Below are 114,934 nucleotides of genomic sequence, written 5' to 3'. Positions count from 1 at the left end.
AAGATCTTGGCGTCACTGTGGCCAATCCAGGAAGTTTAGAATTTTGTGAATGGCATGCTTAAAAATGCGGTCACTCTGTAGCTTACGAGTTTGCAGAGAGAGAGAGAGAGTGAAGGAGTGACCATCAGGTAGTCCAAAAGAAATAAGCAGGTAGTGCTAGAGTGCATCTCGCTCTCTCTCGGGGACTCGACAGTAAGGGGGTCGGACAGGTGTTTTTGCGGAGGCAGGCGGGAGTCTCGGATGGTGGACTGCCTCCCTGGGGCCGGGATCCAGGATGTTGCTGCTGATCAAGTCCCAGACATCCTGAGGGGGGAGGGAGAGGAGCCAGAGGTAGCGGTACATATTGGTACCGCTGATGTGGGAAGGAAGGGGGAAGGGGGTCATGAAAAGAGAGTATAGGGAATTAGGGAGACAGCTGAGAAGGAGGAAAGCAAGGGTAGTAATCTCAGGATTGCTGCCTGTGCCATGGGAAGGTGAGTACAGGAATGGAGTGAGGTGGAGGATGAATGTGTGGCTGAGGGACTGGTGCAGGGGGCAGGGATTCAGGTTCCTGGACCATTGGGACCTCTTTAGGGGCAGGTGTGACCTGTACACAAAAACGGGTGGCACTTGAATCCCAGGGGGGGCCAATATCCTGGCGGGAAGGTTGGCTAAGGCTACTGGGGAGAGTTTAAACTAGATAGGTTGGGAGGAGGGGATTGAGACGAGGTGACTGGGCCCTTTGGCCCCACAAGTTGTGCCGAACATATCCCTACCTTTTAGGCCTACCTATAACCCTCCATCCTATTAAATCCCATGTACTCATCCAGGAGTTTCTTAAAAGACCCTATTGAGTTTGCCTCCACCACCACTGACGGCAGCCGATTCCACTCCCCCACCACCCTCTGAAAAACTTCCCCCTAACATTTCCCCTATACCTACCCCCCCAGCACCTTAAACCTGTGTCCTCTCGTAGCAGCCATTTCCACCCTGGGAAAAAGCCTCTGAGAGTCCACCCAATCTATGCCTCTCGGCATCTTATACACCTCTATTAGGTCTCCTCTCATCCTACATCTCTCCAAGGTGAAAAGACCGAGCTCCCTCAGCCTATCCTCATAAGGCATGCCACTCAATCCAGGCAACATCCTTGTAAATCTCCTCAGCACCCTTTCAATCTTTTCCACATCCTTCCTGTAATGAGGTCACTGGCTGGGCCAGCATTTATTACTCATCCCTAAATACCCTTAAAAGGGTCACATGTAGGCCAAGTAAGGACGGCAGATTTCCTTCCCTAAAGGGCATTAGTGAACCAGATGGATTTTTACCACAATCGACAATGGTTTCATGGTCATTTGACATTTAATTTGTGATTTTTTTTTAAATTGAATTCAAATTTTACCATCTGCATAGTAGGATTGAACCTGGGACCCCAGAACATTACTCTGGGTCTCTGGGTTACTAGCCCAGTGACAATGCCATTACCTCCCTGTGTGTAAGTTGAGATGGGCAGCATGGTAGCACAGTGATTAGCACAGCTGCTTCACAGCGCCAGGGGCCCAGATTCGATTCCCGGCTTGGGTCACTGTCTGTGTGGAGTTTGCACGTTCTCCCTGCGTCTGCGCGGATTTCCTCCCGGGTGCTCCGGTTTTCTCCCACATTCTGAAAGGCGTGCTGATTAGGTGCATTGACCCAAATAACCGCCGGACTGTGGCGACTAGGGGAATTTCACAGTAACTTCATTGCAGTGTTAATGTAAGCCTTACTTGTGACTAATAAATAAACTTTAACTTTTGATAGCTGTAGAAAGGAACCTGTGCCAGGGACTGGTGGTGATGGTTTTGACCTTCCCAATATTTACTTTAGGGTGGCACAGTGGTTAGCACTGCTGCCTCACGGTGCCAGGGACCCAGGTTCGATTCCCAGCTCAGGTGACTGTGCACACTCCACACAGACATTCTCCCCATGCCTGTGTGGGTTTTCTCCGGGTGCTCCGGTTTCCTCCCGCACTCCAAAGATGTGCGGGTTAGGTGGATTGGCCATGCTTATTTGACCCTTAGTGTCAGGGGGATTAACAGGGTAAATGCACGGGGTTATGGGGATAGAGCCTGGGTGGGATTGTGGTTAGTGCAGACTCGATGGACCGAATGGCCTCCTCCTGTACTGCAGGGATTCTATGACACTAAAGTTTATAAAGGAAGTACAGAAGAAGAGTGTCTCGATCTGCTGCTTCAGCCAGAATGATTCAACTTCTTCATCACTTTAGCCTATGCAAAAGTTTAAATTGGTTAATGCGAGTCGCTTGTAGGTAGCTGGTCAGTTTGACCTGAGTGTGTGTTTGGGCGAAGCGGATCTATCACCTTTTTTATTTGCCGGCACCAGGTTTCACTCTGGATTTTTTCTCTTTTCTAATTTTTCTTCAGCAAGTGATAAGAAAGACGTGAGAGACTGTTGTTTATATAGCACCTTTCACAACCTCAGAATTTTTCAAAGCACTCTAAAGCTGAGTGAGTACTTTTGAAGTGTAGTGACTGTTGTAGTGTAGGAAATGTGGTCGCCACAAAGTGAGCTCCCGCAAACAGCCATGTGGTAACGACTTGAAAACCTGTCTTTGTGATGTTTGAGGGCTCCGTATTGGGCAGGACGTTGGGAATGACTCCCAGTGGGGGTGGAGCGACCTGTGCAAAGTCACCGCTGACAGCCAGTGCCTCCCACAATGCAGCACTTTTCCCTCCATGTTACACTGGGATCATTGGTTGTTTTTTAATATATATTGGTTCAAGGGACGTGGACATTTTCTGGCAAAGCGAGTATTTATTGTCCATCCCTAACTGCCCTTCAGAAGTTTGTGATGACCAGGCTTGTCAAAACACCCATTCAAGCACCCGTACAACACCTTTGGTCCGTCCGCAAGCAGGACCCAGACCTTCCTGTCGCTTGCCACTTCAACACACCACCCTGCTCTCCTGCCCACATGTCCGTCCTCGGCCTTTTGCAATGTTCGAGTGAACCCCAACGCAAACTGGAGGAATAGCATCTTATCTTCCGATTGGGCACTTTACAGCCTTCTGGACTGAACATTGAGTTCAACCACTTCACAGTGTGAACTCTTCCCTCCACCCCATTTCCATTTATTTTATCTCCTTTCATTTCATCTCATCTCCATTTTATCGCTCTCTTCTCCTCCCCCCCCCCCCGCCCCCCCCCCCACCCCTTCTTGGGCAACTGCCACACTCCTCAGGCAGTCCTTTACCAAGCTGTACCTTTTTGTTTTGCCATTCGTGCATTCTGATCCCTGAATGGACACCTTTTTCAACTCCTTCTCGGCCTCCTGTATCCTCATTAACATTCCCTTTGTCCAATCCCACCCACCCCTCCCGACCCTCCTAGAATAAATCTCTGTTGACTCTCTTCCCTCTTGGCTCTGACGAAGGGTCACCTAGACTCGAAACGCTGGCTCGACTCTCTCTCCACATCATGTCTATTCTCTCTCCACAGATGCTGTCAGACCTGCAGAGGTTTTCCAGCATTTTGCTGCTTTTTGTGTCAGATTCCAGCATCCGCAGTATTTTGCGTTTATCCAAGTACAAGTTCTGTCAGTCAGCTATTTACTAGAGATGCGCATTAATCGATTTAAACCTTTGCAAAGATTGCAGTGACGAGGAAGTTGAATCATTCTGGCTGAAGCAGCAGACCGAGACACTCTTTCCCCAGTTGGCGAACTTTAGCCCATTTGAGTCCTGAGCCATGGCACTCTGTGGTCAGTAATCCTGTGCTTCACGTTATAGTTGCATTCCTGAAAAGTGCAAATTTAAATGAAACCATGTTAAGAGAAACAAATTTTCTCATTACAACCAATTAAAAGCTGTACTTGGGTTCTGCAGGACACTCTGGTCAAGAAAAAAACGCTACCTGTTGAAGTTAAAACACTTTTTTATACTCATAATTAAATGATTTTTTAAAAAAAGTGTTAAAATATGAAAGATATCATAGAATCATAGAAAGAAGAATCATAGAAACCCTACAGTACAGAAAGAGGCCATTCAGCCCATCGAGTCTGCACCGACCACAATCCCACCCAGGCCCTAGCCCCACATCCCTACATATTTACCCGCTAATCCCTCTAACCTACGCATCCCAGGACACTAAGGGGCAATTTTAGCATGGCCAATCAACCTAACCCGCACATCTTTGGACTGTGGGAGGAAACCAGAGCACCCGGAGGAAACCCACGCAGACACGGGGAGAATGTGCAAACTCCACACAGACAGTGACCCAAGCCGGGAATCGAACTCAGGTCCCTGGAGCTGTGAAGCAGCAGTGCTAACCACTGTGCTGCCGTGCCGCCCACCATATATGCAGCCTCTGCTGCTCACCAACTCTCTGAATAGCCAACTCTGTAGCTCGTCACCTCTCTGGCCTGCTGGCCCTCTGGCTCGTTGACCCTCTGGCCCGCTGGCTCATTGACCCTCTGGCTCACTACTTCTCCCGCTCATTAGCCCTCTGCTTCGCCGTCTCTCTCACTGCTGACCTTACAGCTCGCTGACCCTCTGGCTCTGTGTCCCGCCCACCCGCCTCCCCTCCACCAGGCTGATTCTCCTGTTCGCCAGCCCCTCTGCCTCTTTCTCACTCGCTGACCCCTCCCGCTCCCCCACCCTTGTAGTCACCGCTGATTGAGCTGGCCGAACATCCTGCTAACGACACATCCTGCTCCTTGACCCTCCTTCTTGCTCGCTGAGCTGCCGACTCTCCCTCTTGCAGAATATCCTGCTCCCCACCTCTCCCACACCTCTCTCTTCCGAAAACCTTGTCATGAGTAAAGATTTGGGAAATGAGCGGTGAGAGACACCAAGGAAATCTTCAGAGTAAGAGTAGTTTCAACCACCAAGGCCTCTTCTCAGAAGGCTAAGGAAATTTGGCATGTCAGCTACGATTCTCACCAACTTTTACAGATGCACCATAGAAAGCATTCTTTCTGGTTGTATCACAGCTTGGTATGGCTCCTGCTCTGCCCAAGACTGCAAGAAACTACAAAATGTTGTGAATGTAGCCCAATCCATCACGCAAACCAGCCTCCCATCCATTGACTCTGTCTACACTTCCCACTGCCTCAGCAAAGCAGCCAGCATAATTAAGGACCCCACCCATTCTCTCCTCCACCTTCTTCCGTTGGGAAAAAGATACAAAAATCTGAGGTCACGTACCAACCGACTCAAGAACAGCTTCTTCCCTGCTGCCATCAGACTTTTGAATGGACCTATCTCACACTAAGTTGATCTTTCTCTACACCCTAGCTATGACTGTAACACTACATTCTGCACTCTCTCCTTTCCTTCTCTATGAACGGTATGCTTTGTCTGTATAGCGTGCAAGAAACAATACTTTTCACCATATACTAATACATGTGACAATAAATCAAATCAAAGTTGTCAGCTTGTGGCGGCAAACACAAGTGGGAGGGTCAGGGAGCGGGCAGAAGAGGGGGAGGGCACTCCAAAATGGCACTGATCAGGTCACGTGGGAATGTGTCAGACCCGGCATGAAACAACATTAAAACAAAACTCTGGGTGCTAAACGCAAATGCCAACTAGTTAACTGCGGAGTGACTTAAAACTGGCCAACTTAGAACAGAGACTTGCTAACAGTGCTGTTAGGTAGTAAGTTCCAGCATTTTATTGTCCATCCCTAGTTGCTTTGAATGGAGTGGCGTGCGGGACCAATCCAGAGGCAGTTGAGTCCATCGTGTTGGTGTGGGACTGGAGTCATTTCCAATAACAGATTTAACAACACCAGGTTAAAGCCCAACAGGTTTACTTGGTAGCAAATACCATTAGCTTTCGGAGCGCTGCTCCTTCGTCATTTCCAATGCCAGACCAGGTACAATTGGCCAAATTCCTTTCCCCATCGAATTGGTGAATCAGCAGAAATCCTTTATTTTTATTACAAAGTTATAAAAAATCTGAACTTAAATTGTCTACTGCTATGGTAAGATTTGAACTGACTATCTTACTAGAGGCATCTGGATTATTAGGCCAGTAACGCAATCGCAACAGTAAATTTAGCTGAGGGAATGGAATTCTCCTTTGCCTGGTCGCTAAGGGTTTTGCACAAACTGAATTTGGGGAAACTCAGTCTCTTTTGAATGTGTTGCCCACAGCAATTAAAAAATATATATATATATTTCATAGGATGTGGGCTAGAAATTGCTAACTAATTACCCTCGAGAAGGTGGTGGTGAGCTGCCTTGTTGGACAGCTGCAGTCCATGTGGTGTAGCTACATTCACAGGGACGGTATGAACAATATCCAGGATTTTGACCCAGTGACAGTGAAGGAATGGTGATATATTTCCTAGTCAGGATGGTGAGTGGCTTGAAGGGGAACCTTCAGGTGGTGGTGTTCCCGTGTATCTGCTGACCTTGCCCTTCCAGATGGTAACAGTTGTAGGTTTGGAAGGTGCTATCAAAGGAGCTTTGTAAGTTGCTGTAGTGCATCTTATAAATGGTACACACTGCTGCTACTGTGTGGCAATAGTGGAAGAGGGAGTGAATGTTTAAGATGGTGGATGGGGCATCAATCTAGTGGGCTGCTTTGTTGTTGAGCTTCTTGAGTGTTGTTGGAGCTGCATTCATCCAGGCAAGTGGAGACTTGCACTCTCTATGTGGTGGACAGACTTTGGGGAGTCAGGAGTTGAGTTACTCACTGCAGGGTTCCCAGCATCTGACCGCTCTTGTACTGGATTTTTATGGCCGGTCCAGTTCAGTTTCTGGTCAATGGTAACTCCCAGGATAGTGGGGGATTCAGTGATGGTAATGCCATTGAGTGTCAGGAGGAGATGGTTAGTTTCTCTTATTGGAAGTGGTCATTGCCTGGCGTATCAGCTACATGACATTTAAAAAATAAATAAGGCCGGCATGGACAAGTTGGACCGAAGGGCCTGTTTCCATGCTGTAAACCTCTATGACTCTGGCATTTTTGACACTTTACTTGGACTTATCAGCCCAGGTCTGAATGTTATTTTGTGAAGTATGACTTGGGAAATGCAATGGGTTGAACAGGGTCCAGCAGCTGTAGGAAGGAATAGTCTTTAATGAACCAGGTTGGCTTCCTTGTCTTCCATAGTCCCTCATGTTCTTGTACTGTGTTTTTTTGCAGAAACACTGGAAGAAGAATTGGTTTGTCTTGTACCCAGCTAGCCAGTATGGAATATCCCGGCTGGAATTCTACGACACCAAGGATGGGGCCAACGTGTCAGAGAAGCAGGCCACCAAAAAAATGGACAAAAAGATTATCCGGCTGTCTGACTGCATCAGCATCGCCCAATTACCGAGTGAGGTGTGCCCGAAGGAGACCATGTCTGCTTTCACCATTGAAACCCAAGAGAAACTGTACACCTTTGCCGCGGAAAAGCAGACCAGCGCAGAATGGGTTGAAAAGCTTTGCGAAACTGCATTCCCAGTGAGTCCGATGAATGTCAATGATAAGGAGATTTTACTAACAATCAAAATGATCCAATCAGGAAGGGGACTCGACGTGCCTGTACTGGCTGTATGGTCGAGCTATCCAATTAGCTACCAAGGCTCCAGTTTATTTCTCATCATGTATCTAGTCAATTCACTTTTGAATGTTACTGGCACGGTAGCACAGTGGTTAGCACTGCTGCCTCACAGCTCCGGGAACCTGGGTTCGATTCCCGGCTTGGGTCACTGTCTGTGTGGAGTCTGCATGTTCTCCCCGTGTCTGCGTGGGTTTCCTCCGGGTGCTCCGGTTTCCTGCCACAGCCCAATGATGTGCAGGTTAGGTGGATTCATGCTAAATTGTCCCTTAGTGCATCCCGGGATTAGCGGGGTAAATGTGCAGGGATGGGGTCTGGGTGGGATTGTTGTCAGTGCAGACTCGATGGGCCGAATGGCCTCTTTCTGCACTGTAGGGTTTCTATGATTTCTATGTTGTATCTGCTCCCAACACCCTTTCAGTCAGTGCATCCCAGAATGCAACATCTTGCTGATCCTATCTAGTGTTTAGTTGTCCCGTTGCTTCCAGTTCTTGTGTTAAAATTTGTATCCATTGGTTCCCAACCATCCTGCCACTGGAAAGAGGTTTCTCTTTTATTCATTTGAGAGAGGAAGGCTTTGCTGGCTAGGCCAGCATTCACTGCCAATCCCAATTGGCCTCACTTACTCTGTCCAAACAATTATTTTTTCTTCTGCGCATCTCCATGAAATCCCCTCTAAACCTTCTCTGTTCTCAGGAGAACAACCCCTTTTGGACGCTGCATAGCCCATTGCTTCCATGTAGGCGTGCCGACCCAGAGAATGCTGTTCCTTTTTCATGCTTTTTAAGTATCTGGGAAGACCCGACGCATGCTGTAGAACTGGAAATTGTAATAACACTTACATTGATGGGGGAGAGGCATATGTTCTCGTTTTATTCATTGTCAGGATGCGGGAATTTATCACTGTTCCCTGGTTGCTTTGAGAAGGTGATGATGGGCTGCTTTCTCAACACAACGGAGTCATTCACTGTGCCACTTCAGGGGGTTGTCAAGAGGCAACTGGTGTGGAGCTGTAGTTACATGTAGGCCAAGTGGGGTAAGAACATTGGATATAATCTCTCAATCCTGGGGAGGCAGTGGTGTAGCATATTGTTGCTGGATTTGTAATGCAGAGACTCTGGGTAATGTTCTGGGGACCCGGGGTTCACATCCCGCCACGGCAGATGGTGAAATTTGAATTCAATAAAAAAAAATCTGGAATTAAGAATCTAATGATGACCATGAAACCATTGTTGATTGTTGTAAAAGCCCATCCAATTCACTGATGCCCTTTAGGGATGAAAATCTGCCATCCTTACCTGGTCTGGCCTACATGTGACTCCAGAGCCACAGCAATGTGGTTGACTCTCAATTGCCCTCTGAAATGGCCCAGCAAATCATTCAGTTCAAAGGGCAATAGGGGATGAAGAACAAATGCTGGCCCAGCCAGCAACACCCATGTCCAATGAAAGAGTAGAAAAATTGAACGGCAGGTTTCACGTGAGGCCATCCTTGAACCAGCTGGGATTTTCAGGCAATTAAACAGCTTCAAGGTCATCATTACTAAGACCAGCTTTTCTTGTTCCAAGGTTTTAAAAAAAAAACTGAATGCAAATCTTGGTATTATAAAGTCATAGAGGTTTACAGCATGGAAACAGGCCCTTCAGCCCAACTTGTCCATGCCGCCCAGTTTTTACGACTAAGCTGATCCCAATTGCCTGCGTTTGGCCCATATCCATCTATACCCATCTTACCCATGTTACTGTCTAAATGCTTTTTGGAAGACAAAATTGTACCCGCCTCTACTACTACCTCTGGTAGCTCATTCCAGACACTCACCACCCTCTGTGTGAAAAAAGTTGCCCCTCTGGACCCTTTTGTATCTCTTCCCCTCTCACCGTAAACCTATGCCCTCTAGTTTTAGACTCCCCTACTTTGGGAAAAGATATTGACTAGCTGATCTGTGCCCCTCATTATTTTATTGACCTCTATAAGATCACCCCTCAGCCTCTTACGCTGCAGAGAAAAAAGTCCCAGTCTATCCAGCCCCTCCTTATAACTCAAGCCATCAATTCCCGGTAGCATCCCAGTAAATCTTTTCTGCACCCTTTCTGGTTTAATAATTTCCTTTCTATAATAGGGTGACCAGAATTGTACAGTATTCCAAGTGGTATTGTGGGATTTGAATTCCTATTCTTTGGATCATTAGTCCAGGGGATTACGAGGCCGGTAACATAACCACTACATCACCAAGGTACCTGCCGTCTTGGACCCCAGGATGCTTTTGGGTGTCCGTTTGAGAAGTTTGCGTTTGAACATTGTCTCAAAGAGCAAAGAAAGAATAACCAGGAACAGGCCCTTCGGCCCACCAAGTCTGTGCCGACTCTCTCACTCTCTTTCATTGCAGACTCCTGTTGCTGAGTCCTGTTGTGGAGCAAACTCCAAACCTCTGGAGATGGCGGAGAACAGTATCTACTATTCTCGATCAGAAGGTAAGTAGGGCAGATTGGCTGGCATTCCGCTGTAAAATATCGTATATCTTTCTTTCTCTCTGAGCTGCAGAAAGCTGTTGTAAATGTGGAACCCACCATGACATTGAGCACATTTCATTTCCAGCCACGTTCGAGATTGAGTATAGCCTTGGTGCATCTGAAATTTTTGATATTATAAATGACCTACCTATAAGCACAGAAGTTGACTCTCCCACCTGACAGTTTTGTATGTTGATGCTCCACATGCGATTAATTTTGCCTCTTCCTCTCTAGCTGCCCTTAGTTAGCTTCTCCTTGAATGCAGCTATTCTATTTGCCTCAACTATTCCAGGTGGAAGTGATTTCCTTCCCTAAAGAACGTTAGTAATCAGATGGGTTTCTACAACAATTGCCTGGTTATTGTTGCTTTTAATTCAGTAGTGGGATTCAAACCTGAGACCCCAGAACATTCCTCTGGGTGTCTGCATTACTCGTCCAGTGAGAATATCGCAAACTCCCACGTGAAGCAGCTGAAGATGGTTGGCCGTCGAGCAAGGTTTTATATTAATTCATTCATGGGACATGGACGTCACTGGCTGGCCAGCATTTATTGGCCATCCCTAATTGCCCTTGTTCAGAGGTCAGTTGAGAGTCAACTCTCAAGAGTGACTCTGGTGTCACACATGGGCCACACTGAGTAAGGACGGCAGATTTCCTTCCCTGAAGGGCATTAGTGAACCAAATGGGTTTTTCCACAATCGACAATGGTTTCATGGTCATCAGTAGATTCTTAATTCCAGATATTTTTTATTATTGAATTCAAATTCCACCATCTGCCGTGGTGAGATTTGAACCCAGGTCCCCAGAACATTAGCCGACTTTCTGGATTAAAAGTCGAGCGATAATACCACTTGGCCATCGCCTCCCCAGTTCTTTACATATTTAACGTAATATTTCTAGTTTTCATTGTGTTTGCTCTAGAAATGAACCCGTCTGTTGTTTACCTTTTTTATGCATTTGTTAACCTCCAGCGCTACTGTTACTGAATTAGGTATCTGCACCCTGAGATCCCCTGTTCCTCTATTCCATTACTTTGGGCGGCACAGTGGTTAGCATTGCTGTCTCACAGCACCAGGGACCCGGGTTCAATTCTGGCCTTGGGTCACTCACTGTCTGTCAGGATTCTCCCCGTGTCTGCGTGGGTTTCTTCCTGGTGCTCCGCTTTCCTCCCACAGTCCAAAGATGTGTAGGTTAGGTGGATTGGCCATGGTAAATGTGTGGGGTTACAGGGTTAGAATGGGCCTGGGTAAGATGCTCTTCGGAGAGTCGGTGCAGACTTGATGATCCCCATGGCCTCCTGTACTGTAGGGATTCTATGGAGGATGTGACCTCCTTATTTTTCCTGCACTGTCCTTTCCAAATTGTCCTTGAACTGAGCGCCTTGCTAGGCCACTTCAAAGGGCACGTTAACCAATTGGGGTTGGTCTGGAGATATGTGCAGGCTGTTTTGCCAGATTTCTTTACCTAAACGGCGTTAGTGAACCAGGTGGGATTTTACAATGATCATTTCGTGGTAACCATTACTGATACTAGCTTTCAATTCCAGATTTTTATTAATTGAATTTAAATTTCACCAGTTGCCGTTTAAATCCCTGTCCCCAGGGTATTAGCCTAGGCCTCTAGATTGCTATTCCAGTGACACCATCATCTTCCACCTTCCTCTGCTTCATCCTGTAACACTGGCGATAAAATAAAGCATCTTGCACAAGGAAGCCATGTGGTCTATAATGCTTGTGAAGACAACCTTCCAGTTAGTCCTGTTGCTCTGCTCTTTAACCATAGTCCTGCAAATATGTCTGTTGTAATATCAAACCATCATGTTGCTTAACTGTAAGGTGCTCGACTGAACACTCGTTCCAGCTTTAAGAAAATATTTGTCTTATAAAGTGAAAAGAACGAGACAAATGTATGTTTTTTAAAATGGAAACCCACAAGAAACCAGATCCAGGCTTTGGAAATTAAAATAAATCCCTGATTCCCAGAAGGTAGGTGATATTGGGAAAGTGGACATTTATTATCCGTCACTAGTTACTCTGAGATTAAGTATTTTTATTTCCTCCTCCTCTCTCTCTCCTTCCTCCCATCTCTCTCTCTCTCCTTCCTCCCATCTCTCTCTCTCTCTCTCCTTCCTCCCACCTCTCTCTCTCTCTCCTTCCTCCCACCTCTCTCTCCTTCCTCCCACCTCTCTCTCTCTCCTTCCTCCCACCTCTCTCTCTCTCCTTCCTCCCATCTCTCTCTCTCTCTCCTTCCTCCCATCTCTCTCTCTCCTTCCTCCCATCTCTCTCTCTCCTTCCTCCCATCTCTCTCTCTCCTTCCTCCCATCTCTCTCTCTCTCTCCTTCCTCCCATCTCTCTCTCTCTCCTTTCTCCCATCTCCCTCTCTCTCTCTCCTTCCTCCCATTTCTTCTCTCTCTCTTTCCTCCCATCTCTCTCTCTCTCCTTCCTCCCATCTCTCTCTCTCTCTCTCCTTCCTCCCATCTCTCTCTCTCTCTCTCTCCTTCCTCCCATCTCCCTCTCTCTCTCTTTCTCTCTCTCCTTCCTCCCATCTCTCTCTCTCTCTCCTTCCTCCCATCTCTCTCTCTCTCCTTCCTCCCATCTCTCTCTCTCTCACACTCGCTCTCCTTCTTGCTGACTTCCTGACTCAATCGTGTGATTGAATAGCTATGCTTTCCATTCACAGTAAACGAGTTCTGGGTGAATGTGCAGAAGACAGAAGCAGCAGAGAGGTGCAACCTCCACGGGACGTACACTCTTAAAGCGGACAAGGAAAACCTTCTCCTGAAAGATGCCAAAACCAATCAAGTTCTGTTCAACTGGCCATACAAACTTCTGCGGCGATACGGCCGGGACAAGGTAAACTTGGTTATGGTTAACATTGTCCAGTCAGTGTATTTTGCACATTTGTTGTGTGCTGTGAAGCCATGTAAAGAATCTCATCACCGTGGCCCTGTTAGTAAGATCATTCTGTGTCAATTTGCACAGATTTTAATTGCTCAACTATTGGCAGACATGACTTGGGCCCTACGCTCTCAAATTCCTCCCCTAAACCTGTCAGCCTCTCTGTCTCGTTCTTCTCCATTAATAGATAACATGAAGAAATAACAGGAGTAGACCATTGGGCCCCTCGAACCTGCCCCGCCATTCAATCTGATCATGGCTCATCTCAGTGGCACCTTTTTCACCAGCTCCCCATCTGCTGATTCCCTGAAAGATCAATAATCTTGCCTATCTCTGTCTTGAACATATCCAATGATGGAGCATCCACACCCTCTGGGTAGAGATTCACAGCCCTCTGAGTGAAGACACTTGCTCGCAGTCTCTACCGATCCAGAATCTTGTGTTTCAATGAAGTCACCTCTGCTAGAGGGTAGAAACCCAATTTAAGAACAAAGAAGAAGAAAAGTACAGGGTAGGAACAGGCCCTTCGGCCCTCCAAGCCTGTGCCGATCATGATGCCCTAACCAAACTTTTAAAAAAACCCTTCTGCCCTTACTCATCAGACCATAAGACATAGGAGCAGAATTAGGCCACTCGGCCCATCGAGTCTGCTCCGCCATTCAATCATGGCTGATATTTTTCTCATCCCCATTCTCCTGCCTTTTCCCCATAACCCCTGATCCCCTTATTAATCAAGAACCTATCTATCTCTGTCTTAAAGACACTCAGTGACCTGACCTCCACAGCCTTCTGCGGCAAAGAGTTCCACAGATTCACCACTCTCTGGCTGAAGAAATTCCTCCACATCTCGGTCCATATCCCTCTATTTCCTCCATATTCATGTGCCCAACGAGGTTCTAATTTCTTTCTACCTGCTGCCCCCTCCCCCCACCCAACCCACCCCCTCCTTTCCCACTCCCCCAGGCCCTCTTGCCAATTCTATTAAATCTGTGTTCTTTTGGTTATCAACTTCAACAATTGTCAAAGACATTAAGCAAATTCTGAGGCATTTAACTTGCAAATGTTGGCAGCTGGCTCACAAGAAAATGCAGCTGCTTGGGTCTAATCTTTAAATCACTTCAAATTATTTTGTTGGAAACTGTTTAAAATACCGCAGGGAAAGCATACTTCACTCTTCACACCACTGGTTATCAACAAGCGACTTGAAAAGCCTTTTGGTGCATCCTAAATATAATTTCACTGCGGTCACAAAGTCGAAAGCAACAGATAACCTCCTGCTCTTGATATCTCCTTCCAACTGCAACGTTGCACATTTGTCTTCCGTTCCTCGGTGCACGGCAACATGATCTTTGACACCGTGCGTCACCTGCCACGCTTATTTTTCCAGCCCAAGGTATTAAGCTTTATTAAAGATTGCCGCACAGAGGAAGTGGCTCACCAGAGGAAATCCAGCTCAGACATTCTTGACGCAGGCCCCACGTTTGTCTTGTTCAGTGCGGAACATTGACGGAGAGGCCCAACTGCATTGCAGAATGAAGCCTGACTCCCATTTTCCCCTCTGCTCCGTTTTTGCTTTTTGTTGGGCAGCAACTTTAACCCAACTCCCTACCCTGCACGAGCCACCTCCCTGCTTCACTTAACCCCATTCCGTGTACGGTTCTGTCTCCTCCAGCAGGCATCTATCTGGCTTTGCCTTCAATGTTGTTCTCCACAACTGCTGCTTGTGGTAGCGAGTTCCACGGAAGATGTTTCTTCTTGTTTCCTGACTAGGCACGGCGGCGCAGTGGTTAGCGCTGCTGCCTCATCGCGCCAGGGACCCGGGTTCGATTCCCGGCTTGGGTCACTGTCCGTGTGGAGTTTGCACATTCTCCCCGTGTCTGCGTGGGTTTCTTCCGGGTGCTCCGGTTTCCTCCCACAGTCCAAAGATGTGCGGGTTAGGTGGATTGGCCATGCTAAATTGCCCCTTAGTCCCCCTGACACTATCTAGGGTAAATGCATGGGGTTATGGGGAGAGGGCCTGGGTGGGACTGTGGTCGGTGCAGACTCGATGGGCCTCCTTCTGCACTGTAGGATTCTGTGATTCTGTAGAATTATTCATGACCAACCTATTGTTTATTGCCCCTGGATTTAAGTTTATTTATTAGTGTCACAAGTAGGCTTACATTCAATGAAGTTACTGTGAAAATCCCCTAGTCGCCACACTCTGGCGCCTCTCCGGGTGCACTGAGGGAGAATTTAGCATGGCCAATGCACCCTAACCAGCATGTCTTTCGGACTGTGGGAGGAAACCAGAGCACCTGGAGGAAACCCATGCAGACATGGGGAGAAGGTGCAGACTCTGCACAGACAGTGACCCAAGCCGGGAATCGAACCCGGGTCCCTGGTGCTGTGAGGCAGCAGTGCTAACCACTGTGCTGCCCCTCCCTTCCAATTAGCAACATTATCTCTACATCTAACCTTGCCCACTTAAAGGGACTTTATCATTTTTCATCTTCTGTTTGTAATGGCAGAGTGCGATGTGTTATGTTTGTGTGGTACGGATGTATGTTAGATCTGCACAAATGTATGAATGATGTGGAGATGCCGGCGTTGGACTGGGGTAAGCACAGTAAGAAGTCTCACAACACCAGGTTAAAGTCCAACAGGTTTATTTGGTAGCAAATACCATAAGCTTTCGGAGCGCTGCTCCTTCGTCAGATGGAGTGGTCTCTGTTCTCCAACAGTGCACAGACACAGAAATCAAGTTACAGAATACTAACCTCCAACCACATTGTCTGTACCTTTTTAAGACCTGGCTGGCTGTAGAGATTTGCATTCTAATTAGTATTCTGTAACTTGATTTCTGTGTCTGTGCACTGTTGGAGAACAGAGACCACTCCATCTGACGAAGGAGCAGCAAGCTCCGAAAGCTTATGGTATTTGCTACCAAATAAACCTGTTGGACTTTAACCTGGTGTTGTGAGACTTCTTACAAATGTATGAATGCAGGTATACATAAAATATTCACTGTTTTTAAACTAATGACTGTATGATTGTACTGGAGGTGAAGGCAAAATTTTCCCTTTTTGAGTGGATAATAAAGTTCTATATTCTGTCCTCTAACATAGATGTTTTTCAGGGGAAGTTAGATAAGCAAATAAGGGCAAAGTGATGGGAGGACATGCAGGCTGCATGAAGAGAGGTGGGAGGAGGCTTATGTACAGGGTCGATACACCGATATACCATGGATTAATTATAATTCTGCGCTGTAGACTTGATTGAAACTTGAGACATGATGTTTTTGTGCTTGTACATGAAGAACAAAGAAAAGTACAGCACAGGAACAGGCCCTTCAGCCCTCCAAGCCTGTGCTGATCATGATGCCCTGACTAAAAAGAAACCTTCTGTCCTTACTCGGTCCGTATCCCTCTATTCCCTCCCTATTCCTGTACCCATCCAAATGCCTCTTAAATTTAGCTCATGTGCCTGCTTCCACCACTCCTCTGGTAGCGTGTTCCAGGCACCCACCACTTTCTGCATGAAAAACATCCCTTGCACATCTCCCTTAAACTCTCCCCCTCTCACCTTGAACCTGTGCCCCCTTGTAATTGACACTTCCACCCTGGGAAAAAGCCTCTGACTATCCACCCTGTCTGTGCCTCTCATAATTTTGTAGACCTCTATCAGGTCTCCCCTCAGCCTCCGTCTTTCCAGTGTAGCGTAGTGACTGAGATTCTGTACGAATGAGATGTTATAGAATCCTACAGTGCAGAAGGAGGCCATTCGGCCCATCGAGTCTGCACCGACCACAATCCCACCCAGGCCCTATCCCCATAATCCCATGCATTTACCCTAGCTAGTCCTCCTGACACTTAACGGGCAATTTAGCATGGCCAATCCACCTAACCCGCACATCTTTGGATTGTGGGAAGAAACCGGAGGAAACCCACGCAGACACGGGGAGAATATCCTAACTCCACACAGAGACCCAAGTCGGGAATCGAACCCTGGTCCCTGGTGCTGTGAGGTAGCAGTGCTAAACCACTGTGAGCTTAGTTTTCTCAACTGTATTTCCTCAAATTGACTTTCCAGTTTGACCCGCGTTTTGTGGGTGTGATGCCAGTGAAGCTGTCCGTTTGTCATCATTACAACTGCAAAAGTGACAGCAGCTTCAGAGCCCACATTTATACAACTGAATGCAGAAATCCAGAAGTTGCTATCAGTGACTCTCTGAAGTCGTCGTGTATACTTGTGTATTTGTGACTGGGCTGCTTGTTGACAGTATGTTTACTGAGTAATTGAAATCCACGGCCTCCTCTTGTAGTGAATGTCATATCCAAGGAGAAAGTGTAAAAGCAGCCAACACGTTGCTGCACACTACAAACCCGGAATGACTTGCATGAATCTCCCAACACCTCCAGGGCATCGTAGTCTCAGCTACAGCTAAGTGAGTAACACTTTTGCCAATGTGTCGGAAGGTTACTCAACACGGAAATCGAGGCTCACACTCCAGTGCAGTACTGCAGGCGTGCTGCATTGTCAGCTACAAGCTATCAGATGAGTTGTCAAACGGAGTTCCCACCAGCCTCCTCAGTTACATGTAAAAGATGCTGTGGGCGGCACGGTGGCACAGTGGTTAGCACTGCTGCCTCACAGCTCCAGGGACCTGGGTTCGATTCCCGTCTTGAGTCACTGTCTGTGTGGAGTTTGCACGTTCTCCCTGTGTCTGCGTGGGTTTCCTCCAGGTGCTCTGGTTTCCTCCCACAGTCCAAAGATATGTGGGTTAAAGTGAAGTTTATTTATTAGTCACAAGTAGGCTTACATAAACATTGCAATGAATTACATTGCAATGCAATGCTAAATTGCTCCTTAGTGTCCTGGGATGCAAAGGTTAGAGGGATTAGCAGGGTAAATATGTTGGGTTGCAAGGATAGGGCCTGGGTGGGATTGTGGTCGGTGCAGACTCGATGGGCCGAATGGCCGCCTTCTGCACTGTAGGGATATTATGATTCTATTCTATGACAGTGCTTAAAATAAAGAACAGGAGAGATTTGCCCAGCATCCTAGCCAGTCCCTCAATCAACGTCATTAGAAAGTATTGTCTCGTTGCTATCATTTGGATAGTGTGGGTCTTGCTATGCACAGATTTGCTGCCGGTTTCCAACACAGGTGACTGTAAGGCCTTTGGACGTCTCGGGGTTGGGAAAGATGCTACAGAAGTGCGAGTTTTTATTCTTCTTTCCGTTCTGAACTTTGATGTGATTTCTCTGTTCTTGCAGAAGCTTTGAATGCCACCTTTCATGCCAATCTTCCTTTTGCTCACACAGGTCATGTTTTCGTTCGAGGCTGGGCGCAGGTGTGAATCTGGTCCGGGGAACTTCACTTTTGAGACAAAGCATGGTAATGATATCTTCCTGTTGGTGGAAAGCAGCATCCTGGAGCAGAAGGCCCAGGCTGAGAGCAGCCGTCACAGCTTTCCCCCATCAGAGGCTGGTGACAACCCAGCCTTGTTGGAGTGGACCGCTGAATGTTCATCTGCCGATACAACACCCCCTAGCACGGTGGAGGCATCAGTGAACAGCAGTAACGGCGGGGCGATGGGCAGCACTGTCAACAAATCTGGCGCATCCGAAGGGCCAACGGCTGCCAAGAAGGAGCAAACCCTGCTACGCGCCTCGGAGGAGAAAGACTTGTCCAAACTCCTCAAAACCCGCAGCCTGCCAGATCCCCCCGCCTCGGGGCCACCCACACCGCCAAGGTCTCCCAAGCTGCCCATATTAAACGCAGATCCCGCCTCCATCTACTCCGATCCCGTTGATGCCCTCGCCTTCGGCAGGTGCAATTCAGAGTGCCTGTACTCCGACCCTGTCGACAGTGTCCCCAAGGGCTTTCAGCCCAAAGCCCTGAGTGCCCAAGAACAAGCGCGCAAGGGTTTAAGGGACAGGAAGGCCCCAGGGCAGAAGGCGGAACCTCTGTACGCGGACATTTACGAGCGGGTGAACTATGAGTTTTCTCGGGTGTCTGTCATTTCTCAGACAGAAGATCATATTTATGATGAGCCGGAGGGAAGGGCATTCCACCAGTCCCCTGAGGGCAGAGCTCCCCACCCCCTGCCCATGCCTTCTGCCATCTACGATGAAGCCCAAGCGGGAGATCGCGGCGCTTGGAAACAAAAGGGTTTGGATTGCGTGGTGGGGCACGAGATCCCGTACGACCCCAACAAGGACGAGTACTCGATGCCAGCTCCCTCGAGGGGTGGCGACGCACCAGCTACCAAACCAAAGAAGCCCAAGCCCTTGCCGGCACCAAAACCAGCCAGCAGGCCCTTGGGAAAAGACAAGCGGCTGGACTGCAAGGAGATTGGGAAGGAGCTGAACAACTCCACGTCGGAAAGGCCAGCACTCAAAGGTAATTTCAACAGCTCAAATAACTGCATTTACAGTAAGGTTGTGAAGACCAGAAAAGTAGCGAAGGAAGCATCGGTCGATGGCTTCAGCATTAACCAGGAATCTATCTACGAAGATCTTGGGAACCTTTGATGGGCTCTTCAGACGAGATGTGGTTCTTCATCCACTGGTGTTTTTTTTCCCAACGAGCTGTCGTGCTGTCTTCAGCAGAGACAGAATATTATTACCTCATCTTATGAACGACAAACGTTAAATGCTCATTGTTCTTGGTATTCCCTTGTGTTCAGCTAAGCTGTGAAATGGAGATACAATGGCTGCAGTTTGAGAAAACGTTATGAAGGAACCAGGTACCAAAATCGACAAATGTGTTTTTCTTTTTATTGTAAGTGTGGAAATAGCCCTGATTTGATTTTTTTTTTGACATGTTCCAGCTCAGTTCCTCTCTGGCCAGCAGTGCTACTCGTGCCAGGGAATGAGCGATCCACACTTTTTTTTTTAACCACCCATTCGGCCCTCCCTACCTGCTTTTGCAACTTCACGGAACGGGTCTTTCTGCTTCTGGGAACCTCCTGTGTTGAAACTTGAAGCCGCCCCGGATTACACCGCTCCACCTGCCTTGTGGTGCGGTCAAGGAGGGACAAGTTGTCAAGGACAAGTTGAGGGGGGGGTGTGGGTTAGGGAGAGGAAGGCAAGTGGGGAACCCTCTGGCAGAAGACGGATGAGGGGACTATGCCACAGAAATGGATGATGTGGCCAAGTGGGACGGTGCGCAGATGGTGATGCTGATTCTGGCTGGAACGCTTTAACTGCAAAGTGAGAGCAGAGAGGTCACCAAAATGTGCTGGGGATGTTTAAATTTGTTGATCAAAACTATTAACTCTTTGACAGACTTGTTTTGAGACTTTTTTTTAACACTGTGTAGAGTTTTTTTTTCCTATTTGTAAGATTATTTTGTATTCCAGAGTCCTGTTTTGTTTTCTGTTGTTATAATAATCTATTGCGAGCGCTGTACTATAAAAATGTATGGATACCTTTTACTCTGCTTATTCTGTGTCTTTTTTTTTGTGACGCTGCTTCACTGAGTCACTGCTCACAGATGTAAATCAGCACTTTTGTATTTTGGAGTATAAACGTGATGTGGCAGAATGAAGGTTCAGTTCACATACAAAAAAATACGTTCCTCTTCCTCTTGCACTGTTCGCTCCTTATCTAAGCAGTTCCAGGTAGGACATTAGAGTGTGGGCCACATATCAATATCCTGATCACTCACTTGTGTTGAAAGCCTTTTCCTCCTGTTGCCTTTGGCTCTTTTGCTGTTTACCTTAAGTCGGTGTCCTCTGGTTCTTAACTCTTCAGCCAATGGAAACAGCTTCTGTCCATCCACTCTGTCTGGACCCCTCGTGATTTTGAATGCCTCTGTCAAATGCTTCTCAACCCTCTTTCCTGTCTAGGAGAAGAACCGCAGCTAATTAGGTCAGGTGCATTGACTCAAACAGACGTCGGATTGTGGCGACTAGGGGAATTTCGCAGTAACTTCATTGCAATGTTGATGTAAGCCTTACTTGTGATAATAAATAAACTTATTTAACTTAATTCCTGCTGAGACGAGGATCAATTTCCATTATCTCCACAGGAGGTGGTAATTCATGTTTGCAAGGCTTCTTCCTTTCCAATATTTGTCTGAGACAAAGGGTATGATGTTTTATTTTCTCTCTCTGTTTCACCCACACCAGAGCAATTCAGTCAGTGGCTGAATTTACATTCTCAGGATTTACAATCCAAGGGTGGTTGAGGATGTGTGTCCAGTTTTAAAAACATGCATCTTATTTAAAAGTTCAATATGTCCATATGTAATTCAGGGTTTTTTTTTCCATCATCATGACCACATTCACCTTAAAATGGACACAATACTCCTCCAATTGAAGCTGAAGCAGTGTTTTATAAAGGTTCATCATAACGTCTTTGCTTTTGTACTCTATGCCCCTGTTTATAAAGTCCTTCAATCCCCATCGCCCCAAGAGCTATATCTAACTCCTTCTTGAAAACATTCAATGTTTTGGTCTCAACTACATTCTATGGTAGCGAATTTCACATATTCACCACTCTCTGGGTAAAGAAATTTCTCCTCACCTCAGTCTAAGGATATAGGGTAGATGTTTTAGGATAGTGACCCTGGTTCGTGACGCCCCTATCATTGGGAACATCCTTCTTGCATCTACCCTGTCTAGTCCTGTTAGAATTTTAAAGGTTTGTATAAGATCCCCCCTCATTCTTCTGAACTCCAGTGAATATAATCCTAACCGACTCGATCTCTCATTAGTCAGTCCCACTATCCCAGGAATCAGCCTGGTAAATCTTCTCTGCACTCCCTCAAGATCAAGAACAGCCTTCCTCGGATAAGGAAACCAAAACTGCACACACTATTCCAGGGCTTCACCAAGGCCCTGCATAATTACATGAAGACATCCCTGCTGTACTCTAATCCTCTCGATATTAAGGCCAACATAGTGTTTGCTTTTTTTTCTGCCTGCTGCACCTGCATGCTTACCTTCAGTGACTGGTGTACTAGGACACCCAGGTCTTGTTGCACACTCCCCTCTCCCAATTTATGGCCATTCAGATAGTAATCTGCCTTCCCGTTTTTGCTACCAAATTGGATAACCTCACATTTATCCATATTATACTGCATCTGCCAATCATTTGCCCACACACTCAACTTGTCCAAATCACACTGTAGGATCTCTGCCTCCTTCTCACACCTCATCCTCCCACTCAACTTTGTGTCATTTGCAAATTTGGAGATATTACATTTAGTTCCCTTATCTAACTCATTAGTGGGCGTGTCACAGTGGTTAGCACTGCTGCCTCTCAGCACCAGGGACGCGGGTTCAATTCCCGGCTTGGGTCACTGTCTGTGTGGAGTTTGCACGTTCTCCCGTGTTTGGGTGGGTTTCCTCCAGGTGCTCCGGTTTCCTCCCACAGTCCAAAAGATGTGCTGGGTAGGTGCATTGGCCACGCTAAATTCTCCCTCGGTGTACTCGAAAAGGCACCAGAGTGTGGCGACGAGAGGATTTTCACAGTAACTTCATTGCAGTGTGAATGTAAGCCTACTTGTGACACTAATAAATAAACTTCAAACTTTAGTAAACATTGTGCATAGCTGGGGTCCCAGCACTGATTCCTGAGGCATCCCACTAGTCACTGCCTGCCACTACTTGGAGAAAATACCCGTTTATTCCTACTCTTTGTTTCCTGTCTGCCAACCAGTTTTCTATCCATCACAATACACTCCCCCCAATCCCATGCACTTTAATTTTACACACTAATCTCTTATGTGGGACTCTGTCAAAAGCCTTCTAGAAGTCCAAATAAACCACATCCACTGGTTCCCCCTCGTCAACTCTACTAGTTACATCCTCGAAGAATTCCAGTTGATTTTTCAAGCATGATTTCCCTTCCGTAAATCCATGCTGACTCTGTCTGATTGATTGTACCACTTTTTTCAAGTGTTTTGCTTTAAATCTTTGATAACGGACTCTAAAATTTTCCCCACTATTTATGTCAGGCTTACTGGTCTCTTGTTCTGGGTTTTCTCTCTACCTCCCCTTTTAAATTGGAGGGTAGTTAATGTAACCCCACTATCTGTAGAATCTTGGAAGATGACTTACCAATGTATCCACCATTTCTCGGGTCACTTCGTTAAGTACTCTGGGATGTAGATTATCAGAGCCTGGGGATTTGTCGGCCTTCAATCCCATCATCTTCCCCAACACCATTTCCTACTAATACTGATTTCCTTCAGTTCCTTCCTCTCTCACTAAACGCTGTGACTCCCCAACATTTCTGGTATATTATTTGTGTCCTCCTTTGTGAAGACAAAACCAAAGTATGTTTTCAATTGGTCAGCCATTTCTTTGTTTCCTATTATAAACTCTCCTGTTTCTGACAGTGAGGGACCTACATTTGTCTTCAATCTTTTTCTCCTCGCCTACCTGACTTTTACAGTCAGTTTTTATGTTCCCCTGCTAGCTTACTCTCGTACTCTACTTTCCCCTCCTTAATCAGTCCCTTGCTCCTCCTTTGCTGAATTCTAAGCTGCTCCCAATCCTCAGGTCTGTTGTTTTTCTTGACCAATCTGAATGCCTCTCCCTCGGATCTAATACTGTCTCTAATTTCCCTTGTAAGTCATGGTTTGGTCACCTTTCCGGTTTTACATTTTCACCAGACGGGAAGCCAAATAAGCACATGAGGGAGAAGGGAATGAAATGATAATGAGTTGACGGGGTTGGATAAAGAGGGTTTAATAGGTTTGTGTGGATTATAAGCACCAGCATAGACCTGTTGGATTGAATGGCCTGTTGTTGTGCTGACGAGGCCGGCCATGCCTGTGCTCTTGCAGAGGCTGTCCAGTGGGTGGCTGCAGCCAAGCTTCGAGCTTGCTCGGCCACCGAGAGGAACTCCTCAAAGGCAACACGCTCCCTACTTATCTTTCTCTTCCCGAGCCCTCAGCCAACATAGGCTCAGGGACGGTATTCCCATCTGTATGTCATGAGAGCGAGGGTTTTAAAACCACTTCAGCTATGGAAATCAGCTCTGGCTCTGAATTTTGGATTGACAGCCAGTGTGAACTCCCATCATTATATGGGTTGTGGGAGCTCAAAAACTCCTGGTGCTATCTGGGACTTGTATTTGAGCCCCCACCCCCACCGGCCTCCACCACCTTTTCTGGTTACAGCCACAGAAGGAGCATTGACCTTTGAATCCTTCCATTACTTCACACTGCTTTCCAAGGGAAGACATGGGAGTACAAAAATAGCAACTATTTGTGAAGTGAAAGAAGCCGTTACGTAACTGATCAGTTATCACAAAGAATATTGCATGACTTGCATGGGTCCCAAACACCTCCGGAGTTTTGTGGTTTCAACATTCCTCATTATTCCTCGTAATCCTAAATATTGCAGGGCTGAATATGGTCTTGAATGCTAGTGAATCAGCCTCCCGTTTCACTTTAGGTCAAGGAAAGCAAGCGGTCAAGATAGGCTCCTGATTTGCTACTACTCCATTTTATTCCCGAAGACCCAATTTCAACAGTGTCTGGTCACCTGCAGATGTGCCTCTCTCTCCTGTCGATAGTCAAAATCTGAAAGAGTTTAGACCTCTGCCCAGCCCAGATGTGGATGCAAGATCCAGATGTCCGGTTTGTTGGCGAGGGTGCCTTTGTGATGGTGCATCAGGGCACAGTCACACACGGAGACTTGACGCAATAACTGCTCGGTGTTGTCCAGCAGAAACTGCTGCTGAGCCTGGCTATAGCTGCACCATAATAGAATATGTGTTGCACACACTTGAACAGCTGGGGTAAATGTACTTATATGTGTATTTACTTCGCAAACATCTCCCACCATTCTATAACCAGGGACGTAAAGCATCACAGCAATCAAAAAACACCTAGTCTGCTTCTCATCTCACCATATTAATACCAAGAGCTCAACCAGGCTACACTTCACCCATTTTCCCCCTATTTTATCCCCTCTTTCTTACCTTTTCTCCTCCTTTGCTTCCCCTTTCCCCCTTTTTCTCAATTTTACCTCTCTTCCCACCCATCTCCCCCCTCCCCCCACATCTTCATCTGTCACCGCTTACCCTCCGATTTCAGCTTCTCTGCCGTTTGGCCATTCACATCTTCTATTCTCTCTATAGAAAGCCATTAGCAGCCTTTCCCCTGGTTTCTGTGGCTGTGACTCATCTTTTATTCCCTCATCCTGCAGTATAAATATCTCCCACTTTCTCTGCCTTTTAGCTTTGACAAAGGGTCATCCGGACTCGATGTCAGCTGTTTTCTCTCATTACAGATGCTGCCAGACCTGAGATTTTCCAACATTTTCTCTTTTGGTCAAAGTTCACCAAATGTGCCGTACGAATTGTTGTTGAGATCACATGCCCAAGGACAATGTCTATTACTCATTTTTTTTACTTATTAATGAGAGTAGCTTGTGACTGGCTTATTGGACAAACATGAAACTACTTCCCAACAAACAAAGTCTTGCTGCTTAAATTAATTCTTTCATGCTGGGAGGACTCACTTCGCCCTATAGAGGCATGGACTATTTTCTAAACGGTGACAAAATTCATAATGCTAAAGTGCAAAGGGACTTGGGAGTCCTAGTCCAGGATTCTCTAAAGGTAAACTTGCAGGTTGAGTCCGTAATTAAGAAAGCAAATGTAATGTTGTCATTTATCTCAAGAGGCTTGGAATACAAAAGCAGGGATGTACTTCTGAGGCTTTATAAAGCACTGGTTAGGCCCCATTTGGAGTACTGTGAGCAATTTTGGGCCCCACACCTCAGGAAGGACATACTGGCACTGGAGCGGGTCCAGCGGAGATTCACACGGATGATCCCAGGAATGGTAGGCCTGACATACGATGAACGTCTGAGGATCGTGGGATTATATTCATTGGAGTTTAGGAGGTTGAGGGGAGATCTGATAGAAACTTACAAGATAATGAACGGCTTAGATAGGATGGACGTAGGGAAGTTGTTTCCATTAACAGGGGAGACTAGGACGCGGGGGCACAGCCTTAGAATAAAAGGGAGTCACTTTAGAACAGAGATGAGGAGAAATTTCTTCAGCCAGAGAGTGGTGGGTCTGTGGAATTCATTGCCACAGAGGGCTGTGGAGGCCGAGACGTTGAGCGTCTTCAAGACAGAAATTGATAAATTCTTGATTTCTCGAGGAATTAAGGGCTATGGGGAGAGAGCGGGTAAATGGAGTTGAAATCAACCATGATTGAATGGTGGAGTGGACTCGATGGGCCGAATGGCCTTACTTCCGCTCCTATGTCTTATGGTCTTATGGTCTTATCTGTAACTTCCTTCAGTCCTACAACTCCGAGATATCCGCGCTCCGCCAATTTAGCCTTCTTGCGTATTTCCCTGATAATCACTTGATCACTGATGGTCGTATCTTCAGCTGACAAGGCCCAGTGACCTGGAATGACTTCCCCAAACCTCAGCCTCTGAGCAACTATTAAGCTGCACCTTCAAACCTACCTCTTTGACCGAGCTACACTAATATCTCCTTTTGCAACACAGTGTCGATCCTTGTGTGAAAACATTTCTGTAAACTATCTTTGAGATGGTTTAAAGGTATTGGATGAATGAAAGGTGTTTGACTTTTTGGTTCTCTTGGGCACCTCCTACACTCTTGGGTATTTTGTGATCCTTGCAGTCAAAGGTTTAAAACTAAATTGTATACTATATTTGTGGGATAAAGGCGGAAAGGAAAAAAAATATTGAAACAACACTGTGATATCAGTAAATTAACACATCCTAAATTTCTTTTGCCTGTTACTTAAATAACGGTGTCAGCTAGTTCCAAGGCTCGCAACAACAAACTTGCTGAAGATTTTCACTATCATTGAAGTCTCTCGTAGCAACTTTTGCCACTCTGAGCTCATAGAGTCATAGAGGTTTACAGCATGGAAACAGGCCCTTTGGCCCAACTTGTCCATGGCGCCCTTTTGTTTTTTTTAATCCCCCAAGTTAGTCCCAATTGCCCGCATTTGGCCTATATCCATCTTACCCATGTAACTGTCTCAATGCTTTTTAAAAGACAAAATTGGACCCGCCTCTTCTACTACCTCTGGCAGCTTGTTCCAGACACTCACCACCCTCTGTGTGAAACAATTGCCCCTCTGGACACTTCTGTATCTCTCCCTTCTCACCTTAAACCTATGCCCTCTAGTTTTAGACCCCTACCTTTGGGAAAAGATATTGACTATCAAGCTGATCTGTGCCCCTCATTATTTTATAGACCTCTATAAGATCACCCCTCAGCCTTCTACGCTCCAGAGAAAAAAGTCCCAGTCTATCCAGCCTCTCCTTATAACTCAAACCATCAAGTCCCGGTAGTATCCTAGTAAATCTCTTCTGCACTCTTTCTAGTTTAATAATATCCTTTCTATAATGTGACCAGAACTGTACACAGTATTCCAAGTGTGGCCTTACCAATGTCATGTACAACTTCAACAAGACGTCCCAACTCCTGTATTCAATGTTCTGACCGATGAAACCAAGCATGCCGAATGCCTTCTTCACCACTCTGTCCACCTGTGACTCCATTTTCAAGGAGCTATGAACCTGTACCCCTGGATCTCTTTGTTCTGTAACTCTCCCCAACGCCCTACCATTAACTGAGTAAGTCCTGCCCTCGTTCAATCCACCAAAATGAGCTGGTATTGAATTTTCTTCAAAAAAATAAACTGGAAGATCCCCAGGAAATCTCAGGTGTGGAATTTTCATTTTTAAAAAATCTAGTTCGTCAAAGGTCAGTTTGTTTTCGAAACAATAGTGCCCTGAACTTATCAGGTTTACACTCCCATAGGTAGATGCCAGCTGGTGGGAGCGGTAGCTCACTTGGCAGTACTCTTGCCTCTCATGTTTCACTCCTTAATCCCATGATCGAGGCTGACATTCCTGAGCATTGTGGAGGGTGTTGTCTTTGATGACATGATAAAGCCATGTGTGATTACATTATCCAATGTTATTTTGAATGTTATGTGGTACAGTGGTTACCACACAGCGGAAGGGACCCGGGTTTGATTCCCAGGCTTGAGTCACCGTCTATACGGAGTCTGCACGTTCTCCCTGTTCTGCGTAGGTTTCCGCTGGGTGCTCCGATTTCCTCCCACAGTCTGAAAGACGTGCTGGTTAGATGCATTGACCAGAGCAGGTGCCGGAGTGTGGCAACTAGGGGGAATTTCACAGCAACTTCATTGCAGTGTTAATGTAAGCATTACTTGTGACTAATAAATCAACTTTAACTTAACTTAACTTATGTTATGTGTCACAGTGGTTAGCACTGCTGCCACATGGCGCAAGGGACCTGGGTTCGATAACCAGGCTTGGATCACTGTCTATACGGAGTCTGCACATTCTCCACCTGTCAGCATGTGGTTCCTCCGGGTGCTCCGGTTTCCTCCCACAGTCCGAAAGATATGCTGGTTAGGTGTATTGGCCATGCTAAATTCTCCCTCAGTGTACCCGAACAGGCGCCAGAGTTTGGTGACTGGGGGCTTTTCACAGTAACTTAATTGCGGCACGGTAGCACAGTGGTTAGCACTGCTGCTTCACAGCTCCAGGGACCTGGGTTCGATTCCCGGCTTGGGTCACTGTCTGTGTGGAGTTTGCACATTCTCCTCGTGTCTGCGTGGGTTTCCTCCGGGTGCTCTGGTTTCCTCCCACAGGCCAAAGATGTGCGGGTTAGGTTGATTGGCCAAGCTAAAAATTGCCCTTAGTGTCCTGAGATGTGTAGGTGAGAGGGATTAGTGGGTAAATATGTAGGGATATGGGGCTAGGGCCTGGGTGGGATTGTGGTCGGTGCAGACTCGATGGGCCGAATGGCCTCTTTCTGTACTGTAGGGTTTCTATGATTCTAATGTAAGCCTATCTGTGACACTAATAAATAAACTTTAATGGCTTCAAATTACTTTGGGAAATGTTGACATAATGGAAGAGGCATTTAATTGGCCAGCATTTGTTGCCCATACCTAGTTACCCTCGTGAAGGTGGTGGTGAGCTGTCTTCTTGAACCGCTGCAGTCAATGTGGGGACAAACACAATGCTGTTAGGGAGGGAATTCCAGGTTTTTGTCCCAGTGACAGTGAAGGAACGGCGATATATTTCCAAGTCAGGATGGTGAGTGGCTTGGAGGGGAACTTGCAGGTGATAGTGTTCCCAGGTATCTGCTACCTTTGTCCTTCTAGGTTCATGAGTTTGGAACGCATTGTCGAAGGAACCTTGGTGAGTTTCTGACACCCAAACTGCTTGGTTAGAAATCTATGAATCAGCGAAAGGATACGAGATTTACCAGTGTGAGGTTAAGAGGCAAATACTGGTTTTCCTTCAATTTGGATAACCTTCCATGGATTGATGCAGAATGTACTGCACAATCGTTTCATTCAGCCCTTCTTTGCCAACTTCTATGCGTCTTTTCCCGTCTAATCCCATCAGCCTTAGCTAATTCCATTCTCCTTTTGTACTTGATTGGCCTTTGCTTAAGTGCAATCATGCCTTTTATCTCAACTACTGCATGTAATAGTGATTTCCAACATTCGGGGGGCACGGTGGCACAGTGGTTAGCACTGCTGCCTCACAGAGCCAGGGACCTGGGTTCAATTCCGGCCTCGGGGTCACTGTCTGTGTGGAGTCTGCATGTTCTCCCCGTGTCTGCATGGGTTTCCTCCGGGTGCTCTGGTTTCCTCCCACAGTCCAAAGATGTGCGGGTTAGGTTAATTGGCCATGCTAAATTGCCCCTTAGTGTCAGAGAGATTAGCAGGGTAAATGTGTGGGATTATGGGAATAGGGTCTGGTTGGGATGTGGTCGGTATAGACTCGACGGGCTGAATGGCCTCCTTCTGTACTGTAGTGATTCTATGATTTGCACCACTCCTTGGCTAAAGATGTTTCTCCTGAGTTCTTCATTGGGTTTAAGTTTTCGGTCACGCACTCAGTAATATGTCAGCAGATTTTACTGAACTAGTTATGTTTCATGGTGGAAATACAAAATGGTTCCAGCGATTCTATAAATAGTGGATGCCACCCCTTCGGCAAGTGTGTGTGTGTGTTTCAGTTCTCTTTGTTGACTTCCTTGTTTCTTTTTAAAAGGTCAACCTACATCAATTTCAGATTTTTTTTGCTTTTCATTTTTTTTCTTGTTTTACTTCTCTATTTTAATCGTCAGCTGATTTTTTTTTTGTCAGTTTGATTACTGACGCACGAAGAAATCTATAGCTAAGCTTGAGCTCCCAACCTAGACAGACCGTTTCTACATAAATAGAGTTTCTGTTCGCCTGAAAAAGAAATTTCTTCTTTGAACTGTTTTGACTCTGTTGGGCTTTGAGACTAAACCGCATTGGCATGGGACTGGAGTCACATATAGACTAGAGTTTTTTTTTAAATTCCCCAGACACTCCATTGGAAGCTATCAATGTTCATTTAAAAAGAGGAAATAATTTTAGAAATATTTGGTGGTTCAAGTGTTTGCAAAAATCTAACCTAGTGAGGTGTCCGTGGCCGAGTGGTATTATTGCTAGACTATTAATCCAGAAACTCAGCTAATGTTCTGGGGACCCGGGTTCAAATCCTGTCACGGCAGATAGTGGAATTTGAATTCAATATTTTAAAAAATCTGGAATTAAGAATCTACCGATGACCATGAAACTATTGTCGATTGTTGTAAAAACCCATCTGGTTCACTAATGTCCTTTAGGAAAGGAAATCTGCCATCCTTATCTGGTCTGGCCTACATGTGACTCTAGAGCCACAGCAATGTGGTTGACGCTCAACTGCCCTCTGAAATGGTCTAGCAAGCTACTCAGTTCTAGGGCAACTAGGGTGGGCAATAAATGCTGGCTAGCCAGTGATGCCCATGTCCTATGAATGAATAAAAAACAAGAACAGAGAACAAAGAAAATAAAATTACACACGGGAACAGGCCCTTTGGCCCTCCAAGCCTGCATCGACCATGCTGTCCGACTGAACTAAAATCCCCTATCCTTTCGGGGACCATATCCCTCTATTCCCATCCTATTCATTTAAATCTGGACAAATGTGAGGTAATGCATTTTGGAAGGTCTAATACAGATAGGAAATATACAGTAAATGGCAGAACCCTTAGGAGTATTGATAGGCAGAGGGATCTGGGTGTACAGGTACGCAGGTCACTGAAAGTGGCAATGCAGGTGGAGAAGGTAGTCAAGAAGGCATACGGCATGCTTGCCTTCATCGGCCGGGGTATTGAGTTTAAAAATTGGCAAGTCATGTTGACGCTTTATAGAACCTTAGTGAGGCCGCACTTGGAATATAGTGTTCAATTCTGGTCGCCACACGACCAGAAGGATGTGGAGGCTTTGGAGAGAGTACAGAAAAGATTTACCAGGATGTTGCTTGGTATGGAGGGCATGAGCTATGAGGAGAGGTTGGAGAAACTTGGTTTGTTCTCACTGGAGCGACGGAGGTTGAGGGGAGACCTGATAGAAGTCGACAAGATTGTGAGAGGCATGGACAGAGTGGATAGTCAGAAGCTTTTTCCCAGGTTGGAAGAGTCAATTACTAGGGGGCATAGGTTTAAGGTGTGAGGGGCAAGTTTTAAAAGAGATGTACGAGGCAGATTTTTTACACAGAGTAGTGGATGCCTGGAACTCGTTGCCGGGGGAGGTAGTGGAAGCGGATATGGTAGTGACTTTTAAGGGGCGTCTTGACAAGTACGTGAATGAGATGGGAATATGGTCCCCGGAAGCGTAAGGGGTTTTAGTTAAGTCAGGCAGCATGGTCGGTGCAGGCTTGGAGGGCCAAAGGGCCTGTTCCTGTGCTGTAATTTTCTTTGTTCTTTGTTCTTATTCATGTATTTGTCCAAACTCACTATTGTATCTGCTTCCACCACCTCCCTCGGCAGCGGGTTCCAGGCACCCACCATCCTCTGTGTAAAAAAAACTTGCCTTGTACATCTCCTTTAAACCTTGCCCCTCACACCTTAAACCTATGCCCCCTAGTAATTGGCTCTTCCATGCTGGGAAAAAGCTTCCGACTATCTACTCTGTCCATGCCCCTCATTATCTTGTAGGCTTCTATCAGGTCGCTCCTCAATCTCCGTCATTCCAGTGAGAACAAACCAAGTTTCTCCAATCTCTCCTCACAGCTAATTCCCTCCATGCCAGGCAACATCCTGGTAAATCTTTTCTGTACCCTCTCCAAAGTCTCCACATCCTTCTGGTAGTGTGGCGACCAGAATTGAACACTATATTCCAAGTACGGCCTAACTAAGGTTCTATAAAGATGCAACATGACTTGCTAATTTTTAAACTCAGTGCCCCGGCCGATGAAGGCAAGCATGCCATATGCCTTTTTAACTATCTTCTCCACCTGCATTGCCACTTTCAGTGACCTGCGTACCTGTACACCCAGATCCCTCTGCCTATCAATACTCTTGAAGGGTTCTGCCATTTACTGTATATTTCCTATCTTTATTGGACCTTCCAAAATGCATTACCTCACATTTGTCTGGATTAAACTCCATCTGCCATCTCTCCGCCCAAGCCTCCAACTGATCTATATCCTGCTCTATCCTCTGATAGTTCACATCGCTATCTGCAAATCCACCAACATTTGTGTCGTCCGTAAACTTACTAATCAAACCAGTTACATTTTCCTCCAAATCATTTATATATATTACAAACAGCAAAGGTCCCAGCACTGATCCCTGAGGAACGCCACTTGTCACAGCCCTCCATTCAGAAACACACCTTTCCACTGCTACCCTCTGTCTTCTATGACCGAGCCAGTTCTGTCTCCAACTTGCCAGCTCACCTCTGATCCCATGCGACTTCACCTTCTGCACTAGTCTGCCACGAGGGACCTTGTCAAAGGCCTTACTGAAGTCCATGTAGACAACATCCACTGCCCTACCCTCATCAATCATCTTTGTCACTTCCTCGAAAAACTTGATCAATTTCGTGAGACACGACCTCCCCTTCACAAAACCATGTTGCCTCTCACTCATACGTCCACTTATTTCCAAGTGGGAGTAAATCCTGTCTCGAAGAATCCTCTCCAATAATTTCCCTACCACTGATGTAAGGCTCACCGGCCTGTAATTACCTGGATTATTCTTGCTACCCTTCTTAAACAAAGGAACAACATTGGCTATTCTCCAATCCTCTGGGACCTCCCCTGTACAGTAAGAAGTCTCACAACACCAGGTTAAAATCCAACAGGTTTATTTGGTAGCAAATACCATAAGCTTTCGGAGCACAGCTCCTTCGTCAGATGGAGTGGTTATCTGTTCTCAAACAGTGCAACAGACACAGAAATCAAATTACAGAATACTGATTAGAATGCAAATCTCTACAGCCAGCCAGGTCTTAAATGTACAGACAATGTGGGTGGAGGGAGCATTCTCCACCCACATTGTCTGTACATTTAAGACCTGGCTGGCTGTAGAGATTTGCATTCTAATCAGTATTCTGTAATTTGATTTCTGTGTCTGCACTGTTTGAGAACAGATAACCACTCCATCTGACGAAGGAGCTGTGCTCCGAAAGCTTATGGTATTTGCTACCAAATAAACCTGTTGGACTTTAACCTGGTGTTGTGAGACTTCTTACTGTGCTTACCCCAGTCCAATGCCGGCATCTCCACATCATGACCTCCCCTGTAGCCAGTGAAGATACAAAGATTTCTCTCGAGGCCCCAGCAATTTCCTCCCTTGTCTCTCTCAGTATTTTGGGGTATATCCCATCAGACCCTGGGCACTTGTCTACCTTAATGCTTCTCAGGAATCCCAATACATTCTCCTTTTTGACCTCAACATGACTCAAACTATCTACACATCCTTTCCCAGACTCATCATCCACCAAGCCCTTCTCTTTGGTGAATACTGACGCAAAGTACTCATTTAATACCTCGCCCATTTCCTCTGGCTCCATGCATAGATTCCCTCCCCTGTCCTTGAGTGGGCCAACCCTCTCCCTGGCTACCCTCTTGCTCTTTATATATGTATAAAAAGCCTTGGGACTTTCCTCAATCCTGTTGGCCAATGATTTTTCGTGACCCCTTTTAGCCCTCCTTACTCCTTGCTTCAGTTTCTTTTTACTTTCCTTGTATTCCACACTTGCTTCATGTGTTCCCAGTCTCCTAGCCTTGACAAATGCTTCCTTTTTCTCTTTGTCTCGGCTCACAATATCTCTTGTTATCCATGGTTCCCAAAACTTGCCATACTTATCCTTCATCCTTACAGGAATGTGTCGGTCCTGAATCCCTATCAACTTACACTTGAAAGCCTTCCACATGCCAGACGATGATTTGCCCTCGAACATTTGCTCCCAATCTACATTCTTCAGTTCCTGCACAATATTGTTGTAATTAGCCTTTCGCCAATTTAGCACCTTAACTTGAGGACTACACTTCTCCTTATCCATCAGTACCTTAAAGTTTACTGAATTGTGGTCACTGTTCCCGAACTGCTCCCGCACTGAAACATCGACAACCTGGCCGGGCTCATTCCCCAATACCAGGTCCAGTATGGCCCCTTCCCTAGTTGGACTATCTACATACTGTTTCAGGAAGCCCTCCTGGATGCTCCTTACAAACTCTGCCCCATCCACTAAGTGAGTCCCAGTTAATATAGGGGAAGTTTAATTTAGACAAATGTGAGGTGATGCATTTTGGTAGATTGAACCAGGGCAGGACTTACTCAGTTATGGTAGGGTGTTGGGGGAGAGTTACAGAACAAAGGGTACATGTTCATAACTCCTTGAAAGTGGAGTCACAGGTGGACAGAGTGGTGAAGAAGGCATTCGGCATGCTTGGTTTCATCGGTCAGAACATTGAATAAAGGAGTTGGGACACCTTGTTGAAGTTGTACAAGACATTGGTAAGGCCACACTTGGAATACAGTGTGCAGTTCTGATCACCCTATTATAGAAAGGATATTATTAAACTAGAAAGAGTGCAGAAAGGATTTACTAGGATGCTACCGGGACTTGATGGTTTGAATTATAAAGAGAGGCTGGATAGACTGGGACTTTTTTCTCTGGAGCGTAGGAGGCTGAGGGGTGATCTTATAGAGGTCTATAAAATAATGAGGGGCACAGATCAGCTAAATAGTGAATATCTTTTCCCAAAGGTAGGGGAGTCTAAAACTGGAGGGCATAGTTTAAGGTGAGAGGGAAGAGATACAAAAGTGTCCAGAAGGGCAATTTTTTCACTCAGAGGGTGGTGAGTGTCTGGAACAAGTTGCCAGAGGTAGTAGTAGAGGCGGGTATAATTTTGTCTTTTAAAAAGCATTTAGATAGTTACATGGATAAGATGAGTACAGAGGGATATGGGCCAAATGCAGGCAATTGGGATTAGCTTAGGGGTTTAAAAAAAAAAAGGGCGGCATGGACAAGTTGGGCCGAAGGGCCTGTTTCCATGCTGTAAACCTCTGTGACTCTAAGTTAAAATCTCCCACCACAACAACCCTGTTACTTTAACACCTTGCCAAAATCTGCCTACATATCTGTTCCTCTATCTCCCGTTGACAGTTGGGTGGCCGATAATAAACCCCCAACATTGTGACTACACCTTTCCTATTCCTGAGGTCTACCCATATTGCCTCGCTATCTGAGCCCTCTGAGGCGTCCTCCCGCAGTACAGCTGTGATATTCTCCTTTAACCAGTAGTGCAACTCCCCCACCCCTTTTACATCCCCCTCTACCCTGCCTGAAACATCTGTATCCTGGAATGTTAAGCTGCCAATCCTGTCCTCCCCGTAACCAAGTCTATGTAATAGCAACAACATCATAGTTCCTAGTGCTAATCCAAGCTCTAAGTTCATCTGCCTTACCTGTTACACTTACACACATTGAAACAAATGCACTTCAGTCCACCAGACACACTTTGATTAGCATCCACACACTGCCTGCTCTTTCTCTGAGTCTTACTGGCCCTACTCTCTGGTTCCCCTTCAGTTAATTCACCTTTGGTTTGGTTCCCACCCCCCTGCCAAACTCGTTTAAATCCTCCCGTTTGACACTAGCAAGCCTCCCGGCTAGAATATTTATGCCTTTCCAGTTTAGATGCAACCCATTCTTCTTGTACAGGTCCCACCTGCCCCGAACAGACCCCAAAAAGTTGCACAATGAAAAATAATCTACACTTATTCTACTGGATAACGTGGGTAAATAGGAGGAGGCCATCCAGCCCATCATGCCTGTGCCAGCCCTTCCAAAAGAGCTACCCAATTAACCCCACTCACCTGTCACCGCCCCCCCCCCCCCCCCCCGCCCCCACTCCCGCAAGCCCTGCAGGTTTTGCCCCATCAGAAATTGATCAAATTCTCCTCTTAATTAAAGGGTATTAGTAACAGGAACGTTGTAAGTATTTCTAGCCTGGCTTGTGACTGTATGAACATGAAATAGTTACAGAAACCTCGCTGCATTGTGACCAATGTGTCAACATGACGGGCGGCACGGTGGCAAGCACTGCTGCCTCATGGCTCCAGGGACCCAGATTCGATTCTTGGCTTGGGTCACTGTGTGGAGTTTGCACGTTCTCCCTGTGTCTACGTGAGTTTCCTCCAGGTGCTCCAGTTTCCTCCCACAGTCCGAAAGACTTGCTGGTTAGGTGGATTGGCCATGTTAAGTTGCGCCTTAGTGTCAGGGGGACTAGCTAGGGTAAAGGCATGGGGATAGGGCCTGGATGGGATTGTGGTCGGTACAGATTCGATGGGCCGAATACACTGTAGGATTCTATGATTTATATAGTGACTCTCACCTCAGGATATTTCTAAATCACATCACAGCTTTTTTAAGTGTAATCCCTATTTCATTATAGAAAATGTGGTGCATGGCAAGCTTCCACAAGGCAATGACTGGACGATTTGTCTTAGTGATGTTGATGACTATATATTGGTTAGGACACTGGGAAGAACTCACTTGCTTCCCTGTATGTACCTTTCTCTCTGTCAAATGTTCCGCACCCTGACGGTGCATTGGTCAAATTTTCACCTATTTCTGTCGCTAATTATTCCTGGAGCAGGTGGCTAGTCTGTCGCCAAGGGCACTACACCACTTCAAGCATAGCCACAGTCACACACACAAACTAAGGAGCAATTTAGGTGGTCAATCTACCTAACCTGCACATCTTTGGACTGTGAGAGGAAACCGGAGCATCCGGAGGAAACCCACAGACGCAGAAAGAATGTGCAAACTCCACACAGTCAGTGACCCCAAGCTGGGAATTGAACCTGGGTCCCTGGCGCTGTGAGGTAGCAGTGCTAACCCACTGTGCCACCGTGCCATCTCTGTAGGTATATTGTAAAAGAAAACTAGTAAAAAGATAAAACCAATTAGGGACCAAAAAGGTGATTAATGCATATTGGCGGAGGTATGTCAAAGTCATAGTGATAGTGAAGTGAGTTAAGATGCGAGATGGGCGAAAAATTGACAGAGGAGGCATTCGAAAGGCTGACTGTCAACAGTGAAAGTTGATAAGTCACCAGGATTAGATGGGATGTATTCGATACCGAGGGAATGGTTGCTTGGTAATACAGAACTTGTATTGCTGAAAAAAAAAGACATACCATTAACTCTTTCCACTTTGCAATCATCAGCACAGATGCAAGAATACCAAATTTCAAAGGGAGCAACAAATTGTACTAAAAGAATCAGCACCCTCTCCTCATGCAGTGTAAAAAGCCAGCATGGATTGTGTTCAATTAACTTGATAGAGTTTTTTGATCAGGTAGCAGAAAGAGTTGATAGTAATCTCTATGTGGACTTTCAAATGCATTGTGCTATAAAAGTGCCAAATAACAGGTTTGTCAGCAAAGTTAAAACTCACACAATAAAAGGGACAGTGGCAGCATAGGTATGAAGCTAACCAAGTAACAGGAAACAAAGAGTAGTGGTGCATGGTTGTTTTTTGGAACATGGTATAATGTGGGGTTAGCTGGAGGTTGGGACAAGATCACTATTGATCTTGGTCAATGTTAATGACTTGGAGTTGGGTGTGCAGGTCACCATTTCAAATTTCTGGATGACATGAAACGTGGAAGTGTATTGAATGGCAGGGACTGTGAGACTTCAAGAGGACATGGACATGCTCATAGAAGTGGTGAGCACATTGTAGATGAAAATTAATGGAGCAAATCATAGAATTGTAGAACCCCTACAGTACAGAAGGAGGCCATTCTGTACGGACCACATCCCACCCAAGCCCTATTCCCATAACCCTACACATTTACCCCGCTAATCCCCCTGACACTGGGGTCAATTTAGCGAGGCCAATCAACCTAACCTGCACACCTTTGGACTGTGGGAGGAAACCCATGCAGACAAGCTCCACACAGGTAGTGAGCCGAGGCCAGAATTGAACTTGGATCCCTGGCGCTGTAAGGCAGCAGTGCTAACCAGTGCTGATTTGCACAGTGTGAAGTGATGCATTTTGATAGGACAAACAAAGAAAGGCAATGTAAAAGGAAGGGTGCAATCATCAAGGAGGTGCAGAAGGGAGGGATGTGGGTTTATCCATACAAATTGTTGAAGATGGAAGAGCAGGTTGTGATGTACGGGATCCAGGTTTATGAACAGAGAGATGGAATACAAAAGCAAAGAAGTTGTGGTGAGCCTTTAGAAAACACTGGAGTCTTGTGTCCAATGCTGGGTACCATACTTTTCCTAAAGTAAAGGCATTGGAGAGGGTGCAGAACTGATATCCAAGAATGGTTCCAAGAATGAGGGACTTCAGCGAAATGGTTGGAAAAGCTGCAGCTGTTCTCCTTGGAGAAGGGAAGGTTGAATTGAGATTTTACAGAGGTACGCAAAATCATGAGGGGTCTGGACTGAGTAGGGAGGGGAAAACTGTCTTTCCACTGGCAGATGGAGTCAGAGCCAGGCAACACTCAGTTAAGGTGTGTGGCCAAACGGGCCATCTAAAATGGCGATTTGTAAAGCACTCTGGGACAATAGGGCAAGAACTAAAATGACAGGCTGCAGTTTAAAAGACAGAGACAAACAGGCTGCAACCCTGACGAGTGAATAAACAGGATATGTTTCATCTCCAGGATGAAAGAGACTTTCTGGTCACACTGGGTTGTTTACCAGACATAAGGGCACTGTGACCCCTTATTTAGGAGGGAGGTATGTGACCTATGTGCCTCCAGCACCTACAGACATGGCCGCTGGGGACACACCCAGAGATCGGTGTGGCAGCACCTGATTGGACTCTTATCGATCAGGGTGATCAAGTCCTGATTGATTGATTGGCAATGGCCAAAAGGGGCGTGAAACCCAACGGGGTACAAAGGGTGCTGCGCAACCAGGAATCTCTCTCTCTCTTTCTCTCACCCCATGAATGGGCTACAACAACGGTGAACATCGCCAGCAACGGCCAGCACGAGGAGAGCCACCACACCCGAGAAGGAAGACCAGAGCCAGAGTGCCAGACCAGACCAAAGGACCAGACTACGCAGAGGACGACCGAGACCAACGCACAGATAAAGGCCAATATCTGCTTGGGTACTTGCCAGTCATGCAAAGTTAAGTTATGGTCTTATATTGGACTTGAACTTTAGTATTTTCCTGTAGATAACTTATCGTTGGTTGGGTGGGTGATTATTGATTTTGTAGGTTTAAATAAATATTGGTTGTACTAATAAGACATCTACTCGTGGTTATTTGTCCACCATATAAGGGTTAAAACGGACTGTGTGGCAGATAAAAGGCAACAGGTGAATAGCGAAAGAACCAAAGAGTGACATGCGGAAAAATATTTAATGCAGGAAACAATTTGGATCTGGAATGCACCATCTGAGAGTGTGGTAGCAGCAGAGTCAATTGTAGCTTTCAAAAGGGATTTGCATAATTATCTGAAGAGTCATTGCAGGTCATGGGGAAAGGGAGAGCGGAGTGGAACTGGCTTAATTACTCTTGAAGAGATTCAACACAAACACGATGGCCCTGAGTCATAGGCATAGACTCATAAAGCACAGAAAAGGCCTTTCAGCCCATCGAGTCTGCACTGACAACTACCACTAAGGTCACTCTAACACCATTTTCCAGCACTTGTCCCATATCTTGAATGTTTTGATATTTCAATTGCTCATCCAAATGTTTTTTAAACTTTGTCTGGTTGCCGGCCTCAACTACCTTCCCAGGCAGTCCCAGATTCCCAACACCTTCTCAGTGATTTTCTTTTCTCAAATCCCCTCTGAATCTCCTGCCCCTCACCCTAAAGCTATGCCCTCTCGTGATTGGCCCCTCAACCAAGGGGAACGGCTGCTTCCTATTCACCCTGTCCAAACCCCTCGTAATCTTATACACCTCAATCATGTCCTCCCTCAGCCTTCTCTGCTCTAGAGAAAACAATCTAAGCCTATCCAGCCTCTCCTTATCGCTCAAATGCTCCATCCCAGGCAGCATCCTGGTGAATCTCTTCTGTACCCCCTCTAGTGCAATCACATCCTTCCTATAGTGAGGTGGCCTGAACTGCACACAGAACTCCAGCTGTGGCCTAACCAACACTCTGTACAGCTCCAACATTACCTCCTTGCTCTTATACTCTATACCACTACTAATAAAAGCAAGTGACTTGTATACCTTCTTAACTACCCTATTCACCTGCTCTGTTGCCTTCAGGGATCTATGAATAAGTACCCCAAGATCCATCTGTTCCTCTGAGCTTCCTAGTGTCCTGCCAGTCATTAAATACTCCCTTGTCTTGTTCCTTCTTCCCAAAATGCATCACCTTGAGCTTATCAGCGTTCAATACTTCCTGCCACTGTTCTGCCCATCTGACCAACGCATCTATATCTTCCTGTATAAAAGTAAATTACTGTGAATGCTGGAATCTGAAACCAAAAGAGAAAGTGCTGGAAAATTTCAGCAGGTCTGGCAGCATCTGTAAGGAGAGATCTTTATTTTCTCTCCTTACAGATGCTGCCAGACCTGCTGAGATTTTCCAGCATTTTCTCTTTTGGGTTTATATCTTCCTGCAACCTTCTTCACTATTAACCCACCATAGCAATCTTGGTGTCGTCTGCAAACTTGCTTATCATTGCCCCCACATTATCATGGGTCTTTATAATTCTATGAATAGTGCTGTGGGATCATTTACCTGTAGTGGGAAGATAGGGATCTCGGTTTAAACATTTCATTCAGAAGATGGCACTCCCAATGGCGCAGCACTTTTCAATACTGCACTGGAATATCAACTATGTGGTCAAACCTTTGGAGTGAGGCAATGAACTCAGGACCTTCTGACTCAGAACAGAAAGCTGGGCCACAACTGACACTAATGAAGCTGTTGCAGTGTAGGCTTTTTCCTTCTAATTTCTCATCATAAGTTCCTCTTTTTTACAATTATTAACATCAACTGTCTGATCTGCATTTCCTTTAATGTGTCTGCAAGTTTTCGAAATTAAAACTATGGATGATCTAACTTTTCGTTCCAGGCAGAGAACTAGTTTTACTGACCTGGTCCTCACCCAGTCCCTCCATGTGTGTTTTCCAATAGGAAAACCCTGGACAGTGATCAAGAAGAAGCTCGTTGCCCAGCTGGGGTGTCACTCAAAGTAAGGGGTGCCCATGCCAGACATCAAGGCCTAACATCTACCTTGGCTTACCAAACTTGCAAAGATTTAACAACAGTCTGTATTGACATAGTACCTCTACCGTAGATTATCTGGCTATCATGACGATGTCATTTGTGAGGTTTTACTGTGCCATATTGGTTGTCTCGTTTCCTACGGTGACACAGTGATTAGCGCTGCAACTCCAGAAATCTTAGTATCACAGCGCCAGGGATCTGGATTCAGTTCCCGACTTGGGTCACTGTCTGTGCGGAGTCTGCACCTTCTCCCCATGTCCCCAGGGTGCTCCGGTTTCCTCCCACAGTCCAAAAATGTGCAGCTTAGGTGGACTGGTTATGGTAAATTGCCCTTTAGTGTCAGGGGGTTAGCAGGGTAAATACGTAGGGTTACAGGGGTAGGGCCTGGGTGGGATTGTTGTCGGTGGGCTGAATGGCCTCCTTCTGCACTGGAGGGATTGTATGTTCTACATTATAAAGAACAAAGAACAGTACAGCACAGGAAACAGGCCCTTCGGCCCTCCAAGCCTGTGCCGCTCCTTGGTCCAACTAGACCAATCGTTTGTATCCCTCCATTCCCAGGCTGCTCATGTGACTATCCAGGTAAGTCTTAAACGATGTCAGCGTGCCTGCCTCCACCACCCTACTTGGCAGCGCATTCCAGGCCCCCACCACCCTCTGTGTAAAAAACGTCCCTCTGATGTCTGAGTTATACTTCGCCCCTCTCAGCTTGAGCCCGTGACCCCTCGTGATCGTCACCTCCGGCCTGGGAAAAAGCTTCCCACTGTTCACCCTATCTATACCCTTCATAATCTTGTATACCTCTATTAGATCTCCCCTCATTCTCCGTCTTTCCAAGGAGAACAACCCCAGTCTACCCAATCTCTCCTCATAGCTAAGACCCTCCATACCAGGCAACATCCTGGTAAACCTTCTCTGCACTCTCTCCAATGCCTCCACGTCCTTCTGGTAGTGCGGCGACCAGAACTGGACGCAGTACTCCAAATGCGGCCTAATCAGCGTTCTATACAGCTGCATCATCAGACTCCAGCTTTTATACTCTATACCCCGTCCTATAAAGGCAAGCATACCATATGCCTTCTTCACCACCTTCTCCACCTGTGTTGCCACCTTCAAGGATTTGTGGACTTGCACACCTAGGTCCCTCTGTGTTTCTATACTCCTGATGACTCTGCCATTTATTGCATAACTCCTCCCAACATTATTTCTTCCAAAATGCATCACTTCGCATTTATCCGGATTAAATTCCATCTGCCACCTCTCCGCCCAATTTTCCAGCCTATCTATATCCTGCTGTATTGCCCGACAATGCTCTTCGCTATCCGCAATTCCAGCCATCTTTGTGTCATCCGCAAACTTGCTGATTACACCAGTTACACCTTCTTCCAAATCATTTATATATATCACAAATAGCAGAGGTCCCAGTACAGAGCCCTGCGGAACACCACTGGTCACAGACCTCCAGCCGGAAAAAGACCCTTCGACCACTACCCTCTGTCTCCTATGGCCAAGCCAGTTCTCCACCCATCGAGCCACTTCTCCTTGTATCCCATGAGCCTTAACCTTCTTAACCAACCTGCCATGTGGGACTTTGTCAAATGCCTTACTGAAATCCATATAGACGACATCCACGAACCCTTCCTTCATCAACCGTTTTTGTCACTTCCTCAAAAAACTCCACCAAATTTGTAAGGCACGACCTCCCTCTTACAAAACCATGCTGTCTGTCACTAATGAGATTGTTCCGTTCTAAATGCACATACATCCTGTCTCTAAGAATCCTCTCCAACAACTTCCCTACCACGGACGTCAAGCTCACCGGCCTATAATTTCCTGGGTTATCCCTGCTACCCTTCTTAAACAACGGGACCACATTCGCTATCCTCCAATCCTCAGGGACCTCACCCGTGTCCAAAGAAGCGACAAAGATTTCCGTCAGAGGCCCAGCAATTTCCTCTCTCGTCTCCCTGAGCAGTCGAGGATAGATGCCATCAGGCCCTGGGGCTTTGTCAGTTTTAATGTTCCCTAAAAAACCTAACACTTCCTCTCTCGTAATGGAGATTTTCTCTAATGGGTCAACACCTCCCTCCGAGACACTCCCGGTTAACACGCCCCTCTCCTTCGTGAATACCGATGCAAAGTATTCATTTAGGATCTCCCCTATTCCCTTGGGTTCTAAGCATAATTCCCCTCTTTTGTCCCTGAGAGGTCCGATTTTCTCCCTGACAACTCTTTTGTTCCTAACGTATGAATAGAATGCCTTAGGATTCTCCTTAATCCTGCCTGCCAAGAACATCTCGTGCCCTCTTTTTGCCCTTCTAACTCCCCGTTTGAGATCTTTCCTACTCTCTCTGTATTCCTCCAGAGCTCCATCTGTTTTCAGTTGCCTGGACTTAACGTACGCCTCCCTTTTCATTTTAATCAGATCCTCAATTTCCCTGGTTATCCACGGCTCTCGAATCCTACCTTTCCTATCTTTCCTTTTTACAGGCACATGCCTATCCTGCAGCCTTATCAATAGTTCCTTAAAAGACTCCCACATGCCAGACGCGGACTTGCCCTCCTTGGAAAGACGGAGACTGAGGGGCAACCTGATAGAAGTTTATAAAATGATGAGGGGTATAGATAGGGTGAACAGTTGGAAGCTTTTTCCCAGGGCACGAATGACAATTACAAGGGGACAGAAGTTCAAGATAAGTGGGGCGGGGGGGCGGGCGTGGTTCAGTGTGGGGGAAGATTTTTACACAGAGAGTGGTGGGGGCCTGGGACGCACTGCCAAATGAGGTGGTTGAGGCAGACACGTTAGCGATACTTAAGACTTATCTGGATAGACACATGAATAGACGGGGAATAGAGGGATACAGGCAGTTGGTCTAGATAGGACAATGTGATCGGCGCAGGCTTGGAGGGCCGAAGGGCCTGTTCCTGTGCTGTATTGTTCTTTGTAAATGCGTCTTTGAATTAGATTTTGTGGCACACCATGATCACTGACATTTGGGTAGGATTTTGAGAAATCTATGGGATCTCTCTTGGTCACATTTGCCATTTAATGTGCAGTGTGGTGTGTTCGACCACAATTTGTATGCTAAATCATATTTACTTGATGTTAATTCTCAATGGAAGATATATATTGTAAATTATTTTATAAAGTTTATTTTATTTGTTTAAAACTATGGAACCTTGTGACTTTATTCTCCGAGTGGGTAAGTAAGATTTCAAACTCTGTCTACTTTAAACAAAAAGTTACTTGTCCTTAATCAGATTGTAACAATAGAGTCTATAATTTCCAAATGAACACTTGTATGGTGCAGCAGTGCACTGTTAATTGTTAACTTTTTTATGGCTCTTTCCATCAAGTTTAACAATATTACAACTGTTCAATATATTTTCAACTGTCGCAAGAAATTTATTGCAGTATTTTACAAACTATTAAAAGTAATAAAGTTTTGCAATGATAGAAATCTCTCAGTATAATTGAAAGTATTCATAAAATCGCACAGCAGAACTTTTATTTTGTAATATTTCACAGTAAATCACCAGAGGGCGAATGCTCTTGATACAAGCGGTAAAAAAGATTACTCACTTAACCAGAACTGTAAATAACCGGTTCAAGTTAAAATTAAGAATGTAAAGAAGATTATGCTTACTGCAATGCTAATAATATTCCGATTTACCCAGTGTGGGTGGTAGAAATGCACAACGTATTTACCTCCATCTCCTAATTTTCAAATGCCGCCCTCAGATTGTAATTTCTACATGCTCCCTTTGGACTTTCACCCCAATGTTAACTTCTCATCACACACACAATTCCCCATCAGTGAAAAGCTGAGCTTCCTACAAGATTCTCCCAACTACAATATGGAGCCAGTCAAGGGGACAAGTAAGATGGTGGTCTCTTTTTGAAGGTAGCACACTGAAGTAAGGAATTCAAATTCTCATAATGCGTCCTGTTTTTTGTATTACTAGTTATTCTTTCTCATATTGGTATTGTTCTTCATATAGGTATTGTATGCATGAAAATGTCTTGCTGTGGGCAAAAGAAATAACCATACTTAAAAATCTTTCTTCCACTGTTCATCAAGGCAGCAATGTTAATAAATGGAGCAGTCTGTATTTTGCACAACTGGTTAGCACTCAGTCAGGCTTTGGACGGGTTACGTGAAGAGCAGAACTCTACTCCGCACCAACCTAGTGTCTTGACCAAACTTCAGAAGAGCATCTTTTCTCAAATCATCATCAAATTTTTCAAATTGTTCACAGTGAGACTGTCAATTTAATCAGTGTGTTCCTCACCCTATTGGCACTAGACTAAATTAGCAAAGGATTGAGAGACTGAATGGTCTACTCCTGTTTCTGTATTCTCAAAATTCACCGAACCGAGAATCCTTGTCGCTAGCAGACAGTGTGGAGATTTCTTTTCCTCTTTCGTCTAGCGAGATTTGAATTTGGGTTTCTGAGTTAGCTAGGCCATGAAAATTTGATCAGTAAATAAATCAAGGAGGAACCCATGTCTACGACAGGCAGCAGTAACTGGAGATGTAAACAGGAAGTCTTACCAGTAACTTGGTAACCCACCGTCAAGAAAATGCTACTGTGCTACTTTTCTGACCAGTGAATGGAACACTCCCAGTTTCTTCAGTCTGGCACACGTGTAATTTCCAACCCCTGTCCCACAATAGCTACAGGTGCCACAAACAAAATGTCCTCCGGCGTTAGCACTAGTGTGTGGAAAACTAAAATTGAAAGAAGCATCAGAAACCTGACATAAACTCATCATCGTCATCTGGAAACTGGGCTCTTCTATAGGAGCAAGTACTCATAGGCAATGCAGGCCGGAAACTTTTAGGCTGATTGGTGGGCTGACGGGCTAATGGGAGGGGGGCCACAGTAGCTTTTATTTTACTTTGGTACGGCCTGTTCTGTTGCTGGAAGAGAAACACAAAGAAGAGATGAATAATAGTATAGCGCCATAACAAAATGAGAACATTTCCTGTTGACACCTATGCAGTGACTTTCCCATTAGCTGACAAGGTGCGAGATTGAATTTGCAATCTGTGTTGTGTTAGCTGATCTAAGTCAGGGCTACCACTGAAGCAAAGTTAATGTCCGTGCTAATGGGCTGGACTGGAAGGCACTGAACATCAACAACTCAATCACTATCCAGCAGCCACTCCCCTCCCCACCAGCCTCCCATTCATTAACTCTATCTACACTTCCCGCTGCCTCAGCAAAGCAGCCAGCATAATCAAGGACCCCACGCACCCCGGACATTCTCTCTTCCACCTCCTTCCTTCGGGGAAAAGATACAAAAGTCTGAGGTCACGTACCAACCAACTCAAGAACAGCTTCTTCCCTGCTGCCATCAGACTTTTGAATGAACCTACCTCGCACTAAGTTGATCTTTCTCTACACCCTAACTATGACTGTAACACTACATTTTGCACTCTCTTGTTTCCTTCTCTATGAATGGTATGTTTTGTCTGTATAGCACACAAGAAACAATACTTTTCACTATATACTATATACATGTGACAATAATAAATCAAATCAAATCAAATCACTGCCCCACCATCGCCACCTGGAAAACAAGAGTGCTCTGTCTTCGCATGGTGACAAATGAGGCTTGACTTTGGTTAATTAGCTTGCCCAGAAACAACAACTTACATTTATACAGTGCCTTTAATGTCCCAACACACTTCAAAAGAAACAATATTTGACATTAGCCATGGCAGATGATATTAGGACAAGTGATCAAAAGCTTGGTCAGAGAGATGGATTTCAGGAGTGTTTAAAATAGCAGCAAGGGGCAAAAAGGCAGGGAGGTTTGGGGAGGAAATTCCAGAGCTTACTGAGGGCAGGGACACTGAGGGTGGAATTTAATATAGAGAATAGGGGTCTCGCTCACTGGTTGAACACCCAGAGAGACAGCCTCATGTTGTCTCTTGAGAAGGTCTGATTGTCACATTGTGTGCCAATCGGGCATTTAACTAGGCAGCAGTAGGCTTTCCTCAGAAACAAAGACCTTGGGGGTGGAAGTCCCACCTGCCAAGAGCTGCCAGCCAAACAGAAACTGGCAATTCTTCATTGTAGGGAAGCCTTGCTGCAACTGTACAAAATACTGGTGAGACCACATCTGAAGCAGTTTTGGTCCCCTTATTTAAGGAAAGGTATTATTTCATTTGAAACAGTTCAGAGAAGGTTCACTGGGATGATCCCCAGAATGGAGAGATTGTCTTGTGAGGAAAAGTTAAGCAGATTGAGGCTCTACTCATTGTAATTTACAAGAATGAGAGGTGATCTCATTGATTCATATAGGATTTTTAAGGGGCTTGACAGGGTAAATACTGAGAGGATGTTTCCCCTCATGGGAGAGTCTAGGACCAGAGGGCATAGTCTCAGAATAAAGCAGTGCCAATTTAAGACTGAGATGAGGAGGAATTTCTTCTCTCAGAGGGTTGTGGCTCTTTGGAACTCCTTGCCACAGAGATCTGTGGGGACAAAGTCCTTGTGTATATTTAAGGCTGAGATAGATAGATTTTTGATCAGTAAGGGAATCAAGGGAAAAGAGCAGGGAAGTGGATTTGAGGAATGTCGGATCAGCCATGATCCTATTGAATGGCGGAGCAGACTCAAGGGGCTGAAGGGCCTACTCCTATTCCTATTTCCTATGGCCTAATGGTATAGCAGCACCACCGGGGAGGCAGTGACCTGCTGCCAGTAATTAGTTCACCAGAGTCTCAGAATCGCCGTGAGACCCAGGCTACAGGTGAGTGATGGCAGGATAGGGATCACTGGGAGTCATAGAGGTTTACAGCATGGAAACAGGCCCTTCGGTCCAACTTGTCCATGCCGCCCTTTTTTTTTAAACCCCTAAGCTAATCCCAATTGCCCACATTTGCCCCATATCCCTCTATACCCATCTTTCCCATGTAACTATCTAAATGCTTTTTAAAAGACAAAATTGTACCCGCCTTTACTACTACTTCTGGCAGCTTGTTCCAGACATTCACCACCCTCTGTGTGAAAAAATTGCCCCTCTGAACACTTTTGTATCTCTCCCCTCTCACCTTAAACCTATGCCCTCTAGTTTTAGATTCCCCTACCTTTGGGAAAAGATATTGACTATCAAGCTGATCTGTGACCCTCATTATTTTATAGACCTCTATAAGATCACTCCTCAGCCTTCTACGCTCCAGAGAAAAAAGTCCCAGTCTATCCAGCCTCTCCTTATAACTCAAACCATCAAGTCCCAGTAGCATCCTAGTAACTCTTTTCTGCACTCTTTCTAGTTTAATAATATCCTTTCTATAATAGAGTGACCAGAACAGTACACAGTATTTCAAGTGTGGCCTTACCAATGTCTTGTACAACTTCAACAAGATGTCCCAACTCCTGTATTCAATGCTCTGACCGGTGAAACCAAGCATGTTGAATGCCTTCTTCACCACTCTGTCCACCTGTGACTCCACTTTCAAGGAGCTATGAACATGTACCCCGAGATCTCTTTGTTCTGTAACTCTCCCCAACGCCCTACCATTAATTGAGTAAGTCCTGCCCTGGTTCAATCTACCAAAATGCATCACCTCGCATTTATCTAAATTAAACTCCATCTGCCATTTGTCAGCCCACTGGCCCAATTGATCAAGATGGGAAGAAGATGGTGGGGAGAGGAGGGGTTGGCGGGGGGCAGTCAGCAGCAAAAGTAGTTGGGTGGCTATTAGTTAGAAAAGGAAATTCCGTTTCCGATGCTAGGTCCTTCAAACTGGCACTGAGTGCTTAGGAACTATAGCCCCCTGCACCCTGAAGTCTGCCAGCAATCCCAATAGGATTTGTCTTTTGAGCTTCACGCTTGGAAGCCCTCACCCACCTTGGGTCTATACCAGTGGCAGCGGGATGAGAATTGGCGGCTATCCACAAGCCTTCCCATCACAGACTTATAATCGGGGCAAATCTTCATTCCCAATTAAATGCCTCCCCACCACCAAAATCACCTTGTGGGAGAGCATTAAATTCCACTCTGATGTTGGGCGACAATCACATTCACGATCTAGACTCACACATGGGACCAGAGGGACACTCATGTTCATGGAAACATAAATCAGCAAGGGTTAGCATTTTCAAAAGACAGGAGAAAGAATTTATGAAGACTGTCAAAAAGCTTTTTTTTTGTTTTAGCTTTAAAGTTCAGTCATAACACAAGAGACTAGAAGCTGTTTGGATCCACCAGAAACCTATGAGATCCTGGTAACTCTTTGAGATATTAAAGTTCCAATCAGGAGGCCAAGTTCAGATTTCAAACCTATTAATTACTGTTTTAATCCTCACAAGGAGGTTAGTGAAGGCCTGGAAATAAAACAAAAGATTCAAAAACATGAAATTTATAAATGACCTACAGTACTTACATTTCTTTGCATGTAATTATTAAAAAATCTCGTGTAATAATATTCTCTCTTGAAGACCTGTCATTCCTGCACATGTGCCTGCACAAGGTATGTCAGTGTGATTTGGACAAGCTGAGTGAGTGGGCAAATGCATGGCAGATGCAGTTTAATTTGGATAAATGTAAGGTTATTCACTTTGGTAGCAAAAACAGGAAGGCAGATTACTATCTGAATGGCTATAAATTAAAAGAAAGCAATGAGACCTGGGTGTCCTGGTACACCAGTCCCTGAAGGTAAGCATGCAGGTGCAGCAGGCAGTAAAGAAGGCAAATGGTATGTTGGCCTTCATAGTGAGAGGATTCGAGTACAAGAGCAGGGATGTCTTGCTGCAATTAATACAGGGCTTTGATGAGGGCATACCTGGAATACTGTGTGCAGCTTTGGTCTCCTTATCTGAGGAAGGATGTTCTTGCTCTAGAGGGAGTGCAGACAAGGTTTACCAGACTGATTTCTGGGATGGTGGGACAGACGTATGAGGGGAGGCTGAGTCAGTTAGGATTATATTCGCTAGACTAGACAGGGTGGATGCAGGAAGGATGTTCCCAATGATGCGGTTGTCCAGAACAAAGCATCATAGTCTAAGGATACGGAGTTACCCTTTTAGGACTGAGGTGAGGAAAAATTTCTTCACTTAGAGAGTGGTGAATCTGTGGAATTGACTACCACAGAAAGCAGTTGAGGACAAACATTGTACGTTTATGAGCTATGAGGAGAGATTGAGTAAACTAGGGTTGTTCTCCCTGGAAAGACGGAGGTTGAGGGGCGACCTAATAGAAGTTTATAAAATTATGAAGGACATAGATAGGGTGAACAGTTGGAAGCTTTTTCCCAGGTCAGAAATGACAAACACAAGGGGTCACAAGTTCAAGGTAAGGGGGGCAAGGTTCAATACAGATATGCGGGGGACGTATTTTACACAGAGGGTGGTGGGGGCCTGGAATGCACTACCAAGCAAGGTGGTTGAGGCAGACACGCTAGGATCATTTAAGACTTCTCTAGATGGCCACATGAACAGACTGGGAATAGAGGGATACAAACGGATGGTCTCGTTAGGAACACATGATCGGTGCAGGCTTGGAGGGCTGAAGGGCCTGATCCTGTGCTGTATTGTTCTTTGTTTTCAAGAAGGAGTTAGATATAGTCCAAAGATGTGCGAGTTAGGTTGATTGGCCATGCTAAAATTGCCCCTTAGTGTCCTGGGATGTGTAGATTAGAGGGATTAGCGGGTAAATATGTAGGGATATGGGGGTAGGGCCTGAGTGGGATTGTGGTCAGTGCAGACTCGATGAGCCGAATGGCCTGTTTCTGTACTGTAGGGTTTCTATGATTGTATGATATAGAATCTTGGGGTGTAGGGGATCAAAGGATATGGGGGGGGAAAGGCTACTCAGGCTACTAAGTTGGATGATCAGCCACGATCATAATGGATGGCGGAGCAAGCTCGAAGGGTCAAATGGCCTTCTCCTGCTCCTATTTTGTCTGTTTCTATGTCACAATGGCCGCGATTCTCCCAAAAGTGCTGAATTGGTGGGAAAACAGTTTTAAATCCCGACTGTTTTGTCAGTTCAGCTTCTCACCTGAATCTCCACACTCTGTGCACTGCAGAGGTATCAGTCGTGAATATCATTAAAAACCCAGAGGGGCAGGGCCTATTCACGGCAGAGTTTGATAGTTCTGGAGCTCTGCGCATGCGCAGTGGTCCCGATCGGTCAGGCTCCTCGTTTGCTGGCCAGCCCGCTCGCTGGCTAGCTCGGAACCCCCGCAGTGCTGCCCCTCCAGTTCCCTCCCCCCACAGCCTGATCGTGGCCCACACAACAATTCCCGGGCCCCAAGAACAAAGAACAGTACAGCACAGGAAACAGGCCCTTCGGCCCTCCAAGCCTGTGCCGCTCCTTGGTCCAACTAGACCAATCGTTTGTATCCCTCCATTCCCAGGCTGCTCATGTGACTATCCAGGTAAGTCTTAAACGATGTCAGCGTGCCTGCCTCCACCACCCTACTTGGCAGCGCATTCCAGGCCCCCACCACCCTCTGTGTAAAAAACGTCCCTCTGATATCTGAGTTATACTTCGCCCCTCTCACCTTGAGCCCGTGACCTCTCGTGATCGTCACCTCCGACCTGGGAAAAAGCTTCCCACTGTTCACCCTATCTATACCCTTCATAATCTTGTACACCTCTATTAGATCTCCCCTCATTCTCCGTCTTTCCAAGGAGAACAACCCCAGTCTACCCAATCTCTCCTCATAGCTAAGACCCTCCATACCAGGCAACATCCTGGTAAACCTTCTCTGCACTCTCTCTAACGCCTCCACGTCCTTCTGGTAGTGCGGCGACCAGAACTGGACGCAGTACTCCAAATGTGGCCTAACCAGCGTTCTATACAGCTGCATCATCAGACTCCAGCTTTTATACTCTATACCCCGTCCTATAAAGGCAAGCATACCATATGCCTTCTTCACCACCTTCTCCACCTGTGTTGCCACCTTCAAGGATTTGTGGACTTGCACACCTAGGTCCCTCTGTGTTTCTATACTCCTGATGACTCTGCCATTTATTGTATAACTCCTCCCTACATTGTTTCTTCCAAAATGCTTCACTTCGCATTTATCCGGATTAAACTCCATCTGCCACCTCTCCGCCCAATTTTCCAGCCTATCTATATCCTGCTGTATTGCCCGACAATGCTCTTCGCTATCCGCAAGTCCAGCCATCTTCGTGTCATCCACAAACTTGCTGATTACACCAGTTACACCTTCTTCCAAATCATTTATATATATCACAAATAGCAGAGGTCCCAGTACAGAGCCCTGCGGAACACCACTGGTCACAGACCTCCAGCCGGAAAAAGACCCTTCGACCACTACCCTCTGTCTCCTATGGCCAAGCCAGTTCTCCACCCATCTAGCCACTTCTCCTTGTATCCCATGAGCCTTAACCTTCTTAACCAACCTGCCATGTGGGACTTTGTCAAATGCCTTACTGAAATCCATATAGACGACATCCACGGCCCTTCCTTCATCAACCGTTTTTGTCACTTCCTCAAAAAACTCCACCAAATTTGTAAGGCACGACCTCCCTCTTACAAAACCATGCTGTCTGTCACTAATGAGATTGTTTCGTTCTAAATGCACATACAACCTGTCTCTAAGAATCCTCTCCAACAACTTCCCTACCACGGACGTCAAGCTCACCGGCCTATAATTTCCTGGGTTATCCCTGCTACCCTTCTTAAACAACGGGACCACATTCGCTATCCTCCAATCCTCAGGGACCTCACCCGTGTCCAAAGAAGCGACAAAGATTTCCGTCAGAGGCCCAGCAATTTCATCTCTTGTCTCCCTGAGCAGTCGAGGATAGATGCCATCAGGCCCTGGGGCTTTGTCAGTTTTAATGTTCCCTAAAAAACCTAACACTTCCTCTCTTGTAATGGAGATTTTCTCTAACGGGTCAACACCTCCCTCCGAGACACTCCCGGTTAACACGCCCCTCTCCTTCGTGAATACCGATGCAAAGTATTCATTTAGGATCTCCCCTATTCCCTTGGGTTCTAAGCATAATTCCCCTCCTTTGTCCCTGAGAGGTCCGATTTTCTCCCTGACAACTCTTTTGTTCCTAATGTATGAATAGAATGCCTTAGGATTCTCCTTAATCCTGCCTGCCAAGAACATCTCGTGACCTCTTTTTGCCCTTCTAACTCCCCGTTTGAGTTCTTTCCTACTCTCTCTGTATTCCTCCAGAGCTCCATCTGTTTTCAGTTGCCTGGACTTAACGTACGCCTCCCTTTTCATTTTAATCAGATCCTCAATTTCCCTGGTTATCCACGGCTCTCGAATCCTACCTTTCCTATCTTTCCTCAATTTCCCCAATGTGCAGCCCCTCCTGCACCCAGCAGTGGCGATCCACCCCCCCCCCCCCCTCACCCGGCAGACCACACCCCCTCTCCAACCGCTGCCCTCCCGCCATCCCAGACCGATCCTGTCGGCAGAGTGGCAGCAGGACCCCCGCACCCCCACCGATTGCCCCGCCGTCCCTTGGCACTGCCCGATGTCAGATGGGCAGTGCCAAGGTGCCCCCTGGGCATGGGCACTTTGCCCCTTGGACAGTGCCGGGGGAACAGTTCTGGTCACCTCATTACAGGAAAGATGTTGAAGCCATTGAAAGGGTGCAGAGGAGATTTACAAGGATGTTGCCTGGATTGGGGGGCATGCCTTATGAGGATAGGTTGAGGGAGCTTGGTCTCTTCTCCCTGGAGAGACGAAGGATGAGAGGTGACCTGATAGAGGTTTACAAGATGTTGAGAGGTCTGGATAGGGTAGACTCTCAGAGGCTATTTCCAAGGGCTGAAATGGTTGCTACGAGAGGACACAGGTTTAAGGTGCTGGGGGGTAGGTACAGAGGAGATGTCAGGGGTAAGTTTTTCACTCAGAGGGTGGTGGGTGAGTGGAATCGGCTGACGTCGGTGGTGGTGGAGGCAAACTCGTTGGGGTCTTTTAAGAGACTTCTGGATGAGTACATGGGATTTAATGGGATTGAGGGCTATAGATAGGCCTAGAGGTGGGGATGTGATCGGCGCAACTTGTGGGCCGAAGGGCCTGTTTGTGCTGTGGCTTTCTATGTTCTATAACAGGCTGGCACTGCCAGTGTGCCCATGCCCAGGGGGCACCCCCCACCACTGCCCGACCCCCCGGGGGGCTCCGATTGCCCTCCCTTCATTCTGGCGGCGTCTCCCAAACATGGGGAGGTAGTCTGAACCCCACCAGAATGAAGTACTCCTGGCGGGGTGGGAGATTCAATCGGGTCATTAAAGTTTCCTATAATGAACTGCTAAAAATACATTTAAAAAACATTCAAATTACTTTCCTGCCTTCCCGCTGGTTTCCAGCGTGGTCTGACCAGGCTCTGGGAGATGCGCATGCATTTCCGGCGCATGCGCAAATCCCGGAACAAGGCCGGCGACACACATCTCCCACTGCAACCCGCCAGAAAAGTTGTGGGTCGCGGTGGGAGAATCGTGGCCAATATTTCAATAAGGTTTTGAGTAGTTTCCTCTAATAATTTGCTTTGCTGCATTTGTATTTATTTTGGAACCTGTATTAATGACATGTTTTCCCAGCTGCAAACTTTTATTGCTATGTTAAAGACAATATGAAACTGCAAACTGTTGCAGTTTGCCACGATTCATCAAAGCAGATTTGTCAATTCTTTGTTGCTTCCTATTTGTGTTGTGGAAACTGATTTGTTGCTAATGACCAGTATTAGAAATAACTCTTATGGGATGATGTGTGTTAAGGAGGTGGTAAAGGCCTCAAATATTGGGTTGACAGACGTACTGTCCCATCAATACTGATGATGAACCAATTGCCACTACTGCCTACCGCTGGGTGATTTAAAACGGTTGTTTCACACATTAGTCCTTTTTAACATGCAAATTTTGGGGAACTTTGAATTAAAAGTAAAGTTGCCATAATTCCAGATGACCATAGGCTGCTCTTTACTTTGAGGGGGAGAGCTGACTGGTGGTGATTTAACCTGAGGATCACCATACCTCAGGTGAGGGGTGATGTTTAGAAGGCGAGGCCTTCATGAATAAGCAGCCGGTACGGGAATTGAACTCACGCTGTTGGCGTCGCTCTGCATCACGAACCGAACTATGAATTATATAAGACTCTAATTAGTAATTTGGGATAGAACTAGTTGGAGTGCAACTCCTGGCAGTTTCAGTGGTGATGGCGCCGAAGAGACCCTGTGAAGTTAAGTTTTAAATTATTTTTGTGGAGGCAGCAGAAGCAGGAACTTTCCTCTGGTCCTTGCGAAAATAATCAGGGTTGGTCGTGTCTTAGCTCTACCCTAACCACTTCCTCAATTGTCGATTGGGATCCAAGGTGCAACTTGTTGCTGGCTGGGTGGTTTCTTGTCATTTTATTTTTACCTGCTAGCTCCCTGGTTGAATTTAAATGAGGCCCGAGCCCGGCCTTATTGTGAGTTGCTGGCACGTACCACTGATCAGCTGCACAAAAGTTAAAGTTAACCTCTCCTTCTGTTTTGTCTTCAACTTTTTACAGTGCAATGTAATCTTGAATATTTTAGTGCTTTGCCGCTCCTTGCCAGAGTGTAATTCCAGCATAACAAGCTTACACAGGCAATTGGCATTGTAAATGCAAGCATAGGAATCTGTTATGCAAATACAAAAATGAAGAAAGAATCTATGTAAAATGAGGACTGAATTATGTCTGGGTGCCTTGGTCCAATTTTGCCCTCCAACCCTGCTTTACCTGAAGAGTACATTTGTTCATAACTCAGTGTTTATAATATCATGAGAACATTCCTTGTTGTAATAAAATGGTCCCCATTTCCATTCAATTTTCTTTTGATCCCCCTGCAAACCCAGAGTGCAGCAGACCAGCTGAGATCTGCTATGTTAGCACAGACTTTAGATCAAATCTGAGAATTTCCAGGGCAGATGCTTGTGCTTGTGTTTATTGAAATTAACTCTAAATATTCCAGCTTCCTTCCCAATTCCCTCCCTATTCTCAGGATGCAGAAGGTGAAGATGTCGCTCAATTTTATTACTGTTCAAGAGCAATAAAAGAACAAAATTAACAAAAGGTGCATCAATAAATGATGATGAGAACATTTTGCCAGCATCATTTTATCTTCCATTGCTGCGACCAAATGCCACAACATTTGAATTTATGCTTTGACATCCACACCAAGAGACTGAGGGCCTTTTGTGTTCTTGGGATGCTTCAAAAGAGACCTTGTTCAGCAGTGGCTTTTTGCACTTCTTGTTAAATATTAAATTTAAAATATGATTTGTTTAGCAAAGGAGATTGGATCATAATGAAGTCTCCAGTGTCATTTGTGATAAAGGAAGTAGGGATCTGAAATGAATATTTTTCATCTAAGGAGAATTCACTAAGGAGAAAGACATTGTAGTTGGATATTTCAGTTGGGATGGTGAAGTTCTAGAACATGTTAAGATTAATAAGGAGGCGATATTAGATATTTTAGCGGGCAAAAGGTGCATAAATCCCTAGGGCCTGATGAGGTGGATCACAGGCTGTTATGGGAGGCAGGGGAGGAGATTGCAGGGGCCCTGACAGAGATATTTAAATCTTCCCGAGCCACAGGTGAAGTGCCAGATGACGGGAGGATAGCTAATGTGATACTTCTTTTTGGGTACCAACCAAATAAACAAAATTAAATTAACTCAGGGACAACTTAAAAAGATCAGCTCCCTAAAAGGAGGAGGAACAGCCCAAACAAAAAAGCAAAGCAGAAAGGAAACTTAAAACATCAAATCAAAATGTGATTACCGGGGTCGATAATACACCCCAGCCCCTGCGGTGCCCAGTGGGCACAGAAGGTGTCAACTGTGCCCCCAGACACCGCATGCTCCCTTTCTAGGGACACCTGGCCGCGAATATAGCCGCGGTAGAGGGGCAGACAGTCAGGGTGGATGACCCCATCGATCGCCCGCTGCCTGGACCTATTTATGGTTCAAATAGCTAATTTGGTACCTTTATTAAAGTCAGGTAGCAGGGATAAGCCAGGTAATATCAGGCCAGTTAGTCTAACATCAGTGGGAGGGGAAAAAATTGAGGGTTGGTATTAATCAACGTTTGGAAAGACAGGAATTGATCAGGGATAGTCAGCACAGATTTGTTGGCGAGAGATCCTGCCTAACTAATTTAACTGCGTTTTTTTGATAAGTTAACTAATTGCATTTATGGGGTAGTGCAGTTGATGTAGTTAACAAGGACTAAGGCTTTTAACAAGGTCCCACATGGAAGGCTGGTCCAAAAGGTTAGAGCCCATGGGATTCAAGGCAAGTTGGCAAATTGGATCCAAAACTGGCTTGTTAGCAGGAGGCAAAGGGTGATGGTGGATGGTTGCTTTTGTGATTGGAAACCTGTGACCAGTGATGTATCACAGCGATCAGTGCTAGGACCCTTGCTGTTTCATATACATTAATGAATTGGATGTGAATGTAGAAGGTATAGTTTGTAAGTTTGCAGATGACACAAAAATTGGCGGTATTGTTGATAGTGAGAAGTTGTTGATAGTCTAAGGCTACAGACTGATATTGATCAGCTGGTAAATTGGGCAGAGCAATGGCAGATGGAATTTAATTCTGATAAGTGCGAGGTGATGCATTTTGGGAGGTATAATAAGAGTAGGATATACCCAATGAACGGTAGGTCCCCAGGAAGTACTGAGGAACAAACGGACCTTGGGATACAAGTTCATAGATCCCTGAAGGTGGCACACAGGTAGGTAGGATAGTGAAGAAGGCAAACAGAATGCTTGTCTTCATTAGCTGGGACATAGAGTATAGGAACAAGGTGGTCTGGTACAACTTTAGAAAACATTAGTTAGGCCACAGGTGGAATATTGTGTGCAGTTCTGTTCGCCACGCTATCGGAAGGACGTGATTGCACTGGAGAAGGTGCAGAGGAGATTCACCAGGATGTTTCCTGGAATGAAAAGTTTCTTCTATAAGAAGAGACTGGATAGGCTGGCGTTGTTTTCCCTGGAGTAGAGAAGGCTGAGGGGGATATGATAGAGGTATACAAAATTATGAGAGGCATAGATAGGGTAAATCATAAGAATGCTTCCCCCATGGCAGAGGTGTCTAAGACCAGAGGGCATAGGTTTTAGGTGAGGAGTAAGTGGTTTAGAGGGGATCTGAGGAAAATAATTTTCACTCAAGAAGCTTGACACCATCCAGGACAAAGCAGCCTGCTTGATTGGCACCACATTTACAAACATTCAATCTCTCCACCACCGACGCTCAGTAGCAGCAGTGTGTACTAGCTACAAAATGCACTGCAGCAATTCACCAAAGATTCTTAAACAGCACCTTCCAAACCCACAACCACTTCCAGCTAGAAGGACAAAGGCAGCAGATACATGGGAAGACCACCAACTGCAAATTCCCCTTCAAGCCACTCACCATCCTGACTTGGAAATATATCGCTGTTCCTTCGCAGTCGCTGGGTCAAAATCCTGGAATTCCCTCCCTAATGGCACTGTGGATCGACCCACAGCACATGGACTGCAGCAATTCAAGAAAGCGGCTCACCACCACCTTCTCAAGGGCAACTAGGGATGGGCAATAAATGCTGGCCAGCCAGCGACGCCCGTGTACCACGAATGAATAAAAAAATACCCCAGAGGGTGGTGGAAATATAGAATGGGCTGCCTGAGAAGGTGGTGGAGGCAGGTACATTTGCAACATTTAAGAAGCACCTGGACGAGCACTTTGGTAGAAGTAACGTAGGGGGGAGCTATATGATAAATGGCAGAACCATAAAGGGTGTAGATACGCAGAGGGACCTGGGTGTGCAAGTCCACAGATCCTTGAAGGTGACGTCACAGATGGAGAAAGTAGTGAAGAAGGCATATGGCATGCTTGCCTTTATAGGACGGAGCATAGAGTATAAAAGTTGGGTTCTGATGTTGCAGTTGCATAGAACGTTGGTTTGGCCACATTTAGAATACTGCGCCCAGTTCTGGTCGCCACACTACCAGAAGAACGTGGAGGCTTTAGAGAGAGTGCAGAGGAGGTTTACCAGGATGTTGCCTGGTATGGAAGGGCTTAGTTATGAGGAGAGATTGGGTAAACTGGGGTTGTTCTCACTGGAAAGACGGAGGATGAGGGGGTGACCTAATAGAGGTGTATAAAATTATGAAAGGCATAGATAGGGTGAACGGTGGGAAGCTTTTTCCCAGGTCGGTGGTGACATTCACGAGGGGTCATAGGTTCAAGGTGAGGGGGGGGAGGTTTAACACGGATATCAGAAGGACGTTTTTTACACAGAGGGTGGTGGGGGCCTGGAATGCGCTGCCGGGCAAGGTGGTGGAGGCGGACACACTGGGAACGTTTAAGACTTATCTAGATAGCCACATGAACGGAGTGGGAATGGAGGGATACAAAAGAATGGACTAGTTTGGACCAGGGAGCGGCGCGGGCTTGGAGGGCCGAAGGGCCTGATCTTGTGCTGTATTGTTCTTTGTTCTTTAAATCACCAAGGCATAGTTGGCTATGGGACAAAGTGCTGGTAAAGGGATTAGTATAGATTGGTATTTGATGGTTGGCATAGACATGATAGGCCAAAGCACCTGTGTCTGTGCTCTATGACTCAATGACTCTCTCTGTGACTCTATGACATATGATATTTCTTTTGGGCCAGGCAGGTATTTAATATCTATATAAATCCAAACATTCTGCATAAGGCTTTTGTTCAGGCCATTGATAAATTCACACAGAGTTACTTTGCACAGTTTTCAGAATTCTCACTAATATCATTTTGCTTTGTATGCTCTGCATCTTTCAGCAGGGTATTTAACCTTTGACAAGTGAAGTGAGCAAATTGTCCAACTAACTTTTAATTTTATTTCTCTGATCTTTATCACATGATTCTATTAGTACTTACTACGTTAAAGGTGCTCTATAAATGTAAGTTATTGCTGTTGTAAATTATTGCATCAACCTGAAACCACTGCAAATTGGAATATCATTTCATAGGCACCTTTTTCATGTATGAACTGAATCAGTGAGTGTAAGCAGCCAATTCTACTGTGAAAGGCACCACAAGCAAGTGTAATGGTCATCACCAGATACCCTCAAGTCTGCATGTTCCAACAGTTCCACAACTGGATAGCAAACAAGAAGCTAACACCCCAACTGCTGGCTCAGCCAAGATCAGCGAACTCAGCACAGTACGGGGGGTTGAGTTTATGAAATTTCTAGTCTATATTGCTGAGTACGATACCATTTGGTTATCAGTGATTGTATGACAATTGCTTCACAAACATAACCTTTTGGTTAGAATTGCAATCAAATATGACATTGATTAAATATCTGATCCTGTCTAAACATAAATTCCCCCTATTTTGACTACCCGATGATAACATTAGTATTGGGCATTATTTCCTTGATGAAAATGTGTGCTGTTTAAAACCATATGCCATTTATATCAATGCTGTTCTTTGAATAAATGCTGCTCATTCAGATGAGGAAAATAAAGAAGTGGCCGAGACATCATCTGTGGACATGCTCATAAATGGACTGAGCTCCTCATTTCTGCCTAATAATAGATATTAATCTGAGACAAAATTAATTTGCATTTGGAGAAGTGTTGGCTAATAAATGAACAGCAACACAGATTTGCTAAAGGAAAATTGTGTTTGATTAACTTAATCAAGTGCTTTGATGAAGTATTATGAACATATGGACAAAGTGCAGAAGTAGGCCACTTGCCCCTTGAGCCTGCTGCACCATTCAATCAGACCATGGTCTGCCTCTCCCCACCCCACTGAATCCCCTCACCCTGGTAACCATCGAACTTCCTTATTCATCAAGAATATATCTACCACTGCCTTGAAAATATTCAAAGAGTCTGCTTCCACTGCCTTTTGAGGAAGGAAGACTTATGACCCTCTGAGAGAAAAAATTCTAATGTCTGTCTTAAATGGGTGGCCTTACTCTTAGCAGTGACACTAGTTCTAGATTTTTCCACAAGAGGAAACATCTTCCCCACATCCACCCTGTCAAGACCCCTCAAGATCTTATATGTTTCAATCAAATGGTCTCTTAGTCTTCTAAACTCCAGCAGATACAAGCCTAGCCAATCCAATCTTTCCTTATAAACTAATCTGCCCATTCCTGGTATTAGTTCAGTAAACTTTTCTGAACTGCTTCTGATGCATATACATACTTTCTTAAATAAGGACACCAATACTGTACACAGTATTCAAGATGGGGTGACACGGTGGCATAGTGGTTAACTCCCTCACAGCGCCAGGCACCCGGGTTCAATTCTGGCCTCAGTTCACTGTCTGTGTGGAGTTTGCAAGTCCTCTCCATGTCTCCGTAGGTTTCCTCCGGGTGCTCTGGTTTCCTCCTGCACTCCAAAGGTGTGCGGATTAGGTTGATTGGCCATCCTAAATTGCGCCTTATTGTCAGGGGGATTAGCAGGTTAAATACAGAGGTTACTGCGATAGGACCTGGGTGGGATTGTTGTCAGTGCAGGCTCAATGGGCAAATGGCTTCCTTCTCCACTGTAGGGATTCTAAGGTTCTGTGTGATCTCTCCAGTGTCCTGCATAACTGAAGCATAACCTTCCTAATTTTGTATTCAAAACAGGTGGCACGGTGGATGGGCAGTGCGGTGGCACAGTGGTTAGCACTGCTGCCTCACAGCGCCAGGGACCTGGGTTCGATTCCCGGCTTGTGGAGTTTGCACATTTTCCCCGTGTCTGTGTGGGGTTCCTCTGGGTGCTCTGGTTTCCTCCCACAGTCCAAAGATGTGCTGGTTAGGAGCATTGGCCATGTTAAATTCTCCCTCAGTTTACTCAAACAGGCGCTGGAGTGTGGCGACTCGGGGATTTTCACAGCCTACTTGTGACTTATAAATAAACTTTTTTACTTTTCAATTCCCCTCACAATAAATGATAACATTCTATTAGTTTTCTGAATTACTTGCTATACATTATACTAGCCTTTTGTGAGTCATACACTCAGACACTCAGATCCCCCTGTGCCTCAGATCTCTGTAATTTCTCACCATTTAGATAATCTGCTTGTTTTTATTTTTCCTGCCAAAATAGACTATTGCACACTTTCTCACATTATACTCCATTTGCCAGATCTTTGCCCAATCACTTAACCGATCTATGAGCCTTCGTAGCCTCCTAATGGAGAGTGTTGGTGAAGGTATTGCAGTTGATGTGTATATGGACATTCAAAGTGCATTTAAAAAAATCATATAATAAATAATAGACCACTGTCCACAAACAACCAGAGGCATATCTCTCAATCAGCAAGAAAAGCAATTGGCTATATATAGCTCGAGAGGCACCACTCTACAAGTGTGGGGCCAGGCAAGGAGGCAGGTATTCATGAGCTACTACAGCTGGTACAGGGATTGAACCCTGTGCTGTTGGCATAATTCCGGATCACACCTTGACCGCGATCATCCAGGAATGCCTCTATGAGACTTCTTAAAAGAATTCAATCCACCACTAACGCTTTCAGGAGAAAAGCCAAATAAATTGTCTACATCTTTAAATTGGAAACGTCGGGGCCACCGAAGGAAAGTCGCAAGATAGGTCATTCAGCTTGAAGCTCAGTCAAGTCATCCATCTCAGACTGTTTACCCCTTTTACTTCTCTAATTTGATTAATCTATCCTTTCCACTCTATAAGCCTACTTGTGACTAATAAATAAATAAACTTAAACTTAACTAATCTATATTTGTGTGAACTTCGTATGCACGTGTGTTTGTGTGAAAGTTGCAACGTGTTTTATTATTTTACTTAGATCAGTTTAAGCATAATAAAGCAAACCTTTTTCATTGTTAAATTCAAGAAAACCTGTCCGAGTGCTGTATAAACAGTTAAGCACTCATTGACTGGACCAGTATATCCTTTTCAAAAAACCTGTTGTGGTCAAACAAGGAGAGGTCCCTGATAGTCTAATTTCAGAGGAATGGTGGTGGCTGAGTGGGCGTTGGAGCAAGGGCAAGAGCACAGCTTATAGCCATCCCTCTGCCCAATGCCGACAGCTCAATAAGGCACAAAACACTTGATAACAAGGACCCTGGAAGGCTGCTGTCCAACAAAGTTTGTTGGGCAACCTTTCAAGGGCACGGGAAAGCTGTATGGCTCCTGTTAAATCTCTGAGGCACTACTAAATTATGGTAGTTTCAGGGATAACGGTTGTCAGTTGGTTTGTTTATGAGCCTAACTGACATCCCATCACCACTGGCTGAGACTCCAGCATTAGGCCCTTCCAGCTTGGGGGAGGTTATGCCATCACCAGGAGACTGATGTGGGGCCTCTTCCAAGGTCACATGGGCCTGACAATTGGTCGCACTAACCCTGTTATGAACCTGCACATCTCTAAGAGATGTGACCAAAATGTGGTACAAAGTACCAAGATATTGTTCCTCCTCTTTTATGTGTTCAAAGTGTTTCCAACTTGCATTCCAGAAAAATCACTCTGAGTCTCAGAGATTCAAGATGACGGTAGATACTTGCAAATGTGTTCAATCTGGATAGTTGTGCTGACCACAAACTCCCACATACTGCTATCCAGACACAACCTGCTTTGCACTAAGCATTAAAACATGGGCAAAAATTTTAAATGCTTACTGCCTCAGGTTTACACAGACCACTACAAGTATTAACATGGAACAAGGTCTGTGCATAGCTGCTGTGTGGCTGCACACCCGTGCAACTTAGTGGGAACAGTGTGGGAAATCGTGAATATAAATACCTGTCTGTATGGCTGTTCAGGATGATTTTGTTCTTTACGTTGTATTTGCTTTGGTTGCTGACGATAAGGAGTTCTGACCAAAGTTCCTCTGAGATGTTTATACAGATTACTTCTCAGATTCAGTGGGTTAAATGTCGATTCTACATCTAGCCCATCCAATATGTCCTACAAAAGTTCAAAATAAAAGCGTCATTATTTTTTTAATTTGTAGTCACCAAGAACATTTGTGCTCTCGTAGCCCTTACAAGACCCCCTCCAGTCACCTGATTTGATTTGATTTGATTTATTATTGTATTAGTATACAATGAAAAGTATTGTTTCTTGCGTGCTATACAGACAAAGCATACCGTTCACAGAGAAGAAAGCGAGAGGGTGCAGAATGTAGTGTGTTACAGTCATAGCTAGGGTGTAGAGAAAGATCAACTTAATGCAAGATAAGTCCATTCAAAAGTCTGACGGCAGCAGGGAAGAAGCTGTTCTTGAGTCAGTTTGTACGTGACCTCAGACTTTTGTATCTTTTTCCCGATGGAAGAAGGTAGGAGAGAAAATGTCCAGGGTGCGCGGGGTCCTTAATTATGCTGGCTGCTTTTCCGAGGCAGCGGGAAGTGTAGACAGACTCAATGGATGGGAAGCTGCTTTTCCGAGATGGTTTGGGCTACATTCACCTTTTGTAGTTCCTTAATTATTGATAAAATAAATGAAGAAATAGGCCTGTAACATGTTTACACATTGCATTAATAACAGAGCAAATCATATCTCATTTAAGTGAAACTGCTCAATTTTGTATAAATATTGTAATGAATCTGCTGACTGTGACTCACCCCTTTCTGACGGTACCTTTAAATACGAGAATATTTTCTTTGTATGCAGTTCTTCTCTGATGGTGATTTTTAACGCGAGTCCTCCATTTGAGACCCTCAAGTTTTTATGTGTCCAGATCACCAATCCTGGTCCCCGCCGTGCCGACACTATAATTAAGAAAGCCCACCAATGCCTCTACTTTCTCAGAAGACTAAGGAAATTTGACATGTCAGCTACGACTCTCACCAACCTTTACAGATGTACCATAGAAAGCATTCTTTCTGGTTGTATCACAGCTTGGTATGGCTCCTGCTCTGTCCAAGACCACAAGAAACTACAAAGGGCCGTGAACAAAGCCCAGTCCATCATGCAAACCAGCCTCCCATCCACTGACTCTGTCTACACTTCCCGTTGCCTCAGAAAAACAGCCAGCATAATCAAAGACCCCACGCACCTCGGACATTCTCTCTTCCACCTTCTTCCATCAGGAAAAAGATACAAAAGTCTGCGGTCACATACCAACCGACTCAAGCTTCTTCCCTGCTGCCATCAGACTTTTGAATAGACCTACCTCACATTAAGCTGATCTTTCTCTACACCCTAGCTATGACTGTAACACTATATTCTGCACCTTCTCCTTTCCTTCTCTATGAACGGTATGCTTTGTCTGTATAGCATGTAAGAAACAATACTTTTCACTGTATGCTAATACATGTGACAATAATAAATCAAATCAAATGAAATCAAATCGTTTGTATAGGACATGTGAGCATGAGCCTCAAAGACTTGTGCATTAATCTGCCTATCTGGTTCAGCTAATCATTGGATAAATTTGCTTTACAAGGAAAGGGTTAATTTTTATTTTGCAGTAATGTTAGATTTTGGAGAAGTATGATTCTTAAGTTATTACTACCTTAAAAGATGGTGGAAAAACTCAGCAGGTCTGGCAGCATCTGTGGAGAGAGAAAGAGAGTTCATGTTTCAAGTCCAATATGACTCTTCTTTGGAACAAAATAGAGGCAGAAATCTTTTATGGTGTTGAAAAAGCAGGGAGGGCCAGGAAGAACAAAAGGGAAGGTCAGATAGGTTAGTGGGAGGAGGAGATAAAATTACAAAGTTGTCAAGGAACAAAACGCAAAGGGACTGGGGATGGTTGCATTAAAGAAACAAAGCGTTTGTCCATAGCATGTGTTAATAACAGAATAAAGATCAGTGCTGTCTGGAAGCAAAAAATGAGAATAAGGTTCTGACTGCGCAAGATGGTGAAGTGAAATGGCAAGACACCAGGAGGTCAGGGTCATGCTAGTGGATTGAACACAGTTGTTCTGCAAAGCAGTAATGTAGCCTGTGTTTGGTCTCCCCGATGTGGAAGAGACCACACCATGAGCAGCGATTACAATAGACTAACTTGAAAAACGCACAAGTAAATCGCTGCTTCACCTGGAAGCAGTGTTTGGGGACTTGGACAGTGAAGAAAGGGGAGGTAAAGAGGTAGATGTTATACCTTCTCCAATTGCATGGGAAGGTGCTGTGAGAAGGGGATGAGGTTTTGGGATTTATTGAGGAGTGGACCGGAGTGTTGTGGAAGGAACTGTCTCTGTGGGATGCTGACAGGGGAGGCGAAGATGTGTTTGATGGTGGCATCATGGAGTTGGTGGAAGTGGCAGAGGCTGGCGAGGTGGTAAGTGAGGACAAGGAAAACTCTTATCGTGGTTCTGGGGGAGATGGGGAGGGATGTGGGCAATAGGTCACACACGGTTGAGGGTACTGTCAACCACAGTGGGGAAAATCCTTGGTTGAGGAAAGGGGAAGACATGCTGGAAGTGCTGCTGTAAAAGTAACATAATCAGAACAGATATGACAAAGGCACAAGAGGTGTAACACCTGCCCCTCCTGCAACCTCACTATTCAAGGCCCCAAACACGCTTCCCAGGTGAATCTGTGATTTTAGTTGCATATCTTTCAACTTTGTCCACTGTTTTCGCTGCTCACAATGAGATTAACTCTATTTTGGGGTGACCAAACACAGACTTTGTAGAATACCCCCATTCAGTCCACAAGCATGACCCCAACCTCCCAGTTTTTTGCTATTTCAATTCACCATCTTGCTCTCATGCTCACATTCCTATTCTTGGTCTGCTGCAATAGTCCAATTCAGTGCAATAACAGCACCTCATCTTCTGATGAGTCACTTAACAGCCTTCTGGATTCAACGTTGAATTCAACAACTTCTATCCTCCATTTTATATGATTCCCCTCCTTAATATCACTCTGTACCTTGTTCCTATGTTGTACCTTCAGACAGCGCTGACCTTTATTCTGATATTAACACCTACTCTGGACCAATGCTTTGTTCTTTTACGACAACTACACCCTCTCTCTTTGTCTTTTGTTCCATGACAGTTTTGGAATTAATCACCTCTACCCTCGAACCTATCATAGAATCATACAGTGCAGAAGGAGGCCATTCGGCCCATCATGTCTGGCACCAACCACAATCCTCATAACCCCTGCATTTACCTAGCTAGTCCCCCTGACACTAAGGGGCAATTTAACATGGCCAATCCATCTAACTTTGGACTGTGGGAGGAAACTGTGCAACCTCCACACAGACAATGACCCAAGCCGGGAATCGAACCCGGGACCCTGGCACTGTGCCACTGTGCACCCTTTTGATCTTCCCTTTTGTTCTACCTGACTCTCCCACTTCTTCAATAGCATAAAATCCATCATAGTGGGTCGGATCTCAAACAATGATGAGACAGAGTACAGGAATGAGATAGAGAATCTGGTGAACTGGTGTGGCAACAATAATCTCTCCCCCAATGTCAACTAAACGAAGGAGATTGCCATTGACTTCAGGAAGCGTAAAGGAGAACATGCCCCTGTCTACATCAATGGGGACGAAGTAGAAATGGTCGAGAGCTTCAAGTTTTTAGGGGTCCAGATCACCAACAACCTGACCTGGTCCTCCCATGCCAGCACTATAGTTAAGAAAGCCCACCAAGTAGAAAGCCTCTACTTTCTCAGAAGACTAAGGAAATTTGGCATGTCAGCTATGACTCTCAACAACTTTTACAGATGCACCATAGAAAGCATTCTTTCTGTTTGTATCACAGCTTGGTATGGCTCCTGCTCTGCCCAAGATCACAAGAAACCAGAAAAGGTTGTGAATGTAGCCCAATCCATCACGCAAACCAGCCTCCCATCCATTGACTCTGTCTACACTTCTCGCTGCCTTGGCAAAGCAGCCAGCATAATTAAGGACCCCACGCACCCCGGACATTCTGTCTTCCACCTTCTTCCTTCGGGAAAAAGGTACAAAAGTCTGAGGTCACGTACCAACCGACTCAAGAACAGCTTCTTCCCTGCTGCTGTCAGACTTTTGAATGGGCCTACCTCGCATTAAGTTGATCTTTCTCTACACCCTAGCTATGTAACACTACATTCTGTACTCTCTCGTTTCCTTCTCTATGAACGGTATGTTTTGGCTGTATAGCGTGCAAGAAACAATACTTTTCACTGTTTGTTAATACATGTGAAAATAATAAATCAAATCAAAAAATATTTCCACTTCTCTTCAGTTGCAAGGAAAAGTCATATTGGACTCGAAATGTTAACTCTCTTTCCCTCTTCACAGATGCTGCCAGAGCTGCTGAGTTTCTCCACCACTTTCTGGTTTTATTTTGGATCTCCAGCATTCGGAATATTTTACCTTTATGGCTGAGAAAGATCTGGGTTCTAGAATTTTCGTGACTACAGCCAACTTAGAGAGTTATTTATCTATGTCTGAAAGTACAGGACATAATCAAATCTGTGTTGAATGATAACTGTACAATTCAATTAAGAAGCATACATAAGGGATGCAAAAAGCATAAGAAGTCCTTGCTGGAACAAATTGTTTAGAATTCACTTGTGGGCAATTTTTATACTAATATTGGAATTGTAACTAATTGAACTTTCTGGTGAAAGATTTTTGTCATAAGCGCAGCTGTCATTGTTACATGCTTCTTAATCAATTTGTGATGCATGACATACTAATTTGTGAAATCTGTTAGTAAATTACAAACAAGAACACAAATAATTAAAAGTTCTCCAATAGCCGAGTAAATTCTACTTGAATGAGAGTGGTAGCTCACTTCATCCCACTACCTCCTCTCTTCCCAAGTCCACATCCATGACCAGCCCCAGCTGCTCACCTCTATCCTATTTAGAGCTGTTTCAGGTGGTTCATCAGACCTGTAAGGAAGGTCGCAGGGTAAAAGGAGCTCTTGCACCGCTACGGGCTTCACCAGCAGTGTCAGTGTGGTGGAAGGCAGTATGATGTAATAGGAGTCAACATGAACAGACCAAGTGGGTCCCGTGACCTGAGGCTCAGATCGAGCCAGAAGCATCCAGTCTCTTTTCTGTGAAATGAAAAGAAGAAAATGGGCAAAGCACTTTGCAGCCAATTAAATACTTCTCGAAATGTAGTCATTGCTGCAATAAGGGAAATACGACAGACAGTTTGCACACAGCAATATCCCACATACAACAATGCATTGATGAGCAGATCATTTGATTTTAATGATGTTTGTTGAGGGTTAAATATTGCCAAGAATTTGGGGAGAACTATCCAGCTCCTCCGTGAAATACTGACACGGGATTTTTTACATCCAGTTGAAAGGGCAAATGTAACTTTGATTTAATACCTCATTTGAAAAACGGTGCCTCCACAGTATGGCACTCCTAATCTAGATAGAGTCATAGAGGTTTACAGCATGGAAACAGGCCCTTTGGCCCAACTTGTCCATGCCGCCCTTTTTTTTAAAAACCCCTAAGCTAATCCCAATTGCCCGCATTTGGCCCATATCCCTCTATACCCATCTTACCCATGTAATTGTCTAAATGCTTTTTAAAAGATAAAATTGTACCCGCCTCGACTACTAACTCTGGCAGCTTGTTCCAGACACTCACTACCCTCTGTGTGAAAAAATTGTCCCTCTGGACACTTTTGTATCTCTCCCCTCTCACCTTAAACCTATGCCCTCTAGTTTTAGACTCCTCTATAGAGTCATAAAGGTTTACAGCATGGAAACAGGCCCTTTGGCTCAACTTGTCCATGCCGCCCTAGATTACTTATTCAAATTCCTTATTCAAACATTACTTATTCAAACCTTATTCAAACTTGAGCCTGCAACTTCCTGATGCAGAGGAGGAAGTGCTAGCATTGAAGCATGGATAAAAAATTTGAGGTTTCAAGTTATGCTAACAATGTTATTTCCCACTTATCCAATGTTGCCTCATAGAAATTGTTGACTACTTACAGGTGAGCCTCCGGTCACACTTTTTCACCCACATGCATTCACTTTAGTAGAAAACATCTTACATGCGATACAGGTAAATGTACAGTAACTTACTGTACAGTAAGTGACTTCAAAATTGCTACCTTGCCTGTAGTCTTCTTGCTTGCAGAGCACTCTTTAAAATGCCAAGTTTACACCAGGTTCCTCAAACATAGGTTCTGTACAGTACAGTACAGAGCAATACCCCTGTACAGAAAATAATTCATTCAAAAAAGAACAAAAGTCCACGGCAGTTTCTCAGGTACAGTATGTACAGTAGAAGCAGCGGAAAAAAATAAATGCAAGGTTTACTGTACAGTGTGGACTGCAAGGAAAGTAGAAAGAAACTTAAGCAAGGAGTAAGAAGGGCTAAAAGGGGTCACGAAAAGCATTGGCCAGCAGGATTAAGGAAAATCCCAAGGCTTTTTATACATATATAAAGAGCAAGAGGGTAGCCAGGGAGTGGGTTGGACCACTCAAGGACAGAGGAGGGAATCTATGCGTGGAGCCAGAGGAAATGGGCAAGGTATTAAATTAGTACTTTGCATCAGTATTCACCAAAGGGAAGGACTTGGTGAATGATGAGTCTGGGAAAGGGTGTGCCCACCCCAGTCCAACGCCGGCATCTCCACATCTTGGTCATAGAAGACAGAGGGTAGCAGTGGAAGGGTGCGTTTCTGAATGGAGGGCCTTGACAAGTGGCATTCCTCAGGGATCAGTGCTGGGACCTTTGCTGTTTCTAATGTATATAAATGATTTGAGGAAAATGTAACTGGTTTGGTTGGTAAGTTTGCTAATCAAACTTACTAAGTTTGACACAAAGCTTGGTGGATTTGTGGATGGTGATGAGGACCATCAGAGGATACAGCAGGATATAGATCGGTTGGAGACTTGGACGGAAAGATGGCAGATGGAGTTTAATCCGGACAAATGTGAGGTAATGCATTTTGGAAGGTCTAATACAGATAGGAAATATACAGTAAATGGCAGAACCCTTCAGAGTATTGATAGGCAGAGGAATCTGGGTGTGCAGGTACACAGGTCACTGAAAGTGGCAATGCAGGTGGAGAAGGTAGTCAAGAAGGCATGCGGCATGCTTGCCTTCATCAGCTGGGACACTGAGTTTAAAAATTGACAAGTCATGTTGCAGCTATCTCGAACCTTAGTTGGGCCACACTTGGAATATAGTGTTCAATTCTGGTTGCCACACTACCAGAAGGATGTGGAGGCTTTGGAGATGGTACAGAAAAGCTTTACCAGGATGTTGCCTGGTATGGAGGGCATTAGCTATGAGGAGAGGTTGGGGAAACTTGGTTTGTTCTCACTGGTTGGTTTGTTCTCACTGGAACAACGGAGGTTGAGGGGTGACCTGATCGAAGTCTACCAAATTATGAGAGGCATGGACAGAGTGGATAGTCAGAAGCTTTTTCCCAGGGTGGAAGAGTCAATTACTAGGGGGCATAGGCTTAAGGTGCGAGCGGCAAGGTTTAAAGGAGATGTGTGAGGCAGGATTTTTACACAGAGGGTGGTGGGTGCCGGGGGAGGTAGTGGAAGCAGATACGATAGTGACTTTAAGGGGCGTCTTGACAAATACATGAATAGGATGGGAAGAGAGGGATATGGTCCCCGGAAGGGAAGGGGGCTTTAGTTCAGTCGGGCAGCATGGTCGGTGCAGGCTTGGAGGGCCAACGGGCCTGTTCCTGTGCTGTAATCTTCTTTGTTCTTTTGTTCTTTGTCCTTAGTACAGTATTTGTACTGAAATACTACTGCACAGTACACCAGATACTTTGTTATGGTAGCGTGGCCTCTTTAAGGGAGCGATCCCTGAAGATCATGTGATTGGGCCGGACCTTCTGGAGAGTCAGCGAGGGAAGCTGAGTCAATCGGGAGCAAGGGCCAGATCAAGGAGGGACCTCAGTTGGAGACTGGGAGGAGAAGAGAATAGACGTGTATTGCAGTTCTGTAGGTATATAAGTATTGTCAATAATAAACCTTTCATAACTTGAAGCCACAATGAGTCACCTTTGAAGTTCTTACAAAAACAAAGTCCAAAGAGTTCCTGAACGAATACAGGGTACAGTTAAAGAACTGTTTAAAAATTAAGTTTACAGGAGGGGGTACCTGCAAATGCAATGAAAAACAAAGTTCGTTGAATTCAGTTCTGAAGAAGAGTCTTGTTCGACCTGATATGTTAACTCAGTTTCTCTCTTCACAGATGCTGCCAGGTCCCCTGAGTATTTCCATTACTTTCTGTTTCTGTTACTCTTCTTTGGGGACCGGCTGTGGTTTCAGCAGGGGCCACCACTCCCCAGTGGCGCTGCTGAGACAAAAGAGCTGCGGGCCATTTGGTCGGCTGGTATCTCTCAGAGCCAAGACTTCCTCCCAGATGGGGGTGGAACTCACATCCTGTAAATGGCTGTGAAATTGCTGTGGGGCAACTTGGCCGAATGGAGGGCGCATGCCCCCAACTTTTCAGCTAGGCATGGGACCTCCAGCTCTGTGTAAAATTTTAGCCATAGACTGGTGATATATACCTAAATGTTGATTGAAATAATGTTAGCGTAAAGGGCAAGGAGGGGGAGGAATTTCTGAATATGTTTAGGAGAACTTCTTTGACCAGTGTGTTCTTGGTCCAAGTAGGGGCGAGGCATTGCAAGATGTGATGCTGAGGAATGATGTAGCCCAAGTGGACCAAGTGTTTGTAGGGGAAGAAGTGGGTAAGAGTGATCATTGTATCTCATGGAGAATAGGACAAATTAGAATTGGAAGAAAGATAGCTTCATTGGATAACAGGATGAAATTGGTAAAGAGGGTAAAGAGCAGGGGTAAAATAGAACCAAAGATTGACAAGAGAAATGGAACAATGGGTGTGATCATAGAATCCCTACAGTGCAGAAGGAGACCATTTGGGCCATCGAGCCTGCACCAACTACAATCCCACCCAGGCCCTATCCCTGTAACTCCACACATTTACTTTGCTAATCCCCCTAATACTAAGGGGCAATGTGGCAATCCACTTAACCTGCACACCTTTGGACTCTGAGAGGAAACCGGAGCCCCGGTGGAAACCCACGCAGACACGGGGAGAAAGTGCAGACTCCGCACAGACACAGAATTGAACCTGGGTCCCTGGCGCTGTGAGGCAGCAGTGCTAACCACTTTAAGGAGGCGATATTTTGCTATAATAATGTTTCACTGTAACTCCTGCAGCAGTAATTTCTCATTTTCCACCATTTTGCAGTAAATGGATTCTGCCACATGAGGTCCTCAGTAAACTGTGGATTTAACATAAACTTCCTCTCGTGGTGGAGGAAGTTGCTTCATAGATTATGTATAATTATATGGTAAATATAGCAAATAGCCCGTTCAGCCCAATTAGTCTGTGCTGGTGCTTATACTTCATGCAAATTTCTTCCTGTTCCATCTACATACATATCAGGGGAGGCAATGGCATAGTGGTATTGGCACTGGACTAGTAATCCAGCGATGCAGGGTAACAACCTGGGGACGTGGGTTCAAACCCACCACAGCAGCTGCCGAAATTTGAATTCATTAAAAATCTGGAATTAAAAGTCTAATGATGACGATGACCATGAAATCATTGCCGTAAAAACCCATCTGGTTCGGTTCATTAATGAAGGAATTCTGCCTTCCTTACAAAAGTAAGAAGTCTTACAACACCAGGTTAAAGTCCAACACGGTTATTTGGAATCACGCGCTTTTGGATCACCTGGTGAAGGGGCAGCGCTCCGAAAGCTCGAGATTCCAAATAAACCTGTTGGGACTTTAACCTGGTGTTGTGAGACTTCTTACTGTGCCCACCCCAGTCCAACGCCGGCATCTCCACATCATCCTGACAAAAATACTGGCCCAGCCACTGACGTCCACATTCCATGCAAGAATAAAACAAAAAAATCTCAGTCTTGCGGCACATCTTTCTCACAAGTAGAACCATAGAAAATTACAGCTCAGAAACAGGCCTTTTGGCCCTTCTTGTCTGTGCCGAACCATTTTATGCCTAGTCCCACTGACCTGCACTTGGACCATATCCCTCCACACCCCTCTCATCCATGAACCCGTCCAAGTTTTTCTTAAATGTTAAAAGTGACCCCGCATTTACCACTTTATCTGGCAGCTCATTCCACACTCCCACCACTCTCTGCGTGAAGAAGCCCCCCCTAATATTCCCTTTAAACTTTTCTCCTTTCACCCTTAACCCATGCCCTCTGCTTTTTTTCTCCCCTAGCCTCAGCGGAAAAAGCCTGCTTGCATTCACTCTATCTATACCCATCAAAATCTTATACACCTCTATCAAATCTCCCCTCAATCTTCTACGCTCCAGGGAATAAAGTCCCAACCTATTCAATCTCTCTCTGTAACTCAGCTTCTCAAGTTCCGGCAACATCCTTGTGAACCTTCTCTGCACTCTTTCAATCTTATTTACATCCTTCCTGTAACTAGGTGACCAAAGTACTCATTGAGTTTCATTTTGAAAGGTCAAGTTCTCCACTTCTGAAATTATTAGGGTGGACCTTAAATTTGTGCGAGGCCAGAGTGGTGGTGGGGCAGGAAATTAAAATGGCTATCCCATTTCTACTCTGGCCTCTCATGCCCTCCGTCCCCTATGCTTGAGGAACAACACTTTCATTGTTCGATCAGGCACTTTATAGCCTTCCAGCTTCAACACTGAGTTCAACAAATCAAGATCATTACCGCAGCATCCATACTTTCCGACAGCTTCCTCTAACCATTTTATCTGGCTCTCCATTTGCTTAAAAACTGTTATACGTCATCAATTCGGAGAGCGGGGTTTCCTTTATCGCCATCCAAAGAGTCAACTGAGAATACATCCCTGCCTTGCAGCCATTTAACATTCCAATAAGCATTAATCGGCGGGATTTCTGCCCCTCACTCAGGAGAAAGTCCCTTCCAAGAGAGCAGCCGGCTGACTGACAGGCAGCTCCCTTGTCCCTGCAGCGCAAGCAGTCCCCAGAGCCTAAGTCCTGGGAGTCCAGGAACAGGTACTTTTTGGTAATCTTAGGGTGAGGAGGGTAGGTGATGCCTGGAGAAGAGGACAGAGGGGGTTTGGGTGTTGGTCAAGAGATCAGGAGGCGGGGGGTGATGGGGTGGAGGGGAGGGGGGGTGGGTGCAGAAACTCCCAGAGCTCAGATCTTTTGAGGGGGGGGAGGGAAGTTCCTGATGTTAAATAGAGGAGGCACCCCCCTGTTTCCGGTCTGAGGTCTCAAGAGGGCTAATTTTCAGGCTCCCATCTTGCCATTAAACTTCTCCCATCCTCTTGAAAATTGAGGCTGGATGGAAAACAGCCCTTAAGTGGTGAAAACTTGACCACTTAACTGGGACAAGGGTGGGTGGGCCTCGTCCCCCAGAGTAAAATGGAAAAGAGGTCAGGATAGGCAGCAACTTGTTGGGAAAACCATCCAACAGAATTTTACACCTACGAACCCACCAGCGGGGGGGGGGAACGTAAAATTCTGCCCATTGTTATATATTTAAGTAGTTGCATGATTGCTTTAAGAGCTGATCGCATGATTTGATGGTGATGTCATTAGGGTGTTTCACAGACTGATATGCAGAGAACACCTCTTTCAATAAACTTGTGTGTTACTTTGAATCTACGAGTGCAAATCACATCTTTTCTTTTTGTTTAAAACCCACAATCCCTAACATAGGACATTACACCCATTAACTGTTTTCTCTATCCGCATATGCTGGCTTACTTGCTGAGTGTTTCCAGTGGTTTCAGTTTTTCTTTCAGATTCCGAGCAGCTGCAATATTTTGTTTTTCTTAACGAATTTGTGGGCATTTGCACAAGCTAGAGGCGGCTTATATCTCTGATGAATGACAATTTAATTCCTATGCACTCAGGCTAATAAAAAGAAGAATAAATCAGAGTAAGTGCCATAAAAGTCTAATAATTGTGATAAAGGCAGGCTGAAACAGTTAGCCAAAGTAGACGAATAGGAGAGATAAGTGCACACAGACTGTGATGCATCTGTGCTTGTAGATGAAGTAGTGGCTTACAAGTAACATTTAATTCAGGTTGGCAAATCACCGATTACTAAAGACCAGCTTCATATGCAGGTGGAGACGTCAATGTTGTGCCTAAGACTATGAGTACCACCAATGAAGTGCAAAAAATAAATTAGCTGACATCAGGAATGCCACAAAGGAAAGCAATTGCCACGGAATCTGAGCTCAGCAATGCACTGCATCATATTTTATTCAGTTTATAGGTCCCATTGGTATAATAATTGCAGTTGCATTTATAAAGCATATTGCCATTTTGTCCTGTTGTTCTTATAGAGTGGCATTATAGAATGTTGTCATGCATACTTTCTAAATGGTGAAAATATAAACAGTTCAAAAGAGACTTAAGGGTTCATGAACATGACATTTTGTACACGGACTCTAAGGCTCTTTAGAATAAGGTCACCAGAGAAGAACAGTAAAAAGTTAGGATTTAAAGTGGTTTATCTGAATGCATTCGGAACAAGATGGATGAATTAATGACACAAATAAGGTTAAAGGGTTTGATCTAATAGCCATTACTGGAAATGGTTGCCAGGTGACCAAGGTTGGGAGCTAAATAATCAGAGCACTTAACTTTTACAAAAGATAAGCAAAATAGAAAAAGAGCTGGAGTAACCCTGAGAACAAAGCATGCATCAAAGGCAGTAGAGGAAAAAGGTTTTAGCCCAGAATATCAGGATGTAGGATCATAGGCTTTTTTCACTGTTCACAGAATGTGGTAATTACTGGCTAGGCCAGCATTTAACGCCCAAGCCTAATTACCTCAAGAATGGGTGGATCTCTTGTTGCTGTGGAGAAAGGCAGAGCTGTGACTGGTGACAGGATTTTTGGGGTAAGAATTAGTTTTAAGTACTTTTCCGCGGGTGTTATTTATTTATTTAATTTAGTTTTAAATTTTGGCGCGCAACCGGCAGTGGCCGCGGGGTTTACTGGGAAGGGTCTCTTGAGTTTTTTTTTTAGTGCACAGGAGGTTTAAAAGGCAGGTCCCACTGTCTAGCGGGCAGCGTTGGGAGCGGGCAGCGGAGTGAGACGGAGCTGAGTGAGAACTGAGGGGCTTTGGCTCATCGGGCTTAGGCAGAAAGGGCGAGCAGGGGTGAGTTTCTTATTTTTAAAAAATTTTATTTATAAGTTACTTTTCTCCGGGTACCTTGGTAGAAATAATTTGGAACAGAGAGGAATAATCTTCATTCACTTTTTTCCCTGTGTTTAAAAGGGCAATTATGACTGTCAGGCCAGTATGTTGTTCCCAATGTAGGATGTGGGAGGTCCTGGAGGCTCCTAGCCTCCCGGACGACCATATCTGTGCTGGGTGTGTTGAGCTGCGGTTCCTAAGGGACCATGTTAGGGAACTGGAATTGCAGCTCGAGGACCTTCGCCGGGTTAGGGATAGTGAGGAGGTCATTGACAGGAGCTATCGGCAGGTGGTCACACCGGGACCACGGGAGGAGGGTAACTGGGTAACAGTGAGGAAGGAGAAAGCTCGGGTGATGGTGAGCACCCCGGTGGATGTGCCCCTTAATAATAAGTACTCCTGTCTGAGTACTACTGGGGTGGACAGCCCACCTGGGGGAAGCAGCGGTGGCAGTGTCTCTGGAGCTGAGCCTGGCCCAGTAGTGCAAAGGGGTAAGGAAAGGAGGGTAGTGCTAATTGGGGACTCTACGGTGAGAGGGTCAGATAGGCGTTTTTGCGGACACAGACGGGACTCTCGGATGGTGGTTTGCCTCCCTGGTGCAGGGGTCCGGGATGTCTCTGGTCGAGTCCCAGAAATCCTGAAGGGGGAGGGAGAGGAGCCCAAGGTCGTGATGCATATAGGTACTGCTGACATCGGTAGGAAGAGGGAAGGGGTCATGAAAAGAGAATATAGGGAGTTGGGTAGACAGCTGAGAAAGAGGAATGCAAAGGTAGTAATCTCGGGATTGCTGCCTGTGCCGCGGGAGAGTGAGAACAGGAATCGGTGGAGAATTAATGCGTGGCTGAGGGACTGGAGCAAGGGACAAGGATTTGGGTACTTGGATCATTGGGACCTCTTTAGGGGCAGGTGTGACCTGTTTAAAAAAGACGGGTGGCACTTGAATCCCAGGGGGACCAATATCCTGGCGGGAAGGTTGGCTAAGGCTACTGGAGAGACTTTAAACTAGAAAGGTTGGGGGGAGGGAATCGAAATGAGGGGACTGAGAGCGAGGAGGTTAGCTCGCAAATAGATAAGGAATGTAGACAGGGTAAGAGGGAGGTTAGACGAGTGAGGGAGAAGGGAAGTGCTCAGGCTGAAGGTCTGAGATGTGTCTATTTTAATGCCAGGAGTGTAGTGAATAAAGTGGATGAGCTTGGAGCGTGGATTGCTGCTTCGAATTGTGATGTGGTGGCCATTACGGAGACTTGGATGTCTCAGGGACAGGACTGGGTGCTTCAGGTGCCAGGTTTTAGATGTTTCAGGAAGGACAGGGAGGGAGGCAAGAGAGGGGGGGGAGTGGCACTGTTGATCAGGGATAGTGTCACGGCTGTAGAGAAGGTGGACGCCGTGGAGGGACTGACTACGGAATCTCTGTGGGTGGAGGTTAGGAATAGGAAGGGGTCGGTAACTTTGCTGGGTGTTTTCTATAGGCCGCCCAATAGTAACAGAGATGTTGAGGAGCAGATGGGGAAACAGATCCTGGAGAGATGTAGGAATAACAGAGTTGTCGTGATGGGAGATTTTAATTTCCCAAACATAGATTGGAATATCCCTAGGGCTAGGGGTTTGGATGGAGAGGAGTTTGTTAGGTGTGTCCAGGAGAGTTTCCTGACACAGTATGTGGATAAGCCTACTAGAGGAGAGGCTGTTCTTGATCTGGTGCTGGCTAATGAACCTGGACAGGTGGAGGATCTCTCGGTGGGTGAACATCTTGGGGATAGCGATCATAATTCTATCTCCTTCACGATAGCATTGGAAAGAGATAGGGTCAGGCAGGCTAGGAAAGTGTTTCTCTGGAGTAAAGGGAAATACAGTGTCATCAGGGAGGAAATTAGACGGGTAAATTGGAAGGAGGCATTCTTGGGGAAAAGTACCGAAGGAAAGTGGAGGATTTTCAAGGAATGTTTGTCTGGAGCTCTGCATGACAACGTTCCGATGAGACAGGGGGGTGTTGGTAGGGTACGGGAACCGTGGTGCACGAAGGTTGTGATGAACCTGGTAAATAAGAAAAGAGAGGCGTACAGAAGGTTCAGAGAGCTAGGAGGTGTTAAGGATTTAGAGGAGTATACGCGATGTAGGAAGGAGCTTAAGAAGGAAATTAGGAGAGCGAGAAGGGGTCATGAGAAGACCTTGGCGGGTAAGATTAAGGAGAATCCCAAGGCTTTCTACAAATATGTCAAGAGTAAAAGGATGAGATGTGAAGGCATAGGACCCTTAAAAGGTGAAGGGGGAAAAGTTTGTGCGGAACCGTTAGAAATGGCGGAGGTGCTTAATGAATACTTTACCTCGGTATTCACGGTGGAAAGGGATCTGGGTGGTTGTACTGCTGGATTGCGGAGGACAGAAAGGATCGAGCATGTGGACATAAAGAAAGAGGATGTGTTGGAACTATTGAATGGCATCAAGGTTGGTAAGTCGCCGGGACCGGATGGGATGTACCCCAGGTTACTGTGGGAGGCGAGGGAGGAGATTGCGGAGCCTTTGGCGATGATCTTTGCATCGTCGATGGAGACGGGAGAGGTTCCGGAGGATTGGAGGATTGCGGATGTGGTCCCTATATTCAAGAAAGGGAACAGGGACAGCCCGGGAAATTACCGACCGGTGAGTCTAACCTCAGTGGTTGGTAAGTTGATGGAGAGGATCCTGAGAGACAGGATTTATGATCATCTAGAGAAGTTTAGTATGATCAAAAGTAGTCAGCACGGCTTTGTCAGGGGCAGGTCGTGCCTTACGAGCCTGGTTGAGTTCTTTGAAAATGTGACCAAGCACATTGACGAAGGAAGAGCGGTGGATGTGGTCTATATGGACTTCAGCAAAGCGTTCGATAAGGTCCCCCATGCAAGACTTCTTGAGAAAGTGAGAGGGCATGGGATCCAAGGGGCTGTTGCCTTGTGGATCCAGAACTGGCTTGCCTGCAGAAGGCAGAGAGTGGCTGTGGAGGGGTCTTTCTCTGCATGGAGGTCAGTGACCAGTGGAGTGCCCCAGGGATCTGTTCTGGGACCCTTGCTGTTTGTCATTTTCATAAATGACCTGGATGAGGAAGTGGAGGGATGGGTTGGTAAGTTTGCTGACGACACCAAGGTAGGTGGTGTTGTGGATAGTTTGGAGGGATGTCAGAAGTTGCAGCGAGACATAGATAGAATGCAAGACTGGGCGGAGAAGTGGCAGATGGACTTCAACCCGGATAAGTGTGTAGTGATCCATTTTGGCAGATCCAATGGGATGGAGCAGCAGTATAAAATGAAGGGTACCATTCTTAGCAGTGTAGAGGATCAGAAGGACCTTGGGGTCCGGGTCCATAGGACTCTTAAATCGGCCTCGCAGGTGGAGGATGCGGTCAAGAAGGCGTATGGCGTACTAGCCTTCATTAATCGAGGGATTGAGTTTAGGAGTCGGGAGATAATGCTGCAGCTTTATAGGACCCTGGTTAGACCCCACTTGGAGTACTGCGCGCAGTTCTGGTCACCTCATTACAGGAAAGATGTTGAAGCCATTGAAAGGGTGCAGAGGAGATTTACAAGGATGTTGCCTGGATTGGGGGGCATGCCTTATGAGGATAGGTTGAGGGAGCTTGGTCTCTTCTCCCTGGAGAGACGAAGGATGAGAGGTGACCTGATAGAGGTTTACAAGATGTTGAGGGGTCTGGATAGGGTGGACTCTCAGAGGCTATTTCCAAGGGCTGAAATGGTTGCTACGAGAGGACACAGGTTTAAGGTGCTGGGGGGTAGGTACAGGGGGGATGTCAGGGGTAAGTTTTTCACTCAGAGGGTGGTGGGTGAGTGGAATCGGCTGACGTCGGTGGTGGTGGAGGCAAACTCGTTGGGGTCTTTTAAGAGACTTCTGGATGAGTACATGGGATTTAATGGGATTGAGGGCTATAGATAGGCCTAGAGGTGGGGATGTGATCGGCGCAACTTGTGGGCCGAAGGGCCTGTTTGTGCTGTGACTTTCTATGTTCTATGTTCTATAACAAGGAACAGAAAACACTCGTGGGATTATCTGATAGGTCCCCAAATATTAATCGTAATTTTGGGCAATCAGAAAATTAAATGAGCAAATAACAAGGGTAACATACAAGAATCACAGGGATCTTTCAACTGGGAAAACCAAACTGGAAAAAGCAGATGGAGGATGTGTTCATGGAATGCATTTGAGACAGTTTTGTCAAACAATATGTCCAACCAACTAAGGATCTGGTATTGTGTAATGAGACACAGCTATTTGTAATCCTATTGCAAAGGATCAACTAGGGGCTGTGGTCATCCTATAGCAGAGTTTCACATCATGTTTGAGACTATTGGCTAAAATAGGGTCTTAAATTTAAACAAAAACAATTATGGAGGTATGAGGGGTGAGGTGGCTGAGGGATATTGGGAAGTTAGATTTAAAGATATGATGATAGATAAGTAATAGACATCATTTAAAGAAATAATTCATAATTCTGAATTAATATACATTAGGGGTGGCACGGTGGCACAGTGGTTAGCACTGCTACCTCTCAGCGCCAGGGATCCTGGTTCAATTCCCAGCTTGGGTGTGTGGAATCTGCACGTTCTCCCTATGTCTGCGTGGGTTTCCTCCAGGTGCTTCGGTTTCTTCCCACAGGCCAAAGATGTGTGGGTTAGGTGGATTGGCAACGCTAAATTACCCCCTAGTGTCAGGGGGATTAGAAAGGTAAATAATAGAGGTTACAGGGATAGGGCCTGGGTGGGATTGTTGTCGGTGCAGGCTCGATGGGTCGAATAGCTGCATGAAGGATTCTATGATTGGCCAGGACACCAGCAAGAGCAAAAAATTGCATTTATATAGCACCTTTAACATAGTGAAACATCCCAAGGCACTACACAGAACTGTTATCAACCAATCTAGCCACTTAAGGAGATATTAAGACAGCAGATGAAAGATTTGGAAAAATAGGTTCATCTTGAAGGAGGAGAAATAGGTAAAGACGTGGAGAGGTTTAGGGAAGAAATTCTTGAGTTTAGGGCCTAGGAAACGGAAGGCAACGGTGCTAACGCTGAAGTAATTAAAATCAAGAATGCGCAAGATGCCAGAGTTGGAATCATGTTGAGATCTTGGTGGAGCTGGAGCAAACTACAGAGATAGGGAGAGGTGCAGGTATAGAGGAATTGAAACAAAGAAGAATTTTAAAATTGGGACATTGCCATATTAGGAACCAATGTAAGTCTGTGAGCAACAAGAACTCACATTTATTTAGGACTTCCAAAGTAATGAAACGTCCCAAAGCACATTACAGGAGCATTATAAAACAACACTAAACCACACAAGGAGATATTAGAGCCAGATGACCAAAAGCTTGGTCAAATGGAGAGATTTTAAGAAGTGATTTAAAGGAAGTAAGTGAAGTATAGAGGAGGAGAAATGTAGGGAGGGAATTCCAGAGCTGAGGACCTAGGCAGGTGAAGGCATTGCCATGAATGGTGGGACAATTGTGCACAGTAAGAAGTCTCACAACACCAGGTTAAAGTCCAACAGGTTTATTTGGTAGCAAATACCATAAGCTTTCGGAGCACAGCTCCTTCGTCAGATGGAGTGGATATCTGCTCTCCAACAGTGCACAGACACAGAAATCAAGTTACAGAATACTAATTAGAATGCAAATCTCTACAGCCAGCCAGGTCTTAAAGGTACAGATAATGTGGGTGGAGGGAGCATTCAACACAGGTTAAAGAGATGTGTATTGTCTCAAATGTGATCAGGAATGTACAAGATGCCAGAATTAGAAGACTGCAGATATCTCAGAGGGTTGTGGGGCTGTTGAAGGTTACAGAGATAAGGAGGGGAAGGCCATAGAGCGATTTGATAAAGAACAAAGAACAATACAGCACAGGGACAGGCCCTTCGGCCCTCCAAGCCCGTGCCGCTCCCTGGTCCAAACTAGACCATTCTTTTGTATCCCTCCATTCCCACTCCGTTCATATGGCTGTCTAGATAAGTCTTAATCGTTCCCAGTGTGTCCGCCTCCACCACCTTGCCTGGCAGCGCATTCCAGGCCCCCACCACCCTCTGTGTAAAATATGTCCGTCTGATATCTGTGTTAAACCTCCCCCCCTTCACCTTGAACCTATGACCCCTCGTGAACGTCACCACCGACCTGGGGAAAAGTTTCCCACCGTTCACCCTATCTATGCCTTTCATAATTTTATACACCTCTATTAAGTCTCCCCTCATCCTCCGTCTTTCCAGGGAGAACAACCCCAGTTTACCCAATCTCTCCTCATAACTAAGCCCCTCCATACCAGGTAACATCCTGGTAAACCTCCTCTGTACTCTCTCCAAAGCTTCCACGTCCTTCTGGTAGTGTGGCGACCAGAACTGGACGCAGTATTCCAGATGCGGCCGAACCAACGTTCTATACATCTGCAACATCAGACCCCAACTTTTATACTCTATGCCCCGTCCTATAAAGGCAAGCATGCCATATGCCTTCTTCACCACCTTCTCCACCTGTGACGTCACTTTCAAGGATCTGTGGACTTGCACACCCAGGTCCCTCTGCGTATCTACACCCTTTATGGTTCTGCCATTTATCGTATAGCTCCTCCCTACATTATTTCTACCAAAATGCATCACTTCGCATTTATCAGGATTGAACTCCATCTGCCATTTCCTTGCCCAAATTTCCAGCCTATCTATATCCTTCTGTAGCTTCTGACAATGCTCCTCACTATCTGCAAGTCCTGCCAATTTTGTGTCGTCCGCAAACTTACTGATCACCCCAGTTACACCTTCTTCCAGATCATTTATATAAATCACAAACAGCAGAGGTCCCAATACAGAGCCCTGCAGAACACCACTAGTCACAGGCCTCCAGCCGGAAAAAGACCCTTCCACTACCACCCTCTGTCTTCTGTGACCAAGCCAGTTCTCCACCCATCTAGCCACCTCCCCCTTTATCCCATGAGATCCAACCTTTTTCACCAGCCTACCATGAGGGACTTTGTCAAACGCTTTACTAAAGTCCATATAGACGACATCCACGGCCCTTCCCTCGTCAACCATTTTGGTCACTTCTTCAAAAAACTCCACCAGGTTAGTGAGGCATGACCTCCCTCTCACAAAACCATGCTGACTATCGTTAATGAGTTTATTCCTTTCTAAATGCGCATACATCCTATCTCTAAGAATCTTCTCCAACAACTTCCCCACCACGGACGTCAAGCTCACCGGCCTATAATTACCCGGGTTATCCTTCCTACCCTTCTTAAATAATGGGACCACATTAACTATCCTCCAATCCTCTGGGACCTCACCTGCGTCCAGTGACGAGACAAAGATTTGCGTCAGAGGCCCAGCGATTTCATCTTTCGTCTCCCTGAGCAGCATGGAAATTTTAAAATCAAGTCATTGCTTGACCGAGAGTCAAGTAGGTCAGCGAGCACAGGGGTGATAGGGGAATGGAATTTGTTGCAATTTAACACACTGGCAGCAGAATATTGAATAAGTTCAAGTTTATGTAAGATGGAAGATGAGAGATAAACCAAGGGCAGATTCCCTGGCTGCACACCCCAAAACTGGAAATTCCTGCCCAAGCTTAACGGACCTTTGAATGGTCCGCCGAATGTACTATCTTGCCCACTATGATTTCTGCAGCAGGTAGAGATGGGAGAATTTTGGCCCAAGAGGTTGAGGCAATAAAAGCATGGAATAGAATTTCAGTGGCAGATAAACTGATGCAAGGGCAGGGTGAGGCAATGGTATGGAAGTGAAAGTATGTGGTCTCGATGATGGAGGAGATACATGATCCGAAGCTCATCTCACTTGAATACGACTCCAAGATTGCAAATTTCCTTGCTGTTCTTCAAAATTCAGGCATGTGATCTTTTACGTGCAGCTGAGAAGGTAGGTGGGGCTTCAGTTTAAAGTCTCATCTGGCAGATGGCACCCCCAACAGTGCTGCACTGAAGTGTCAACAAAACGTTTGTGCTCAGGACTCTGGATTGGGGCTTCAGCCCACAACCTGTGCTTGCTCTATATAACGTATACCAATTATCTTTTCTCATGGACAGTTAATGAAGTAATATCTATATTTCATGCCTGATCTTGTATAGCCATTACAATCATTGCAAAATCAATCTTTAATAGCGAATATATCATTTATATTGACCAAACCAATTACTGCGGTAATTCTGTCTGGTGTACCAATACTTCCACCTCCTTACATAAACTAACCACTGATATAAAAGATTGGCTGAGGTTGTTATCTGAAAGCCTACAGTATAAAGAAATGGGATTTCCATCTATGACTCAATGAGCCACTTCAATGTTTGATGTTTTCATTCGATTCAATGAAAAGTAAACCCAATATGCAACAGTGAAATTAATTTCAGAACTTTTCGCACTGCAGCTACAATATGTTCTTTTCCTGCCTTTACTCTACATCTACAGCTTACAATTCATTTTTGCTTATCATTCCTACCTTCAAAGTATGACAGAGTGCATGAAAGTTTTGGTGGTTTGTCTCTAGTTCATCCCAATCCAGTTTCCAGCAGTTTGTGGGTCTGATGATAAGTGGGAGCCCATAGAATACAGATTCACAAACACCGTCAGATCTCAGAGCCCTGTAAGGTAAGGATTCCAATAAGCATTTATTTGGCTGCCCGGTGTCCATTTCAGACTTGAAAAATGTGTACTCAAGAATGTTCATCAGACAAAATGTGACACAGAACCACAGAAGAAAGATATCAGGACAGGTGGCCACAATCTTAATCTTTTCTTTACTCAGAGAGTGGTTGGGGTGTGGAATGGACTGCCTGCAGTGATAGTGGAGTCAGACACTTTAGGAACATTTAAGCGGTTATTGGATAGGCACATGGAGCACACCAGGATGATAGGGAGTGGAATAGCTTGATCTTGGTTTCAGATAAAGCTCGGCACAACATCGTGGGCCGAAGGGACTGTTCTGTGCTGTACTGTGCTGTACTGTTCTATGTTCTATGTTAAACAGGTATGCTTTAAGGATTGTTTCAAAGGAAGAAAGAAAAAAGAGGTGGAGAGGTTTAAGGATGATGTGGAGATGCCAGTGTTGAATTGGGGTGGGCACAGTAAGAAGTCTCACAACACCAGATTAAAGTCCAACAGGTTTATTTGGAATCACGAGCTTTCGGAGCGCTGTCCCTTCATCAGGTGAGTGAAGTGGTTTAAGGATGGAGTTCTGGAACTTAAGGCCAGCAATGGTGGAACGATGAAAATCAGGGAGGAGACCAGAATTGGAGAAACTCAAGAGATCTTGTATGGTTACTGAATCGTATCCTACAGTGCAAAAGGAGACCATTCGGCCCATCGAGTCTACACCGACCACAATCCCACCCAGGCCCTATCCCCATAGCCCCATGTATTTACCCTAGCTAGTGCCCCTGACACGAAGGGGCAATTTAGCATGGCCAATCCACCTTACCTGCACATCTTTGGACTGGAGGAGGAAACCAGAGCACCCGGAGGGAACCTACGCAGACACAGGGAGAATGTGCAAACTCCACACAGACAGTGACCAAGCTGGGAATCAAACCCAGGTCCCTGGAGCTGTGAGGCAGCAGTGCTAACCACTGTGCCACCGTGCTGCCCAGGTTGTAGCACTTGAGGAGGTTACAGAGATATAGAGGGGCAAGTTCATGGACTAAAGTGTAAAGCTTGATAACAAACTGCTGTATTGGTCAAAAGAAAAAGCATAGAAACATTGAAACTTATGCACAGAAGGAGGCCAGTCATCATGTCTGTGCCAGCTGAGGAAGAATTATCCAACCTAATTAACAATTTAGATTAGTCCCACCTTCCAACTCTTAGTCCATAGTCCTGAAGGTTATGATACCTCAAGTGTATATCCAATTTTTTTTAATCCAATGAGTCTCCACCCTTTCAGGCAGTGAGTTTCAGACCACACCAATCCTCCACACCCCTATAACACTTTTTCCAATCACTTTAAATCGAAATACCCTAATTAGTGGCATTAGTGTTAATGGTTCTTACAATCCCCTCTGTCTCGGCCCCTCATAATTTTATACCTCAATTAACCCCTCCCTCAGTCTCCCCTGTCCTAAAGAAAACAACCCCAGCCTATCCAATCTTCCTTCACATTTAAAATTCTCAATTTCTGTCCATAACCACATAAATCTCCTCTATGTGCAGCCGAGAGTAACCACATCCTTCCAATAATGCGGTGACCAGAACTGTCTGTCATACTCTAACTAGACGAAGACTACTTACTTTATAACTTGTAGTTTGTGTTGCAGGGGTCCAGGGTCTGTTGCTTTGTTTGTGTTCTGGTAGTCTCGGAGGCTCTCGGTTTTCTCAGTGAGGATAGTTGGCCCAGGAAGGAGGGCAGGACTGATAAGTCTCTCCTGAACATCACATTTCAGCCAAGCTATGAGTGAGAAAGAAACAAATTATGTAGGCCGCAATGTTTTTACATGAACTACACTAGACCTCCCCTACATTGGTGAAAAGACAAACTGTAGAAATAGAGAATAAGAACATAAGAATTTGGAGCAGAAATAGGAAGAGTAAGCCATTCAGCCCATCGAGCCTGCTCAGCCAGTCAATAAGATTGTTGTTGATCTGATGTGGCCTTGATCCACTTTCCTGCCTGGCCCTTGGGAACCACAAGAAAGATGGCTCTACTTTTACCAGCAACGACAGATATGTACTCACATATCAGACTTCCCTGAGATGGTGCAGGATCATGGCTGGGTGGAGCCTATTCAGCTCATGTGTGCCACCATGTCTCAGGAATTTGAACTATTGAGTTTGTCTATGGAAGCTATTTTAGATCTGGTATTGTGCAATGAGGAAGAATTAATTAGTAATCTCTTAATTCTCTGGGAAAAAGTGACCATATTACAATTGAAATCAATATTATGTTTTAAAGTGACGCACTTCAATCTCAAAAAAGAATCTTAACCTTAAACAAAACTAACTGTGTAGATATGAGAGGAGAGATAGCTAAGGTTGATTGGTTAAATAGATTAAAAGTTATTATGGGAAATATTTTTTAAAAACAATTCAAATTGTTCACCAAAATAGATTCCATGAAAACACAAAAACTGAGCAGAAAAAAAATGCATCTGTTACTACCTAGGGAAGTTCAGGATAGTATTAGATTTAAAAAATTGCTTATAATGTTGCAAAGGATAATAGAAAGCCTGAGGATTGTGAGTGTTTTAGATACAAGCGAAGAGTGGCCAAGAACTTAATAAAAAGGGAAAAAATAAAATATGAGAATAAACTAGCCAGGTAGATAAAAACAGATTGTGAGGGTTTCCACAGGACAGGAAGGGGGTTAGTATAAACATAAGATGTAAGAGCAGAAGTAGGCCATTTGGTCCATTGGGTCTGCTCCGCCATTCAATAAGATTGTGTCTGATCTGATGTAATCCTCAACTCCACTTTCCCACCTTATCCGCATAACCCTTGATTCCCTTATTAAAAGGGAATTCCTCCTCATCTGTTTTAAATGGACAACCTTATGGGCAATCTTATTCTGTGTTTATGCCCTCTGGTCCTAGACTCTCCCACAAGAAGAAACATACTCTCAGCACTAATTTCTTCCCTCACCACCCATCCATAAACAGAAAAGCGTTTTTCATTTGCTTCTCGTTTCATTTGCGGTGACACATTTCACAACCCCTCAGTTCCGGTGTAATCCAATTTTCTATTGATAACCCCACAACAAACTCAAAGATAGGATGAACTTCAAAGAGTTAGTTTATTTGCACACACTTAAAACACAGGAGGAGGGCCGCAATGTCACCTCCTTTACATTCATACAATAAACGAGGGATAGAGAAAGGTAAGATTAACAGTGCAGAGACCAGACAGAAAAGAAATATTGTTTTACGTGAGTTACAGGGACCAGAATCAAAGTCGAATGACGCATTCCTTCACGGAGGTTTGAGGATTGAAAATCGATGCTGTAGAATTCATTATTCTGATCCTGTGGACTTCACATGATGAGATAGGTACACACAGATGAATCAATCTTGGAGGTGATGGTACAAAATATTCAGCAGTGTAGATGGGGACCAAAGCTCCTTGTATGTGAGACCATTAGTCAGATGGTAAAAAGACAGACTGAGACTTTATAGTTCAGCAAGACAATATTAATGACTCCACAAACCAGAGGTTCATGTCACATGACTCCCACCTCGCCACACTGTCTTTGGCAAGGATGTGTATCATTCACCAGGGTTCCTGAGATTGCTGAAATGTCTCAACCATTAGAATTGAAAGGAAGGTTACAGGCCCTTTGTTTTAGCAGATGAACAGACTCCCGTTGGCCAGCCTGGGTTATGAAAGACAGGTGGCCTTTCTCTTTGAATTTGTTCTGTGCAGCCCCAAGGATAGTCATCAGTGGTTCCTCAGGGATAACATGATGCAAGTTTCTCCGCTATTGCCAGTTAGCTTCTTGTGATTGAGGTTACAGAGATGCAAATATATGAGCCTTTGCCAGAGGGTGAACTGGATGAGGACAAGAGCTCCTCGAAAGATGAAGATGAGAGGAGGTGCAGGAAGCCCAGGAGCTGGTTGAGGGAAGACATGTGAGATGTATCCATCCAGTTGTGCAAGACCCTTGGGGATGAGTGACCATAATATGATAGAATTCTTCATCAAAGTGGAGAGGGACATAGTTGATTCTGAGACTAGGACCCTGAATCTAATGAAAGGAAGCTATGATGGTATGAGATGTGAGTTGGCTATGACGTATTAGGGATCGTTAGTTAAAGGGATGATGGTGGATAGACGTTAGCAAACATTCAAAGAGCACATGGGTGAATTGCAACAATTGTTCATTCCAGTTTGGCACAAAAATAAAACTGGAACGGTAGCCAAACCACGGCTTGCAAGGGAAATTAGAGTTAGTATTATATCCAAGGAAGAGGCATACAAATTGGCCAGAAACCCCCCCCCCCCCAGCAGACCTGAGGATTGGGAGCAGATTAGAATACAGCAAAAGAGACAAAAGGATTGATTAAGAGGGGGAAAATGGAGTACAAGAATAAGCTTGTGGGGTACATAAAGACTCACTGTTAAAGCTTCTATAGGTATGTGAAATGAAAAAAGATAGGTGAAGATAAATGTAGGTCCCTTACAGTCAGAAACAGCAATTTATAATGGGGAACAAAGAAATGGCTGACCAACTAAATGCATAATTTTGTTCTGTCTTCACAAAAAAGGACACTTGTTGGGCCATTTCAGAGGGCATTTAAGAATCAACCACATTACTGTGGATCTGGAGTGACATGTAGGCCAGACCAGGTAAGGATGGCGGACTTCCTTCCCTAAAGGACATTGGTGAACTGGATATGTTCTTATGACAATCAACAATCATGGTCTTCATTCGACATTTAATTCCAGATTTTTATTGAATTCAAATTTTACCGTCTACCATGATGAGGTTCAAACCTGGATCCCCGGAGCGTTATCCCAGGTTTCTGGATTACTCGTCCAACAATAATACCACTAAGCTACTGTCTCCCCTTATAGACCAGTCAGCCTGACATGCGTAGTGAGGAAAATGCGAGAGTCCATTATAAAAGATTTAATAGCAGAGCACTTGGAAAACAGTGACAGGGTTGGACAGAGTCAGCACGGACTTATGAAAGGGAAACAATGCTTGACAAATTTGCTGGAATTATTTGAGGATATAACTAGCAGAGTTGATGAGGGGGAACCAGTGGATGTGATTTACTTGGACTTTCAGAACGTTTTCGACAAGGTCCCACATAATTAACGTGTAAAATTAAAGCGCATGAGATTAGAGTAGTGTAATGAACTGGATATAAAACTGGTAGGCAAACAGGAAACAGATGGGCAGAATTTTACCGGCACATCCACCCGAGGTTCGTACGACCCTGCCCGAGGCCAACGGAGAATGCCATTCTCTGAGCCTCGCCCACCCCCAGAATCAGGACAGCATGCCGGTAAAATTCCAGCCATAGTGTAGGAATAGACGGGTATTTTTCCAAGTGGCAGGCAGTGACTAGTGGGGTACCACACGGGTCACTGCGAGGACCCCAGCTATTCACAATGTATATTAATAATTTAGATGAGGGAATGAAATGTAACTTCTCTAAATTTGCAGATGACACAAAGTTGGGTGGAAGGGTGAGCTATGAGTAGAATGTAGAGATGCTTCAGTGTGATTTGGACAAGTTGAGTGAATGGGAAAATGCATAGCAGATGCAGCATAATGTGGACTAATGTGAGGTTATCCACTTTGGTAGCAAAAACAGGAAGGCAGATTATTATCTGAATTGAGAAAAGGAATGAGCAACAAAACCTGGATTTTCCTGTACACCCATCACTGAAAGTTAGCGTGCAGGTGTAACAGGTGATGAAGAAGGCAAATGGTATGTTGGTCTTCACAGCAAGAGGATTCGAGTACAGGGGCAAGAATGCCTTGTTGCAGTTATACAGGGCCTTGGTGAGACCACACCTGGAATACTGTGTGCAGTTTTGGTCTCATTTGAGGAAGGATGTTCTTGCTATGGAGGGAAAGCAGTAAAGGTTTACTAGACTGATTCCTGGGATGGCAAGACTGACGTATGAGGAGAGATTAAGTCAGTTAAGATTATATTTGCCGGAGTTTAGAAGAATGAGGGGGATCTCATTGAAACCAATAAAATCCTAACAGGACTAGACAGGGTAGATGCAGGAAGGATGTTCCATGTGGCAGGGGAGTCCATAACCAAGGATCACAGTCTGAGGATATGGGGTATACCATTTAGGACTGAGATTAAATTTCTTCACCCAGAAAGTGGTGAGCCTGTGAAATTCTCTACCTCAGAAAGCAGTTGAGGCCAAAACATTGTCTGTTTTCAAGGAGTTAGATATAGCGCTTGGGCTAAAGGGATTAAAGTATATGGGGTTTTGCTCTTTGAAGTTCTCTTATCTCAAGGTTCATCCGTACTCAAACTCAGTCACAGTATCCCATTTTAAGATTAACATTCATATGATGTCAACTTTAGTGCAACTAGTCTCCAGACCCTTGTATGTTGTAAGGGAGATGTGTGTAAATCTTTATTAGCAGTGTAGAATGGTTAAGTTTTGAACCCTTATCCCTCAAGCGACAGCAATGGTCGAGGACAGTCATTAGCAATGATACTCTAGCGGCATCTGGGTCTCCTCACTGTTAGTATCCGAACCAGATCAGACATGCACTTCAGGGTGGGATCCCTCGGCAGCTCTGCATCGCATTCATGGCAGTGTTTGCACCATTAAATGGTGTTGAAAGTGTAAAGCCCCGTCTCACATCGTTGTCACTGGACTTTAAGTGAGCACATTAGTAGGTCATTGATGACCACAGCTAAGGTCAAATCTTAATGAGACATGTGCTCAGAATGTCCAAGTGTGAATGCAGGGTTCATCCTCTCTCAGGTTTGCCTATCCCTTGAAATAACAGGAATTGGCTTAGAGGAGATATTTTCAGACGATCTGACTTAATTTTACTCCTCCTGGAACTTGTCAGCTATTAACGTATCATAGAAATGTAGAAAATAGCAGCAGGAATAGACTATGCAGCTCCGCCATTCATTATGATCATAGCTGATCATTCAACTCAGTAACCTGTTCTGACTTTCTGTGAAATGTAAGCTGTGAGGAGGACATAAAGATTTGATTTGATTTATTATTGCCACATGTAGTAACATACAGTGAAAAGTATTATTTCTTGCGCGCTATACAAAGCATACCGTTCATTGATAAGGAATCGAGAGAATGCAGAATGTAGTATTACAGTCATGGCTAGGGTGTAGAGAAAGATTAACTTAATGCAAGGTAAATCCATTCAAAAGTCTGACAGCTGCAGGGAAAGAGCTTTCTTGAGTCGGTTGGTACGTGAGCTCAGACTTTTGTTATCTTTTTCCCGAAGGAAGAAGGTGGAAGGGAGAATGTCAAGGGTGCGTGGGGTCCTTAATTATGCTGGCTGCTTTGCCGAGGCAGCGGGAAGTGTAAACAGTCAGTGGATGGGAGACTGGTTTGTGTGATGGATTGAGCTACATTCACGACCTTTTGTAGTTCCTTGTGGCCTTGGGCAGAGCAGGAGCCATACCAAGCTGTGATAAAACCAGAAAGAATGCTTTCTATGGTGCATCTGTAAAAGTTGGTGAGAGTCATAGCTGACATGCCAAATTTCTTTCATCTTCTGGGAAAGTAGAGGCATTGGTGGGCTTTCATAACTATAGTGTCGGCATGGGGGGACCAGGACAGGTTGTTGGTGATCTGGACACCTAAAAACTTGAAGCTCTCGACCCTTTCTACTTCGTTCCCCATTGATGTAGACAGGGGCATGTTCTCTTTTACACTTCCTGAAGTCGATGACAATCTCCTTCGTTTTGTTGACATTGAGGGAGAGATTATTGTTGCCGCACCCGTACACCAGATTCTCTATCTCATTCCTGTACTCTGTCTCGTCATTGTTTGAGATCCGATCCACTACGGTTGTGTCGTCAGCAAACTTGAAAATCGAATTGAAGGGGAATTTGGCCGCTCAGTCATAGGTGTATAAGGAGTATAGTAGGGGACTGAGAACACAGCCTTGTGGGGCACCAGTGTTGAGGATGATCGTGGAGGAAGTGTTGCCTATCCTTACTGACTGGTGTCTGTGAGTTAGGAAGTTCAGGATCCAGTCACGCAGAGAGGTGCCGAGGCCCAGGCCATGGAATTTGGAGATGAGTTTCGTGGGAATAATAGTGTTGAAGGCTGAGCTGTAGTCAATAAATAGGAGTCTGACATAGGTGTCCTTGTTACATCGGTGTTCCAGGGTTGAGTGCAGGGCCAGGAAAATGGCGTCTGCTGTGGACCTGTTGCGGCGGTAGGCAAACTGTAGTGGATCCAGGTAGTCCGAGAGGCTGGAATTGATTCGTGCCATGATTAACCTTTCGAAGCACTTCATAATGATGGATGTCAAAGCCACTGGCCGACAGTCATTAAGGCTGTTTGGTTTTTCTTAGGTACCGAGATGATGGTCACCTTCTTGAAGCAGATAGGGACCTCAGGTTGTTGTAGAGAGGTTGAAGATGTCAGTGAATATCTCCGCAGCTGATCCGCCCAGGATCTGAGTGTACACCTGGGTACCCCATCCGGGCCAGTTGCTTTCCGTGGGTTGACCTTCAAGGAAGCTGCTCTGACATCTGCAACGGTGACCCCCAGATACAGGTTCATCCAGAGCTTCCAGGGTGGAGGGCATGCTCTCGCTGACCTCTTGCTCAAAACAGGTGTAGAATGCATTGTGCTCATTAGGGAGGGGTGCGTTGGAGCCGGCGATTTTACATGCCTTCATCTTGTAGCCTGTTATGTCCTGCAGACCTTGCCATAGTTGGCAGTGGTCAGTGTGGCTAGCCTGGGACTCTAGCTTGGTCCAGTATTGTCCTTATTGTCTTCACTCAGATAAGGGGTCCATCATTTCTGACTGAGACGAGGAGAAATTTCTACACTCAGAGAATTGTGAATCCTTGGAATTGGCCACTCTGTTGGGTTCTGGATGCTCCATCGTTGAGTACATTCAAGACTGAGATTGATCTTCCAGGGATGGGAATTAAGGCAGTTGAGGCAGAAGATGATTGTATTAAATGGCGGATCGAGGGGCTGAATGGTCCACTATTGCTCTTATCTCTTATGTTCTTATAATGAATCAAGAGGTCTGAATAGAGCCAATTACAAAGATCAAAATAAAACTTAATTGAAATCAATCATATTTTCTATTCAACTTTCACACTCAGCTGCAGGGATCCCATTGTTTCACTACAGGAGCCAAGAACAGGATTAGCTTCTTCTCTGTACTATATGACACTGGCTGGTTGTACTATTAATTATAATACTTTCAAAAGGGATATTAGAGATCTCGGGGTAATCAGCATGTGTTTACAATTATAGTCACATGAATTCATTGTACTGCCAAAAATGCTTTAAATGACTGCCAAACATTTGTGTGGTGTGGTAGCCATAGAAGGCATATATAATCAACAACAGTAGGGAGTTTGCCATGAAATTATGTACTTGGATGTTACACACACATTAACAATTGCTTATGTTTACAACAAATTGGACTTAACTAAGCATCTGACTTTGAGTGAGGCAGTTGTATGTTTTCTAGGTTTAAGCATTCTCCCAGGGGGGTCATTCTCCAGAGCTCCGCTGCAAATATGGAGTCCCTGAGCACCAACAATAAACTGGAGATACAGCCATAATAGGCCCTGAATCTGATTGTGCTTGTCAGCAGTGGGATTCATGCCAGGGATGGAATCTCTACCGCCAGTGTGATGTGGAACTGATTATTATTTTTAACTTTGTCAACTGAAGAAAACATAATCAATCTAATATAAGAAAAGTCACTGCAAACTCAAGTATAAATGATCATCATTTCAAAACTAATATTCATGAGAGCCAACTGTCATCTTTGTTCCTTTTCATCTCCCTCTTTTACAGAAGTTGGCTTATGTTGGGATATGGTTCCATGAGCTGGAGTAGCTTGCCAACTGAATTTTATTTATGTGTTAAGAGCCAAAAGGTTAACATTGATCGAGAGAGTACATCACAGCCTGGCAATAAAACTTGTCTTCAACTGACAACTACACAATTGCAATTTCTCTCGACGTTGTTTAGAAATTGTTTCCAGCTGAATATTTTCTATTCCCTTGCCCTGAAATGCAGAGGTCACTTCTAGCATCATTCGTAGAATCATAGATGATGCAGCACAGAGGAAGCCATTCTTTGGTATAGCTATCCAATTAATCTCACTTCCCTGCTCTTTCCTTATGACCCTGTAAATTATTTCACTTGAACTATTTATCCAATTATTTCCTGAATTTTGCTATTGAATCTGCTTCCATTGTGTCTGCTTTCCTATGTTGTCTCGGTTTTCTCTGGCCCTCCTGCGACTGGAAAAAGTTTCTCTTTATTTATTCTATCAAAACCTTTCATGATTTTGCACATCTCTATGAAATCTCCTCTTCACCTCCTCTTTCCTAAGGAAAACAACCCAATTTCTCCAGTCTCTCACTTTACTGGAGCTCCCTGTTACTGTTCTAATAAATCTATTTGAGCCCGAACTGGCATTGAGCCAGTGGATCCCGATACACAGACTCATCCGCGACCGTGTTGCCAGGAACATCATCCACTTACCGGCCTTCGACCGGTCCACGCTGGAGCGTGGTCTGGAAATCCACCGACCGACGAAGCCAAAACACAGCCCAACAACGACCCGGAACACCTGACTGCGCAGACCCAACGCAGGAATTGCAAGCAAGGCAACAAATCCTCCATCCAGACTAGAATGAAGAACCTCATTGGACACAACCATACCCTTAACACTGCAAACCACTCTCACCAATTCCCAGGCTCGAAAAGAAGCAGACACTCCAGGAAGCGTGGAAAACGTGCAGGCCTGCAGGTGAGAGTGAAGCAACGTGGTCCCAAGGCCCCCTTCCCCAGCTTACTGCTTGCAAATATCCAGTCTCTGGAAAAAAAGTTGGATGAACTTAGAGCCAGACTCACTTTCCAAAGAGAACTGAGAGTCTGCTGTCTACTCTGTTTCACGGAGACATGGCTCACTCCTGCTTCACGGGACAGTGCCCTACAACCAGAGGGCTTCTCAATCCATCGAATGGACCACACAGCGGCCTCAGGCAAGGCTAGGGGAGGTGGGGTCTGCTTCCTAATCAACACCTCATGGTGCCTAGACGTAGCAACACTGGCAACTTTCTGCTCCCCAGACCTAGAATACCTGACGCTAAAATGCCGCCCCTACTACCTTCCGCGGGAGTTCACCTCCGTTATCCTGATGGCAGTTTACATCCCACCCCATGCAGACGTGAAGATCGCGCTGGACAAAATATACACCACTACGAATAGCCTTGAGACGAAACATCCCGAGGCCTTGTTCATTGTGGCCGGGGACTTCAATCAGGCCAAGCTCAAGAGCATACTACCAAGTTACCACCAACACGTCTCCTGTTCCACCAGAGGCCCAAACATCCTAGACCACTGCTACACAAATATCAAATATGCCTACCGCTCTATCGCCCGCCCACACTTTGGCAAATCAGACCACAAGGCTGTGCTCCTGCTCCCAGCTTACAAGCAAAAACTGAAGCGGGAGAATCCATCAAAGAGTCGTGCAATGTTGGTCTGAGGAATCAGATGATCTCCTACGAAGCTGCTTGGAGTCAGTGAACTGGTCAGTATTTAAAAACTCTGCAACCAGCCTGAACGAGTACACCACTACAGTAACTGACTTCATTAGTGTGTAGAAGACTGTGTGCCAAAGAAGCAAATCTGTGTGTTCCTCAATCGGAAACCATGGATGAACAGGGATATCCACTGCTTGCTGAAGTCCAGGTCTGAGGCGTTCAAGTCGGGCGACACCGAGCTATACAAGAAAGCCAGATACGATCTAAGGAGATCCATCAAAAGATGCCAAATGGCAAACAATACCGGACCAAACTAGAGTCCCAGGCTAGGCACATTGACCTCCGTCGACTATGGCAAGGTCTGCAAGACATAACAGGCTACAAGATGAAAGCTCCATCACACCCTCCCTGATGAGCTCAATGCATTCTACACCTGTTTTGAGCAAGAGGTCAGCGAGAGCATGCCCTCCACCCTGGAAGAATTTGTATCTGGGGTCACCAGTGCAGATGTCAGAGCAGCTTTCTTGAAGGTCAACCCACGGAAAGCAACTGGCCCGGATTGGGTACCTGGGCGTGCACTCAGATCCTGCGCAGATCAGCTGGCGGGGGTATTCACAGACATCTTCAACCTCTCTTTACAACAATCTGAGGGCCCTATCTGCTTCAAGAAGACGAACCATCATCCTGGTACCTAAGAAAAACCAAGCAGCGTGCCTTACTGACTATCGGCCAGTGGCTCTGACATCCATCATTATGAAGTGCTTCGAAAGGTTAATCATGGCACGAATCAATTCCAGCCTCCCGGACTACCTGGATCCACTACAGTTTGCCTATCGCCACAACAGGTCCACAGCAGACGCCATTTCCCTGGCCCTGCATCAACCCTGGAACACCTAGATAACAAAGACACCTATGTCAGACTCCTATTTATTGACTACAGCACAGCCTTCAACACTATTATTTCCACGAAACTCATCTCCAAACTCCATGGCCTGGGCCTTGGCACCTCCCTCTGCGACCAAAGATGTGCGGGTTAGGTTGATTGGCCAGGTTAAAAAAAAAATTGCCTCTTAGAGTCCTGGGATGCGTAGGTTACAGGGATTAGTGGGTAAGATATGTGGGGGTGGGGCCTGGGTGGGATTGTGGTCGGTGCAGACTCGATGGGCCGAATGGCCTCCTTCTGCACTGTAGGGTTTCTATGATTTCTATGACTGGATCCTGAACTTCCTAACACACAGACTACAATCAGTAAGGATAGGCAACAATACCTCCTCCATGATCATCGTCAACACCAGTGTCCCACAAGGCTGTGTTCTCAGCCCCCTACTATACTCCTTATACACCTATGACTGTGTGGCCAAATTCCCCTCCAATTCGATTTTCAAGTTTGCTGACGACACCACCATAGTTGGTCGGATCTCAAACAATGACGAGACAGAGTACAGGAATGAGATAGAGAATCTGGTGTACGGGTGCGGCAACAATAATCTCTCCCTCAATGTCAACACAACAAAGGAGATTGTCATCGACTTCAGGAAGCGTAAAGGAGAACATGCCCCTGTCTACATCAATGGGGAATGAAGTAGAAAGGGTCGAGAGCTTCACGTTTTTAGGTGTCCAGGTCACTAACAACCTGTCCTGGTCCCCCCATGCTGACACTATAGTTAAGAAAGCCCACCAACGCCTCTATTTTCTCAGAAGACTACGACTCTCACCAACTTTTACAGATGCACCATAGAAAGCATTCTTTCTGGTTGTATCACAGCTTGGGGGCGGCATGGTAGCACAGTGGTTAGCACTGCTGCCTCACAGCTCCAGGGTCCCGGGTTTGATTCCTGGCTCGGCTCACTGTCTGTGTGGAGTTTGCACATTCTCCCCGTGTCTGTGTGGGTTTCCTCCGGGTGCTCCGGTTTCCTCCCACAGTCCAAAGATGTGCGGGTTAGGTAGATTGGCCAGGTTAAAAATTGCCCCTTAGACTCCTGAGATGCGTAGGTTAGAGGGATTAGCGGGTAAATATGTGGGGATAGGGCCTGGGTGGGATTGTGGTCGGTGCAGACTCGATGGGCCGAATGGCCTCCTTCTGTACTGTAGGGTTTCTATGATTCTATGGTATGGCTCCTGCTCTGCCCAAGACCGCAAGGAACTACAAAAGGTCGTGAATGTAGAAATCATAGAAACCCTACAGTGCAGAAAGAGGCCATTCGGCCCATCGAGTCTGCACCGACCACAATCCCACCCAGGCCCAACCCCATATCCCCACATATTTACCCGCTAATCCCTCTAACCTACGCATCCTGGGACACTAAGGGGCAATTTAGCATGGCCAATTAACCTAACCCGCACATCTTTGGACTATGGGAGGAAACCGGAGCACCCGGAGGAAACCCACGCAGACACAGGAAGAATGTGCAAACTCCACACAGACAGTGACCCAAGCCGGGAATCGAACCCAGGTCCCTGGAGCTGTGAAGCAGCAGTGCTAACCACTGTGCTACCGTGCCGCCCCAATGTAGCCCAATCCATCAGGCAAACCAGCCTTCCATCCATTGACTCTGTCTACACTTCCCGCTGCCTCGGCAAAGCAGCTAGCATAATTAAGGACCCCACGCACCCTGGACATTCTCTCTTCCACCTTCTTCCTTCGGGACAAAGATACAAAAGTCTGAGGTCACGTACCAACCGACTCAAGAACAGCTTCTTCCCTGCTGCTGTCAGACTTTTGAATGGACTTATCTTGCATTAAGTTGATCTTTTGATGCATTTTGGAAGAAATAATGTAGGGAGGAGTTATACAATAAATGGCAGAGTCATCAGGAGTATAGAAACACAGTGGGACCTAGGTGTGCAAGTCCACAAATCCTTGAAGGTGGCAACACAGGTGGAGAAGGTGGTGAAGAAGGCATATGGTATGCTTGCCTTTATAGGACGGGGTATAGAGTATAAAAGCTGGAGTCTGATGATGCAGCTGTATAGAACGCTGGTTAGGCCACATTTGGAGTACTGCGTCCAGTTCTGGTCGCCGCACTACCAGAAGGATGTGGAGGCATTGGAGAGAGTGCAGAGAAGGTTTACCAGGATGTTGCCTGGTATGGAGGGTCTTAGCTATGAGGAGAGATTGGGTAGACTGGGGTTGTTCTCCTTGGAAAGACGGAGAATGAGGGGAGATCTAATAGAGGTGTACAAGATTATGAAGGGTATAGATAGGGTGAACAGTGGGAAGCTTTTTCCCAGGTCGGAGGTGACGATCACGAGGGGTCACGGGCTCAAGCTGAGAGGGGCGAAGTATAACTCGGATATCAGAGGGACGTTTTTTACACAGAGGGTGGTGGGGGCCTGGAATGCGCTGCCAAGTAGGGTGGTGGAGGCAGGCACGCTGACATCGTTTAAGACTTACCTGAATAGTCACATGAGCAGCCTGGGAATGGAGGGATACAAACGATTGGTCCAGTTGGACCAAGGAGCGGCACAGGCTTGGAGGGCCGAAGGGCCTGTTTCCTGTGCTGTACTGTTCTTTGTTCTTTCTCTACACCCTAGCTATGACTTTAACACTACATTCTGCACTCTCTCGTTTCCTTCTCTATGAACGGTATGATTTGTCTGTATAGTGCCCAAGAAACAATACTTTTCACTGTCTGTTAATACATGTGACAATAATAAATCAAATCAAATCAAATCAAAGTTTCCTTAGCCTTGATATTCCTTCGTTGTCCAGAATGAATACAAGAGGTTGTTGTGTTATTTTAATGATATAATACCTCATATGTATTCAATGTGCGAGACACAAGCACCAATCTTTGCTATGGGATTGGGTAAACACGTTGTGGGTTCATTTATTTAGACTAGACATGTGATAACAGTTATGAATAGTTTGAAGCTATCAGAGCTCTGTGTGTGTGTGTGTATGCTCTGCTCAAAGCAAAAGTGAAACTATGAGGTCATTTTCCAGCGTCGCCACGCCTGGCGCAGATTGCGCTAATCCAGGTAAATTGCGTGTGAGCCTAAAAATGGGCTCTGTGCCTGCCGCCAAACTGCTTGCCAGTCCCAGTCCCTTTCTACTGGCGCAAACTGGATCTCGCCCAGAAAGGGCGTGACGCCAATTAGCATATTTAAAATAGCATTTAACTATATTTAGCCTGTTTAACGGCGGATTCTCCCAGCTCCCAAGGGTCTTCCGAGCCTTAGTAGTGAGAATCATTACTGGTCTCCACTAGCAGAGACCAGGCTTGATGGCTGCGCCTATGGGCTTAGAGGCCATTGAAGCCCCTGGGTAGTCAGGGACAGGGCAGGGCAGTGCCCACCAAGCAGTGCCCACCTGGCACACTGGTAATGACAGTTGGGCACTGCCAATGTGTCAGGGCGGTGCCAAGGGGGTAGGTCCTGAGTGGGAGTGGAGCCTGAGTGGGGGGGCTATGCAGAGAGGGCTATGACGAGGTGCAAGAAGGGGTGGGGCATAAAGGGAGGGCAGGAAGGAGTGGGGCATGAGGGGGGGGGCATGTCGGGGCCCAGGAAGGGGGTCCCATTGGGAGGACCCCGATGCTAACAATCCATGTGAGAGAGGGAAACATGCCACAGATGAGGGAGGGGTCCCTATGTCCATGGGGGAAGGGAGGGGGTCTTCCAGTGCACTGTAAAATCAGGGCAGCCTTTTAAAACGGCATCCAAGAGCTTTGCAGCCAGGCTCACCAGCGTGTTTAGGCCCCACCCCTCCCAGAACTGGCGCACAGCTCACCACTCTCCCAAAAAATGACTAAGTGTGGGACAATTGCGGTGTGGTCCGGCCCGCACCAGACATACTGGCACGGGTCACTCTGGTTTTCTCACCATTGTGACACTTAGTCAATTTTTGGGAAAATTCTGCCCTAACGGTGGGATTTTGTGGTCCCGCCCACCAACAGGATTGTCTGGTTCCATCAAAAGTCAATGGACTTCTGGCTGGGCTGCCAAACCTTTGTGGCGGATCCCCCCACGACGGGGTTGGAAAATGTCACAGGACATATTTTCCTTCCCATGATATCATGCTGATATCCCTTAAAGACATTGTACAACAGGGGTGGGATCTCAGAGACAGCTTTAGATGCAGAGAAATTTTCATCATAGTGCGTTGGGTTAGCCACTCGGTTTGTTCTCACCTCCAGGTGAATTTGTGGTTTGAAACTGACCACCTGGCACCAGAATCCGAACAGTACCTATTGGGCACCAGGTTGCAGCTGGTGTCAATGAAGCCATCTTTATTTATTCTCTTCCCATCCACCCATCTTGGAGCCGCTATTGCCACAAGAATCGCTTTTTTAAAAAGTTTATTTATTAGTCACAAGTAGGCTTACATTAACACTGCAATGAAGTTACTGTGAAAATCCCCCACTCGCCACACTCTGGCGCCTGTTCAGGTTACACTGAGGGAGAATCTAGCATTGCCAATGCACCTAACCAGCACATCCTTTGGACCATAGGAGGAAACTGGAGGACCCGGAGGAAACCTGGAGGAGAACACGCGAACTCCACACAGACAGTGACCCAAGCCGGGAATCGAACCCGGGTCCCTGGCGCTGTGAGGCAGCAGTGCTAACCGCTGCACTATCACTGTTTACATCAATGGGGACGAAGTACAAATGGTTGAGAGCTTCAAGTTTTTAGGTGTCCAGATCACCAACAACCTGTTCTGGTCCCCCCATGCTGACACTATATTTGAGAAAGCCCACCAATGCCTCTACTTTCTCGGGAGACCAAGGAAATTTGGCATGTCCGCTACAACTCTCATCAACTTCTACAGATGCACCATAGAAAGTATTCTTTCTTGTTGTATCACAGCTTGGTATGTCTCCTGCTCTATCCAAGACTGCAAGAAACTACAAGGGTCGTGAATGAAGCGCAGTCCATCATGCAAACCAGCCTCCCATCCATTGACACTGTCTACACTTCCCCTGCCTCGGAAAAGCAGTCAACATAATTAAGGACCCCACGTACCCCGGACATATTCTCTTCCACCTTCTTCTGTCGGGAAAAAGTTACAAAAGTCTGAGATCATGTACCAACCGATTCAAGAACAGCTTCTTCCCTGCTGCCATCAGACTTTTGAATGGACCTACCTTGCATTAAGTTGATCTTTCTCTACAACCTAGCTATGACTGCAACACTACACTCTGCATTCTTTCCTTTCCTTCCCTGTGTACGGTATGCTTTGTCTGTATAGGATGCAGGAAACAATACCCTTCACTGTATATTAATACATGTGACAATAATAAATCAAATCAAAAATCACCTTGCCACTCCATAGTCCATCTTGTGGAGGGTTCCCCCTTTCAATAATGATGGCCTGGCAGATGTCACCACCAATCATTTGAAACATTTCACACATCTTCATTCTGGAGGCACCCCTCACATTCTCCTGCCCGTAGTAGCAGTGGCCACCTCTCCTGAGGGCCTCACACTGGGATAGCAGGGAGCCTGCTCTCTCTACCGTCTTTAGTTAATTGGACAGTGCACCCAGAGGTGTCCTATTACTTTGCCATCTCCAGTGCACATCACCAGTGAGATTGAAATCCACTTTTGATTCTTCAAAGGCAGTAAAATTATGCCCAATATGCCAATTGAGTCCTAACCAGTACTTTTCAAGGTTTAGTATTATAAAGAACAAAGAACAACACAGCACAGGAACAGGCCCTTCGGCCCTCCAAGCCCGTGCCGCTCCCTGGTCCAAACTAGACCATTCTTTTGTATCCCTCCATTCCCACTCCGTTCATGTGGCTGTCTAGATAAGTCTTAAACGTTCCCAGTGTGTCCGCCTCCACCACCTTGCCTGGCAGCGCATTCCAGGCCCCCACCACCCTCTGTGTAAAATATGTCCTTCTGATATCCGTGTTAAACCTCCCCCCCCCTTCACCTTGAACCTATGACCCCTCGTGAACGTCACCACCGACCTGGGGAAAAGCTTCCCACCGTTCACCCTATCTATGCCTTTCATAATTTTGTACACCTCTATTAAGTCTCCCCTCATCCCGTCTTTCCAGGGAGAACAACCCCAGTTTACCCAATCTCTCCTCATAACTAAGCCCCTCCATACCAGGCAACATCCTGGTAAACCTCCTCTGCACTCTCTCCAAAGCCTCCACGTCCTTCTGGTAGTGCGGCGACCAGAACTGGACACAGTATTCCAAATTACCTCCTTGCTTTTACATTCTTCCTCTCTACATCAATGGGGATGAAAGAATCACGATATGCTTTTCAACTAGTCCTTCCACCTCAAAGTTCTGTGCACGTACATCCCCAGGTCTCTCTGTCCTTGCACCTCGGTTTATGTTCATCTCTAAACTATTCTCATAATCTCTTTTTGCCCTGTTCTAGATCTCCTCCATTCTTTCTTTATTCAGCTGTATTGTATTATGAACCTTATGATTGTCATCAGCTTTTTCTGTTTCATTTAACCTCTGTACCTTTATTGAACTCTATCGTGGGATGCCCTTCCTTTCTCCCTCACAGGAATATGTCTTCACTTTACTCGAACAATCTCTTCTTTGAAGGCTTCCTATTGTTCAATTATTTTTTCACCTACCAATTTTTGATCCCCATCTGTCTGGGCTAGATATCTTTTCAATTCACTAAATTTAACCCTCCTCAAGTTAAGTATTTTTATGCTTGATTGTGCACTGCCCTTTCCCACAGCTATTCTCAATCCGATAAATTTTTTAACCTTATGTTCATCTAACTGGGTGGCACGGTGGTACAGTGGTTAGCACTGCTGCCTCACAGCGTCAGGGATCTGGGTTCGATTCCCGGTTTGGGTCACTTCTGTGTGGGGTCTGCACATTCTCCCTGTGTCTGCGTGGGTTTCCTCCGGGTGCTCTGGTTTCCTCCCACGGTCCAAAGATGTGCGGGTTAAGTTGATTGGCCATGCTAAATTGACCCTAGTTTTGGAGGGATTAGCAGGGTAAATATGTGGGGTTAAGGGGCTAGAGTGGGATTGTTGCCATTGCAGGCTCGATGGGCCGGCTTGATGGACCAAATGGCCTCCTTCCATTCTCTATGATACTAACTCAAGTGCAATCTAGGGATTGAATCATGGCTCTATAGCCTGCTATGGTCCAGTCACACACTGTCATTGAAATCATAGAAACCCTACAGTGCAGAAACAGGCCATTCGGCCCATCAAGTCTGCACCGACCACAATCCCACCCAGGCCCTACTCCCATATCCCTACACATTTACCCGCTAATCCCTCTAACCTACGCATCTCAGGACACTAAGGGGCAATTTTACCATGGCCAATCAACCTAACCCGCACATCTTTGGACTGTGGGAGGAAACCGGAGAACCCGGAGGAAACCCACGCAGACACGAGAAGAATGTGCAAACTCCACACAGACAGTGACCCAAGCTGGGAATCGAACCCAGGTCCCTGGAGCTGTGAAGCAGCAGTGCTAAGCACTGTGCTACCGTGCCGCCCATTGTCCTTGCCAACTGTACCATGACTTGAACTATGAACTGCTTCACAATAGAGAGAAAACACTTAAAGGAAGTTTTAATCAGCCTATTTTCCTGATTATCACCCATAGCACTGATTACTTCTTCCTGTAGAGCTGGGAAGATGTACTGCTGGAAGCAGCAAATGGAGGTGCTCCTTATCCGTTCCATGATTGTGTAACCAACTCTTGAAGAAACTATCTAGGCTGATTGTGTCATTCTCAACTGTTTGCAGATCGATATCTGTACCCAGGATGGAGCATTCTGCACAGCAAAAAAAAAGGCATCCATTAAATAAGTAACTGTAGCAACTGCAGTGAGAATCACTTTTCAATAAATATCTAAAACACAGCTTTGGTCTCCTTACTTGAGAAAGGATATCCTGGCACTGGAGGGGGTGCAGAGGAGAGTCACTAAGTTGATTCCGGAGTTGAGAGAATTAGCTTATGAGGAGAGACTGAGTAGACTGGGGCTATTTTCATTGGAAGGGAAGATCTTAAAGAAATATATAAGATTATGAAGGGAATAGATTAGAAGGTTGTTTCCACTGGCAGGTGAAACTAGAATTAAGGGGCATGGCCTCAAAATAAGGGAGAGCAGATTTAGGACTGAGTTGAGGAGAACTTCTTCACCCAACAGGGTTGTGAATCTGTGGAATTCCCTGCCCAGTGAAGCAGTTGAGGCGACCTCATTGAATGTTTTTAAGGCAAGGATAGATACATTTTTGAACAGTAAAGGAATTAAGGGTTAAGGTGAGCGGGCGGGTAAGTGGAGCTGAGTCCACAAAATGATCAGTCGTGATCTTATTGAATGGCGGAGCAGGCTCGGGGGGCCAGGTGGCCTACTCCTGCTCCTAGTTCTTATGTTCTTATAACATCATTTACTAACAGTTAGCAAGCAAATATTTTCTTGGTGACATTGGGTGATCCACAATCCAGTCATGGTAGTGAAGATTAATTTCACCATTCTCTCCATCAGGTGACCTTGAGGATGCATCGTTAAGTCTGGTAAACGTTTGAATCAGCTAATGGACTTCTATGAATGGTCCAACCTGCACAAACAATGCAATCATTGTCACTGGGACTGAGGGCAGCAAGCAGTATGCGGTTGGAAAATTATCTTGTAAATGAAAAGCAGATAGCGTATCTTGCATCCTGTGTGCATGGTTATCTTTGGCAGCAAAGACAATGTAAGAAACACCTCTGTGGTGTAAACTACTGTTCAAATTGAGAAACAATCTCCCAGATAGAGAGTTGGAGAAAACTTTGAATCATTCAGAAACAATTAGGAGAGATTAACATTTTTCTAGATGAATGAATTAACGTGGATCAAATTGCTTTCCTTATCCATAATTAATTTGTAATTTTGTTTGTAGACTTCCCTGAAATAATACAAACCAATCTCTGATGCAAGACATTATGGCTTGGATTTTCTCCAAATTGGGATGACTTGGGAGCCCTTTAAAAATGGTGGGTGGGTCCTGTTCCCAGAATTCCCGACCCTATTCCTGGGCTGTGCGATTTTTCAGTGTGCCTTTAAAGGGTGTAAGCTTCCTGTCAGAAGCCTGCATCCAACACTCCTGACCTAGCTGGTTCCATTGCAAAGACAGGTATCACCTACTGCTCCGTAACTTTCAAGGGGTGGTGCCAGATTTTTAAAGAGTTGGGGTTCACGGTCTCTTAGATTAGTTGTGAACCCGAATGTGCACAAGGAGACCTTTCAAAAGGTAGGTTTAAAAACATATGAAATGAGGCTTGGCTGAGAGCTCAGACATCTATTAGAATAACAGAACAGCATCTTCCCCAGAGGAAACATTTTTTGATCAAAAGTTCAGACTCTGTTCACTGCAGTTATTTGTTGAAATAATTCAAGTGGTTTTAAGTGCTTGTGGTTTGTGATTTTTGAAACGTAAAAGGATCTGGATGATCGACACTTTTACTAGCTGTTTTTCACAGGAGTCAATGGACTATATTTTTTCAAAGCTTTTTTTTTCACTTTACACTGTGGTTTATTGGTTCTGGAAGGTTTACAGTGGATCAATGGGAATGGAAGTGCCAGAACCTGGCATCGGGGGCATAAAGGAACCTAGGGATTGGGTGGAAGGGCAGAGCATAGCATAGGGGCATGAGGGGTCTGAAGGAATGGGTGGAAAGGCAGAAATGGCATAGCAGGCATAAGGAGTGTGCGAAAGGGCAGAGCCTGATATAGAACATGAGGGAACATGGAGCTGGGTCGTGGGCATGAGGTGGCATGGATGGGCATGGGGAGTGTTTTGAAGAGGGCGTGCGGGGTCAGAGCTGGAGGGCCTTTCTGTTTATTTTTTCATGGGGACAAAGTCCTCTAATTTAACAATTTGCTCAGCATAAAAAACAACTATAAACAAGAATGCATCACTTGAGATAAAGATACAGACCATCAAAGTTATTTTCTTCACTAGGTAAATCTGACTGTGTGTTCCATGTCATGTCCATCAAATCCACTGGGTTACATCTAGAGATATGCAGCACCTGCAATCTCCTGACACTGACTAAATCTGTTTCACTGAGCCCTGACTCTAGCTGCTTCACCACTTGTTTCCCAGGCTGGCTGGTGAGTACGGTAATCTGAAAACATAGAAATAAACAAAGGTTATTAAAGTTCAATATTTAATTCATTAATATTTGCTCCTGCAGTGTGTTTTCTGGAACTGCATTTAATCATCACCTTCAATTACTTGGTTTAGAAACATAGAAACTCTACAGTGCAGAAGGAGGCCATTCGGCCCATCGAGTCTGCACCGACCACAATCCCACCCAGGCCCTACCCCCACATATTTTACCCGCTAATCCCTCTAACCTACACATCCCAGGACTCTAAGGGGCAATTTTTAACCTGGCCAATCAACCTATCCCGCACATCTTTGGACTGTGGGAGGAAACCGGAGCACCCGGAGGAAACCCACGCAGACACGAGGAGAATGTGCAAACTCCACACAAACAGTGACCCGAGCCGGGAATCGAACTCAGGACCCTGGAGCTGTGAAGCAGCAGTGCTAACCACTGTGCTACCGTGCCATCCCTCCTTAAATATTCTCATCACCTTCCGAAGACACTGAGTCTCGCTGGGATGCAATTCCATGGGTGCTGGCCATGCCCCAGAACCCAACTGATCATCTTTCATGTTTAGAGGTTTGAAGACAGAGAACATCATCAAATCATTCCAATATCACAGATGAGGCCAATCTTGTTATCACCCAACATTCAATCATGCAAACGTTGCTGCAGGAGTGACACATCTGGCTGATTCACTCCACTTTGTTAGGTCAAATGCAGTGTGGCTGTTAAAATGCCCAACAATTTCATTGGTTATTAAGGGCTCACCCAGCACAAACCAAGGGTCTGTTCTCTCCACAATGCTGGCAAATGCCGCTGTGTGTTCTTCTGTTTTTGTATCTACTTTGAGTCTCAGATTTATATGCCCCAGGTGCTGCCTTTAACTTAGCAGACTGCCAAGGCAACTTAAATTACTAGATTCAATTGGGTCCAAAATTGACTTAGTGGCTGGAAGGAAAGAAACACAGAACATAAAAGCAGGAGTAGGCCATTCGGCCCTTCAAACAATGTGGAATGGTTGACAGATGTTTTTGAGACTGGAAGGTTGATACCAATAGGGATCTGCCAGGCTCCATATTCAAGTCCCTCGCTTTTTGTAGCCATGTAGTTGGCCATGCAGTTGATAGTGAGGAGGGAAGCCTTGGGCTGCAGGGAGATATAAATGGTGTGGTCAGTTGGGCAGAAAAGTGAAAAATGAAGTTCAATCTGGAGAAATGTGAGCTAATATCTTTTTGGAGCAGCAACAAGGGACTATATAATAAATGGTAGGATACTGAGTAGTGTGAAGGAACAGACCTTGGATTGTACATCCAGAGATCCTTAAAGGTAGCAGGACATAGAGTCACAGAGTCATAGAGGTTTACAGCATGGAAACAGGCCCTTCGGCCCAACTTGTCCACGCCGCCCTTTTTTTAAAAACCCCCTAAGCTAATCCCAATTGCCCGCATTTGGCCCATATCCCTCCATACCCATCGTACCCATGTAACTATCTAAATGCTCTTTAAAAGATAAAACTGTACCCACCTCTACTACTACCTCTGGCAGCTTGTTCCAGACACTCACCACCCTCTGCGTGAAAAAATTGCCCCTCTGGACACTTTTGTATCTCTCCCCTCTCACCTTAAACCTATGCTCTCTAGTTTTAGACTCCCCTGCCTTTGAGAAAAGATATTGACTATCTACCTTGTCTATGCCCCTCATTATTTTATAGACCTCTATAAGGTCACCCCTTAGCCTCCTACACTCCAGAGAGAAAAGTCCCAGTCTATTCAGCCTCTCCTTATAACTCAATCCATCAAGTTCCGGTAGCATCTCAGTAAGTCTTTTCTGCACTCTTTCTAATTTAATAATATTCTTTCTACAATAGTGTGACCAGAATTGCACACAGTATTCCAAGTGTGGCCTTACCAATGTCTTGTACAACTTCAACAAGACGTCCCAACTCCTGTATTCAATGTTCTGACCGATGAAACCGAGCATGCCGAATGCCTTCTTCACCACTGTCCACCTGTGACTCCACTTTCAAGGAGCTATGAACATGTACCCCTAGAACTCTTTGTTCTATAACTCTCCCCAACGCCCTACCATTAACTGAGTAAGTCCTGCCCTGGTTCAATCTACCAAAATGCATCACCTCGCATTTGTCTAAATTAAACTCCATCTGCCATTCATCAGCCCACTGGCTCAATTGATCAAGATCCCATTGCAATTGGAGATAACTTTCTTCGCTGTCCACTATGTCACCAATCTTGGTGTCATCTGTAAACTTACTAACCATGCCCCCTATATTCTCATCCAAATCATTAATATAAATGACAAATAACACTGATCCCTGAGGCACACCGCTGGTCACAGGCCTCCAGTTTGAAAAACAACTCTACAACCACCCTCTGGCTTCTGTCAAGAAGCCAATTTTGTATCCATTTAGATACCTCATCCTGGATCCCGTGAGATTTAACCTTATGCTACAACCTACCATGCGGTATCTTGTCAAAGGTCTTGCTAAAGTCCATGTAGACAACATCAACTGCACTGCCCTCATCTACCTTCTCGGTTACCCCTTCAAAAAACTCAATTAAATTTGTGAAACATGATTTTCCACTCACAAAGCCATGCTGACTGTCCCTAATCAGTCCTTGCATCTCTAAATGCCTGTAGATCCTGTCTCTCAAAATACCTTCCAACAATTTACTATGTCGATAAGGTGGTTAAGAAGACAAATACCATGTTTTCTGTTATTAGCTGATGCATAAAATATAAAAGCACAGAGGTTATACATCAGTTCAAACATAACTTGAGTACTGTGTACAGTTCTGGGCACTACATTACAGGAAAGATGTGATCGCAGTGGAGAGGGTGCAGAAGTTCTTTCTGGTTGTATCACAGCTTGGTTTGGTTGCTGCTCTGCCCAAGACTGCAAGAAACTACAAAAGATTGTGAATGTAGCCCAATCGATCACGCAAACCAACCTCCCATCCATTGGCTCTGTCTACACTACCCGCTGCCTCGGCAAAGCAGCCAGCATAATTAAGGACCCCATGTACATTCTCTCTTCCACCTTCTTCGTCAGGAAAAAGGTACAAAAGTCTGAGGTCACGTACCAACCGACTCAAAAACAGCTTCTTCCCTGCTGCTGTCAGACTTTTGAATGGATGTGCCTCGCATTAAATTGCTTTCTTTACACCCGAGTATGACTGTAACACTACATTCTGCACTCTCACGTTTCCTTGTCTATGAATGGTATGCTTTGTACAGCGTGCAAGAAGCAATACTTTTCACTGTATACTAATACATGTGACAAAAGTAAATCGAATCAAATCAGAGATTTATGAGAATGGTGCCAGGACTGGGAAATTTAGCTATGAGGCAAGATTGGATAGGTTGGGGTAGTTTTCCTTGAAATCGAACCACCCAACATCAACCTAGACACTGTGTGAAGAAGAAAATATTTTCTTTTTATATTTCTGCGGTATTCTGTGAAGCAGGATTGTGGGGTCTATGAGTGTGTAAGACTAATTTAATTAAACGGAAGACAGCTGGGCTTCAGGCTTGAACCATCAAAGGGGCTAGGTGTAAAAGCAGGCATTTAAAGTGGAGGTGACCAAGTTAAGATGTGCTACAAGTAAACACAATGAGTGGATAAGGGATGTTTGTTTGTGTTCAGCCGTGAACTTTCAATGGGAATAAAAAGGTTTTACAACTTAAGGAAAGGCCATAAGTAAACTTGGTAAAAGTTATTCTCATTTGACTCAAGAGTGGGAGCAAAGAGAATATGAAAGATTTCAGAGAAAGAAGTTCAGAGCGATGCTGCAAACAATGGTTTAAAAGATAGAAGAGAAAACTGTATTTAAGGACAGGTTAGAAGCTGTGTTGAAAAGATGTCTAAAGATGTCCGGGTTAGGTGGACTGGCCATGCTAAATTGCCCCTTAGTGTCAGGGGTGCTAGCTAGGGTAAATGTATGGGGTTATGAGGAAAGGGCTTGGGTGGGATTGAGGTCGGTGCAGACTCATTGGGCCGAATGGCCTCCTTCTGCACTGTAGGTTTCTATGGATTCTACGATTGAGGGGAGAATAAGGAATCAGGAAAGGTCCCAGAATACCATTTAATAAAAGTGGAATTTGTTTTCCCAGTATTCAGTCACTGTAGATCAGTTGCTCTGATGTTATTCGCTAAATTGAATAAGTACCTCCACATTTATAAAAGTCAAAATAGTTTGACTCACTGTGATCAATCTCATGGGAGATTTTAGTGATGATAAGCACAAGTGAGGCAAATTTTAAAGTATCGACTTCCCCTTTCACAAAATATACAACTGAAATATTTATGAGATGGCAACCTGTTTTAAGACAGTAAAAATCATTTATAGCAAATGTAAGTACATTTTACCTCTACAGAGCAGCTATTAAGCGATCCTCCCACTGTCACATGCCTCATATACTGTTTAAACTGTAAGAGGCCATCCTCCACAGCGTGCTTTAAAGAGCCAGGCTTTTCACGTATACAACCCTCTTTTGGCATTGACTTCAATTCAGCAACACAGGAGTGGAGCCTGGCAAAGTTTCCTTTCACTTGCTGTAGCAGAAGAAGATGTTACACATTAAAGTATGACCCAATCATAAGTTTAAAGTTTATTTTATTATTGTCACAAGTAGGCTTACATTAGCACTGCAATGAAGTTACTGTGAAAATCCCCGAGTCACCACACTCTGGCAGTTGTTCGGGTACACTGAGGAAGAATTTAGTATGGCCAATGCACCTAACAAACACGTCTTTCGGACTGTGGGAGGAAACCGGAGCATGGGGAGGAAACCCATGCAGACATAGGGAGAATGTGCAGACTCTGCACAGAGAGTGACCCAAGCCAGGAATTGAATCCGGGTCCCTGGCGTTGTGAGGCAGCAGTGCTAACCACTGTGCCACCCACATATAACATCAAGTGACAGTCCAGGATACAAGTCTCCATGTTATCTTTGTGTATAATTTAGATTTGCTACTCTTCTTTAGATGGTTCCCCTCCTAGAGAGTAAGCAGTCTGCTAGTGGTGTTGCTCCTAAAGTTAAGAGTGGCTTGAAATGACCTGCCTTCATTGTTTACTCCATGACAAATACAAGTGGGAAACAATTCTGTTCAACAATAACCGGCAAGTTGAATTTCAAAACCTTAATTGAATACAGTGCCATATTTGCTAAATGATAAACACTGAATTATTATTACGTCTTTTTAAATTGTTCTGAGCCCCACAGATCTGCTCCTGCTATGCACTGTTTTTCTCAATAATGATCTTCATTCACCTTCACTAAAACGAAACTCATCATCCCTCAAAGAAAAAAAAGATTAAAACTAGAGAAATTTTTTTTGGAGGCAGTAAATTCTCAGTAAATTCCACTTCAAACAGTCCTTGAAAACCCAACTTTTTTCTTATGTTTGTGTATCAAAAGTACAGCCAAATTCTGTGGTTTACTTGGATTGCTCTGGCCTCCGACCAACTGGAAATAATGATTTTACATAGTGAAATATATTATCATCTGGCTAATAACCTGACACAAACTGCACCATTACTGTTAATGAGTTGGCCTTATGAACTCTAAATTCAAGCAGAGCTACAATTTCAGAATAACGACATGACAAGCAACTAAATGAAATCCAGCTGCATTGCCTGGGTTTGATACTCTTACATACCACAAAAGGAAGAAGACATTCCTGTTGGTTGTGAACCACATACAGACTGAACAGAGGCAGACGAGGCGGCCCTCCTAAACTGCAGGCCAAAGCAAAGAAATTTTCCAGGGCTTCACAGAGATTTGTACAAATCACTGACCAAAAAGGTGGTGTCACATCCACTACAAGGATGCGGGGTGGTTGCCTTGTAGCGATGGTAGAATTGGTTTTGTTACTGAAGCTGTTCCTGTTTTCCGACATTGACCTTTCTGAATTCATTGCAATGGATGTTTATAGTTCCACCAATCCTACAGCTGAAAAAACACAGTACGAGATTAGTTTCTAGATTTTGGTGCTATGTTCCAACCTTCATCAAAATTGTTTCTAATGACATTGTACAATATATGGGTGCTAATCCTCTTCGATTACCACTATCTCCCGCCGGCTTTAAAAGCTAAACAAAATCAACATTAACAAAATTGGAGAAAGGAGCTGGGCACCAACTACTACTTGTACTTAGAGCCTTTAATGCTCTAAAA

The 114,934-nt window shown here is 45.3% G+C and overlaps 2 protein-coding genes across 2 annotated transcripts; one reads left to right on the top strand and one right to left on the bottom strand.

Annotated features, from left to right (window-relative positions):
- The first annotated feature begins 5,841 nt into the window (after window positions 1-5,841).
- Window positions 5,842-20,359, top strand: dok1b (docking protein 1b). The gene is made up of 5 exons (XM_078199915.1): window positions 5,842-5,853; window positions 7,131-7,433; window positions 9,917-10,001; window positions 12,720-12,892; window positions 18,244-20,359. The coding sequence occupies exons 1-5, from the start codon at window positions 5,842-5,844 to the stop codon at window positions 19,453-19,455; spliced, it is 1,785 nt and encodes a 594-aa protein (XP_078056041.1). The 3' UTR covers window positions 19,456-20,359.
- Window positions 20,360-24,473: 4,114 nt separating this feature from the next.
- m1ap (meiosis 1 associated protein) lies at window positions 24,474-114,656 on the bottom strand. The gene is made up of 10 exons (XM_078199792.1): window positions 114,417-114,656; window positions 113,124-113,309; window positions 108,559-108,748; window positions 106,248-106,409; window positions 87,769-87,925; window positions 85,985-86,126; window positions 69,197-69,403; window positions 64,197-64,361; window positions 46,236-46,396; window positions 24,474-24,636 (listed from the first exon to the last, which is right to left on the bottom strand). Exons 1-10 carry the CDS (start codon window positions 114,654-114,656, stop codon window positions 24,474-24,476), a joined length of 1,773 nt encoding a protein of 590 aa, XP_078055918.1.
- Between the last annotated feature and the right edge of the window lie 278 nt (window positions 114,657-114,934).

The sequence above is a fragment of the Mustelus asterias genome, chromosome 1 (genome assembly GCF_964213995.1).
Source record: "Mustelus asterias chromosome 1, sMusAst1.hap1.1, whole genome shotgun sequence".
In the NCBI taxonomy this organism is placed as follows: domain Eukaryota; kingdom Metazoa; phylum Chordata; class Chondrichthyes; order Carcharhiniformes; family Triakidae; genus Mustelus; species Mustelus asterias.
Note: the sequence above shows the minus strand (reverse complement) of the source record. Positions and strands in the feature narration are given on the sequence as shown.

Bases quoted from the DNA above. Each gene is read 5' to 3' on its own strand.
- dok1b (XM_078199915.1), top strand. The intron at 10,002-12,719 runs GTAAGTAGGGCA...TTCCATTCACAG, and splicing joins CTACTATTCTCGATCAGAAG to TAAACGAGTTCTGGGTGAAT. The intron at 12,893-18,243 runs GTAAACTTGGTT...TTGCTCACACAG, and splicing joins GGCGATACGGCCGGGACAAG to GTCATGTTTTCGTTCGAGGC.
- m1ap (XM_078199792.1), bottom strand. From the start codon at position 114,656: ATGTCGGAAAACAGGAACAGCTTCAGTAACAAAACCAATTCTACCATC. The intron at 87,926-106,247 runs GTAATCAGTGCT...TCTCACTCATAG, and splicing joins TCCCAGCTCTACAGGAAGAA to CTTGGCTGAAATGTGATGTT. The intron at 69,404-85,984 runs GTAGGAATGATA...TTCATTTCACAG, and splicing joins CACTCTGTCATACTTTGAAG to AAAAGAGACTGGATGCTTCT.